The sequence below is a fragment of the Cibotium barometz genome, chromosome 18 (assembly GCF_041138505.1).
Source record: "Cibotium barometz isolate CiBa-2024 chromosome 18, ASM4113850v1, whole genome shotgun sequence".
NCBI lineage: Eukaryota > Viridiplantae > Streptophyta > Polypodiopsida > Cyatheales > Cibotiaceae > Cibotium > Cibotium barometz.
In genome coordinates, this window is record NC_141063.1 from 28,782,206 (window position 1) to 28,926,384 (window position 144,179).

The following is a 144,179-nucleotide window of genomic DNA, read 5'->3' on the forward strand; positions in this document are numbered from 1 at the left end:
TGGTGATCGCGCTGAAGTGGCTCCTGTGAGGAGAGGTTGCAGAGAAGTGGCCACCTGCGAAGCTGGTGGACAAGCTGGGCTGTAAGACGCAATAGCGAAGGTCGCCGCCTGGTTGTGGAAGACCACTTGGGTGGTCCGAGCAGCAGCAAACGGTGTGGAGAGCCAATGCCTAGAGGGGTTACGCTTGGCGGGAATGGTCGCAAGGTTGCAGTGGGTGGTCGCCTCGTACAGTAGACACTGGTTGGCACAGCTGCAGAGGTGTGGAAACGTAGGTAGCCGCCTTGTGAGAGGAAGGAAGTTGCAGGCGACTAGAGAGTGGCTGGGAAGCAACCGCTTGATGTGAAGGGAGCACGATATAGAGGTTGGCGAAAGAGAGTGAAGCCCCGGGTTCTGCAGACTGGCGCAAGGAGAGGCTCTGAGGAGAGAAAGCCAAAGTGGAGTGGCTGCCTTGTGGTCGCCTGGACAGTGGGAAAAAGACGGGCTGGTGGTGCAGATGAGATTGGCAGCTGTAGAGAAGCTGGACGACACCGAGACTGGGAGCAGAGAAAGAGATGTGGTAGCTGCCTTGGTTCGAGGCCCCTAGTGTGAGACCAAGAGGAAGTTTTGGGCAGTGTGTGTGAGTTATTTGCTGTGAGTGTGTGATAAAGGAGAGTGCGAGGAAGAGTGGTTGAACCTTGTCAATTTTATAAAATTTATGTGTGACGGATGGCCCCTTGTAAATGGACAATAGGGTTTGTGTTGATGATATATGAGTGGCTTAGCCTTGCTGACAGATAAAAGGCTTTGATAATGAGATATGTGAGCTATTGAAACTGCCTTTTTTTGGGTATCTCTGTGTGGTATTTAGAGAAATTTCTGTTTCCAGCATTGTGCTGGTGGTGCCCCTTGTGTTGTTGTGTCTTCCAAGGCTGCTGTGGGTAGGTAGCTGTAGAGGCATTTCTTCTTTTCCCAGCCTCCCGACAGTTTTCTGGTGCCCCCACTGAGGATAGCTCTGCTTTTTTCTTCAGTTTACTAGGGTGTATGCCCTAGGAGTCCGAGGGTTTCAGGGAAGGTGTTTTTCTTGGGTTTCGAGGTGAAGTTTGGGGGTTAAAATGATGTCTTATCCAGAGTTTTATGGTAGCCCTAATGAGGATGTGGTAGATTTCTTGGAGGTTGCATGCATAAGCAACCACATCAATGAGTCGGTACAGGTGTTGTGGCTACTGAGCATTTGCTTGAAAGGGGATGCAAGGACCTGGTACAGAGCTTATGTGAGGAGTCATTGAGGGTTGCTGTTCCACGTATTGATATGACTGAGAATGGATTAAAGACAGCACTTAGCAACAAGTTCAAGAAGGTAGAAGACCCCGACAAGGTTTGGCATGAGGTGCAAGCTCTGACACAAGGTGAGTTTGAATCAATAGATGATTATATGAAGAAATTTTCTTTGCTATGGGAGACTCTATGCAGGGCTTTAGGGGGAGACCAGGTACCTCCTGATATGATGAAGAAAAACGAGTTTGTAGCCGGCTTAAGAGGAGTATTCGCTGGAAAGTGGAATTGAAGAAGCCTAGGTCTTATGAGGATGTGGTGGAAATTGCCAAATCAAAAGATTGGAAGTTGCAAACGGATGAATCAGCTGGGGATGATTCTGTAGCACAGCCGGAGATTCGTAGAGTGGAGGCTACACCCATGAATGCAGTGATTGAGAGGATGAAGCCCACTGAAGCCCAAGCTATACAAATGGTGCCACAAACTAGTCAAGGAGTACCTATGGCTCCTGCAGGTTCTGATGAGGGATTGCGACAGGATATGAAACAGATGGTTGATCTTATGAAGAATTTGAGCTTAAATTTAATGGGAGGTACAGGTGGTGGATGTGGTAGAGGCAGAGGCAATAATCATGAAGGGCGAGATGGACAAGCAGGGTATGGACGTGGTCGCGGTAGGGGCCGTCGTTTCATCCCTACATGCTGGAACTGTGGTGGTGAGCTTGGTCATCTGAGTACAGATTGTGATAAGCCTCAGCGAATGGGTGGTGATATGTACCCACTATCTTCACAGTTACCTGACAGGTCAAATGATTATGGTATTGATATCAAGGATCAAGCAGGCCCCAGTGGAATCACAGCTGAGGAGAAGGGGAAGGCAAAGGTCGTGAATGTTGTTACTCTGGAGAATGTTCAGGTGAGAGAAGAAGGGGATGTGATGCCCGTTGGCAAGCGCACAACGGATGAAAGAGAAGGAAAAGGGGTGGCTGGACCCAGCCGTAAGAAGGGGAAGCAGTAGGAAGAAGAAGATGTGAAAGCTAAAAGGAAACGGAAGCCTCGTAGAAGGTTCCAGGTGTCAAACTTCCCACTGGGGATGGGCAAACCAGCTATGACTTGAAATCTGATTTGGTGAACAGGAAGGCCAACATCACCTTTGGGCAGTTGGTGGAGATGGTGCCAAAATTGAGAAGGCAATGGAAAGGACTTGTGAATCCAATGGAAAAGGAGTCAGAGAAGAGGTCAGTCAAAGTATTATCTTTAGAAGAGCTTCCAGATATTTGCCCTATTGTGGAGGTGTGGAGTAAAGGTAGAAACCTGGGTCAGGCCTATATAGATGGAGGAGCTCAAATCTGTGTGATTACCCAATCATGTGTGGAGCAGTCAGGCTTGAGGGTGTCTGGGGTTTCTGGTTTTCGAATCAGGATGGCTAATCATCAAAAGGTAAAATGTCTTGGTATGGTAAAGGAGTTGGAAATTGAAGCTTTTAATGTCAAAGCTACTATAGATTTTCATGTGATGCCTGCGGGTCTTGGTGCTTTTCCAATTATTCTTGGACGACCCTGGTTGCGAGTGGTGGGTGCAGTACAAGACTGGAGGTATGGGACCATTTCTTTGCATAATAAGCAGGGCAATAAAACATCTTTTGAGATGCATAGTAGGAGATCTTTGAATGATGTGTGGGAGAGGCCACAGGATTCGAGTAAAGAGGAAACTACCACCAGTACTTCTGAATCAGAGATGGATTCATCGATCCCACTGCTTCTAGTGGAGAAGAGGCAGATGTGGCTTTCCTAATATCAGAGCACCAAGGTAATGAAGATAAAGAAGTGCATGAAGTGGGTACTGAGGGAGAAGACACTTTGGGGTCGTATGAAGTGATCGAGGAATTACTGCAGAGCAGCCAAAGATAGAAGTGAAGAAGAAGCAAGAGCTGATTGAAGGAATGCTGAGTCTGAATCTCTCGAGTGGAGAAAAGGTTAGATATGTTAATATGCTGTCTCATTTTCCAGAATTGTTAATCACCTCTTATAAGGAGATTCGAGGATTTAAAGGGCCGGATTTGAAGATTGAATTGAAAGAAGGTGTAAAAACAGTTAGGCAGAAGCTTCGCAAGATGGGACGAGAACAAATGTAGGCCCTGAGAGAGGAAGTTGATAAGCTGTTGAGTGCAGGTTTCATTACACAAGTGGACACAGCTCAGTGGGTAAGTCCTACGATGGTGAGTCCAAAGAAGGATGGCAGGTGGTGTATATGTGTGGATGTCAAGCCTTAGAATGCTGCTACAAAGAAGGATTCTTACCCCCTACCTTTTTTGGATGAGATCCTGGATACTGTAGCTGGATATGAAAGGTATAGTGTTTGTGATGGGTTTTCAGGTTATGTCGAGTTAAAGATTGCAGAAGAAGATCAGCGCAAGACGACTTTCATTACACCATGGGGGTGTTTCTGCTACAAAGTTCTTCCTTTTGGATTGATGAATGGACCAGCCTACTATCAGAAAAGGGCAAATTAGGTATTATCTCCTTTTTTGAACAAGTTTGTGAAGGATTTTATTGATGATTTTTGTATATACAGCTCCAGGCAAGAGCATTGTGATAGGCTGGCTACAGTTTTTCAGCGTTATGATGAGTGTGGTGGTCAATTAAATCCAAAAAAGTGTTTTTTGGCTCGACCGAGGGTGAAGCTCTTGGTCCATGTTGTTTCAGAGAATGGTATTGATCCAGATCCTGATAAAGTCAAGTCTCTTCTTCTTCTTCCTACACCAAAGAATACAAGGCAACTAGCTACTTTTGTGCAAAAGGTGAAGTATATGGCTCGATTCATTTCTCTATCTTCACAGTTGTTATATCCTTTGCAGCAAGCAGCAAAGCATGATCCTTTGCATTGGACGGAGGAGTGTGAGATAGTTTTCCAGAAAGTGAAAGAGGTGTTGGGTGCTATTCCTACAATGCAGGCGCCTAACTGGGAACATGTATTTTATGTCAACCCTTCAGTAGGTGAAGATGCAATTGGAGCTATGTTGTTACAGAAGGGGAAAGAATCACATTATATGCAACCAGTCTACTGTGCTAGCAGAGTAAAACTTGCTAGAGAAAGGTTGTTATCAGAAGTGGAACTTGTTATGGTTAGTGTGATGTATGCATGTAGGCGGTTCCGCCATTACTTGTTGCATCGCCCCTTTGTGTTTTTGACGAGCTACACTTTTTTGCCTCAGTTGATAAATGGCACAAATTTATCTAAGGCTATGATGAAGTGGGTGATTGAGTTGCAGGAGTTTACCTTCTCATTCTTGGTGGAAGAGAGTACCAGGGCTACCTTAGCTGATCTACTGACATATAAGGAGAGTCCTCTTCTTATAAAGGAGGAGACCATCAAGAAGCCAGTTGAGGATACAGCTGAGTTGGTGAATGCACACTTATTATATTTTGATGGTTCTTACAAGAAAAGCCATGATGCAGCCTCAGGAGGTTTGGTGCTTTATGATCCACAGGATTGCCTTGTTTTTAAAAAGGGTGTTAAGGTGGATGCACATAGCAACAATGAAGCAGAGTATCTGACTTTGGAAGTTGGATTGCAAATATGTTTGAAACATGGTGTACACAAGATTCGCATTCGAGGAGATGCATTGCTTGTGGTAAAATAGGTATTGGGAGTTTGGAAGTCAAAGAATATGTTACTCAAAGAAATGTGTTTCAAGATTAAAGGTTTGTTGAAGGAATTTGAAGCTTGGAGTCTTAAGCATGTGGATCGAGGCCATAATGAGGAGGCTCATGAAGCAGCCCAAGGAATGATTGGTGAAGTTTTTGTTCTTAAAGCTCATGCATCATTTTATTGTGGCCGGGAGAATTTACAGGATATTGAGGAGTTCTTGTTAACAGGGATGATTCCTAATGGTATTGAAAGATCAAAAAAATATGGTTTCATCAGGAAAGCTGCAAGGTATGTGATGGTTGGTGATGCTTTGTATTTGAAGGGAATTGACTTGATAATGCGACGGGTACCTTGGAAGGAAGAAATCTACAAAATTCTTAAGGAAAACCATGAAGGAGCACGCGGTGGACATTTTGCCTCAAAGATAACCTTGCATAAGGTATTGCAGGAAGGTTATGTATGGCCAAGTGTACATAAGGATGTTAATCATTGGTGCAGGTCATGCAAACAATGCCAAGCTCACAGTAGACGGATATTAAAGCCTGAGATGAGAAAGACAATTCTTGCTTATGATGTTTTTGAAAAATGGGGAATTGATACTGTGGGACCATTGCCTATTACCAGCCGAGAGAAGTGCTATATCTTGACTGCAGTTGATTACCTTTCTAGATGGGCGAAAGCAAAGGCAGTGAGACAAATTACTGCTAAAGAAGTGGCAAAGTTTGTATATCAGGATATTTGTTGTAAATTTGGTGTGCCATTGGAATTGCTTTCTGATCAGGGTCCAGGTTTCAGAGCAGAGCTTATGGACTATTTGTGTACAAAGATGAAGATCAATCGTCGCAGCTTTACCACACCTTACTATCCACAGTGTAATGGCCTGAATGAGCGTTTCAATGGTGAATTGATCAAGATTTTATCTAAGGTGACAGAGTGACAAGGCAAGAATTGGGATCTGGAGTTACCTGCTGCCTTGTGGGCATACAGGACAGCAATTAAGACTGGTACGGGTTTCACTCCATTTCATCTTGTTTATGGGAAGGAAGCCTTATTGCCTATTGAGGTGGAGATACCAGCTGTTAAAATGTTGAAAAAGCTTTTGGAAGAACCTAAAGATGCCCTTAAAGAGCGACTGTTATATTTACAAGAAGCACAGCTAAACAGGGATAATGCTTTGAAGCATTATGAAGATATGCAGGCAAGGACGTTGGAGAAGTTCAACAAGAAGATTAAAAGCAAAGGAATTGTAAAGGATGACTTGGTATTACGTTATAATAGCAGGCTGGATAATTCCTTTCATAAGAAGTTTCAAATTAAGTGGGAAGGACCTTTCTTGGTGATGCAAGGATTTGCCAATGGTACCTATCAATTGGCAGATTTAGATGGGACTTTACATGCTTCTAGGGTAAATGGATACAGGCTGAAGAAGTATTATGCACGTTTGATGGTGATTGTGCAGGATGCAGTGTCTGAAGATGTGATTTCAGATGAAGGGCAGTTTTTGGATATGGATTTAGGTCTTGAAATGCTTTTTACTGCTGATCATGAATGATTCAGCACGCTGGGGGTTCGGCAAAGTATGTCAGTCGTTTTTCTGTAAAGGTGTTTTAAGTCCGTGTACATATGGGATGCATGGTTTACGAATAAACTTTGCCCTGAATGCCCTAGCAATTGTACAGAGTGGGTGGTTTTATGGTTTTTTTACGAGCTGATGGTGATGCCTGCATGTGAAAGTGTGCCGGGAACTTCGAATGTGATGATGGTTGGTCAATCTGGGGTTGATTCTGGATGCAGAGATGGCACTCCATTTTTAGCATGAATGTGGAGATGGCCGGCAAAGCAGGGCACCGACTGGGAAGTGGTCTGGTTTGGTAAGTTGATACTGCTGATCACGAAGCTGTGGGCAGCTCTGGCACTGGTTTTGGAAAGTTGTGGGCATGGCGTGATGATCCGAAAGTGAAGGAAGGAGGGGCTCTTTAGCATTAGTGGGTGGCCATTATTGAGGCTTTGAAGCTTTAATAAATAAATAAATAATATAGGTTATGTGGCCACCCTATAAATGGCCGTGGAAGCTTGGTTGAACGCCAACACACCATCGAGAAGGTGGCGAAGGCGTGAAGGAAGGAGGAAGGACCGCCTAGCTGGGGAGCCGTGGGCAGAGGAAAAAAAAATCACCTTGCATAGACACTTGCTCTGCAGAGAGCCGGGGGCCCTGTGAAAAGAGATCGCTTGCTGCTGGGTGTGAGAGGCGAAGACAACACACGTGGTGAGTAGCCGCCTGGAGGGACGCTGCAGCAGACAGAGGCGTGAAGAAAGGAGCATAGCCGCCTTGTTCGAAAAAGAGAGCCGGACTGGTGATTCGAAGGACCGCCTTGTTGGGGAGCCGGGTCCAGAAGGAGTGCGAAGGCTTGCTGTGGCGCAGCCAAGAGAGAGGGAGTGGACGCCTGGAGTCAAGGTCTGGTGATCGCGCTGAAGTGGCTCCTGTGAGGAGAGGTTGCAGAGAAGTGGCCGCCTGCGAAGCTGGTGGACGAGCTGGGCTGTGAGACGCAATAGCGAAGGTCACCCCTGGTTGTGGAAGACCACTTGGGTGGTCGAGCAGTAGCAAACGGTGTGGAGAGCCAACGCCTAGAGGGGTTACGCTTGGCGGGAATGGTCGCAAGGTTGCAGTGGGTGGCCGCCTCGTACAGTAGACACTGGTTGGCACAGCTGCAGAGGTGTGGAAACGTAGGTAGCCGCCTTGTGAGAGGAAGGAAGTTGCATGCGACTAGAGAGTGGCTGGGAAGCAACCGCCTGATGTGAAGGGAGCACGATATAGAGGTTGGCGAAAGAGAGTGAAGCCCCGGGTTCTGCAGACTGGCGCAAGGAGAGGCTCTGAGGAGAGAAAGCCAAAGTGGAGTGGCTGCCTTGTGGTCGCCTGGACAATGGGAAAAAGACGGGCTGGTGGTGCAGATGAGATTGGCAGCTGTAGAGAAGCTGGACGACACCGAGACTGGGAGCAGAGAAAGAGATGTGGTAGCTGCCTTGGTTCGAGGCCCCTAGTGTGAGACCACCAAGAGGAAGTTTTGGGCAGTGTGTGTGAGTTGTTTGCTGTGAGTGTGTGATAAAGGAGAGTGCGAGGAAGAGTGGTTGAACCTTGTCAATTTTATAAAATTTATGTGTGATGGATGACCCCTTGTAAATGGACAATAGGGTTTGTATTGATGATATATGAGTGGCTTAGCCTTGCTGACAGATAAAAGGCTTTGATAATGAGATATGTGAGCTGTTGAAACTGCCTTTTTTTGGGTATCTCTGTGTGGTATTTAGAGAAATTTCTGTTTCCAGCATTGTGCTGGTGGTGCCCCTTGTGTTGTTGTGTCTTCCAAGGCTGCTGGGTAGCTGTAGAGGCATTTCTTCTTTTCCCAGCCTCCCGACACCAAGCCAATCCCAATTCATAGCAAGTGCCAAAGCTATGCATGTCATGTTCACATCCAATGCAACCGCAAAAGCGTTTGTCTTTAGAGCCAAATTTGCACCTCCATAGCAAATAGCAGCAAGGATTATGGTATTCTTCCCATAGCCATCACTAGAGTACGAAGCTATCAACATAGAGAAGGCCACATATCCTTGTATCCTCCAAAAGGTATTTCGCTAGAGAAATAGTAGGTAGCTTGTTGAGGCCATTGTTGCCCGGGCGTAGAGAGCAGTCGCAGTTCCCGCTCGCGGCCGACGGGCAAAGCTGGCCAGGTACATATGACCACTCTACGGCGGACATGCCCTCCTTGATGACATGACCGATGATCGTTCGTCACATGAACGGTGTCGGTACCCACCACTCTACGGCGGACATGTCCTCGTCGTGAGAGCTATGCATACGAGAGCGAGAGAGAGAGAGAGAGAGAGAGAGAGAGAGCCCTCGGTTGGTGATGATGAGGGATGTGACCATCATTATATTGATGCACACGAGGGACACGGGCATCTTTATCAGGACATGCTTCTAGGGTTGAGATGCATTTGGACCTATTTCGCCAGTGAAAAATGGTTCTTTGTGTTAGTAAAGCCACAAAACCAATGCAGCCATGATTGCCTTCTCAAAATTTTTTTGCATAAATCTCAATATCGTGCTCTTGTTGTTTTGCAGTTTAGAGTAGAGTGGCATAGCTTGGAGGTTGACCCCTTTCTTCTCATATGCAAGGCTTGTGAGCTCCTTCATCTTGATGGCCTTATGTATGGAAGAGAGAGAGAGAGAAATGTAAACGAATTTACATCTATATTTATTAAAGAAATATATTTTGTGCATATTGAAATTATAAGTATTAGAGAAATTCCAACAATGTTTTGATCAAGGTAATATTCAGATATGTTCTTTGATTTAATGAATTTCAGTGATTCAATGTGCATGATTTGGATAATGTCAAATAATGGTTTTATATACATGGTTCTCTCATAAGGGGAAAGAACTATGTTAGCATATTGAAATTATAAGTATTAGAGAAATTCCAACAATGTTTTGATCAAGGTAATAATTAGATATGTATCTTTGATTTAATTAATTTTAGTGATTCAATGTGCATGGATAATGACAAATAATGGGTTTATATACATGGTTTTCATAATTTATATGAAAAATATTGTTTTATGAAATTAGAAACTTATCTATGCCTTGACTTTGTTGCTCGGATTGCTCGTATGTTTTTAACCAAAAAATGCTCGTTCCCTTGTTGGGGTTTGGAATACCATGAACAACTTGAGTCGAAGCTCGTAATGCACAAGATTGGCTGCATACCCCAGCAATCCAGTTGGGCATGTGCCATTTCAGTTTAGGCTGCTTGCATTTGTAGAAGCTTTTGATTTCATGGTAGATTGTTGAACGGGGTTTTTGGGGTATGGTGTCAATCTTGCAGTGGGTTTGGGGTATGGTAAGCTGCAAGATTGACACCATACCCCAATAACCCCGTTTAACATCTGCCATGAAATCTGAAGCTTCTACAAATGGCACATATCGTAGCTACCCTCTTAAAACCACATCTCATTCATCACATATATAGGGATGACATTTCCAAAAGCATGCTATTGTACACTACCTCATACACGTCTCTGACATAGAATAAAGCTTCTTCCGAGAGTCCACAAGATCCATTTTGAACTTGATAGACCGGACTAGATGCAAGTACAACAACCCCTAGATTACTCTCTAGAAGGTGATATAGGCGGCTATCATTGGTCTCTTTGTAGAACAAACCCCTCTCACCCACGAATGAATTTGCACAGATCACATTACCCCACCCATACTTTGTGGATTTTTGACATGCTACTTTTCTTAAGTTTACCGCACATGTGAGACCCCTGCCCTCTGCGCATTGGAGTGCTAGTAGCAGCGGAAGTAGCAACCTCACGCGCAGAGTAGAGCTTCCCACTCAGGGCCTTGCCCATGAATGTCCGGACAAGAGATTAATCCGGGAACCCGGAAAAAAATTTCCTCGCCCAAAAAGCATAGGCGATTCCTCTAGGAAAATCTTCTAACGTAGTCAAGAGTCTTAACTATCCTTTGTATTCCAACCGAACCCGTGGGTCACATGGCCGGATCAAGGAGGAACTTGCACTTGGTTCATAGAGACCAACTCTTTTTTCCCCATCAAAAGAGGCACAGCCGTTGATTCTTTTCCATAGAACAAGAACAAGAATTATCTCCTGACTTACTTCAACTATCGTAACTTGAACAGAATTAAACTTTATTATAGGAATCCATCGATCGAGCCTAACCCCATCCAATCCCATGGGTTAGCCAACTGCCTGTTGAAATTAGGGTAATGTGATGAGCTATGGTGGATCAAACACTAGAATCAACATCATTAACAAAGTGATTAGTAAATAATTAAGACGTAATTAGTGATTAGTAAATAATTAAGACATAATTAGTGAGTAAAAAGTGATTAGTAAATAATTAAGATGTAATTAGTGATTAGTTAACAAATAGCTTAATGTAGGCATGGATAATCAAAAACCAATAAATTCTCATTAGGCCAATGCCTCAATTTATAGAGTTTACATCCAAGCATCAAATCCCACTGATTTCTCCTTGATTCACTCCATCTCTCCCAGAATATCTCCACCTCTTTTGCTTCATTCTCTCCACCTCTTCACTTTTCCCAGAATATCTCCACACTTCCTAAATCTTTTCATGCTATCCTTTATTCTCTCCCAGTAGATTCTTCTCACCTTTTCACAGGTTCTTTTACATTTACACATTCTCTTTTACAGCCTCTAACCAAAGGCTTGTTCCTGCACACACCCTATTCACTTGTATATTTCAACACCTCCCCTCAAGTGAATACTCCTAGTACACCTAGACCCTATACCAAGTTTTCCTCCTTACTTGATAGTCTGCGACCAGTGCCTCAAGTCCCTAAACTCATAGTGTCCCTATACCAAGTTTCCCTCCTTACTTGATATTCTGTGAGACCAATGACTAGTGTCTGGCACACCTCCCCTCAAGTTATCTTAGCACACCTGGACCCTATACCAAGTTTCTCTCTTACTTGATAGCCTGCGCGACCAGTGCTCAAGTCCCTAAACTCATAGTCCTTGACACTCTCTATCTCTATGTGTCCAAGGCTTACTATATTTGCCTGCAACCTTGACTAAAGTGCTCACACATACATCTATCTACCACGTGGCCTACATCATCGGTGGCTCAGAGGTGGTTTTACTTTGTTGGGGCAGGTTACATTGGGTTGTGGGGTCTCTCTCTCTCTCTCTCTCTCTCTCTCTCAGAAAAGATGATTCGACTCCACTTCCTTTGGAGCCTCCATGAAGTTTGCCGATGTCGTTCCTTCTCCACTGGGTTTGTTGTAGCTGTCTCTTGCCATGTGACCTGGCTTTCCACAGTTGTCCTTCCTCCTACTCTGCCTCTTCCTCGTCCTCGTCCCCTCGAGAGAATCCTCCTCGAGTGAAGAATGCTTTTTCTTCTCCTACTGTTGAGTCAAGCCATTTCTTCTCTTTGCCTCTGCTCTCTTGCTCTAGTAGAGCTGCTTCTATCTCGTGTAGCTTCAATTCAGGTACATTCTTTAGTGTTGCTACAATATTTTCATATTCACCTTTGTCCACACTCTTCAGAAGCGCACTGCTAGTGCCCATCATCTTCTACCTTTTTGCCAATAGCCAGTTGTTGCTTAATGCTTTTATATTTGTTCAAGTGTGTGATTAAAGATTCACTTTCCTTCATATCCAATTTGTAGAATTGCATTAACAGATTTATCTTTGAATTTTTAGCTTGTGTGCCAAATAATTTATTGAGTTCATCCCATGCATCTTTTGCCCATTGTATCCCTGTGATGTGATGAATGCTTTCATCATTTAAACTGAGTGCAATAAGTCCCAATGCTTTTTTCATTCCTTCTCTTCCACTCATTTTCCCCTCTCATCTCTGGGCATTCATCTCTTCCCTCAACTAACCCCCACAGATTTTTTCTCATGAGCAAATACATGGTTTTTGTCTGCCATGTGTAAAACTGCTCCCCATTAAATTTGGCTATTTCTTGTGCTGTACTCATGGTGATGTGAAGGGGGTCTTACCTCGATCCAATTTCAAGATTCAAGGGCAGTGTCTACCCTTTTACAACTCAATCTGGTGTTTAAGAGATGATTACAACAAATTTATCAGCATAAAATCACCAGAAATTACATTAAATCAAGGGTAACCAATTTGTACGGAATGGTTGGAATATCAAACCAACTCCGAATTGCAATGTGAAGTTATAGGGATCTGTATCAGATACCTAATGGTTAATTTGAATCCTCAATTGTACCAAAATACTGTGATTAGTACTGATTAGTAAATTAATCCTCTATTTTGTGTGCAAAAAACAGAGTATGAGGGGAGTCCAGATCTGGTGCCTTAGACTTCAAATGAGCTCAAATGCTTTCAAATCTATCAATAGTAATGAGTCTAGTAGAGGATTAAGCCAAGAAACACAAGATTTGACCAAATATTGAAAGCTTAATCTCTGTTTTACCAAAGTCACCTGTAGATTTGATGAAGAGCTTGGATCTCACTGTAGACTTGATGAAATTGAATTCTCACTTCACTAGCTTATAGAGCATGCTTGAAAACCCCTGGAGATATGAGGAATTAGACCAATTTGATTTGAAGCAGCTGGAATGTCAAATTTCCTTAGAAAAAAATGCGCCTACAAGTCGGGCTGCCCGCTGGCGTTCTGCACTGAATTGGCTCAAATGCTTTGAGGTGTGTCTAGCCCTATGAGTCTACTATGAGTACCTAAAAGGGCTTGGCCTAATGTTATGTGTGCAAGGAGCTAGAGCTCCTCCACCAGCTGGGGGTACAGAGGCTAGTTGAAAACTAACTAAAATTTTGATTATTTTCTAATTATCTACTAATCCTAATTAATTAGATAATGGGCTAATAAACCTGATGGATTCTAGGCATGGCTCTGATACCATGTTGAAATTAGGGTAATGTGATGAGCTATGGTGGACCAAACACTAGAATCAATATCATTAATAAAGTGATTAATAATTAGTGAGTAATTAACAAATAGCTTAATGTAGGCATGGATAATCAAAAACCAGCAAATTCTCATTAGGCCAATGCCTCAATTTATAGAGTTTACATCCAAGCATCAAATCCCACCGATTTCTCCTTGATTCACTCCACCTCTCCCAGAATATCTCTATCTCTTTTGCTTGATTCTCTCCACCTCTTCACTTTTCCCTAGAATATCTCCACACTTCTTAAATCTTCTCATGCTACCCTTTATTCTCTCCCAGTAGATTTTTCTCACCTTTTCACAGGTTCTTTCACATTTACACATTCTCTTTTACAGCCTCTAACCAAGGGCTTGTTTCCGCACACACCTTATTCACTTGTATATTTCAACACTACTGCCCAACCACTGTATTGATAGGATCCAGTATAAGAATTTGGTTATGTTTTGTCCTGGGTACCAGGGAAAAGAGTTCCTAGGTTCCCTAGCCAGCACTCATGCAAAAATTAAATAGACACAGCACTTACACACCCAATATGAAATTACCTTTTCTTAGATTTGACTATTTCCAAAACAAAATTGCAATAAAACCACAGTGTTTCTATCATAATCCTCAGTATTCCAGTTCCAGGGTCCAAATTCTAACTTTTTCACTTTCCAACCATAAATCCAAATTTCAATCATTCCTTCCTCGACATACCTATAGCATCATTGGCAACTAGAACGCTCACCACCTGGTCAGTCCCTCTAGGCTCACCTAGTACTTCACTCAGGGGCCTTTTTAATAGTCCCTAGCTCATAGTACCCAGGGGCCTTTTTAATAGTCCCTAGCTCATAGTACCCAGGATTATAATCAAGATTTTTTCATAAAATCCATATGGACTCTCCGTTGAAGATAAGTTAGATCAACCAACAAGATCCATTTACCAAAAGAGCCATAAACTCATCCGTTTTGAAGACCAACAAGGCCAATCAACCAGATCCATGCCCATGTTCAAAAAACAACTCCAACTCATTTTCTTCCTTGACGCACGCGTGGGTATCCTGGGTGACCCCCCAGAGCTCGAGCACTATATGGTCAACACCCTCTAGGCTCCTTCCCAGGTGACCTAGCGCTTCACTCATAGGCCGCTTCCTTGGCCCCTCATCCACCGTACCGAAAGCTCACCATTTTAACCGAACTGAGGCTGGTCAAGATCTCGACCGACCTTGCCACGTGAGGCGTCCTTCTTTGACTCTCCGTCAGCTGTTGCAACATTTTCTGCTTAGGTCCCTCCACGACCTCATTCCATATGATAGTCAAAATGCTTCCCCAACATTCTTGACGTAAAACAATCTTTAAAAAACAAGTTTCACATGCAAATAAGTCTCCAAGCAAAATCCCCACTTTCCATATCATTCCATCATTTCATATCATTCCTCTTCATTTCTCATTATTTCACATCACTCCTCAACATTTCTCATCATCCTTATCATTCGACATCATTTGACATCAATTCACATCCTCCAACATCATTCCACATTCATTCACATCATCCCATATCATTTCCACATTCATTCATATCATTTCACATTCATTCACATCATCCCACTTTATTTCCACATTTATTCACATCATCCCATATCATTTCACATTCATTCACATCATCCCACTTTATTTCCACATTCATTCACATCATCCCACTTTATTTTTCCATCTATTCACATCACTCCACATCAATCCATATCAATCCACACATCCCACACATCAATCCATATCATTCCACACATCACTCCAATTTCTACAAACAAGATGGTCTCTTTTTGCTTTGAGCGAATCAGGTTTGATTATCAACTTTCCTTGATCTGGTTTATCAAAATTTTTATTCCACAATCTTTTTATCTAAATGAATTATATTCATAATTCTTTCCATAATTCTCATAAGTTGAATGAATCTAGAAAAATTTGTGCATAACCTTCTTTATTTTTTTGGTAAATGAATAATGCTCAAAACTTCACTTTTAGCATAAAATTTATTATGCATAAATTCATTTTCTAATAATAAAAATTTGGCCATAGCTTCTCCATATTTTCTATGAAATGAGAATGCTCAAAAATCCACTTTTAGCATAAAATTTATTATGCATAAATTCATTCTCTAATGATATAAATTTTGCCATAGCTTCCCTACATTTTCTATGAAATGAGAATGCTTAAAATTCCACTTTTAATATAAAAATTAGTTTATGCATAAGCCTAAGCATAAACATAAACATTACTTCAGCATAAATCAAGAAAGGCATGGTTTTAAGAGAAAACCCATAAAATAAAATGCTTCCCAAGCATGAGGGAGGTTAGGAAGAAGATTAACATCAAAAAGACATAATAAACTTCATTGTTTAGGCTTATCCTTGGTTTTCTTGGTTCTGCAACTTGTAAGAATTTTGTAGCCCTCAAGGAAGAGGCTTGGCCACCAAGAAGCGAGGGTAATCTTCAAGAGAAGAAAAGGTTTAGTGAAGCCAAAGCTTCACAATGGAGGGCCAATGAAGAGGGAAGAAGAAAATACACTAAATTGAAAATTACACTAGCATGTAAATACACTAAGATGAAAATACAAAGGAATGGGGGTCTATTTATAGGTGAGGGAGGCCACCAACCAAGTCCAACTAAACTCTTTTTAAACTTCTGTTTCAAGGGATCACTTCCTATTGACTAGAGAAAAATACTTATCCAAAAATATTTCAAAACTATATTATCTCTCTCTAGAATATTTTCTCTCTCTAGACCAAAACAGGGTCAAACAAGATCTTTTTTCATTTCTGAAGGGGGGAATGATTACAAGAGACTGAAGGGGAGGTTCTTACATCTTTACATCATCAAAAGCTGGAGGAAGGAATCTTACAGCACAACATCGAAGTCCACCCCTCATCATTAGCCTCTTCTTCATTCACTGCAAAATTATCCTTGATGCATCACTAAGTGTGTCATGGTGTCCTTCGAATGCTAGATCTATGCACATATCATCATCATTACCATCAACATACGCCATGCATTACGATGGCAAAATAGTATTTCCATTGTATTTTCTATTTTTACACCTTCTCCTGTGTATTTTGCATACAAGTACTGCAATAATATGACAAACTTCTTACTCTAAGGTCTGTGTTTCCTCATAACCCACAGACACCATGCATAGCACATGTGTTGAAATATACAAGTGAATAGGGTGTGTGCGGGAACAAGCCCTTGGTTAGAGGCTGTAAAAGAGAATGTGTAAATGTGAGAGAACCTATGAAAAGGTGAGAAGAATCTACTGGGAGAGAATAAAGGGTAGAATGAGAAGATTTAGGAAGTGTGGAGATATTCTGGGAGATATTCTGGGAAAAGTGAAGAGGTGGAGAGAATCAAGCAAAAGAGGTGGAGTGAATCAAGGAGAAATCAGTGGGGGATTTGATGCTTGGATGTAAACTCTATAAATTGAGGCATTGGCCTAATGAGAATTTGCTGGTTTTTGATTATCCATGCCTACATTAAGCTATTTGTTAATTATTCACTAATCACATCTTAATGAGAATTTGCTGGTTTTTGATTATCCATGCCTACATTAAGCTATTTGTTAATTACTCACTAATCACATCTTAATTATCATCTTAATTATCATCTAATCACTTTGTTAATGATATTGATTCTAGCATTTGATCCACCATAGCTCATCACATTGCTGTAATTTCAACATGGTATCAGAGAGCCAAGCCTAGATCAAGTTTATGAGCCCATTATCTAGCTAATTAGAATTAGTAGCTAATTAAGATTAGTAGCTAATTAGGATTAGTAGCTAATTATAACTTTTTCCTCTTTTTTCAACTAGTCTCTGCACCCCCAGCCAGTGGAGGAGCTCCCTCTCTTTGCACACTCAAAATTAGCCCAAACCCTTCTAGCCATAGATAGCCAACCAGCTAGTCGAGTCAGAAGTGCAAACCGTCGTCGGATGCAGGAGAAATTGCGTTTTTTGTAGGCGCTTGTTTCTGGGAGAAAAACTCAGATCTCTACTTCATCCAATCAAATGGGTCTAATTCCTCAGCCCCAAGTGTTTTCAAGCATGCTCTACAAGCTAGTGAAGTCAGAATTCAATTTGATCAAGTCTACAGTGAGATCCAAGCTCTTCATCAAATCTGCAAGGTGACTTTGGTAAAACAGAGATTAAGCATTCAATGTTTGGTCAAATCTTGTGTTTCTTGGCTTAATCCTCTACTAGACTCATTGTTGCTATTGATGACCTTGAAAGGATTTGAGCTCATTTGAAGTCTAAGGTCCCAGATCTGGACTCCCTGCATACTCAGAGGATTAATTTGCTAATCAGTGCTAATCATTGTATTTTGGTGCAATTGAGGGTTCAAATTAACCATTAGGTATCTGATACAGATCCCTATAACTTCAGATTGCAATTCGGAGTTGGTTTGATACTCCAACCATTCCGTACAAATTGGTTACCCTTGATTTAATGTAATTTCTGGTAAAATTATGCTGATAAAATTATGGTAATCATCATTTTGCATTTAACCCTTGGTTAATGCCTGTAAATCTCACTCGAATTCAAGATTATTCACAGCCAGAGTTGCATTTGGGAATGTGCATAAGAATGAATGCTATACGCATTATGTAGTATTGGGCACATTGCATCAGTGTAAAAATGGGATCAGACACTGCCCTTGTCCAGAATAAGGTAAGAGGTAAGACCTCCCGCATAAATTTGGGTTTGCAATGCATAATGACACAAGATAAACATCAAAAGCCCAAAAGAACTGTCAACAAAACATTGAAACATGTTGCTCACATGGAGCAAGAAGACGTGACGAACAAGCTCATGGCCCCAACTATGAAAGAAGAAGAACATCTCTTTCCAAGAAGAAGATCCACACCGAGAAGAAGATCTAAAGGAAGCATTGAAGGAAGACATGGACATGAGAAGAGAAGCTGCCACGACAAGAAGACTGAAGACAAGAGAAGATGTGAGGCTCCAAAGAGTGAGGAGCCATGTGAAAATCTCAGAGAGAGAGAGAGAGAGAGAGAGAGAGAGAGAGAGAGAGAGAGATCCCACAACCCAATGTAACCTGCCCCAACACAGTAAAACCACCTCTGAGCCACCGATGATGTAGGCCACGTGGTAGATGTATGTGTGAGCACTTTAGTCAAGGTCGCGTGCACTTGTAGTAGCCTTGGACACATAGAGAGAGAGTGTGTCAAGGTCGCGGGCACTTGTAGTAGCCTTGGACACATAGAGAGAGAGTGTGTCAAGGACTATGAGTTTAGGGACTTGAGGCACTGGTCGCAGGCTATCAAGTAAGAGAGAAACTTGGTACAGGTTCCACGTGTGCTAAGTTAACTTGAGGGGAGGTATGCTAGGCACTGGGGCCATGAGCTTGTCTGTCAAGTAGGAGGGAAACTTGGTATAGGGTCCATGTGTGCTAGGAGTATTCACTTGAGGGGAGGTGTTGAAATATACAAGTGAATAGGGTGTGTGCGGGAACAAGCCCTTGGTTAGAGACTGTAAAAGAGAATGTGTAAATGTGAGAGAACCTGTGAAAAAGGTGAGAAGAATCTACTGGGAGAGAATAAAGGGTAGCATGAGAAGATTTAGGAAGTGTGGAGATATTCTGGGAAAAGTCAAGAGGGGGAGAGAATCAAGCAAAAGAGGTGGAGTGAATCAAGGAGAAATCACTGGGATTTGATGCTTGGATGTAAACTCTATAAATTGAGTCATTGGCCTAATGAGAATTTGTTGGTTTTTTATTATCCATGCCTACATTAAGCTATTTGTTAATTACTCACTAATCACATCTTAATTATCATCTAATCACTTTGTTAATGATGTTGATTCTAGCATTTGATCCACCATAGCTCATCACATTGCTGTAATTTCAACAACATGACCTTTCAATCTTCCTACTACAACCCCACACATATGTTATATCTACATCCCCTACCTTAATCTTCCAGAATAGTCTTTCAATGTTCCTTTTTTTCTTGTACTCGTAGCTAGTGTATGTACCATTTGTCAAGGAAAGGTCTTGGGTTCAAACCCTGCTTGGACACCTCGGCGGAACCTCTCATCCACGCTCTCCATAAGCTTCCCTTTCGGCGTCGATCGTGTTCTGGCCGCCTTTCCCAGGAGGACTCCAGTGTAGCCCCTCCGCTCTCTGTGGTCGAGTGTGCTCGTCGCCCTCTTCAGAGGGCCGCGTAGATGATCTTGTAGCTCACGACACCAGCGTGTCTGGGACGTTGAGCGAGTTGTAATGTTAACTATTAGTAGGATCTCTCTCCCGGGAAAAAAAAATTCATTCTTTGGGCACCACATTTACCAAGCATTTTGAATCATGATACATGGACCCCTCTAGTGTGGGACACAACAATACATGGACCTCTCTAGTGTGGGACACAACAATACATGTTCTGATAATGTAGTGACACTAATCTTTGTGCTTTGGCTAGCATAACAACCAAGGCTACCAACCTCTTTTTTGGACATGTTTGACAAGATCATTGTGACCCATGAATACGACGACGGATTTTGCATATCGTGTCTCATAAGAACATCATTTGAACATGTTAAAATGTATACCTGTCTTTGAGCTTTTGGATAAAAAATGGTTTCAATACGCTCAAAGGAGCGTTGTTGTATCTTTACATCTGGGTGCTCTAATTGAAACTTGAGGAAGAGCTTAGCCTGCATTTCGCAACATGTCTCGTGTGAGTAGTTCATTAAACATACATAGCAACCATCTCACATCTAGTTCAAAAGAATAGCTACTATAGCCTACTAGCTTTACTATTATCTACTACTTTTGAAAGATAGCTACTCTAGCCTTCTAGCTCTACTACTACTTTACCACTACTTTAATAGATAGTTCACAAATAGTTCAGTGGACTAGCTTCTACTTCATAGAGGTATTAGCTACTACTACTTTACCACTACTTTAATAGATAGTTCACAAATAGTTCAGTGGACTAGCTTCTACTTCATAGAGGTATTAGCTACTAGCTCACAACTATTATACAAGATACGTACTAGTTCATAACTAGTTCATTAACTAGCCAATATGAGGTACTAGCTCACAACTATTTCAGGAGATAGGTACTAGTTCATAGCTAGTTCCTAAGATAGCTACTATTAGGTATTGGCTCATAATGTTTTCGGGAGATATTTACTAGTTCACATCTAGTTCTTGAGATAGCTGCTATTAGGTACTAGCTCACAACTATTTTGGGAGATAGCTACTAGTTCATAGCTAATTCTTGAGATACCTATTATTAGGTACTAGCTCATAACTATTTTGGGAGATAGGTACTAGTTCTTGAGATAACTACTATTAGGTACAAGCTCACTACTTTGGAGGTAGGTACTAGTTCACAACTAGTTCATGAGATAGCTACTATAATGTCCTAGCTCACGACTACATTGGGAGATAGATACTAGTTCATAGCTAGTCCAAGAGATAGGTTCTTAAGATAGCTACTATTAGGTACAAGCTCACTACTTTGGAGATAGGTACTAGTTCACAACTAGTTCATGAGATAGCTACTATGAAGTACAAGCTCACAACTACTTTAGGAGATGGGTACTAGTCCATGAGATAGGTGCTATAAAGTACTAGCTCAGTTCATGAGGTAGCTACTATAAAGTACTAGCTCACACTATTTCAGGAGATAGGTACTAGTACACACCTCAATTGATGAGATATCTACTAAAGTACTAGCTCACACTATTTCAAGAAATCTATTCTAGTTTAAACATATAGATAGCTACTTCTACTAGTTCACAACTATTTCCACATATAGCTACTAGCTCGGAAACAACTGATATTCCCTGTTTTAACCTATTCCATTGGATAGCTACTATGTACTACTAGTTTACAACTGGTTTAAGCCATGAGCTGCTGGATAAAAAACTTTAGGGAGGATGGGTGTGAGGGAGGGTAGGTCATGAAGTGAAGAGGTTGTTAACCCATTCCTAGAGTTAACAAGAACTACTACTATTATCTTATATCAAGGAGTCAAGGGCAGATACACCAAAACATTATATATTCAATATATGAAGCAATGGTGTCCAAATCTACAACTTGGATGTACACTCATAATGGTGTGATGATGGAATACTTATGGCGATTCCTGCTTCAAGAGCGTGTGGTAGCCAGTTAGGATGAATTCCCAAGTAGTGTACTTCATGGATATATTATGAGAGTAGTCATTGTAATAGAATTAGGCATCTTATGAGCCTAAAGTGCCCGGTCAGCCACCACAGTTTAAGTGAGTGTGAACACTTATGGCCATGTATATAAGTGAATATCTCTCATAATACAACAGACTCTCCCATTGTGCCAATAGTCTTGCTCTTAATAATCTCTCTCTCTAATTCATGCTACTGAGTGTGTGTGAGTGATGTAAGGTGAGAGGAGGAATGAGTACACAGTGCAACGCGGCGGTGTGATGATGGAATACTTATGGCAATTCCTGCTTCAAGAGCGTGTGGTAGCCAGTTAGGACGAATTCTCAAGTAGTGTACTTCATGGATATATTATGAGACTGTCTAATACCATGTTCTCTCAAGAACCCATCAAATGCATGTGAGGTATACTCACCACCACCATCTGTTCTCAAACATTTGATCTAATGATCAAATTGCTTTGAACTCTCTTAACATGCCCAATGCTTTGCTCTTCTCTTTCAAGAAGTAAATCCATGTCATCCTGCTGAAATCATCTCAATAAATATAATGTAGTACCTGCTTCCATCTATTGATTGGGTTTGAGTGGGGAGACCCCAAATATCACTATGCACAACCTTAAGTGGTCTCCTACTCATTTGACTATCTCTGGGAAATGGCAACCTTGCTTGTTTCCCAAACTGACATGCATCACAAACATATGTGCTCCCATCATACTTGAATCTTGGTAGACCACCAACAATGCCCTTTGTTTGCATAGATTTCACAAGTCCAATCCTCTTGTGCTAAATATCAATATCTAGCACTATTCCATGACTATGAGAAAACATGGCTAATGTCAATTTTGGTATGCTTGCATCTAGCCTAAACAATCTCCCTTCTTTTTTACCTTTGGCAATTACTTTATAGCCATGCTTAAAGTCCTCAACAAAGCAATCATGGTCATTGAATCTCACCTATAATCCTTGTTCTACCTTTTTTTCAATAGATGCCAAAATCTTTGTAATAGATGACACATACAACACCTCATACATGGTTTTCACTCTTCTGTCATGCGCCCTCAATGGTACACTACTAACATGTGTAATAGGATGTTGCGTATCATCACCAGTAGCAACATATCCCTGATTTTGTTTAGAAATCATGTTATCGAACCACTCTCCATGACACGTCATGTGGTTTGATGCACCTAAATCCATATACCTTGTTTCATCACCATGAAGATCATTTTGCTTTTTGTAGCAATCTCTCTCCATATGTCCAAGTTTACCACAATAATAATGACACTCGATGCCATGCATATTCTGCTATTGTGGTTGCCAACAATCTCTACCACAAGATCCAGATCTCTCTCTAGCATGAGGGTAAAAACCTCTACCACCACGTACACACCACAAATGATGGCTGTGAATCTTGTTGTTGTGGTGGTGTCCTATCACGCCAACCACGTCCACCTATATGTCCTCTCAAACTAGATCTCCCCCTACTACCTCTAGCACCTCTCTAAGTGTAAAATAATTGGTCCCTTGCATGCCCACTAGTACGCTGATATTCCTAAACCAAGTTTTGTTTTCTCCACAATAAGCAAAGATACCAACTCATCAAAATCAAGGAGATCACCACCTCTAAACTTGATAGTGGTTTCAAATGCCTTATAGTCTTTACCCATACCATTCAATATAATGGCAACCAAATCATCATCTTTCGTAGGTATGGCAATAGATGCAAGTGCATCTTCACATCCTTTAATCTCCTACACATAGTCATTTATGTTCATATTGTTCTGTATCGCACTATCTTTTGTTTTAACTGCATCTTATTTGGTTGAGTAGTTGTGTCACATAGCTTCACCAATGTTTCTTATGCAACCTTAGGATTGTCTGTATCCTATTTATGGCATAACATTCCATCTGTCACACAAATTGAGAAGTAATGCAGCACTTTGAACGCTCTTTCCATGAAATTTGTATGTGTTATTAGTTGAGCTAGAGTTGTATTAACTACTGGAACACTTGGCTCCATCTCCTCGCCTATCACCAAATTCCAAATCCCTTTGCCTTTCAAGAAGTTTGTCATGTGATACTTCCAAATTCGAAAGTTGTTTCAATCAAGCTTTTTCCCAACAATCTTATATGGACCATCACTCATCTTGCTATACACAAAGTTCACTGAGTACACCAACCAATGAACTCAAACACTCATACATACATGTGCTTGTTTGATAACCAATGTTGTCCACACATTCCACAATTTATATGGCGACAAAATCTGAGACTCGAAACCACTATTTGGTCAAGCTGAAACAAACTTGGTGCCGTTCATAAATTTTGAAAAACACATCCAAAATAGTCCTCCGTTTTCCAAAACACTTCACAAATGCATACATACAACACTTGGATCAACCTGTAAGTCAAGGAACCTAGGAGCTTGTTTGCGGATAGATTCTGCTTTACACATCATTTGCAAGCATATTCAAAGTTTACTCTTGCTGTAGCAAATCCCAAATGCACCAATGCATTAAATACATCAACCACACCCTTCAATTTGTGAGATTTGACTCAAAATAGTGATTTAAGCTCACTATTTGCTCTCTAAGAGACACACCTAATCACATATTTCTCTCATTTCATCAACACACACCAAGTAGTAGAGAAGCTCCATAATCTTCCTTCATTGTCTTCCACAAAACACAACATATTTTCTTAATGATAAGTTCACACTAAAATAAACCTAATGCTAATGTCCACACACTTGGCCAGTTGGGAGAACGACCATTATTGTCCACACATACATTGCTAGTCTAGTGTCCACACACTAATGCTATCCACCAATTCGGGATGAGCTTACATTCTCAACAAATGTAAGCACCATATCCCTTGAAGTGAGCACCCACTTGGCATCTTTCCCACTTCTTCTAGGTCCCTATTTTTGGCCTCCACATGGGTTGGCCATCTTTTATCTTTGGGCTCCCTTTGACCCTTTAAACCATAGTCTATGATTTATGCAACTTATACAAATGTTTTAGGGTCACCCCCTTGCTCCTAACATTACTCAATATTGAACACAAAATACCTTGCATAATGAGACTTTTCTAGTCATCACCTGAGAATCTTTAGGAATTCTTAGGTAAACCCAAGTTCTTAGTCCCATGAAGGCATTCTTCAATAATCTCCCAAATTATAGTTCACATTAAATAAACTATCTGGCCTCATGCTAGCCTTGTTATGTCTAGAAACAATATATGACACTTTTGGCCTTGATTTTTACATATTGATATGTTTAGAAATGATCAAAGATGCCTCTTCTTGTGTTGGGTTGTCTAGAACAATGAAAAACTTTTCTACATATTTCACATTAGCCTTTTGAGTTCTTGCAAGCTACATTGCATTCCTTCCTCCCACCTCCCCTTTTTTTATGTTGATATCTCATCATTCCTTGGGAGAGGTTGTTTAGACTTTATTCTTATTTTCAATCAATTCCTTGAATTATTATTTTTTGTATTTGAAGTTACACCACTTGAACTTCCTCTATCTTTTCATATCTAGCACGTGCATCTACGAACTATATTGTACACATGAAGTAATGAACAAATGGGACTAGTAATGAAACAAACTAAGGATAGTTTGTTGCGGCACTCACTATTTTGAAGTAGTTTATTGTCCATAACTTTTTACTCAAGTTTTGAAACTTGAAGGTGATGAGATATGAGATCTTTAAAGTTAATGTTTCTCATATACTTCAAGTATATCAAGTGTGATTGTCCAACCAATCAATCAAGTTCTCCTCTATAGGAATTGATCAAGGACTTAACTAAAAACATGATTATTCTTTAAAAAAAGTGTCCTAATTCTCTTGAAATACATTTCAAAAAAATCATTTGAATAATTTATTTATACCATAATTCCACCCAAGAATGATAGACCAAATCATTTAACTATTTTTGCATACTTTTTTGGTTTGTACCCACATTTAAGCCGTAACTCTATGTTTTCAACTCTCAACCACTCAAAAGAAAAGTGTATAACTAAATATGTATGTTATTCAAAGAACCAGAACATGAAAGAACTTTTACAATGGGATAGATCGATTTTCCATGCTTTAATACCTCAAAGAAATCAATTTCTCTATTTTGTCTTATAATTTATAACCAATGTATTGACTACATAAGGCAAGTTTGTCCTAATGCTGATAATGGCCCGCCTCCAAAATCACCACTACACTAAAGCAAAAAAAATGCATGCAGCCTTCAGTCAGATAGTACAACATCTATTGCACTAAAGCAACAAAATGCATGCAACCTACAAACAATACACCTCGTTCGATAGGCAAGTGAGTGAAAACCACCCCTTATGCATCTTGCTACAACAATTATGGCACTATAAGGTAAACATATGCATGCATACATAAATACATACATACATACATATGCAAACACACATACATACATATAGACATACATATACACACACACATATATACATACACACACACACATACATACATAGATAAAATACACACACACACACACATGCACGGATGCACATGCATATGCATATGCACACATACACACATGCAAGCATGTACGTCCACACATACACACGCACATAGACACACGTGCACACACACACTATACATTCTATTTTATTTTGATTAAAAGAATGTGAAATAGTAAATCAAAATTTAAAAAAAACATCCATTGAAAACTAAAAAATTACCAAATATTATAATCTCTCTCTCTCTCTCTCTCTCTCTCTCTCTCTCTCTCTCTCTCTCGTTTTCTTTGTCTTCCTCCTCCTCCTCCTCCATAAGTATGAAGCCAAAAAAATAAGTATAGTTTTATATGATGAGAAATTAAAAATTAGAAGTGTAGTTTTATATGATGAGCATTAAAAAATTTTCAAGCCCAAGTAGTTTTGGCCTAGCTTATCAATGAGTAGGTACTAAGATTGATCCCTAGCAAGCTTTAGAAAAAGAGACGGATTTTTTGTTTTAAAAAATATTCTTTATTTCTTTCAAATCACACAAAAAGAGTTTATTTAACATGGCCACACACATACGAAGAATATTTTACATGCATGTAAATCATGAACAATCAGCTTTTCTTAATTCAAGTTATTCCTTCTTCTTTTTTTTAAAGTTAAGCTTATAAAAAACTAACAAGGCTTCTTTTATGGTTTCTTTGTAGTTTTGAAAATTGGGAATTTCTGGTCAATTGCATGAATTTTAGACAAAACTTCAACAGTGCATAGACATATAGTAATCACATACCATAGAGTAGTTTCACAATTTCTAGTTATGCAATAGTAGATATGCCCTAAACATGAACCCTAGGTCTTGAATCCTAAGTTCACCTAGTTGTTACCCAACAATAAAATTCTCATAACTCCATCAAATCTGGAGACTTTACATCATCAAATACTTGAAGCTCATCTATAAAAGATAAAAGTTTTCCCTATGTGGTTAGTATTAATAAAATGGTATGACTTGGAGCTAGTGAGTGTAGTAGGAAGAAGATTGTAGTCATCCAAAGAGAAGGGGTGATGGAATATGATGAATTCATTATAGCATTTTACAAGATGCATGGTCTAAAGTAGCAACTTGCCACTACTTACATACCATACTAAAATGATATCTTGGAGCGATTGAGTAGTATGCAAGATGGCCATGCAACACAATATGGGTTCAAGTGGTTTCTTTTTTTTGTGTGTCCCATAATTCTTTTTCAATTGATGCAATCAACATTACACTTCATATTTTTAATAAGAATATGAGTAAAGACATTGTTGTTGACTTTTAGTAGGGTATTTTCAATGTATGTGCAAATGATGTAGAGACTCGAGCCACATTTGTTCCTAAGAGACAAACATGCACCTTTTGAGATTCAACATGGATTTTATAATTAAGAGCATCAACAACCCTCAAGAAAGTAAATCATTATGAATAGTGAATGTTTTGTTTTAAATGGAAGTGTGCTAGCAAATATTCCATCCCTAATACCAACCAACAAGTATATTTTTACCTAAAGAAACCATACTAATACCACCAATTATTGTTTCAATGTTTGGTTCTCCATTCAATTTAGGGAAGAGACAACTTTGAGATTGTCACTAAGGAAGTGTAAATTTCAAGAAAACTTCCTCAACTAGTTTTTAAAAAAAGAATGTTCAATATTTAAAAATTGGTAGGATTGTGCTTGGGGAGGTTATCATTTTTCTACAAAATGGATTGAAAGCAGAACACTACCCCTTGTGATATAAAACCTCAACCAAATTTCATGACTCCATCTAAAACCACAATCCAAACGCCTTGACAATGGTTCTCCTGTCACAAGGTTGAACATGTATCTCCTCTTAAAAGCTTATAATTTCATATGAAGTTGACCAAACTACTTGAGATTTTGCCAAGATTTGATAATGGATATATAGGGAATCTTATCCATTATGAAAGGAAATTATACCCCTAGCACAACCATTTTTAACCACGCATCAAATACCTACTCTTTATACAGATCACATTGGAAGTTGTACATGTGTAACACATCCAAAAGTAGATTCGCATGTTGCTTGTGGGTTTGATATGAAATCTCAATTGACAAGCATCAGGAACATTTGTGTTAATTTATCAAGCTCCATGCATCATTGTTGAATCAAGCACATTGAAGTTATATCACTTTGTTGTAATGCAATATAATAATGTGCATTATCCAAAGAGCTGACGATGATTCCTTATGTGGATAAAATGGTTTATCCTTAAGCCCATGTCACCCTTGGTAATGATGAGAATTGCAAGATAAAAAAGAGTTACTTTTCTAATTGCAAAACTCATGTGGAAGATGGACAACACAAGGTGGTAGTTATGTATCGTTTGCAAGAGATAGATGTTTTTTTCTCTCTTTGTACAAAAATGTTCATGGATGTTCTTATTGTTGTGTTGGCTTATTAGTGCTCTAATCTCTATAACAAAATCTTCACCCAAGATTTTTTATCACTATGTTCTACTACTATTATGTTTATTGTGACTCATCATCCTTGCTCAAAAGAGCCATGGACTATTTTAGTAATGAATGTGTAGAAGGATAGAGGTGGGGATTAGTATGATCTTATAGACTCAATAACTCATGATGTCACGAATTTGAAGCAAGATAGTGGGGAAAGTGATTTTGGAAGTTGGTTGTGTGAACGTATGCAAAGAGAAAAAGTGGAAAAGAAGAATGTAAAGTGGCACAAGCATTAAAAAAGATGTGCATTCATGACATGCCAAGGCTTAGCTGGAGATGTGTACATTATTGTCAAATCCAACTCCCACTTTGTGCACATCAAGAATCTAAGCTTCATTTGTGCACAACTTTTGGTCCAAAGTCATAGTGGGTGTCTAATAGAAGCTTGGTGCATTCCAATATATGCATATAGTTTGTAAGATGGAGTGTCAATAAGGTGATGTGGTACATGCAACAGCTAAGAGGCCCATAATATATAATTCCCCCTGTTAAAAAGCAAGGGGGGTGGTCGTGTGTACACACAAGACTATAACATATTAAGGTGCCCATAATATTCCCCTGGGGCCTATCCACCCAGCCCGCATATCTATAGGATAGCTTCTAAGAGGCCTGCCCACAGTATGAAAACGCTTATATAAAGCCCACGAAGCTCACAAGAGGGAATCACCTCGCATTTCACAAGCCTGTGAACAAGCTAACAGACATGGCCGTTGCATGTTTTCTACTCTTGGCCTTCCTCCACACTGGTGAGAAAGCTCTGCTCTCTACACACAGTTGCTCACTTGTGCAGCTTTATTCTTGCAATGTTATGGACTTTCAACTTAATTCAAGTACCTTTACTCAACTCTAGCTATACTATGTTAGTGCAAAATCACTAGGTTGTGAGTGCTCTTTAGCCTTCCTTGCTTAACAATGCAACTAATTAGCTTAATGTCGAGTCAATTAGCTTACCTCTCTTGGTATCTTGGCATGCTTTAGTCAATAATCTACCTACTTTGTTGAGAGTGCAGCTTCATCTAATCATCTCAAGTTGATTAGTATTGGGATGGTAATTACCCCTTAAAATTGTGAATTACTTATCCTAAGCAAGGCTGATCTAATTGCTGGCTTGGAGTACAGCTTCATTGACTCGGTTGGACTTGAGATGCTAAAAAAGTTGGTTGAAAACTCTCTCTCTGGTATTGGGATGGTGATTACCCCTTAAAATTGTGAATTACTTATCCTAAGCAAGGCTGAAACTAATTGCTGGATTGGAGTAAAGCTTCATTGACTGGGTTGGACTTGAGATGCTAAAAAAGTTTGATGAAAACTCTCTCTCTCTCTCTCTCCCTCTCTCTCTTTCTCTCTCACACACACACACGCACACGCACACACACACGCACGCACACGCATGGGATGCTCTTTAATAAGATACAGTTTTAGGTTTACTTAATTGCTACTTGAGATGCTATATTTGGAACCATAATATGCAGATATTGCACAATGCAAGGCCTGATTTGCCCTAAGTAAGTCGATATGCTTAACTCCACGATTACAGAGGCCTCATTTGTGGGTGTGTGTTCTAAGCAGGGCTGCTGGTATCGGCCACAAATTTGCATGTAGTGAACAATGGCGGCTCCACAGTGTGTGCCAAATACTGGGTGCCTACCAACCAGGTGGGGGGAGGATGCAGGGAGCTGCGACCCGGACAGGCATGGGATGTGGCGACCTCGCCTGCATGGCAGGCAGGCACAATGTGGGCAATAGTGGGCAGCTGCGCAGGCCAGCCGTGCAACACCGGCCCACCGACCGGCGTCACGCAGTTCGAGTTCACGGTGGGTGGCTTCTCAAACACTGACTACTACGACGTCTCCATGAAAGCTGGCTTCAACCTTGGGGTCAGCGTGGGCCCAACCAACTCCGCGTGCTCTGGCCAACAATGCATGGCTCCCGACCGCTGCCAAGGCTTCATCCCAGGCGGCCCCGATCGTACCAAAGCCTGCCCCTACGGCACCACCGACTATGTCATCGTCTTTTACTAGCACCACCACCACCACCAGCTGTTTTTTCACCACAAAAGCATTGGTTTCATGGAACCTGATGTATGTTAAACAGCTAGGCTAGCCATGAATAGAAGCTGAAGCATCCAATGCAATGTGCTAGGTTGAGGTTATATCCCAATATCAGAGAGAGATTATCGCATGTATTACAGCTGGCTACATGGATGTTTTATGATCCCTGTGGATGATAGGAAATTCCAATGTCATTATGAGATTATTGCATATATAATAAAGCTGGATACTACATGATAAGAAAAGGTCAAATACTCCATACGGATGCTAGATTCTGGGGATTATTTACTTGGAACATGGATCTTTCAGAAATGTGGTATTGCTAAACCTTCTAGTACCCATTACTTAAGATTTAGTATAAAACTGTCTTATAGTAATTCAGTGAGGGTTACATCATATCATTAGAAAATACCCATTACTTAAGCTTTAGTAAAAAACTGTCTTCTATTAATTTTGAGAAAAGGAGAAATTGTACAAGTAAGAAATGATCTATTACCACTTTTCAACAAAAGACATCTTTCATCCAAAAGAAAATTGCTTACGATGCTGAAAGAGTTCGTTTTTTTTTTTAAAGAAAATCTTCCTATATACGAAAAAAAACAGCAAGCCAGAGAACCAGCATTTTTTTCTCCCAAAACAAAAAAAAAAAAAAAAACAATTTCACAAAACACCCAACAGAAATCTTACAAAACTGCATCCATAGGGAGAGAGACCATCCACAGCTCATGATTCATGAAGCCTCCATATAAACATTAGAGCTTTTAAAAAATCGTCATTACATTGACCCTGGCACTTTACTTGCCATTAACATCTTGTAGAAGTGAAGATAAACATCATGGAACATTTTACTTGCCATTAACATTATGAGGCCTCAATATAAACATTACAGCCTTCATTACATTGACTCTGGGATCGGACAGCCAGTAACATCTTGTAGAAGTAGCCCTCAATTTTGTGAATGTACTTGCCTGGCTTTCTTCACAGCTCCATAAGCCATTTCAGTGCACTTAAAAGCTGCCAACAAGACTTCAGGCAGACATGCCTTTTTCTTTTCTTCACAACAGTGAATCCACCATGGTCAGCACATGGTTGTAGTACTCCAGACCATCTGGTAACAAGCAGGAATTACAGCATAAAATAAAAGCTCACATGCCAAGAAGGTTTGCAGAGGACCATGTGAAAGTACTTACACATAAGGAGATGGTTTAAGAGATGGAAAAGTTGATAGATTTTATGACGATCTGGATAGCCAGGCGCCCTCGGTAGGATCTCATGGTAAGACTCATAGAAGGCATCCACTGCATAGTCATCATAACAGACATCAGTACATGCAGTCACATTTTTAAAATCCATTTTATCATTACAGAAAGGAGAACCGTGTGTGCATGTGCAGATGGGTGGGCGTGCGTGTGATGTTTTGTGATGGTGGTCATAGTGGTGGTGGTTGTGATGGGGTGACTTCAATAAAACCACTTACAGAAACCTGGGAAACCCGGGACCGGTGACCAGCCTTGAAATGCCAGGTCTAAACAAGGAAAAAAAAAGTTGGTCGTGTGGTTCAGGACATGATGACATGTAGTAAGACTAAGAAAGTAAGAACAATAAAAGAAGGATCAGTTGAGTACCAAACTCGGCATCCCCTAAAAAAGTTGCAGGATCAAACATGGCAACCTCTCCTGTTGCAAGTAGACCCGTGTTTCCCATCTGTGTAGTGGTCACCCAATCATAGAGAAGGCCATTGCTTAAAACACCAATAATAGTCAACTTAGAAGAATTGGCTACACTAGGAAGATAGAAGTAGAGCTAGGTACTTACCCATAGATCCCCATGCAGAATGCATGGCTTACAATTGTGGGAACCCAAAATGTCTGCCACTCTATTCAACAGCATGCCTTCCTTAGACCGCAGCTCCATAGCATTGTCTCCAAGAACTGCATAAACCCTCTAAATATGTGTGTCAACTTTGGCCTTTCTCCAAAAAAGAAAACAAAACCATCTGATCTGCTCATAAATGACAGTGTGACCCACCAGAACCCTCAGCTCAACATTCTAAAACAGGAAACCCGAAGAGACGTCCGGCTTTCTGGTTGCAATGCATGACCACTTGAATTGCAGGCCCATGATCAAGAGATCACGAATTAGGTTGCCTTGCGCTGCGTGAATAGCAAGGTCTAGCCTGGGACGCCCACCTTGTTTTCCTGAGTTGGGACAAGGGGATTCTTAAATTGGATTTCAACATTTCCTGAGTTGGAATGCGAGGATTTCCCATGTAGAAATAGCATACAAAGCTATGTGAGATGGGAGATTTTTATGAAAACAGTTGACGTGATTTGTGTTGTGTTGAGCATGTTGTCTCCAAGAGAACATGTGCACATGACCTGTTTTTGGACGTGGACGTTGCATCGATTCAATTGCCTGTGGATATCTGCAGGGTTTGTGGATGCATGAAAATCCCAAAGACGTGAGTTGCTAACTGGATTATGTATTCTATGCACTAATAATTGGCTTATGAGTTTTGCAGCAGGCAAAATATTAGCCTTCCCTATTTGTGGAGTTTCTTTTGGCTTTTCTCTGATTCTTTGGCTTCCTCTGCGGTACTAATTAACAAGGCATTCAAAACTGAGTACATGGATCCTTTCATTGAAGAAGGCCTTGTTAAACTTGCTCAATATAAGAAATCGCGAGTACAAATTCTACTCCTGCGCTTTAGAGTAAGAAGTTTAGTTAACAGGAGAGGTATCTGATCATGGAAGCCAATTGTTGGGGGTTTGGCTGCTCGCTGAATGGAGGAGATAAAATGATGTGAGAGTGGGAAAGTGTGGTGGCCTTTATTTAGCACCTTGCCTAGCCAACCAGCAAGTTGGCCTGGTCCCACACCCTACAAAGGGTGTGTCAAATCACACAGGTGGCCGACCTGCCCACATCCGAACTCGTGTTGTGCAGGTGCAGATTAACATATAACAAGATGATCGCCTTAGTATTCACATCTTCATAAGTAGATCATTGTTGTTCGGTTTCTACCACTTCATATATCTCTCATGCATAAAGTTTATAGCATGTCTTATACACAACAATCGATTCCCAACCATTTTCAGGCAAAACATTGTACCATGAGCCGGTCTTTTAGCCGTTTCTCACTAAAAAAGGTTGCCCAAGATGATGTCAATGTATTTTCCAAGGGCATAAGTCCAAGCCTGAAATGGGAACACAATCTCAACCACAATGGTTAGATTCATGAGTTTTGCCTTGAATGTCTATGAATGTTTAGATTCATGAGAGTTTTACACAAAGGTATTAAACAGTTGAACAAAATTAACAAACACAACCTTATTACCTAGTGCTCAAAGGGAAGCCAAACAGATCTCCAACCTCATACTGATGCAACGTGGCTAAGCTCTTTCCAAGAGCTTCTTGACTTTTTTTTTGCATCTGATCCATCCAACAACATTCACAGGACTGGAAGTAAGCATATGAAATACGAGCACATAGAATTGAAACAAACGCACCCACCCACACACAAGCTAACTACAGTTTAATGCACGCAAGTTCGCAACTTAACTTGTCCCCTTGAGAAAGCAAGACCACAGCTTGATGATTCAAATAATCACTTTGATCATGAATGATGATCTGGTTTGTGTGGATGTGAGTGTGAGGGCGCAAGGGCCAAACACTCATATTTGTCTAGAGTGCTCGGAAGCAAGACCACAGCTTGATGATTCAAATAATCACTTTGATCACGAATGATGATCTGATTTGTGTGGATGTGAGTGTGAAGGCGCAAGGGCAAAACACTCATATTTGTCTAGAGTGCTCGGCAATGCCAAGCTAAAGAGCTAGATAATGAGGAGGAGACATGTCACATGCACTCGACGCAGTGTGACACACGGGCTCATCATCAATGCTACACTTATACAGAAACTAGTACCTTTTTAGGAATATTTGTTGTATGTTGTGACCCCATTGTGAGCCCCAATCCGGAACATGTCACGCACGAGCTATGTATGTCAGTCTCCCAACCATAGGTGTCAAGGTCAATCCCTTGACCTACTTGGAGAACAAGCATTTAGGTCATCTAAGATTAGGGCATGAGAAGTTTGTGTGTTATGGATTCATCAAAATGTAATGCTACCTTGTGTTCACTCTCTATGCCGGTTGCAAGGGTACAAATACCTTGAGACTCAAGGTTGGCAGATGTGCTAGTGGATAGTGGTAGCACACATTGTTTTGTGAACCAAAAATCATTGAACAACCTCAAGTTGCATCCTATGGCCTTGTCTTCTTTGCATATGGTTCAAGTGGCAAATGGAGCAAAGAAGTGTTGTGCAATGGTTTGGATGTCATGTTCTCAAATGAACACACATTCAAAGTTGATCTACTAGTGTTGGACATAGGCCAATAGACATTGTGATGGGTTGCAATTGGTTGTCCACACTTGGCACTTTTAACATGAATTTGTAGCAAGGTTTCATGAGTTTTATATGCATGAAGAAGGGTCTGTCACACTAAGGGGATCTTGCTTATTCAAGTTGACATTGATCAATGGCAAAAAACTCAAGAAGGAGCTCATGAAAAGAGAGTGTGTTTATGCATTACAGCTTTGCAAAGATGAAGCTATTGATGGAGATGAGAAAATAATGCACGAAGGCATGGTTAAGCTTTTAAAAGAGTACAAAGAAGTGTTTCAAATGCCTAAAAACCTACCACCAAAGAGAGATGTTGATCATGGTATTGAGCTTGAACCAAATGCAAAGGCAGTCAACAAGTCTCCATATAGGCTCTCTAAGGTGGAAAAAGATCAAGTACACCACATTGGGACCTGAACCTGGGCCAACACCCCCCCCGCCCCTCAATACCAAGTATATTATTGGAGTATTTTATTTGTACAATGTTCCATAGGCTATGACAGCCAAATTTGCCTTAAGATAGAAATGAATAGAAATACAAAACAGAGTCGTTGGAGAAGAATTCGTCGATGAAGACTTTCAACAATTCCCTGTTGCTCACTGGAGAGATGCAAACGCATCACTGGTGTTCCGGGTCCACACACAACCCTGGTGTGCCCATACTAGCGCCTGGCTTTGCACTCTCACAACGCAGGAATGCTGAAAAAACCAGAGAACTAGAACCGGTGGGACACTCCCAAGCGCACGACTTCAAGCAATGGTCGGGTTGTTGATGACAATGGAGCACGACGGGAGCATTTAGCTAGTCACGGGCGCTGCCCACAAGCTCAAACAAGCGTATAGGCCACCTTGTCCATACACATTGTATGGCCTGCTGATGTGGTAGTCGTACAGCTGAACCTGCGCCGGGCTGATCTTCACGTACTGAATGTTAGAGCTGGTCACCCTCTGCCTACTAATCACCAATCTGTGCTCGGAATTGTGATCAGGTGTGTAGAACCTGTAGTGAGCAAAAACGATGAAGAGGAAAAGAGTAAAGAGAGATGGCGAGTTGATGTTTTCCATGCAGGGAGAGAAGATCACACGACCATGCATAAAGTAGGTGGCCAACTACTTGAGCCACCAGCATGTGGGGGTGTCCACCCACACTTCCAAGCAATCAGGGTGCCCAACGAGGTGCCCACTGGATTGGGCCCTGGGCACTTGGTAAAAATTGTCCACCCATCTTTAATAAATGTGAACCTACAAAAGCTATAAACATTACAAAGCATTTTGATAAACTAATACAAGAGTTTTTGAGTGCAATTATCACTTGTGCACAAGCCACAAAACACGTCAGAATACAGGGCAATCCCACGGTTCACACGTAGGTGTCCCAAGCCCGTGATCTAGACATTCATAGCAAGCAAACACATGAAAACAATTTCACACATGCAAACATGTGTGCATGTGCACTTTGTTATAGCAATCATTCCAATCCATCTCATCATTGGATCATAAGCGATTCAGCCCTCAGCCTTGGGAGCATCATCGCTTGAGCATACAAGCCTTCATCAGCATAAACGCATCATCTACAATCAGCCAAAGAGGAAAGCGCTTCAGTCCCTTACATTTTTCAGCCTATAGCACATTTCAGCATCATCCACCTCATCATTTACTCCAGCCATCAAGGTGAAGGTAAACGTAACATATTCATTCATTCATAGTGCATATTCACAGCCTAGAACAGTCCCAAAGCAGCCCATCTCTCAGCCACAGTTTGCAGCCTTCCTACATTCCCTTGGAAGAGTGCATTGGCATTGAGATTGGACATCATCGGTGCTTCTACAGCCGTGTTCAGTTCAGCCCGATTCTTGGTCTTTCAAAGGTCTTGTGTTTGGCTTATCTACAATTCCAAGTCAATCATACAATCATTTTCTTCAAAGTAATAAAAGCATATACTCCTAGCAATATGAGGGGGACCTTCAGTGGATAATTTGGGACCCAATAAGGTGTAAAGATCTATATCTCTCTCCCTCGTCTCTTAAATTGTGAAGTGATAAAGTGGATTGCTAAAGACTCGCGAAACTCAGGGTAAAGCAGGCGGTGTGAGACTTTGTGTGACAGGGTCCTTGATCTACACATAATTCCGCTTCATGTTACATTGGTATCAAATTCAGCTTGTCCACACACACTGCATCCTAGCATGAGAGCATCCTTGGATGGTCATACTTCGTTCCAACACGACCACTAACTTCGGTAACATGTCTACAGAGGAGAGCACACATCAACAGGAAGACGTCGCCCTCGAAGCGGACCATGCTCTTCCTCCAACAACAGACACCATAGCTCTACTCCGAGCACAGAACCAACTTCTCGTGGAGCATCTCCAACTCTTGGAGGCAACCACAGCAAAACCCACTCCACCAGCTACCCCTGACTTCATCTCCCTCTTCTTTTAGATGGAACAACAAAGACGAAAGGATGAGACCAGACGAAAGGGAAGAAAAAGCTGAAGCTGAAGCAAGAAAACAACAAGATAAAATAGACAAACAGGACTATGAGGATGTAGGAAATATGAAAGCAAGAGCAAACTGAAATGAAACAAGAACACAAATGAAAGACAAAGAGTTACCTTGAGATGAGTGTAGACAAGACACAAGATTGATACTTTCATTGATGTGACACCCACAATATATAGGTGAAAGTACAAGAGCTGAGCATGAGTGCATATGGGATAAGTCCCTGAGTGCCACGTGGCATACACTGAGATGACCAAGACTAAAAGTACTCCTAGTGAGCACTTATTTCCAACACCCTCCTTAAGTGGACACTAGAAGGAAGACAAAAAGACAAGACTATGACAAAAGATAAGACCAAGACAGAGAGACTAGACAAGGATTGAGAGACAAAAGATCCTGAGACACCCCTCCTCAAGTGATATCCTCATATGGGTCCACAAGGGTAGGGACAAGATGGATCTAAAACAAGACACAGTCAGATTGATAGACAGATAGACAGACAATAGATAGACAGACAGACAAGACTAGATAGACAGAAGACTGACTGTAGACAAACAGATGGACCTTGAAGACATCCCCTCCTCAAGGGCAATCTCTGCCTCTGGAGTAGGGACAAGAGAGAGGTCCTAAAGTAGAATGAGTAAGACATAGAACCCCTTGACCTACATCATCGGTGGTCAAAGTGGTAGACAAGAAAGATGAAGTAATCAGAAAGCCCACTCCTCATCATAGGAATGAACAGCAAGATCTGCTGATGTAGATGCTGCAGCAACATGGGCTGAGGTAGATGCAGGGGCTGATGTAGAGGTTTTAGAGTAGCAGTCCTTCTCCCGGTGATTATCACGGCCACAAATGGTGCATGGATGAGCCTTGAAGCAGTCCTTCTCCATATGATTAGTTTTTCCACAATGGGTGCAAGGCTTTCTTACCTTAGAACCTCCTTTCTTTGCTAAAAATGCAGTGTCAGTTACCTTTTGTTGTTTTGTTCTTTCCTCTTCTTGGAGAGCATTGATGATACCTTCAAGAGTAGGATTATTGTGATACTTGAAGGTAGTGACAAGAGTAGCATAGGTGTCAGGTAAGCTTTTGAGAAGCACAGCAATAGCAGTATCTTTGGAGATGGGGGACTTTACTGATGCAAGCTGAACCATAAGACTGCGAAAATAATTGACATGAGAGGCTATAGTAGCTCCCTCCTGCATATATAGATCAAAGAATGAGATCATAAGTGCAATCTTAGAGTTTTTAGAGCGGGGTCCAAAAAGGGTATCCAAAGTGATCCATGCTCGAGAAGCAGACTGTATGTCAGAGATGTGATGAATGTAATCATCTCCAAGACCGAGCAAGATGATAGCATAGGCTTTGTCATTCTTGGCAGTAGGAGCATAAGTGATAACTTGCTCAATGTCGGAATCTTCGGGAGCAGCATGGTGAACAACGTCCCAAAGACTTTCTTTCATAAGATGGCACTTGATTTTGATTTGCCAAGTATGAAAGTTGGACCCATTGAATTTGTCGATAGACATGAGAGAATGAGTAGAAGAGGCCATGTGGGAAGGTCTTACCTCTTGCTAAAATGCAAGGGCAGTGTCTATTCCCTTACAAGATTGCAGAAATGAATGAGAGAAGAGATCCAAACTGTTTTTAGAAGCCGGCTCTCTCACCACTTGTCAGGGCCATAGCATGTGACAGCCCATCGAAGCATGAGGAACTAGCAGTTTACAGATATGAGGATAAGAAAAGGATTGACCAGCGAACTGAAGGAGACAATGCACAGTACCTTGTAGACTCTTCAAGAGGAAGCGATGGCAGAACTGAATGCAGCAAATAGCTCGTTGGAGGAAAGTCGATCTGCAGCTTCTTCTAGATGATGCGCACCCTTGAGTCGATGAAGAAGGCAGCCAAAGGAGAACAGTACGGCGGGCTGTATGAGTCTGAACAGGGTGGACAGCAGGAAAGTGGGCGGACAGAAAAATTCAGGTCGGCAGGTTGCTTACTGATATGACGAGCTGCATGTGCAATACTAGAGGACAGAAGCTGAAGCGAACAACATGCAATACTAGAGGACAGAAGCTGAAGCGAACATATAGAAATGGTGAAATTAAAAAAAAAAGTGAGGCAGCTCCCAGCTAAGCGGCGGCCAACAGCAAAGGCGGCGGCCAACACTGAACCAAATGACTGCAGCAAGAAGAGGGGCAGTCGCTCATAGGAAACAAGGGCAAAGATGAGGGGAGCCAGGATAAACCTGCTCTGATACCATGTAGGAAATATGAAAGCAAGAGCAAACTGAAATGAAACAAGAACACAAATGAAAGACAAAGAGTTACCTTGAGATGAGTGTAGACAAGACACAAGATTGATACTTTCATTGATGTGACACCCACAATATATAGGTGAAAGTACAAGAGCTGAGCATGAGTGCATATGGGATAAGTCCCTGAGTGCCACGTGGCATACACTGAGATGACCAAGACTAAAAGTACTCCTAGATAGTGAGCACTTATTTCCAACAGAGGAAGCCCAACGCAAGCTTAAAGAAGACCCGCTTCAGACTGAAGTCGCATCTCGGGAGCACCAACGAGAGCTCAATCGAGAGCGAATGTTACTCGAACACCACTGGGAAAACGAGACCATGCATCTGAAATTTCAACACCTCTCTTCAGTTTCTCCACCCATAGGTGCCACCAGCCAAAATCCCGCGACATCAACGACCGTCATCCGAACTCAACCAAATTTCAGTAAGTGTGATCATTAGCTGTCAATCAATTTATTCAGTGATCATTAATTTGATGCATATTGTCCTTTGGCAAAGCTAACAGATCCTCAAGACAAAGTCCACATAGCGGCTCCCCACCTCACGGGTGAGGTAGTCACTTGGTGGCAGCATTGGTCTAGTGTACATACAGACCATATCACAGGTGTGGACTGTTCGCTGGGATACCTTTGTCCATGACCTAAAGACCAAATTTCTCCCTCCCCAGTATTTGACCAATCTGACAGATGAGTTCTATAAACTCAAACAGAATAGGTCACCCGTGCTTCAGTTTTCCGGTAAGGTTATCACTTTAGCACAACAGTTAGGGTTATCTGAGCATGCCAAGATGGATCAATTCATTCGTGGTCCGTGGATTAGATCCTAACATTCGGTTCACAGTTCGTAACTTTGAACCTAGCACATATGACCGGGCCTTTGACTTTTGCTCAAAATGAAGAAATGAAGTGAACGGAGACAAGCCTAAGAAACCGCAATCTAGTACCAAATCCTAGCAGCAGCAAACTGCTTCGCCGCCGGGGAAAGGTAATTCATCTTCTAAAGACGCCAAGAAGGACGGCAGTTCTAGCTCTAGTTCATGGGGTAAGAAGGATAACCAATCCAAACCTTTAAAAATCCCTGAGGAAAAGAATAAAGCAGACATCACTGGAGGCTATCTTTCTCCAAAGGAGCAAAGAAAGTACCAGTCAGAAAACATATGTTTTTTCTATCGTACCACTGGGCATGGTAAGAAGATTGTCAGAAATGGCAAACGGAGCAAGCCTCCAAGTCACCTTCTTTCACAATTGCCACAGCATCTTCTGCTCCTCCAGTCCCACCTACTACCACCAACACAGTTCAGCTTCTATCTTCTATGCATCCTATGCCATCCGTGGTATTTGATGCTAAGCAGGAGGATGAGAGTGATGTTGCACATAAAAGCCTCAATTGAGCTTATGGCTCTACCAAGGGCCGCCAGTTTGTAGTCCTATTTGACATGGGCAGTTTTGAGAACGTCGTCTCTCCCCAGTTGGCTACCAAAATGAGCTCTACATTAGTGCTCATTTGGATGTGGGCAATGTAACATGTAGCGAAATTATGCGTAGATGAAGGATCCTATCACACAAAGTCTCACACCACCTTTATCCTGAGTTTCGCGAGTCTTTAGCAATCCACGTTATCACTTCACAATTTAAGAGATGAGAGAGAGAGAGATCTACACCTTATTGGGTTCCAAATTACCCACTGAAGGGCTCCCTCCAATTGATAGGAGTATTTGCTTTTATAACTTTGAAGAGAATGATTGTATGATTGACTTGGGTCTGTAGATAAGCCAAACACAAGACCTTTGAAAGACCAAGAGTCGGGCTGAACTGTACACGGTTGTAGAAGCACCAATGATGTCCAATCTCAAGGCCAATGTCTTCCAAGGGAATGTCGGAAAGCTGCACACTGTGGCTGAGAGATGGGCTACTTTGGGATTGTTCTAGGCTGTGAATATGTACTATGAATGAATGAACAAGCTGCATTTACCTTCACCTTGATGGCTGAAGCAAACGATGAAGTGGATGAATGCTGAAATCTGTTGTAGGCTGAGAAACGCAAGGGACTGAAATGCTTTCCTCCTTGGCTGATTGTAGATGATGCGTTTTATGCTGATAAAGGCTTGTATGCTCAAGCAATGATGCTCCCAAGGCTAAGGGCTGAATCGCTTATGATTCAATGATGAGATGGAATGGAATGATTGCTAATGATGTTATTTATATGAGCTTGATGCTAGTCGGCTGGTTATAGAGCTGGCCAACTGCATCCCTAAAGCTACACGACTAGTTATCATGTGATAAATGCTGAATATAATGATAATGCTCATAAATATGGTTAAAATGTGGAATAATGCTGAATAATATTCTAAGGCTTCTACAATGGTGAATATGCATATGGGATGAATGCTATGCAAATACAGAATGCTTTCTAATGCAAACCCTAAGGTTTCTACTGACTCTACATGCATGAATGATTCTCTCCAAGCAGGTTAAGGAACTTGACTGACTGACTTACACTCTAAAGCTGAGAAATAACCTACGTAGCTCGTGCCTGACATATCCTGGACTAAGGATTACAATGGGGCCACAGCATACAACAATATCATATCCTTAAGGGTCCTACTGTTGTACAATGAAACACTGATGATGAGCCATCTTGTCACCATGCACTACAATGCATGTGACATTCCCTCTTGCTTAGCTTGGCGGTAGGTTCATGGCTTCCAAGTAGTCTGCCAATAACTGGGGGTACTCTTGAAAGAACTCCTCGTCTAGCCAAATGGCTTCGTGGGTACGTCGATCTTGAAACTCCAAGTAGAACTGACGAAGTCTTCGACCAGAACCATGCTTCCAACAATGAAGAAGGATTTGCACAAGCTCAATGACTTCTGCTTCATCAACCACGTCTGGCTGCTGTTCATCTGAAACATCAAACACTTCTGGTCCAATATACGATTTTAGCCAAGAAACATGGAAAACATCACGCATCGTCCAAGTGTTAGGCACCTTCAACTTCATGGAGACATCACTTAACTTTTTAACGATAGGAAAAGGTCCAAAATTATGAAAAGAAAGCTTGGGACAACATTTGCCCACTTGTTTCAATCTCTGTTTCATTATGGACAAATAGACCCAATCCCCTTCCTTGAAGTGGACATCTCGTCTAGACTTATTTGCCTGTCTGCTATAAGCTTCTTGGGCTTTGGTCAAGCGGTCTTTAACTGACTCAATGATTTCGGAGAATGCTTCCGTCATTTTGTTAGTCTCTACAGATGGAGACACCATTCTCGTCAAAAGAGAAGAGAAACAGAGACCAAAGGCTACCTCATACAAAGTACGTCCAACACTGGATAAATGAGTATCGTTTAAGATGGCTTGGACTAATGGAAGAAAATGTTCCCATTTGGACTATTGGTCATGACAGTATAACTTGAGAACATTAAAGGCTAATTGGTTATAGATTTCTGTCTAGCCGTTTGTCTGTGGATGGAATGCACTAGACAACTATAACTTGGTCCCAAAGTTCTTGAATATTGCCCTCCAAAAATGCGAGGTGAACTTGGAATCCTTGTCTGATGTAATGGTGCTAGGCCAACCACAAATGGGGTACCAATGCTTGAGAGGAAGGTGGGCTACGTTCTCAGCTGTGGCCGTATGCTTGCATGGGATAAGCATGCAGAACTTACTAAAGCGATCCATGATGATAAAACACTAAGAGTTACGAGATCCAATGGATGTTGGTAGAGGCCCTACAAAGTCCATAGAAATGTCGATGAAAGGTCCGTCGAGGATAGGCAAAGGTTGAAGTAACCCAACCTTTTTCGTATGCAGAATCTTAACTTTTTGACAAATCTTACAGGCTTGAACATGTGAATAAACATCACACCTCATTTTTGGCCAATAAAAGGACTGTTCCAATTTCTCGAGGGTACTATTGATACCTCTATGGCCTCCAACTAAGGAGCCATGGGCATCATGGAGAAGAGCTGCTCGCTTTTCCTGAATGACACAGAGACGGTTCTTGTAGAACAACCAACCGTTCTGCTCTGTATAATGGCCAAACTCAAAATTAAAGGCCAAAGTATACTGAGTACCAAACTTTGCGGAATCGACATATTGACCTTTCATGCTATCCAAGTCTTTTCCAATGATTTCGAGAATGGTAGACTCCTGCATGGTCTAGATGCTAGTCTTTCGACTAAGAGCATCTGCTACTGGGTTTTACTTACCGAGAATGTACTCGATCATTCCTCAAATTGTTGAAAGATCTAACTCCATCTGGCTTGCCGATCACTCCACTGGGCACTTGGCATGGTCTGAAGCCATTTAAGTGCTTGGTGGTCTGTTTTGACTGTGAAAACATGTCCATAAAGGAGAGGCTTTCAATGTTTGAGCACTATGCTCACACCCAAAAGCTCTCTGTCATAAACCGAATAATTCCTTTCGGCGACATCCAACTTTCCACCGTAGTAGGCCACGGGTCTATCCTGTTGAAGAACGGCACCTATGGCTACATTATTGGCATCGGTAATAACTTCGAAGGGTTCATCCCAAGATGCTAACTTCAAAATAGACGCTTCTGAGACTACTTTCTGAGTGCACGCAATGCATCAAACACCTTGCCTGTAATAACTGTGACTTTTTGTCTACAAGTTTTTACCCCCTTGAGCAAGTCAGTGAGAGGTGCTACAAGGTTGGAAAACTGGTGAACATGAGTGCTGTAGGCCTGACAAAGACCTACAAATGAACGGATCTCTTAGGCGGTCTTAGAAATGTCCCAATCCAAGATCTCTTGAACCTTTGAGGGGTCCAATCGAATCTCGGCGAAACCAATGATGTAGCCCAAGTATTGAACCTCTGTAACGCCGAAGATAGACTTTTGGGTGTTTATGTAGAGCCCATTATCTCGCAAAAGTTGCAAGACTTTCTCCACATCTTTCTCATGCTACTCCGCACTGGCTAAGAATATAAGTATGTCATCAAGAAATATGAAAACACACTTACCAATGAGGACTACGAAAATCCTAGACATCATTTTATTGAAGGTTGCGGGTGCATTGGTAAGCCCAAAGGGCATGACTACGAACTCATAGTGACCACGCTCTTATCTTAAAAGCTGTTTTTGGAATGTCAGCTTCAAAAATACGGACCTGATGGTACCACCCTGGAGATTAATCTTAGTGAAAAATTTTGCACCATCTAAACACTCCAAAATGTACTCAATCCTTGGCATAGGCCCTCTAACAACCAACCGCCATGTGGCTCACATGCCTGGCTGTGCCTGCCCTCAAGGTTGCCCATTGTATGCGCCCATCCATAGGGCTGCCCATTGGCTAATGGGCTGACCTAAACACTCTGAGGTGTGTCATATTCTCCCTCGCTTGCATCACAGCTGTCCTCAATTACATGGTGTCCTGATAAGCTCTCAACAATGGGTAAGACTCATTTGTGAACTGATCCTCATCAAACTAGACTACCTTGTGGATCATATAGTCCTTGAACTTGAGGAGATATTGTAGTTGCTTCCGACGAGAACCACACTTGTACTGGTGCAAAGCAACCCGATCCGGTACCAAGACCTCTTGTAATCCTCCATCATCCACCAACTTGGGTTCATCCTCATCCGGTGGAGCACTCAACTCTGGTCCATGATACTCCACAAGGTTGCTCAAATGGAACATTGGATGCATCTTCCAAGGGCTCAGTACTCTAGCTTATAGACTACACACGATGTGGGAAGCTCTGTAATGCAGCCGTGTGTAGGAGTGATGCAAGCTGGGTTGTAATGGTATCCATAGGTGCCAGGGGATCCATGAGTAGGAGCCCATCCTCTACTCTGCCAGTGTATATGTCTGCCTTGTCATGTGTGAAGTAGATGGTAGTGTGTGGCGTCGGTATGTGGGGGGCTGCTGATACTGGTGATCCGGCTAGTGAAAATGCCAAGAACGTATGATCTGCCCCAATAGGACGAGGTGGAATGGAGAATGAGGTGACAAGCTGTGATGCCTCCAAAGACCCCATAATGTAGTCTATCACCGTGCCTCCGGTCCGTGTATGACCCCCATGTGGGAAGCATGTCAGCCCTCCTGATCCCGGCCACTGTAGCATCCCGTTATAAATAACGAGACGATGCCTGGCTCCCAACTCTAGTAAGTGGTTCCCATAATGTCCTCTGTCTGGTCCAGTGTCCTCTGATGCCCGACTAGCCCCTATCTCCTCTGGATCCACAGGGTGGAGGATCTCCATGTCATCACAGTCATACACCTCACACTGTCTGCTCTGTGTGTGGGCATTGAAGTCGCCCATAAGAAATACTTCCCCTAGTGTAGAATAATGCATAATCTCCTCTGACAGACAAGTGTATGGCGAGGCTCCTGTCTCCTCCTCCTGTGACATGTCCTCTGTAATGACATAGGAGGATCCTGATGGAGGAAAGTAACATAGGGCTATGTATATAACCCTGTCCTGTGATGAGAACTGTAAGCTGATCCACATGTATCTGGCCTCTGGATCCTGTGCTACCACTCTCAGTCTCCCCTGTAGCTCCCGTCTGAATAGAACTGCTACTCCCCTCGACCCTCTCGAGGTACCCTGGCGTGTGGTCCTCCTGTATGCTGACTCCCACTGGTGGAATCCCTCTACTCGAGATAGCCCTCTCTCTGGGCTCTGATGTGTCTCTGTCAGAAGTATGATGTCTCTCCCCACCATGACATGCTCCAGTCGTCCAGGCTGCACCCATAGTGAACCATTACAGTTCCATACTGCCATGTGTATCTCTGTAAGTGGCCTGGTCTGTGTCCCATAGGCCCCAAACCGCTAATCCATGGGCCGGCCATCAATGATGACCCGACCATCTCGATAGAAGGCCTTCTTGCCTTCTCTCCTCGCGTGTAAGACTCGTGGCATGCAAGCTCTCCTATGCTCAAGCTGCATCCTCGTAAGATGATCATCCAAGAAAATAGGAGCTCCCTCTAAACCTCGTAGTATGACCCTCTTCCTCATGAAGGTGGCCCTCTCCGTCTCTCCTGCAAACTGTAGGATGAGGGCTCGCTTGCGTGTTGAGTCTTTCCCGGCTCTCCATGCTTTGGTCAAGGGGAGAGGGTCCTCTTCCCTGTAGCCGAGCTTCATGCATAGAAGCTGTCCATCTTTCTCGGGAGTGGAGTCGGGTGTCTCGACTATACCTGTGACTCGAATGTTGAGGCAACCGGCATGCCTCATCTTCTCTTCCTCAATGGTGGTGTGAATGATTTGGTGTTCTTCCCTTTGACTCTCCTCCCTCACTTCTTTACGGATGTTCTTCTTCACCACCTCAACCCATCCTGACTGCTTAGCTTCGAGTTTTCCCTCCATGTCCTTTGTGATCTCCTTGGAGATCTCTTCTTTGATGGCCATGAGAGTGTTGTCATTGATCTCCCCTTCTTCCTTCTCAGTATTCTTGATGGCTACCAGTTCCACTTTCAATGCACTCACCTCCTCCTTGAGTGCCGTGTTCTCTTGTTCAAGGTCCGTGACCCGTGCTTCGAGGGCCATGATGTGCCAGTGTAGTTTGTTCTCCACCTCATTGAGGTTGGAATCGGATGTCTTCTTGTTCTCCTTGATTAGTGCCTTCATTGCCGTCTCGAGGGCCTCGAGTTTCTCTTGGAGACTCGGGGCCATTCCTCCAGATTACTCAGCAGTCCTTCCCACAGGCAGGGAGGAGAGAGAGAGAGAGAGATAGTTATGTTGTTGCCTTGGGGGCCTGAGCAAGGGTGGGTGGGGAAAGGGGGGCACAGTGAGCCTAGCAGAGAGGGAGGCGGGGCAGCATAGTGAGGCGGCGGCGAACAGTGAAGCAAATCAGCGAGGCGGAATCACAGGGCCTACCGGAGAGGAAGGCGGGCCGGCATAGCGGGCGTCGGCAAACGAATCAGCGAGGCGGAAGGGCTAGTGGGCGGCAGGGAAGCGAATCGGCCAACAGTCAGCAGGGCAGCGCTAGTGGGCGGCAGCAAGGCGGAAGGTCTAGTGGGCGGCAGCGAAGCGAATCGGCGAACAGTCAGCAGGGCAGCGAGGCGGAAGGGCTAGTGGGTGACAGCGAAGCGAATCGGCGAACAGTGCGCAGGGCAGCGCTAGTGGGCGGCAGCGAAGCGAATCGGCGAAGAGAGAGACAAAGAGAGAAAGGGGGCGAAGAGATGCAGGCAGGGGGGCATAGTGAGCAAGGGTGGGTGGGGAAAGGGGGGCACAGTGAGCCTAGCAGAGAGGGAGGCGGGGCAGCATAGTGAGGCGGCGGCGAACAGTGAAGCGAATCAGCGAGGCGGAATCACAGGGCCTACCGGAGAGGAAGGCGGGCCAGCATAGCGGGCGTCGGCGAACGAATCAGCGAGGCGGAAGGGCTAGTGGGCGGCAGGGAAGCGAATCGGCGAACAATCAGCAGGGCAGCGCTAGTGGGCGGCAGCGAGGCGGAAGGTCTAGTGGGCGGCAGCGAAGCGAATCGGCGAACAGTCAGCAGGGCAGCGAGGCAGAAGGGCTAGTGGGCGACAGCGAAGCAAATCGGCGAACAGTGAGCAGGGCAGCGCTAGTGGGCGGCAGCAAAGCAAATCGGCGAAGAGAGAGACAGAGAGAGAAAGGGGGCGAAGAGATGTAGGCAGCGAATCGGCGAAGAGAGAGAGCGAAGCCGCTGGGCAGAGAGGCATGGTCATCGAGCACATGGACAGGCCAACTTCAGGAGAGGATTTACTACCTTGGATCACATACTGACACTTCGGGCACTTAGTGAAGAGGGCAAGGCACAGAAGAGAAGGATATACTGCTGCTTTGTGGACTTCCGCAAAGCCTTCGATACCGTACCACGTGCCAGGCTTATGCACAAATTGCATGACATTGAGGTACCTGAGGATATGCAGTGGGGGATATATGCTTTGTATGAGTCTGTGATGACAGGCAGAGTCCGAGCTCCAGGCGGACTATCCGATATGGTGACCAGTATGATAGGGGTGAAGTAGGGATGCCCGCAATCGCCCACCCTCTTTGGACTGTACATTGATGTGGTCTCCGATTATGTAGACAGATTGGGAGGCCCAGGGGCATGCCTGGCAGGGGTGTTGATACCCATCTTGTTATATGCTGATGATATTGTTCTAATCTCAGACTCTCCAGAGGGATTACAGAGACATCTGGATGCATTACAGGCATTCTGTGCGGATAGAGATCTGACAGTGAACCTTGGGAAAACCAAGGTTATGGTGTTTAACACCACACAGGCATGGGTGACGAGATCAGAGCCTCACTTCACTTTCCGAGGGGAGCCGGTTGAGTACATCAGGTCATATGTCTACTTGGGAGTTACTTTCACAGGACAGCATTTCTCCCTGAAGGAGGCAACAGCAGCTAGATTAGCTCGAGGGCATGAACCCTTGGGGCACTTGAGAGACAGTGTGCACACATACAGTTTCAGGAGCCGCGCACCAAATTGTGGCTATTTGATACACTTGTCACACCGACCCTCCTGTACGGAGCTCCCATTTGGGGCCCAGCATACATCACAGATCTTAGAGAGGGACGGATGAGGGATGGAGGCAAATGGAGAGACCACTGATTATGATGATTGCCCGCATGATTCGGAGCAAATCATCGGTACCACATGAGATTGTTCGAGCTAAGCTGGGTGCCACACTAGTAGTGACCGAGGCCCTATTCCAAGAAGTTACCTTTTTACAGCGGCTATGGGAGCTTCCTCAACATAGGTACTCCCGATTGGCATTGACCTCATCCATACAGTTGGCAGAGGATGGAGATACTCATTGCTGGTATGTTCATATGAGATCATGGTTTGACCTACATGGTTTGCGGATAGAGGCACTACCACCCTTTCAATACAGTCTGGATTGTCCATTTTTGGATCTCACCCGCTCAGAGCAAAACCGTGTGATCAGGATGGATATCATCAGAGTGGACACAGAGAGGACATGGACTAGTCCCCTTGAGCCCTTAGGCACGACAATGGCTCATTACAAGAGCCATTTTCTACACCTCTCACCAGATGATTTTATCACCCGCCCGGCGTACATGGATGTACACTTATCACATGGGATACGTTGTGCCATTGGACAGATCCGGACCTCATCACACCAACTGCGGATTGAGACAGGGTGATATGTGCATCAAATCTCGGATGACCGCATTTGTCAGCTATGCTACCACGAGGCAGAGACAGAGGAGCACTATATTTGCTGATGTACAATCTATTATGAGATCCGAGGGAGATATCCGAGAGGGTTTTGGGCCGTTACGCAAGGTCATGGAGTTTGAGGATCAGAGATGCCTAGGATTGTTCCTACTTGAGCTCAGGAGAGACAGAGAGACCCTCTTGGCAGACACGAGACCAAGCCATGATGTACCTACAGAGAGGATCCTGACAGATTTCTTCGGCACCAGCACCAGCAACCCAGCCCACACACCTCCTGATACCTCCTCCATTGGGCCATCAGGGCACTGGCCACACTCCAAGGGAGTCACCACTGATAGAGCAGTCATCTTATGTCGTGCTCGTCGGCCACGCCCACCAAGATCCCGACCACGGCATCTTCACCATCACCAGATCAAAGCCATTATTGCTCGGCATCGGAGGCGCCTACCTCGCTTCAACGACCTCTCCATTCTAGACAGCCCCATGGCGTAGATATTTGATATGAGGAGAGGTGATCCCGTCACTTTTGAAGAGCTCGTGGGTTTACTCTTGCAGGAAGAACAAACAAGAGCAAACTTATCGAGCAACCGTGGTGGAGAAAAGGCATTTACAGCCAAGGATAAGGGTAAAGCAAAGAGCTTTAGGCATGGGGGACAACAGTCTAGCAAGGCTGGTCATGGACAGCCCTCTTCTAGTGGTGAAAAGTCTGACAAAGGGGATGCAAACAAGCCCAAAAAGAAGGGCAAATGTCACTACTGCCATAAGCCTGGACACTACATCAGTGAATGTAGGAAGCGGATTGCAAAAGAGAAAAGGAAAGAGAAAAGGAAAGAAGCAGGCAATGCAGTAGCAGACTCTTCCGATGACAAAGCACAGCAATCAGCTAATGTAATCCAGGAAGAGTACACTTTTTTGGTCACATGCACTAGTGACACACCAAGTGCTTCAAACACTGATATGTCTTGCATTGCATCTGACAGACAGAATGCATCATGGTATTTTGATAGTGGTGCTTCGAGCCACATCACTTCATGCAAAGATGTATTTCAGCACTTGGTTTATGCTTCAAATGGCCGCACTGTATCATGTGCAGATCATACCACAAATCCAGTAAAGGGAATTGGTAATGTCATACTTATTGCAGCCAATGGTGCCAATATATGTATGAAAAATGTATTGTATGTTCCAGGAATAAAGAAAAATCTGCTCTGCGTCTCAGCCATAAACGACCAAGGTTTAAAGGTTGAATTTGAAGATGGGAAGTATTTGGTAAAAGACCCATCAAAGGGTTATGAAATAGTCACTTCTGGAACACAATACAAAGGCTTGTATAAGCTGGACAGCTATGACAAGCGCACTTATGATGCAAATACAGTGGCTGCCCACACTCCTGCTATGCATGATGCAGAGCTATGGCATGCTCGTTTTGGGCATGTAAATTTTCAGAGTTTGATGCTTTTGCAGAAGCATCATATGGTTGATAATATGCCGCCTCTTGAGTCTCCACCAAGACATGTATGTGGGGTGTATTTTGGGAAAGATGCAACGAAAACCATTCCCCAAAGATGGAGCTGTTAGAGCTGAAAGTAAATTACAGCTCATATATAGTGATGTATGTGGTCCGATGCGGACACCATCCCTAGGGGGGCATCTTTACTCACATTCATTGATGACTACTCCAGGTTTGCTTGGGCTTACCCTTTGAAAGCGAAAGCAGATGTGTTTACATGCTTTCGACACTTTGTAGCAATGGCTAAAAATATGTGTGGATGTAAAGTCCAAACACTCCGCTCGGATAGAGGTGGAGAATACATGTCAAATGCATTCAAGGATTATATGCTTCAAAAGAGCATCAAACACCAATGTATTGTGCCTTATACACCGCAGCAGAATGGTGTAGCTGAAAGGAAAAATAGATCTCTCATGGAGATAGCAAGATGCATGATGAAAGCACAAAAGTTGCCTCACAAATTTTGGATGGAAGCTATAATGTGTGCAACTCATGTGTTGAACAGGTGTCCAACAAAAGCTTTGAAAACCATAACACCATTTGAGGCTTGGTATAGCCGAAAGCCAACAGTGGATTATATGCGTACATTTGGGTGTTTGTCATATGCACATGTGCCAGAACAACTCCGAACAAAGCTAGATGACAAAGCAATTAAATGCATTTTTGTGGGCTATAGCAATGAGAGCAAAGGATACCGTCTTTATAATCCAACTACACGAAGGAGTTTTGTCAGTAGAGATGTGGTATTTGCTGAAAATTCAGAACAACCCATGTACAGCTTGTAAAAAAAAGCAATGATACAGGCTTACAGGACATGTTTGATGGACTTTTACCCATTGCAATTAGGGGGGATTCAGATCAGCCAGCCCCTACACAAGAAAATCCACATGTAGAACATGTGGAACAACCAGCCATTCAGCCCCCTTCTATGGAAGAAGTAGAAGATCTTGTCAGAGAAGAGGAAACAGCCATAGATACACCCAAGTCAATGCCAAGATGGTTGCAGAAAACTTTGCAAGAAAGCAAACTTGCAGCTCCACTCACAGGTAGATAAAGGGCTAGTTCTAGCCATGCTTTGAATGAATGTACATCGTGGGGAGTCTGCATTCGCAATGGGTGGTCTCTTTGATTCAGAAGAGCCTTCTTCTTATGAAGAAGCACATGAGAATGAGCATTGGTTGCAAGCTATGCAAGCTGAGATTTCTTCTATAATGAAGAACAATACATGGGATCTTGTGGAATTGCCTAAAGGCAAGCATGTAATTAGAACAAAGTGGGTGTACAAAGTCAAAAGAAAGTCTGATGGTACTATTGACAGGTACAAAGCAAGACTTGTGGCTAAAGGCTACTCCCAAAAAAAGGGAATAGATTATGAAGAGACTTTTGCTCCTACTTCGAGAATGACCACAATAAGATCAGTGATTGCATTGGCTGCCCATAAAGGATGGAAAGTGCATCAATTAGACATCAAAACTGCATTCTTAAATGGGGATTTACACGAGGAAGTATATGTAAATCAGCCCATTGGTTTTGTAGTTCCTGGTGAGGAACATAAAGTATGCAGGTTGCACAAAGCATTGTATGGGTTAAAGCAAGCTCCAAGAGCTTGGTATGATAAGATACATGCTCATCTAACCAGCCAAGGTTATGAGAATAGTCCAGCTGAAAGCACATTGTATGTGAAGAAAACCGATGCCGATATTCTCATAGTCATCTTGTATGTAGATGACATGCTCATTACAGGTACAAGCAAAGCACAAATTTCAGATTTCAAAGCTGATTTGAAAGCTGAATTTGATATGTCAGATTTGGGGCCTTTACACTACTATCTCGGCATACAGTTTATGCATACAGATGATGGCATTGTTATGCAGCAAACTAAGTACATAAAAAAGTTTGCTAAAAAGGTTTCACATGGATGAATGTAAGCCCATTTCTACTCCGGTAGAACCAGGTGTACGGCTTACTATCCATGATATTGGAGAGCCTTTTGAGGCCGGCATTTACAGCCAAGCAGTGGGATGCCTCATTTACTTGTGTAACACGAGGCCAGACATATCTTTTGGAGTGTCTTTGTTGAGCAAATTCATGCACAGCCCAGGCACAAAGCATTGGCAAGCAGTTAAACGCATTTTTCGCTATCTTAAGGGTACCCTGGATCTTGGTTTGTTCTATCCCCAGGGGGGCAGCTTGCAGCTTTATGCATACAGTGATTCAGATTGGGCTGGTGATTATGATACCAGGCAATCCACCAGTGGGAATTGTTTTTATCTTGGCAGTTTATGCATATCTTGGTTGAGTAAAAAGCAACCCACTGTTGCTACATGTCACCATTGAGCTATCTAATGGTCCTCTTATCTTCTTGTGTGAGCTTTGGGCTCTGGATGAGCATACTCCGTAGTGGTGCTCCATCGCTAGGACTGGCACGGCGTGATTCGTAGTGCCAGGGACGGGTGGATTGCACACGGTGTATGTTTCTGGATTACCACCGCTAGGACTGGCACGGCGTGATTCGTAGTGCCAGGGACAGGTGGATTGTACACTGTGTGTGTACCTGGAATTGACTTTCCGGTGGGCCTGTTTGTGCCCGGAAATGTCAAGTATTGTGCAAGTACATGAACGGAGATTATCCTGTAACAATGTTGCATTGTGCACTCATGTTTGCCTGCCTTTGAAATGTTTTCGCGTGAACTGGTTTCGTTTGCATGCTTGACATGTGTGTCTAGCTCAGGGGTCGGGGACGCCCTCCCGTGAGCCGTGGAATGCCTTGTCTTCTGACAGGTTTTGTGGCGTGTGAACAGGTGGGAAATCCTTATTTTAATAAGAGTTTTAAGTTATAAGTCTTATAACTTACAGGTTTCATACTTCATTAAAAGTAGGTGGACACTTTATAAGTGTGGGCACCTTCTTTTGGCCTGGGCACCCTTTTATAGCATGTGGGGTGGGGGTTGGCCACCTACCCCACCTACCACACCCAATTCTTTGCATGGGAGGAAGGCGCCTCACTTCCAGCCCTCTCCCTTGCATTTTGGAGGAAGAAAACACAACTGTTGGCTGGGATTTAGAGAAAACAGGCTGGAGCACATCATTATATGCTGATTCTGGTCGTACAGCAGGTACAGCAGGTACAGCAGCAGGTACAGCAGGTACAGTACCATCATTAGTTGCTGATTCTGGTCGTACAGCAGGTACAACAGGTACAGCAGCAGGTACAGTACCATCATTAGTCGCTGATTCTGGTCGTACAGCAGGTACAGCAGCAGGTACAGCAGGTACAGCAGGTCAAACCAGTGGGATTTAGGACATACGCATTTCCTACAAGTGGCCCAGGTTGTTTCACTCTTCCTACTGGCTGTACGGTGGCTCCAGAAGATTTTCATCGCGAAGAATGAGGAATTCTCTTGCTCTCCTATGTCTGGACTCCTCTTCCATTCACCGAGTCAACTCCGTGAGGGTGCCCCATCGTTAGGACTGGCACGGCGTGATCCGTAGTGCCAGGGACGGGTGGATTGCACGCGGAGTGTGACTCTGGAAGGTGCTATGGACGGGGCAGCCCTTGGTGACTGCTGACTCGGCATCAACAAACATATTTGGGTTTGATACTTTGTTTTTCATTGTGCATTGCTTATTGGAAATCTGGCCTTGGGCCCGTGTACTTGTAACAAATTCTCCCAAGTAATAATATCATTCCTTGGGGGGGGGCCGGCCGTTCCGGCCTCAGTGTGGTGTCATCTATCTATGCTCAGAGTTGTTAATTACTTTCTTTTGCTATTTTGTCTTGTGCTATTGTCTTTTAAGAGTGTATATTAAAGTGCTAATTGGAGAAGTGAGTCCAAGAAGGGGTGACCCCTGCTTGGGTCTCGTTTCAGTGGTATCAGAGCACGGATCTTCCTTTTTCTACATTGGGAGACGATCCAAAGGCTTCCTGACCACTCTCCATTAGTGACTTTACTCTTATTATGGCTAGCCAAGCAAGTAGCAAGGAAGTGCCAAATTCAAAGGGGCACTCCAGTGGAACACAAGCAAGTGGACGGATGCCTTATGCCTGTGATCATGTATGGTTGGGACAGCCGTCCCGTGGCAAGGAGAAAATGCAGGAGCAAGAGCAAGAGCCAAGTGCCATGAATGCTGAAATTCAGCGTATGCGAGAGCTTCTCCATGCCAGGGAGATGGAACTGGCCAGCCTACGTGAGGACCCACACATTCAACAAGTGCTAGATGCAAAGAAAAAGGAGGCAACCGTCTTTCAAGACTTTGAAGCTTTGGCTCGTGGATCAGGGCTGAAACCTCGTGAGCTAGCTCTTTCATTCTTAGTGGACAAGGGTGATGTATTGCAGGGCCAGGATGGGGAGCTTGTTATAAAGAGATCTCCATTGGTGGACATGCCTGGGATAGCCTCTCCAAAGCTGAAATCTGCTGTCCACAAAGAGGAGCCTTCCATTACATCCCGACGTGATTCTACCTTACATGGGAGGCATAGCCATGCCTATGAAGGTAACATTACTTCTAGAGATGATCGTTACAAGCCTCATTCTTCATCTTTGCAGGTTTCTCATGGGCTTAGAGCGCACCGACATCCCCGTACTACTACTTTACCTGCTGAACTCTCCCGTGAAGAGCCATTTCTTCATGCTCCCATCTCCACACCCTCTCCGGATCATGCTTATGCTGCAAGAGAAAGTGGTGGGGCTACACACATGCATACAGGTACAGCACATGGTTCACGTCCACGTATGCCACCTAAGTATGCAGGAGCATCTATGGATGTCAGGGCTGATCCACATGAACGTGGAATCAAGAGGACGCATGGGGATTATGAGCATCATGTTCATAAGCAAAAGGAATTCAAAGCCGGGGACAAATCCGTCAAGTTCGAGACATATCATGGTGAGTTTGATGCTTCCAAGGTTATGTCATTTGTTTCCCAATTTGACATTGCTTTTAGTGATGAGGATTTTTCAGAAAAGTCCAAGGTGAGGCATGCCAGCATGTTCTTGAAGGGCACGGCCGCTCATTGGTGGCTTGCCGAAAAGCTCTCAGGCACTCCCGTGGACACTTGGGCTGAATTCAAAACTAGATTCTATGTCCAATTCTTACCCCCTAATGCCAAGAAGAACATCCGCAAGAAGTGGGATTGGGTTAAGCAGAATGAAGGTGAGTCAGTTCATGCTTATGTATCCAAGTTTTGGAAAACACTCTTGGAAGTTTCCCCTATTATGCAGGTAAATGATGAGGAACGCAAGAGAAAGTTTGAATCGGGACTCCAACCGGTTTATCAATCGGGCTTGGAGTTGTACCCAAACCACACTCTACAACAGCTCATTTCAGCTGCTTTGGCCACCGAACAATTGGAGCAAAAGCTGAAGCAAAATTATAGAGATGGACATGCTCAAAAGGGGAAGGACAAGGCTGTCCCAAATCTGCATAAGGGTGGACAGCCACCTAAAAGGGACTCCAATGAAGTTAAGGGAGCTCCAAAAGCTGAAAGTACCTCAGAGAAGAAGCGTCCCAACAAAAGGCCTAACTATGGACTTACTCCGGAACAAAGGGTGCAATATATACGTGACGGTAAGTGCTTTTCTTGTGGTAGTAAAGATCACATGGTCCGGCAATGCCCAAAGAAAGCAGGCAAAGAGGATGCAAAAGAAACCAAGGTTAATGTGCATATGGTGCCCGATGTACAAGGGGGGACAGCCCATGATGCTTTGGATAGGATGGTATGCAAGGCATGGGGACAGCTCAAAGATCAACCCGCATTATTTATGTTTGATGATTGTGCCACGGACAACTTCATATCATTGGAAATGGCTACAGCATTGGGCATTAGTGTGGATGACATGGGACCGGAGATTGAGGCCGGAAGTGCATTTGTTGGCAAGAAAGTCAAGGTCACACCCCTTATTGGCAAGCTTCGCATGCATATTCAGGGATATTTGGACCATGAGAACTTCCTCATTGCACCATTAAATGGGTGTGATGTATTGCTTGGAAAGCCTTGGCACTCCCGTCTTGATCCTCGCAAGGCTTACAAGACCAACCGGATCACATTTATGCATAGGGGCAAAGAGCATGTTATTGATGCCGGTGTGGAAGGGAATTCTATCCCTATTGTATCCCACATTCAAATAAATAAAGCCATGAGAAAGGGTCTTTGCTCGTACATGATTTTTGTTCGTGATAGAGTAGACCATGTTGATCATTCTCTTGATTCTCTCACATGTGATAGGCTGGAATTTTTGAAACAATATGCAGATTGCTTTATAGATTCACTTCCAGGGGAGCTACCACCACCACGGCCGGAGGATCATCGTATAGACCTTGTGCCTGGCAGTTCTCCACCAAATAGGCCGGCATACCGTGTGAGTGCATCACAGCAGGAGGAGATCATGAAGCAAGTCAATGAGCTCATGCAAAAAGGTTTGATCCGCCCTAGCTCTTCACCGTATTGCTCTCCCGTACTTCTAGTGCAGAAGAAGGATCTCTCTTATCGTATGTGTGTGGATTATCGGGCTCTAAATAAACTAACCATCAAGAATAGGTTTCCTATTCCTCGTATTGATGATATTTTGGATAGATTGGATGGCTCGGCATATTTCAGCCGAATTGATTTGAAGAGTGGATATCATCAAGTACGGGTAGTACCAGAGGATGTGCATAAGACCGCTTTCAGGACAGCATTTGGTTTGTACGAGTATCTTGTTATGCCTTTCGGTCTTACAAATGCTCCTGCCACTTTTAACCGTATGATGGACAGGATTTTTAGAGATCATCGATCGTTCACTGGAGTTTTCTTCGATGACATCTTGGTTTATTCCAAGACTGAAGAAGAGCACAGAAAGCATTTGGCCATAGTCTTTGAAGAACTCCGAAAGCATAGACTTCACATCAATGCTAAGAAGAGTGAGTTCTTCCTCTCCGAAATTCATTATCTTGGGCATATTGTTTCTCAAGATGGCATACGAATGGATCCCGCCAAGATTGAGGCTATCAAGAATTGGCCTGAACTCAAGTCAGTGCATGAGGTTCGTAGTTTTCTTGGGTTATGCTCATACTATAGACGGTTCATATGGCATTTTGCTTTGATTGCTGCCCCTCTTCATCAGTTGACAAAGAAGAAAGTCCCCTTTCAGTGGACTTCATTGGAAAGCAAAGCTTTCTATTCACTAAAGGATGCAATCATATCTGGGCCCGTGTTGATCATTCCTGACTTGCACAAGCCATTCTTTGTGGAATGTGATGCATGTGGAGATTGTTTAGGTGCTGTCCTAAACCAGGAAGGACACCCCGTGGCATTTGAGAGCCGCCGTTTGCGTGATACGGAGCTTTCTTTGGGGATCTATGAGAAGGAGCTATTGGCAGTGATTCATGCATTGACCATTTGGAAGCACTATCTTCTGGGTGCAGAGTTTATGGTGAAGACCGACAACCAAAGCTTACGGTATTTTCTCACACAAACTAAGCTCTCAGAGAAGCATATGCGGATGGCAAATTTCCTCTCTATGTTTCATTTTCAGATTGTGCATACACCGGGAAAGAAGAATGTGGTGGCCGATGCATTGTCTCGAAGGCCGTATGTAGCTTCTATCTCAATTGCCTCTCATGGAGACTTGTCGTCTATGCAAAATAAGTACCATATAGATGCTGATTTTTCAGATTTATGGGCTGATTTGGTGGCTGGTCATACTCATGCATCATATGTGATCAAAGATGGGTATCTCCTTAAAGATAATTGCCTTTGTGTGCCCACAGATTTGAGGCAAAAAGTGTTGGAAGAATGCCATGCTCCACCGTATGCAGGACATAGAGGTATTCTACCTACTACTCATATGGTTGAACGCTACTTCTTTTGGCCAGGGATGAGGAAGGACATTGAGGCTTATGTACGTGCTTGCCTCACTTGCCAAAAGGTCAAGTTTGATCGTCAGAAGTCTCCTGGATTGCTTCTACCATTGCCTATTCCCTCGCAGCCATGGGAGAGTATAGCTATGGATTTCATCATGGATTTGCCTCGCACTCAGCAAGGTAATGATGCTATATGGACTATCGTTGACCGGTTTAGTAAGCAAGCTCATTTCTTGCCGGTCAAGAAGACGATCAAGGCAGATCATATGGCAAAAGTTTTCTTATCACAGGTATTCAAGCATCATGGCATGCCTAAATCTATTGTGGGTGACCGTGATCCTCGAACTACCAGTCTCTTCTGGAGAGCACTTTTTGACAATATGGGCACAAAGCTGAATTTTTCATCCGCTTTTCATCCTCAATCCGATGGTCAAAGTGAAGCAGCAAATTCAGCCGTATTGGACCTTCTCAAATGCTATGTGGCTGATCAAAAGACTTTGTGGGAAAAGTATTTGCCACTTGTGGAGTTTGCATACAATAACACGGTGCATGCTTCTACTAGGAAGGCTCCCTTTGAGATAGTTTATGGCAAAGTGGTATTGCCTCCCATCCTACGTACTAAGGATGAGATTTTTGCTGCTGATGACTTTGTCAGGGACTTGGATGTTGCCTTTGCACAGGTACGGACAGCCATAGCCCGTTCTCAAGAGAAGCATAAGAAGGCTGCAGACAAGCATAGAAAGCAATTGGATGTCAAGGTAAATGATTGGGTATTGCTGAAATTCGAAAAAGCTAGACTCCGTAAGAGATCTGGTAAGGAGGGGATGTTTCCCAAGCTCTCATCCAGGTATTATGGGCCTTTCAAGGTCATTGAGCAGATCAATGAAGTTGCTTTTCGTTTACCATTGCCATCCCATTGGAAGATACATAATGCTTTCCATGTTAGCCTCTTACGAAAGTATGTGGGTCCGGAACCAAGTCTTCCTATCATTGAGGATCCACCAGAAGTGGATGAGTTGGAAGAGATTTTGCAACCAGAGCAGATTGTGTTTCATAAAGAGCGTAAGCTATCTGCAGGCAAGCTTGTAAGACGCTATTTGGTGAAGTTCAAGAACTATCTCCCCATTGATGCTAAGTGGGTTGATGAGGACTACTTCAAAGATTATCCGCAGCTTCTCCATGACTATTTGGAAGCTTTTCAGTTGCGGACAACTGTTTAGAAGACGGGGAGATGTCACCATTAAGCTATCTAATGGTCCTCTTATCTTCTTGTGTGAGCTTTGGGCTCTGGATGAGCATACTCCGTAGTGGTGCTCCATCGCTAGGACTGGCACGGCGTGATTCGTAGTGCCAGGGACGGGTGGATTGCACACGGTGTATGTTTCTGGATTACCACCGCTAGGACTGGCACGGCGTGATTCGTAGTGCCAGGGACGGGTGGATTGTACACTGTGTGTGTACCTGGAATTGACTTTCCGGTGGGCCTGTTTGTGCCCGGAAATGTCAAGTATTGTGCAAGTACATGAACGGAGATTATCCTTTAACAATGTTGCATTGTGCACTCATGTTTGCCTGCCTTTGAAATGTTTTCGCGTGAACTGGTTTCGTTTGCATGCTTGACATGTGTGTCTAGCTCAGGGGTCGGGGACGCCCTCCCGTGAGCCGTGGAATGCCTTGTCTTCTGACAGGTTTTGTGGCGTGTGAACAGGTGGGAAATCCTTATTTTAATAAGAGTTTTAAGTTATAAGTCTTATAACTTACAGGTTTCATACTTCATTAAAAGTAGGTGGACACTTTATAAGTGTGGGCACCTTCTTTTGGCCTGGGCACCCTTTTATAGCATGTGGGGTGGGGGTTGGCCACCTACCCCACCTACCACACCCAATTCTTTGCATGGGAGGAAGGCGCCTCACTTCCAGCCCTCTCCCTTGCATTTTGGAGGAAGAAAACACAACTGTTGGCTGGGATTTAGAGAAAACAGGCTGGAGCACATCATTATTTGCTGATTCTGGTCGTACAGCAGGTACAGCAGGTACAACAGCAGGTACAGCAGGTACAGTACCATCATTAGTTGCTGATTCTGGTCGTACAGCAGGTACAGCGGGTACAGTAGGTACAGTACCATCATTAGTTGCTGATTCTGGTCGTACAACAGGTACAGCAGCAGGTACAGCAGGTACAGCAGGTCAAACCAGTGGGATTTAGGACATACGCATTTCCTACAAGTGGCCCAGGTTGTTTCACTCTTCCTACTGGCTGTACGGTGGCTCCAGAAGATTTTCATCGCGAAGAATGAGGAATTCTCTTGCTCTCCTATGTCTGGACTCCTCTTCCATTCACCGAGTCAACTCCGTGAGGGTGCCCCATCGCTAGGACTGGCACGGCGTGATCCGTAGTGCCAGGGACGGGTGGATTGCACGCGGAGTGTGACTCTGGAAGGTGCTATGGACGGGGCAGCCCTTGGTGACTGCTGACTCGGCATCAACAAACATATTTGGGTTTGATACTTTGTTTTTCATTGTGCATTGCTTATTGGAAATCTGGCCTTGGGCCCGTGTACTTGTAACAAATTCTCCCAAGTAATAATATCATTCCTTGGGGGGGGGCCGGCCGTTCCGGCCTCAGTGTGGTGTCATCTATCTATGCTCAGAGTTGTTAATTACTTTCTTTTGCTATTTTGTCTTGTGCTATTGTCTTTTAAGAGTGTATATTAAAGTGCTAATTGGAGAAGTGAGTCCAAGAAGGGGTGACCCCTGCTTGGGTCTCGTTTCAGTGGTATCAGAGCACGGATCTTCCTTTTTCTACATTGGGAGACGATCCAAAGGCTTCCTGACCACTCTCCATTAGTGACTTTACTCTTATTATGGCTAGCCAAGCAAGTAGCAAGGAAGTGCCAAATTCAAAGGGGCACTCCAGTGGAACACAAGCAAGTGGACGGATGCCTTATGCCCGTGATCATGTATGGTTGGGACAGCCGTCCCGTGGCAAGGAGAAAATGCAGGAGCAAGAGCAAGAGCCAAGTGCCATGAATGCTGAAATTCAGCGTATGCGAGAGCTTCTCCATGCCAGGGAGATGGAACTGGCCAGCCTACGTGAGGACCCACACATTCAACAAGTGCTAGATGCAAAGAAAAAGGAGGCAACCGTCTTTCAAGACTTTGAAGCTTTGGCTCGTGGATCAGGGCTGAAACCTCGTGAGCTAGCTCTTTCATTCTTAGTGGACAAGGGTGATGTATTGCAGGGCCAGGATGGGGAGCTTGTTATAAAGAGATCTCCATTGGTGGACATGCCTGGGATAGCCTCTCCAAAGCTGAAATCTGCTGTCCACAAAGAGGAGCCTTCCATTACATCCCGACGTGATTCTACCTTACATGGGAGGCATAGCCATGCCTATGAAGGTAACATTACTTCTAGAGATGATCGTTACAAGCCTCATTCTTCATCTTTGCAGGTTTCTCATGGGCTTAGAGCGCACCGACATCCCCGTACTACTACTTTACCTGCTGAACTCTCCCGTGAAGAGCCATTTCTTCATGCTCCCATCTCCACACCCTCTCCGGATCATGCTTATGCTGCAAGAGAAAGTGGTGGGGCTACACACATGCATACAGGTACAGCACATGGCTCACGTCCACGTATGCCACCTAAGTATGCAGGAGCATCTATGGATGTCAGGGCTGATCCACATGAACGTGGAATCAAGAGGACGCATGGGGATTATGAGCATCATGTTCATAAGCAAAAGGAATTCAAAGCCGGGGACAAATCCGTCAAGTTCGAGACATATCATGGTGAGTTTGATGCTTCCAAGGTTATGTCATTTGTTTCCCAATTTGACATTGCTTTTAGTGATGAGGATTTTTCAGAAAAGTCCAAGGTGAGGCATGCCAGCATGTTCTTGAAGGGCACGGCCGCTCATTGGTGGCTTGCCGAAAAGCTCTCAGGCACTCCCGTGGACACTTGGGCTGAATTCAAAACTAGATTCTATGTCCAATTCTTACCCCCTAATGCCAAGAAGAACATCCGCAAGAAGTGGGATTGGGTTAAGCAGAATGAAGGTGAGTCAGTTCATGCTTATGTATCCAAGTTTTGGAAAACACTCTTGGAAGTTTCCCCTATTATGCAGGTAAATGATGAGGAACGCAAGAGAAAGTTTGAATCGGGACTCCAACCGGTTTATCAATCGGGCTTGGAGTTGTACCCAAACCACACTCTACAACAGCTCATTTCAGCTGCTTTGGCCACCGAACAATTGGAGCAAAAGCTGAAGCAAAATTATAGAGATGGACATGCTCAAAAGGGGAAGGACAAGGCTGTCCCAAATCTGCATAAGGGTGGACAGCCACCTAAAAGGGACTCCAATGAAGTTAAGGGAGCTCCAAAAGCTGAAAGTACCTCAGAGAAGAAGCGTCCCAACAAAAGGCCTAACTATGGACTTACTCCGGAACAAAGGGTGCAATATATACGTGACGGTAAGTGCTTTTCTTGTGGTAGTAAAGATCACATGGTCCGGCAATGCCCAAAGAAAGCAGGCAAAGAGGATGCAAAAGAAACCAAGGTTAATGTGCATATGGTGCCCGATGTACAAGGGGGGACAGCCCATGATGCTTTGGATAGGATGGTATGCAAGGCATGGGGACAGCTCAAAGATCAACCCGCATTATTTATGTTTGATGATTGTGCCACGGACAACTTCATATCATTGGAAATGGCTACAGCATTGGGCATTAGTGTGGATGACATGGGACCGGAGATTGAGGCCGGAAGTGCATTTGTTGGCAAGAAAGTCAAGGTCACACCCCTTATTGGCAAGCTTCGCATGCATATTCAGGGATATTTGGACCATGAGAACTTCCTCATTGCACCATTAAATGGGTGTGATGTATTGCTTGGAAAGCCTTGGCACTCCCGTCTTGATCCTCGCAAGGCTTACAAGACCAACCGGATCACATTTATGCATAGGGGCAAAGAGCATGTTATTGATGCCGGTGTGGAAGGGAATTCTATCCCTATTGTATCCCACATTCAAATAAATAAAGCCATGAGAAAGGGTCTTTGCTCGTACATGATTTTTGTTCGTGATAGAGTAGACCATGTTGATCATTCTCTTGATTCTCTCACATGTGATAGGCTGGAATTTTTGAAACAATATGCAGATTGCTTTATAGATTCACTTCCAGGGGAGCTACCACCACCACGGCCGGAGGATCATCGTATAGACCTTGTGCCTGGCAGTTCTCCACCAAATAGGCCGGCATACCGTGTGAGTGCATCACAGCAGGAGGAGATCATGAAGCAAGTCAATGAGCTCATGCAAAAAGGTTTGATCCGCCCTAGCTCTTCACCGTATTGCTCTCCCGTACTTCTAGTGCAGAAGAAGGATCTCTCTTATCGTATGTGTGTGGATTATCGGGCTCTAAATAAACTAACCATCAAGAATAGGTTTCCTATTCCTCGTATTGATGATATTTTGGATAGATTGGATGGCTCGGCATATTTCAGCCGAATTGATTTGAAGAGTGGATATCATCAAGTACGGGTAGTACCAGAGGATGTGCATAAGACCGCTTTCAGGACAGCATTTGGTTTGTACGAGTATCTTGTTATGCCTTTCGGTCTTACAAATGCTCCTGCCACTTTTAACCGTATGATGGACAGGATTTTTAGAGATCATCGATCGTTCACTGGAGTTTTCTTCGATGACATCTTGGTTTATTCCAAGACTGAAGAAGAGCACAGAAAGCATTTGGCCATAGTCTTTGAAGAACTCCGAAAGCATAGACTTCACATCAATGCTAAGAAGAGTGAGTTCTTCCTCTCCGAAATTCATTATCTTGGGCATATTGTTTCTCAAGATGGCATACGAATGGATCCCGCCAAGATTGAGGCTATCAAGAATTGGCCTGAACTCAAGTCAGTGCATGAGGTTCGTAGTTTTCTTGGGTTATGCTCATACTATAGACGGTTCATATGGCATTTTGCTTTGATTGCTGCCCCTCTTCATCAGTTGACAAAGAAGAAAGTCCCCTTTCAGTGGACTTCATTGGAAAGCAAAGCTTTCTATTCACTAAAGGATGCAATCATATCTGGGCCCGTGTTGATCATTCCTGACTTGCACAAGCCATTCTTTGTGGAATGTGATGCATGTGGAGATTGTTTAGGTGCTGTCCTAAACCAGGAAGGACACCCCGTGGCATTTGAGAGCCGCCGTTTGCGTGATACGGAGCTTTCTTTGGGGATCTATGAGAAGGAGCTATTGGCAGTGATTCATGCATTGACCATTTGGAAGCACTATCTTCTGGGTGCAGAGTTTATGGTGAAGACCGACAACCAAAGCTTACGGTATTTTCTCACACAAACTAAGCTCTCAGAGAAGCATATGCGGATGGCAAATTTCCTCTCTATGTTTCATTTTCAGATTGTGCATACACCGGGAAAGAAGAATGTGGTGGCCGATGCATTGTCTCGAAGGCCGTATGTAGCTTCTATCTCAATTGCCTCTCATGGAGACTTGTCGTCTATGCAAAATAAGTACCATATAGATGCTGATTTTTCAGATTTATGGGCTGATTTGGTGGCTGGTCATACTCATGCATCATATGTGATCAAAGATGGGTATCTCCTTAAAGATAATTGCCTTTGTGTGCCCACAGATTTGAGGCAAAAAGTGTTGGAAGAATGCCATGCTCCACCGTATGCAGGACATAGAGGTATTCTACCTACTACTCATATGGTTGAACGCTACTTCTTTTGGCCAGGGATGAGGAAGGACATTGAGGCTTATGTACGTGCTTGCCTCACTTGCCAAAAGGTCAAGTTTGATCGTCAGAAGTCTCCTGGATTGCTTCTACCATTGCCTATTCCCTCGCAGCCATGGGAGAGTATAGCTATGGATTTCATCATGGATTTGCCTCGCACTCAGCAAGGTAATGATGCTATATGGACTATCGTTGACCGGTTTAGTAAGCAAGCTCATTTCTTGCCGGTCAAGAAGACGATCAAGGCAGATCATATGGCAAAAGTTTTCTTATCACAGGTATTCAAGCATCATGGCATGCCTAAATCTATTGTGGGTGACCGTGATCCTCGAACTACCAGTCTCTTCTGGAGAGCACTTTTTGACAATATGGGCACAAAGCTGAATTTTTCATCCGCTTTTCATCCTCAATCCGATGGTCAAAGTGAAGCAGCAAATTCAGCCGTATTGGACCTTCTCAAATGCTATGTGGCTGATCAAAAGACTTTGTGGGAAAAGTATTTGCCACTTGTGGAGTTTGCATACAATAACACGGTGCATGCTTCTACTAGGAAGGCTCCCTTTGAGATAGTTTATGGCAAAGTGGTATTGCCTCCCATCCTACGTACTAAGGATGAGATTTTTGCTGCTGATGACTTTGTCAGGGACTTGGATGTTGCCTTTGCACAGGTACGGACAGCCATAGCCCGTTCTCAAGAGAAGCATAAGAAGGCTGCAGACAAGCATAGAAAGCAATTGGATGTCAAGGTAAATGATTGGGTATTGCTGAAATTCGAAAAAGCTAGACTCCGTAAGAGATCTGGTAAGGAGGGGATGTTTCCCAAGCTCTCATCCAGGTATTATGGGCCTTTCAAGGTCATTGAGCAGATCAATGAAGTTGCTTTTCGTTTACCATTGCCATCCCATTGGAAGATACATAATGCTTTCCATGTTAGCCTCTTACGAAAGTATGTGGGTCCGGAACCAAGTCTTCCTATCATTGAGGATCCACCAGAAGTGGATGAGTTGGAAGAGATTTTGCAACCAGAGCAGATTGTGTTTCATAAAGAGCGTAAGCTATCTGCAGGCAAGCTTGTAAGACGCTATTTGGTGAAGTTCAAGAACTATCTCCCCATTGATGCTAAGTGGGTTGATGAGGACTACTTCAAAGATTATCCGCAGCTTCTCCATGACTATTTGGAAGCTTTTCAGTTGCGGACAACTGTTTAGAAGACGGGGAGATGTCACCATTGAGCTATCTAATGGTCCTCTTATCTTCTTGTGTGAGCTTTGGGCTCTGGATGAGCATACTCCGTAGTGGTGCTCCATCGCTAGGACTGGCACGGCGTGATTCGTAGTGCCAGGGACGGGTGGATTGCACACGGTGTATGTTTCTGGATTACCACCGCTAGGACTGGCACGGCGTGATTCGTAGTGCCAGGGACGGGTGGATTGTACACTGTGTGTGTACCTGGAATTGACTTTCCGGTGGGCCTGTTTGTGCCCGGAAATGTCAAGTATTGTGCAAGTACATGAACGGAGATTATCCTTTAACAATGTTGCATTGTGCACTCATGTTTGCCTGCCTTTGAAATGTTTTCGCGTGAACTGGTTTCGTTTGCATGCTTGACATGTGTGTCTAGCTCAGGGGTCGGGGACGCCCTCCCGTGAGCCGTGGAATGCCTTGTCTTCTGAAAGGTTTTGTGGCGTGTGAACAGGTGGGAAATCCTTATTTTAATAAGAGTTTTAAGTTATAAGTCTTATAACTTATAGGTTTCATACTTCATTAAAAGTAGGTGGACACTTTATAAGTGTGGGCACCTTCTTTTGGCCTGGGCACCCTTTTATAGCATGTGGGGTGGGGGTTGGCCACCTACCCCACCTACCACACCCAATTCTTTGCATGGGAGGAAGGCGCCTCACTTCCAGCCCTCTCCCTTGCATTTTGGAGGAAGAAAACACAACTGTTGGCTGGGATTTAGAGAAAACAGGCTGGAGCACATCATTATTTGCTGATTCTGGTCGTACAGCAGGTACAGCAGGTACAACAGCAGGTACAGCAGGTACAGCAGGTACACTACCATCATTAGTTGCTGATTCTGGTCGTACAGCAGGTACAGCAGGAACAGCAGCAGGTACAGCGGGTACAGTAGGTACAGTACCATCATTAGTTGCTGATTCTGGTCGTACAGCAGGTACAGCAGCAGGTACAGCAGGTACAGCAGGTCAAACCAGTGGGATTTAGGACAAACGCATTTCCTACAAGTGGCCCAGGTTGTTTCACTCTTCCTACTGGCTGTACGGTGGCTCCAGAAGATTTTCATCGCGAAGAATGAGGAATTCTCTTGCTCTCCTATGTCTGGACTCCTCTTCCATTCACCGAGTCAACTCCGTGAGGGTGCCCCATCGCTAGGACTGGCACGGCGTGATCCGTAGTGCCAGGGACGGGTGGATTGCACGCGGAGTGTGACTCTGGAAGGTGCTATGGACGGGGCAGCCCTTGGTGACTGCTGACTCGGCATCAACAAACATATTTGGGTTTGATACTTTGTTTTTCATTGTGCATTGCTTATTGGAAATCTGGCCTTGGGCCCGTGTACTTGTCATCTATCTATGCTCAGAGTTGTTAATTACTTTCTTTTGCTATTTTGTCTTGTGCTATTGTCTTTTAAGAGTGTATATTAAAGTGCTAATTGGAGAAGTGAGTCCAGGAAGGGGTGACCCCTGCTTGGGTCTCGTTTCACTACATCTACTTGTGAGGCTCAGTACAGGGCAGTCTTTACAGCTACAGTAGATTGTGTATGGTTGAGGAGACTATTGGCTGATCTTCATGAGTGTCAGTAGACACCCCCCACCATTCTCACTGATAGCCAGAGTGCTATGGCCGTGGCACGAAATCCAGTATTTCATGCACATACCAAGCACATAGAGATTCATTATCACTATGTCAGAGAGAGGCTACATGCAGGGGAGATCAGTTTATCTTATTGCCCTACGCAGGATAATGTTGCAGATCTATTCACAAAGGCTTTACCTCGAGAAAAGTTTGAAGCTTTCCGCAAAGCTTTGGGCTTACTCTCATACAGAGAGTGATCTGCTACCTTGTACAGGTTCACACTTCCACTACAGGGGGGATTTGTAGGCATATGCTCACTTATGGTAGTGCTATGTGTGAACAGGGCTTAACCAAGGGCACTTTTTCCCATGTGGTTTTTCCCCTTGGACATCAAGTGTGAAAGGACACTCTAACATATAATATTTTGTACTTCTAAATTATATGGATGTGGCACACATGCAAGAGTTGACTTGCATTTTGTGGATACTACACTTTTGGCTCTCTCTCTCTCTCTCTCTCTCTCTTTTCTGTGTGTGAGCTTCTCTACCTTGCACCTAACCCTAATGTGCAGGTTTGTGTGTGTGAGTGTGAGTCCAACACCCAACAATGACATCCTCATCAATTTGCACCTTGAGGGCAGCGAGTTGCTGAAGAACTGAGCCTAGATTGCTCAGGTGTTCTTGCAAAGTTTGAGCTTCTTTCATGTTCATATTTAAAAAAAATTGCTTGAGGAAAACATTGGATTTATAGATCTTGTTTCCGAACAAATTCTCAAGTTTTTCCCATACCTCTTTGGCCGGTTTGTCTAGGTCAAGATGATGTATGAGGTTGTCAACTAGTCCCAAGCTTGTCCTTTGTCTTGCCAAGCTCACACTACCACCAATCCCTCTTCTCCTTTGGGCTCTTCTTCAATGCCCTTGACCACATTCCATACTCCATCTCGCATGAGAAGAAATCAGATCTTTGTTTGCCATGTAGGAAAATTTGCCCCGAAGAAATTCTCAAAGGCAATAGCACTCTTGTTGAGATCCATGCAGGAGGCTGATTTTGCAGAAAGCCCCAAATTTTATGGAGTGCAGAAGCTTCAATTTGTCCAATTTTGCTTGGTTTCTTATTTTTGAGAAGTCCCTAAATCCTGAATGTTGACATCGAACTGCAGGTACAAAAGTTGTCAGGAGAGTTGCTGTTGCAAGTACTGGAGGAGGCAGCATAGGGCAGCAGTGATGAGCAGGGCGCAGCCAGCATCAGGTGAGGGAGCGGAGCCAAACTCACAGGGCACACAGGACGGCGCTGCCAGAGGGCAGAGCACGTAGTAAGGCGGGCATTGCACTGAACAGGGGAAGCGGCTGGTTGGTGGCGGCTGCAAGTACAACACAGGCAGAGGTGCCGTACAGGCAGTGGAGATAATGGCAACTCTGAGCAGCAGGTTGTCGGCATCAGCAGCAGGTGTGCTAGACAGACCAGTGACAGAGGTTGCTGCTGATTAACAAGGCTCTGATACCAAATGTTCGTTTAGGATTAGGGTTTGCACAGGCGTACCTAACTAAAGTGGATAGAAGATATCCATGGTGTGAGAAAGAAAGAGAGAGTTTTACAACTCAATGATGTATTCTATTGATGTGATAGATGTGTGTAATTTACTCACCAAGTACAATGTTTTGTAGGCTAGGGTGTAGCCTTATCTTTTGACACATAGCTGGACACACGTCACAGACTGGAGATACAAACACACACACTAATGACACATGGCACACTTATCCTATGACGCATAGGGAGTGTCCGCATGCTCATAACAAGTACACGCATATACAGGGTGTTTACACCTAAGACGACATTCCCACCTAATAGACTCCGAATATCCAACATGTTCCACAACCTAAAATATGCTGGCCGACTTGCCTTCCAGCTGGTCAACTACCGCCACATGGCACAGGCACCTGGCTGTGCCTGCCCATAGGGCTGCCCTAAACACTCTGAGGTGTGTCACAAAATACTTTCGTTACCAAATAGCACATGCATTGGTCTTCCCATAAGGAAACGTTTCATCATGTGAACCATAACAAAAACAAGCAATCCAAACCTATCATTAGAGTTCAATGCTCAACAGACATACCGAAACTGTGGCATGTGTTACGGTCACATTTGTACCTCCCTTCTTGAAAGGTTGTAGCATGGTGTGCAATCCTTTGCATTATAACTTGTGTAATTGCACTTAAAGCATAGGTTGTTAAGCCTTTTGCTTCTTAGGCAGTGATGCAGGTGGCGAAAGATTAGATGTAGATAACAAACGAGACTCTTATGCTTTCTGGATCCAACTAAGTTTTGCTTCAATCCTACCTCGGCTAGATAGACTACACGTGAACTCCTTAATTGTATACAAAGTTGCGACACAATGTGTGGATAATGAACTAGAAAAACAAGCAAATTTAGAGTATGCTTACCATGCCAAAAGGTCGAAACTGCAAGTGCTCGAGTATTATGTACGACCCACCATTAGGGAGATCCCCAAACCCTAAAGGATGAGGAACACGTATCGCTTGAGGTAGATTCAATTTTTGCAATCTGGAAGAAAATTGTGCTGCTCTGTTAGGATGATAATGTTAGAAACAAAGAACATATTGTGGGGTCATTGTTTTTCGATCAACATGGCTGTGTTCATTCTAGTTATCACATTTAAGCTAAAAATGTATGAAAATTGGCTATTACGAAACCTAAGGTAGTGAAATGAAATGATATATTAACGTCTCTAAGAGGCCATAATGGCCTATGATACCAAAAGTGAGAGTACATCTGAAGTTGGTGTCTCATCAAAGAGAACAACTAAATGAGACTAAAAAGTACAATAAACTGATTGTCCTACAGTTATAAGAACAGAATTGTAAGACTCCGAGATGATACTGAGTAGAAAATACTGAAAAATGTATATCAGGTACATCCATGTATGCTGATCAGTTGAAGTGTTGCCCTCTCCTTAGATCAAGTATCTCCGCCATGGGGCTGTCTAGAATGGAGAGGTCGTAGAAGCGAGGTAGGTGCCTCCGATGCCGAGCAATAATGGCTCTGATCTGGCAATGGTGAGGATGCCGTGGTCAGGATCCTGGTGGGCTTGGCCGACGAGCACGACATAAGATAACTGCTCTATCAGTGGTGACTCCCTGGGAGCGTGGTCGGTGCCCTGATGGCCCAATGGGAAGGTATCAAGAGGTGTGTGGGCTGTGTTGCTAGTGCTGGTGCTGGTGCTGGTGCCGAAGAACTCTGTCAGGGTCCTCTGTCTAGGTACATCATGGCTCAGCCTCCTGTCTGCCAAGAGGGTCTCTCTGTGTCTCCTGAGCTCAAGTAGAAACAATCCCAGCCATCTCTGATAATAGACTGTACATCGGCAAATATAGTGTTCCTCTGTCTCTACCTCCTCGTAGCATAGCTAACAAATGCGGTCATCCAAGATCTGATGCACATATCGCCCTGTCTCAATCCGCAGCTAGTGTGATGAGGTCCGGATCTGTCCAATGGCACAACGTATCCCATGTGATAGGTGTACATCCATGTACGTCGGGCGGGTGATAAAATCATCTAGTGAGAGGTGTAGAAAATGGCTCTTGTAATGAGCCATTTTCGTGTCTAAGGGCTCAACGGAGCTAGTCCATGTCCTCTCTGTGTCCACTTTGATGATATCCATCCTGATCACGCGGTTTTGCTCTGAGCGGGTGAGATCCAAAAATGGACAATCCAGACTGTACTGAAAGGGTGGTAGTGCCTCTATCCGCAAACCATGTAGGTCAAACCATGATCTCATCTGAGCGTACCAGCAATGAGTATCTCCATCCTCTGCCAACTGTATAGATGAGGTCAATGCCAATCGGGAGTACCTCTGCTGAGGGAGCTCCCATGGCCGCTGTAAAAAGGTAACTGCCTGGAATAGGGCCTCGGTTACTACTAGTGGGACACCCAGCTCAGCCCGAACAATCTCATGTGGTACTGATGATTTGCTCCGAATCATGCGCGCAATCATCATAATCAGTGGTCTCTCCATTTGCCTCCATCCCTCATCTGTCCCTCTCTGAGATCTGTGATGTATACGGGGCCCCCAAATTGGAGCTCCGGACAGGAGGGTCGGTGTGACAAGCGTATCAAATAGCCACAATTTGGTGCGTGGCTCCTGAAACTGTATGTGTGCACAATGCCTCTCAAGTGCCCCAAGGGTTCATGCCCTCGAGCTAATCTAGCTGCTGCTGCCTCCTTCAGGGAGAAACGCGGTCCTGTGAAAGTAACTCCCAAGTAGACATATGACCTGACGTACTCTACCGGCTCCCCTCAGAAAGTGAACTGAGGCTCTGATCTCGTCACCCATGCATGTGTGGTGTTAAACACCATAACCTTGGTTTTCCCAAGGTTCACTGTCAGATCTCTATCCGCACAGAAAGCCTGTAATGCATCCAGGTGTCTCTGTAATCCTTCCGGAGAGTCTGAGATTAGAACAATATCATCAGCATATAACAAGATGGGTATCAACACCCCTGCCAGGCATGCCCTTGGGCCTCCCAATCTGTCTACATAATCAGAGACTGCATCAATGTACAGTCCAAAGAGGGTGGGCGATAGCGGGCATCCCTGCTTCACCCCTATCGTGCTGGTCACCCTATCAGATAGTTCGCCTGGAGCTCGGACTCTGCCTGTCTCACAGACTCATACAAAGCATATATCCCCCATTGCATATCCTCGGGTACCTCAATGTCATGCAATCTGTGCATAAGCCTGGCACGTGGTACGGTATCGAAGGCTTTGCGGAAGTCCACAAAGCAGCAGTATATCCTTCTCTTCTGTGCCCTGCCCTCTTCAATAAGTGCCCGAAGTGTTAGTATGTGATCCAAGGTAGTACATCCTCTCCTGAAGCCAGCCTGTCCATGTGCTCGATGACCATACCTCTCTGCCCATTGGCTTAGCTCCGACTCTAATATAAAGCCATATAGTTTGGCCAAGTAATGACCAATCATGATCGTCCTTTAGTTGCCTGGTACCATGGGGTCCCCACTCTTAAAGAGTGGTACAATGATATGCTCTGTCCAGCTTGTCGGGAAACCCTCACAAATGGCACGATTAAACACATGTACGATGAGCGGAGCCAAAGTGTCTCGTGCATATGAGAAGTGCTCTCCAACTAGCCCATCATGATCTTGTGCCTTTCCATTCTGTAACCTGTCTATCGCATCTAGCACCATCCGCATTGTAAAAAAGGTGCTGCTAGCCAGTCTAGCTCCCAGTGGACGGGGGGGTGGGGGGCTGTCCTGGTGCATCATATAGCTCTCTAGCATAAGTATGCCATGCCTCAAGTGCAGTAATCGGAGTACCAGGCTGTCTCTTCTGAAACATCTTCCATGCCCTCTTGCTGTCCTTCCCCAAGAAGAGTTGGTAGATCTCCTCCTCTAGCTTAGATAGGCTTGTTTCTTCCTCCGCACAAGGTGCCAAAAGATCATCCTGGCCTGTCTATGCATGTGAGACCCAATGGCAATCTCACGCTGTAGTTGTGCTCGTGTCTCACGACACTCATCAGAATCTCCTTCATTGATACCTAATGTGCAGGGTTTCATTATTTCCAGTAGGCCCATTGGCATAGCAGCTGATCATGCATACCTAAGTTTCACACTAGTAGGTAGATCCCCGAGAGATGGGCCAGCCACTCATCTACCTAGGTACCCGAGATATCAGTTTACATGTGAGACAGTTGGGGTTTACTGAGATACAATATCTGATGGCTTGTTCGCTTTAGACCCACATAGCCCTCTGGACGAGATCACGAGAGGATTGGCAGGTGTACTACATGCATCCGCCTCATATGCATTTCCCTGCACTATGATCCCTTCCACCCACACCCCGTAGCACTGCCCCACAGAACAGTTGGTATGACATCAAGTAGTCCACTGTGCTCGCTCCCCCTTTAGAGTTTCAGTGTGAGAGAGTATCTGATCCTTGCCATCTCGATAAGCCATTGTATATGACCAACCCATGTGCACTCCCGAGTGTGAGAAAATGCCTGCCACCATAAGCTGTAATGTCCCCCTCATCCTGTGCTGATCTCTGCAACCCTACATCCTCTGCCGTGATCTCCCGGTACATAGCCTCTTGAGTATCATACAGCTCTGTTTGCTCTGTGCCTTACGTGCATTAAAGTCTCCCAATAGTAATATGTCTCCCATGCTGGAAAACCTCATGATATCATCATATAGTGGTATATAGGGCGACTCTGCTGATGGTGCAAACCTGGAGTGGGCTGGGGGAAAGTAGCATACCGCCACATATAGCTCGCGGAGCCCCTCTCTGCATATTCTGACCCACATGTACCTCGCATCTGCATCTCTATGTACCACATGTATTTTGTCATGAAGCTCCTCTCTGTAAAGTATTGCCAGTCCTCCATATCCTCTGGTACCTCCCACTGTGCATGGCTGAGGGCGGAAAACTAATTCCCATCTATAACCCCGTACGTCAGGAAGCCTCTTGTTTGTGCACTGATGGGTCTCAATATCACTGTGTCTGAAAGTATCCTCAAAGTATCCTGCATCTGTTCTAAGGGCTCCGTTGCAATTCCACACCGTGAATCGCAAGGTCTCATAGGCCGCGCACCGTCAAGCAGGCCTCCTCTCCGTAATGATGACTCGGCCATCTCTGTATACCGCCCATTTCCCCTCTTTCCTTGCCTCAAGCACACGCGGCATGTGTTCCTTCCGGTGTGCTATCTGTGCTGGTGTAAGGTCCTCATCCAAATAAATCTTTTCCCCTTTAAGGGCCATGCTTTTGGAGAGGAAGGCCTTCTTCTTCTCCAAGTCACCAAACCTGATGATCAATATCTTCGCCCTGGTTTCATCTCTGCCTACTTGCCATGCTCCGGTAATGGGTACATCAGTGGCTCCAATTTTTGTTGCAAGAGCTTTTGCATCCTCTTGGGGATTTCCCTTATCTTCCCACCCAACTACACGTACACGTAAGGCACGCGCCCATCTCTTGGCTTCCTCTTCCAATGTAGCATTCATCACCTCTACTTTATTGATTGGTGTATCCTTCTGTTTTTTTACTACTTCAATCCATGGGTTGACTTCCTCAATTTGTTTCTTTGTAGCACTGGCAATTTCAGCCCATGAATGCATTTCCTTCTCACTTGCAGCCACTTTTGCCTTAACATGATTCCAAAGTGTTTTGCATTTCTGTGATGTCTTTTTCGCGGTCAGCCATACATGTCTTCAACGTGCCTTCGTACGATGCAACTGTTGTGCCAATCTCTCGGAGCATGTCATCCTTCCATTTCTGCATCTCTTTTTTCATTTCCGTGTGCATCAAGGCTTGGGCTAATTCCATCTCAACCTGTACTTGGGCTTGCATTTCTCCCTTCAATTGGACATATATCTCTTACTTCAGCGTTTCGTATATCACTTTCCTTTGGGCATGCATCTGCTCGGTCCATTCCTTTTCAAGCTCCTGTCACATGGTGTTCATCTCTGTCCTTATGTGAAGCTGTATCTCCTCATAAAGGGCCTCATCTCCTCGGGCCATCTTCGTAATCCTTCGTGAGCCAGGGGACATGATTCCTTCCCTCAGTCTTATGCGGTAGGCATTTGGTGCCTTCGTGGGGGTGTGAAAGGTTGTCTCACCATCCTGTTCCCCCTCCAGGGGTTGAGACATGTTTTCCCCTACTAGTTGCTGCCTTGGGGGCCTGAGCAAGGGTGGGTGGGAAAAGGGAGGGCGGGCGACCTGCGCACAAGGCAGCAAGGCAGCCTACAGAGGTGCACACGGAGGCGGGCAGAGGCGTGCAGGTGGGTGCGCATAGAGCAGAGGCGCACAGGTCATCTCAGCAGGCGCACAGGCGCATAGAGCAGAGGCGCACAGGTCTCAGCGGCGGGCAGAGCAGGGCAGCGAGGTGGCCTGCACACAGGGCAGAGAGAGAGAGAGAGAGAGAATTTTTTTCAACATACACCAAAACTTGCCAAGGTGATTTGAAATAGAAACTTCACCATGATAGGATAGATGCCCTGCCCCAAAGTTCAAACTCACTGAGCTATTGTTAGTAGACAGCTCATGTTGTGGTATATGCGTCCTCAAAAGCAGGAAATTGGACAATCCCCAAGAGCTCCCCATACTTCTATTGCACACATCTTCTCCCTGCTGCATTGGTAGAGGCTCCTTCCAAGTAGACTTTGATTCTCTGGAAGCCACTTCCTAGGCACTAGCCTGCACACCTCTTCTCCCTGCTGCGTTGGTAGAGGCTTCTTCCAAGTGGACCTTCCAAGTGGACTTTGATTCTTTGGAAGCCACTTCCCAGGCACTAGCCTGCAGCACTCTTCCCCTTGGTCAAAAGAAAATCTCCCTCCCCAAATATTGTATAGATTTGACCCAATGGCACAGGACCAGCAACTTACCTCCGTCTCACTCAGGTTTCCAGGACTCCCACAGGCCTTTTGCAAGTTGATGAGATCCATAGGTGCTACTTTTGGGTTCTGGAGGTCCATGCCCTCCCAGGACTACCTTCATCTGCCACAGCAACAGTCATTGTTAGCATTGACGGGGTGCCCAGAGTTAGTCCTTTTTTTTTTCTTTTTTCTTTTTCTTTGTCCCGGAAAGAGATCCTTCTATTAGTTACCAAGCAAAACAACCAAAATGGCTAAGTACAAACTCAGCTTCATAGAGGGGAGAGAGAGTCAAGAAAACTGAAAAGGGGGAAGGATGCTCTAGAAGGAGAAGGCGGGGGGAACAACCACACAGGTGGTCTATAGTGCCAAGTGGGCTCACGACCACTATCAGTGAGAGAGAGGGATTGTAACGCCAAATCCTCAGGAAGGCCTCGCAATGCTTCCACATACAGTCGGAGCCACCCTAGAGCTTCCCCCACTGCCCACGGAGGGTACGAATGACATCAAACCAGATTCTCCAGATGGACTCCGCTAGCGGGGTGAGGGTGCCCTTGATGGCCTTGCTACAACGAGCTCTCCAAATGTGCCACGCAGCAATACTGCAACAAATCCCCCATCTTTGGTTAAAACCAAGAGTCCAATGATCAATGGAGGGAGCTGGTACTGGTACTGTAGAAATACGGAGATGACAGACCTGCAAGGCAAGTCCCCCACCCTCCTCATATGCCATGGTGGTCCAAGCCTCAGTGGCCCAAGCAACTATGCGGGAGAGAGCCCGGTCAATAGTGAAAATGCGGAGAATCCGCTACTAAACCTGTTGAACCTTCAGACAATCCCAAGGCAATGACACTAGGGTCCACTGTATTCTCCTGGCCCTTGGACTGCCCTAGTTTCATGAAGATATGACTTGGAAGACGTTTTGCTGTCAACAACTGACTACTATTGTCCGATCTGATGTTTGATTGTTGATTGCCGACGGCTGACTCAACTCGAGCAGACACTCTCAACTCTGTCTAAGATCTCTAAACCCTCTAAAAACTCAAACCAAACCAAAATATGGCCCTCTGGACATCCAGCTGATCACTATCAAGTCACAGCTGCTTCGGAATGACCAGCTTGCCCACAAACCAATTTGACTTTTGTCAGACTTCAATCTGTGAGATTTGACTCGGAATACCTTCCCTTGTATACCAAATGATCAGAACTAACTTCTTACTTCATCAGTTGACTCCCTAGACATATAATTGCCTGTAGCTATCACCTTTCTGACCCTATTGTGACAGCATTCTCTCAACAGAAGATGACTTTTTCTTTTTAAGGACAGCTGAGACCCCTAGATTCACAGGCGCTCGACATCAACTAAAACAAACAGATCAACTCAAACTAACTCCAAAACACAAACACACATTGACCATGGCATAGATATAAGCTTCAAACTCACTGTTATGTCACAAAACAAAGAGAAACTGTCTCAACACCCCTGAGACAAAAGGTTCAAACTGCAACTATCCTAACTACAGTGAATACTATGACTCAAACTGCAAGCTTCTCCTAGACAAACTCGATTCAGCACACGATTGACCTACAACAGCAACAGTTGAGCATATATTGGACTAAACCACGTTTCCAACAGAGTCACCTTTCAGAGATAACCAGGGACACATCTCCTGTTCGATTCTCTGGACCAAGACACCTCCTGTGCTCTGATTTCCCCAAATCCTCCTCAATTGGATCACGCTTCAATCTTTGTGACCCTTGAGAACTGGAAGCCCTCCTGTCTGCAACAGTTTTCTTCACTGTAGATCCTTCTCCCTCTCCATACACCTTCTATTTTGGTTTTCCAGCACCTGTTCTTATCCTTCCCGTTGCCATGCTGCCCTTGCCACCTAAGATTCATTACACATAATCATTTGTTTATTATTTTTTTCCACACTCCACCTTTGTTTTGAGCCTTGGGCACCTGTTACAACGTGTGGGACTAGAGGAAAAGAAAATGCCATGGTCCCACTCCCGCATAAATTCAACGCACTTTGCCTACACAGAACGAGAGGACCCCTTAATACGAGCCCAAGTAGCCATGAGAGTATGGATGATATCACCCCATATAGTACTAATGCACTAAGATCCAGAAATGTGGACACCCTCAACAACGTCTATGCATCTACCACTCCAGATCTACCATGCTGTAATACTGGCAACAATCTCCCAACTGGTGTGAATCCTCTGTTTCGGGGGTGTATAATCAGAGTGAGAGACATCTTGCAATAAACCATGCTGGGCAATACCTCTACGAATGAAAAAAGCAGAGTTTGTACCACTGCCCTCATAGAAAAGCTGCAGACCAGACTGGGAAAGCCGAGCAACTACCCCCCAAGTCACATGCATGGTGCGGCCACTCAATTTACTCATAAGTTGGGCTATAGAACCCCAAATATGCTGTGCTTCCCATAAACAATGCTGTACAGTCTTAGAATCTGCCGCACATTTCGGGTAGGTAGGTGCTACACCAAAAACCGATCTCCATTGATTGGTGGGGAGACCACCATGTAAAAATAACCAAAATAAATGAGAGATCTGGCTCCTTTTGTATGAATGCCAAAGCCTATGCCAATATTTGCGTTGTAACACTGGAGAGATCATAACTCTCCCAATGAGGCGTGAGAGTAGGGATCCTATGCATCTGTCAAGTGAGGAGAAGGCTGGCATTCTGGACCGTGAAACCAAAAAAAGGGAAGGCTTTTCAATGGATCAAAGGCATCAATCCAGTCCCGCTCTCTTGGATCCCACTAAAGATATTTGATAGAACTGCCACCATATAGCCACAAACACCAAGAGCCATGAGTCACTATCTGAGGAGAAGGATCAATGAACCAATGCTTCCCCGAACGACCAACAATCCTCACTAGACTAAGCCTAGTATCACGGATGATTCCCTCCATGCTACATCTCCTCAATCTCCCTCCAGGAATGATATAATAAAGATGCAATCTATAGCCTCTTGGCCTGGGAGAGCAATGACCCGCAGAGGTATGCCTATCCTCGAAAAGACTCCCAACCAACTCCAATGATAGTCTCCATGAAAGGTCCCAGAGAGCCACTCATGCGGAATAATGGCATCAATCTGATCAATACGTATGTGAGAGCCCCTAAGATGCTGAATGGATGCAGCTCTCCGATCCACCGGAAGACTCTTAAAGGTCTTCCAAGCAAGAACTATGTATGTACATCTCCCCCATCTTGACCACTACATGTAACGAGATGCACCAAGTGACCGACTGGCCTCATCCGTGATGAACTCGTTCCACATAATAGGTTGTCGGTCAGCCTCATCCAAAGACCTGGGAAGCCTTTGTCGCAAAATGGGTCTCATGCTTCTCCATGCTTTGACAATTGCTACAATAAGAGGGGAAGATGGTGCCCTGATATTAGCCTCTATGAACCAAAACCGTGTGTTGGGTAGCCAATCTCTCCCAACATGAGCTGTACATCCAGAAATTTGAGACAAGAAAAAATTCTTCAAAGGCTCAGTGCCTAGTAGGAAATCTCTGACTACAAGTTTGTAGAGAAATGCCTTGCAGTGAACATCCGGATCAATAATATTCAGCCCCCCCTCTTGTCTGGGCTGAATAATTGTGAGCCAAGCTACCTTGGCACGAGTGTCTGTGGTGCCATCCAAACCCAACCAAAGAAAATTGCGGATCAATCTCCACAATTGACCAATGCTCGCACAAGAGAAGCACCAAGAAAAGGCTTTAAACCAAGCCGAGGCAAGCAATACCTGATTAGCCACCAAAGCTATGGAGGCTAAATCTAATCTCTTGGAGCTCCAATGAAGAAGCTTCTTCTGAATACTCGTAAGCACCAGAGCAAATTGCTGTGCAGGAGAAATATCAACCCCAACCTGGCATCCCAAATATCAAGCAGTGCATCCTCTACTGATTCAAGTAAACCCCAGCTCTACACCCCAAGCAACTCTTGGTGAGTCTCTAATCCAAAAACCAATAGATTTGTGCCAATTAATGAGTGCTCCTGCTCCCAAACAAAACTCTTCCAGTGCTACCCGGAAGGAACATAAGCATATGTGTGAGGCCTCCAAGAACATGGCTGTGTCATCAGCTAACTCAGAGTCAACCAGCTCCTCTTGACTACGAAGAGATAACCTCAATCCAGAAATACCAGCAGTGGAGCAGAGAAAGATGCTCATGGCCTCTGCAACTATGATATATAATAATGGGGCTAAAGGGCAACCTTGCCGTACTAAGCGAGAGATCTGAAACCGCTCTCCTCTATCACCGCAAGCGAGCACACTGTGGGCATCATCATGATACATGCATGAAACTCCCTTGATCCATCTCTAAGAGAAACCCTTATGGCTAAGAGTACCCTCAAGGAGGCCTTGTATATTGTAAGTAAAGCACCTGATTGGTATAGACATATTTACAATGCAAGTAATGTAGAGGCTACACCTCAACTTGCATGGCAACCTGACTGGTCAAGTCACCATGCAAAGAACGTTCCACAGTTTGAACATCAACCAAATTTTTGTGCATTGAATTTGCTGCATCATGTGTGAACAAAGAATCACCTTTGACTATGTCTGCCCACATCCTTCCTACTCCTGTATTATTGCCTAAAGTGTTAGGCATCGGGGTAGTCGAAGCAAATGTAGAAGCTCCCTTTGTCTAGTTACGAGAGACTAAAGGCCTCTGTCTAGGAGTTATTGTTTTTTGGGAGTCTGCCATGCATCAAAATCAGGCTAGTCTTTGTCTTTCACATTCATTGCATGAGAACCTGTGGAGGAAACCTTCGCTTTTCCTTTATCTAGACCTGCATGGTGTAAATGATTTATATTCTTTCCCTTTTGAGTTTGTACTGATGTAGCTGGAAGAGAAGGCATGGCTGCAACAGGTGGCCACAATAAAAGCGACCAACATTTTAATTGCATATGTCCAAACTTTTTGCAAGTAAAGCAAGAACCTGCAAAATTTTCCCATTTAAGCTTGAAGAAAATTTCATGTATCGGGATGCCTTGCATTTCAACATCCATTGCTACTGTGTCAGGGGTTTGTCTGCCTTACCCAACGATTCAACCAAAAAAGGCAATGTGCTTTCCTTTGTGATAATAACCTTGCTTCTGCAACCTAAAACTGAGACTAAAAGAACATATCTCTAAAGATAAAGCTTCTCCAAATCTCATACTATGGCTACTTTAAGAAGGATATTCATGCATGAGGCACATGTAACCATGGCCTCATTAGAGCCACATGCATTCATAGCCTTGTTAGATAAAGCCACGGCCACTGTACAACAGTCGGCTTCCTGAATACGACTTCATTAAATGCCAAAGATCTGTTGTCAACTGCTAACACCTCTATCAGCTGGTTGAAGAACCCCACGACTGGCATAAAAGCCAAGTCAGCTGCATGGATGCTTTGCCTAATGCTTGAATGTCATGCTTGGGAACATGCTGTAAATGCCTGGATAATGCTTTATGCTCATGAATGCTATCTGCTTAATGCTTATGGGTGCTAAGAATGCCATGTCACTTGTACACCAATAGGGTGTGCACGTGACAGGAGCCATGCCAAAGAGGCTCTTAGAGGGCTTGATTCACTTGATTCCCAAGGAGGGTGGTAATAGATTGGAGATCCGACAGTGGAGACCCATCACTCTTCTAGGGACCACCTATAAGATCTTGGCCAAGGCCATCAACAGGAGACTTCAGCCTTTTCTCCCAAACTTGATCCATGACACTCATACTGGCTTTGTTCAAGATCAAAGCATTCTGGACAACATCTTTACCTTCAGGGAGGCGACAGCTTTGGCCAGGATGCGGCAGCAGGACCTCATTGTGCTACTCCTAAATTTTGAGAAAGCCTATGATAGGGTGGATTAGAGCTTTCTGGAGGGAACGATGAGCCAGATGGGATTCCCCGTGGAGTGGATTTGTGGGGTTTCAGGACTTTACTCGGCCTCGCACAGCCAAGTCTTCATTCACAGAGCCCACGGCGACAGATTTCTCCTTTCCCGCTCAGTTCGGCAGGACTATCCTTTGGCGCCTTACCTCTTCCTATTCGTCACCGAGGCCAAAGCAATTTTCGCTCTGCCCAGGAGACCGGGCTCCAGGGATTGCATCTCCCCCTCCGCACACAGGAGGAGTTGCTTGATTCAGAGTTTGCAGATGACACAGGAGCCTTCCTTACAAGAGATGTGGAGAATCTCCAAAGATTCACGGAGGCAATCGAGGTTTTTCGCCGCGCATCAAGAGCACAGATCAACTGGCACAAGTCATGTGGTCTTTGGGTAGGCTCCAGACCCGCCCCGGCTTTGCACCTAGTTGAGGCTTTCCAATGGATCCCGTGGGGCACTCCAATTCGCTATCTCGGATGCCAGGTTGATCTCTCTCCGAAGCAACATCTCGCCCCTCTTCTTCTCAGTATTCGGAAGAAGCTTTTATACTGGAGTTCTGCGAGAGACTCCCTTGCAGGTAGAGTGGTGGTGGCGAATCAGGTTCTTCTTACCACCATATGTATATCACTTCGTGCTGGGCCTTCTCTCGAGTATGTATTGGTCAGATGCAGAGATTGATCAGGAAGTTCTTATGGGCCGACAGTGATGACGGGAGGCCTGCTAGGGCCAAGGTGGCATGGAGAGTGATTATTCAACCACGTCGTAGAGGGGGGCTAGGCCTCATTGACCCTGGTCGTGCCCTTTTGGGCAAACTGATCGTTAGAGGACTCCTACCTGGTAGTGAGCCTTGAAAGGACATCCTCTTGGCTCGGATTTCAGCCCGCACCCCGAGTCTAGGGGGCCCTTGGCCGCAGAGCCTCAGATGGATCTTCACAATGATGCGAGCCCACGGCTTTAGTCTAGCTTTTGAGGACAGATTTGCAGCCAACCTACTTCGAGCTTGGGATCATCACCTTAGGCCGGCTCTCAGGCAGATAGCTCCGACAACCTCAAAGGATCCGCTTCAGCAGCCATTGATCTGGGACCCCCTGATTCGTTTACCTAGTGGCCACATGTTGGGGGCCCGACCGCATGTTTCATGGGGTGCATTGAGCATAGGACCAGCCAGGCCCCTTGGAGATTGGATTGCACGCAGGCAATTACCCCCAGAGGTGCACGAGAGAGGCCTGACAGGAGTCTGGGGTAGAGACAGGCTCAATATCGACATCGACTCAACTATCCCTCAAGAATGGGTGACTCCTATCCCAAACCCGACTCCCCCAGTCTGGCTAGGTGTGTTTACCAGACATGATATTCTCGTGGATGTCCTCAATGCACATGAGGACAGTGGTCTACTCACCTTCTCTATTGGATCACGTGGCAGACTATAGCGATCCAGACTTCCCTTAGAGGATTTCAGTGGCTGCACCTTGCAGAGGATGAGGGTGATTGGTTTTCAAGCACAGGAGTGACACATACATCCATCACCGGCCAAGGTGGCCAAGGAGAGATTCTGGCCACTGTGGATATGGGAGTGCCGACGAGCGAGTGGACTTGGCATGACCCCGCTGATCGGGAGGAGTCTCTGGATGCCCCCTTCTTTGCATACACAGCGCGGCTACGCCGCAGGATTCAGGTGCCCGAGCTTGATGGCAGCCCGACAGCAACAATTCATTGGCATTCACAGGACCTCTCATAGCATTTCCTCTCAAATTTTTAGAAGAGGCTTTGAGACAGTTTTCGGCCTAGAAAGATCACCCTCTTTCTTTGGCTGATGGCACACAGGAGCTTGGCGGTCGGCACTTGGCTGGCAGTAGGAGGTCGGCCAGCAGCTTGCTCAAGGTGCGGTCACCCTCAGGAGTCTCAGTGACACTATCTTTGGGAATGCCCGAAGGTTCAGCAGATTTGGCAGCGGATTCTCTGCATCTTCACTATAAGCAAGGCCGCGACCCAGATCATTACATGGGGCACTGTCGCTTGGGCCATTGAGGCTAAGGTGGTCAGGGCTTATGAGGAGGATTGGGGAGGGTCAACCCTTCAGCTCTCTCACCACCGTATTGTGGCAATACCAATCACAACTCCGCCTACAGTCCCACTAGCGACCAGGCTCTTGCCAAAGGTGGGAGCTTTGCAGTAGCATAGCAGCCTGGCACATTTGGCGAGCTAGATGCATTAAGGCCATTGAGAGTACCCACACTCTGCCTGTTGAGTCCATCAAGAGCATTTGGCTTGACATCATTCATACCCTCTGCGGTCAGTGGGGGAAGTTACAGGGAGGTTCTGACCGCATGCGGAAGCAGCGGGACGCTTTCCTTAGACTCTGGAGGCCCGGCCCTTTTCTCATAGATCGAGGTGGAGACCCCACTTGGCATTAGAGACCACCTGTGTGTTGCACCCCACCCCCCCCCCCCCGCGCCGCCCCCCATGAGATAGCCTTCTCCTCATAGAGCGGCCAGCCGGAGGAGAAGTGTTTTCTTCCCCTTATGATCATTTGTTTCCCACCCTTACATGAGGAGAGTTTGTATCTAGCCCTACAGGGTTGTATCCAGCCCTTAATGGCTGTTTTTTCATTAACTAATAGAAGGATCTTTTCCTCGGGAAAAAAAAAATACAGGGCTCCTAGAAATGTGCCTGAAACATGCCCCCTCGCTAGTGGGTCAGTGGCAGATGTGGTCACTAGGACCCATAAGTGACGCTAGGGTATACGTACTGGGCCTCTCTGTATAAAGAAAGAAAGAAAGAAAGAAAGAAAGATATATTAACGTCTGCGAAAGGCCAAAGTGGCCTATGAGACCAAAACATAGTACACAACTAATGGTGTCTCATCAAAAGTAAGACAAAAAGGACTAAAAAAGTCATAAAAACAGTCCTAAACAGCTATGAAAGGAAAACACTTCTACTGAGGTACAACAAAAGTGTATAATATCTACAACTAGCATAAGATTTTGGTGTAATCTACTCATCTCAGTATCTCTCTCATGGGGTGTTGTAAGATAGAGAAACTAAAGTGGCGGGCAGTCGTCTGGCTCTAATCCACCAGTGATGAAGCGGCCATGGACGAGGTCCTGGTAAGCATGGGCATCTCAAAGCCTCGTATCTGCCAATCTCTACCCTCGTATCTGCCAGTCTCTACCCTCAGCTGATGTGATGAAGTCCAGATCTATCCAATGGCACTGCGAATGCCATGTGAGAGCTGGGTGTCCATGTATGTAGACCGTGTCACAAAGCCATCTGGGGAGAGATGTAGAAAATGGTCCTGATAGTGGGCCATCTTCGTGCCTAGTGGTTAGGGGGGGCTGGTCCGTGTCCTTTCTGCATCTAGCCTCACGATGTCCATCCTGATCACCCTATTCTGCTCAGAGCGACTAAGGTCCAAGAAGGGGCAGTCCAGGCTGTAATCAAATGGAGGGAGTGCATCAATCGCATGCCATGTAATCTCAACCAAGTACACATCTCGGCGTACCAACATCGTGTATCGCCATCTGCTGCTAACTACCTGGAAGAGATAATTGCTAGGTGTGGGTATCTCTGTCTGGGGAGCGCCCATATCCTCTGCAAAAATGTCACTGATTGGAACAGTGCTTCGGTAACCTGGTGCGGCTCCTATCTCTGCTCTGACAATCTCATGAGGTACTGATGGTTTGCTCCAAATCAAGGAGGCTGGGTCCCCATATGGGTGAGCCATATATGAGTGTAGGTGTGACCAATGTGTCAAACAACCAGAGTTTGGTGCGCGGCTCCTAAAACTGAACGTAGGCACATTGTCTCTCTAGTGGCCCAAGGGCTGCATATCCACGTGCCAATCTAGCCTCTGCTGCCTGCCTCATAGAGAACTGTGATCCGCTGAATGTGACTCCTAGGTACACATATGATCTGGTGTACTCCACTGATTAACCTCTAAAAGTGAACTGACGGTCAGATCTAGTCAGCCAGACCTGTATGGTACTGAAGGCCATAATCTTAATCTTCCCAAGGTTCACTGTGAGGTCCCTATCTGCACAAAACGACTGCAAAGCATCCAAATGCTGTTGCAAACCCTCAGGGGATTCTGCAATAAGTACAATGTCATCGGCATATAGCAGTATGGGTATCCAAATCCCTGCCAGACTGGCCCCCTCCCCCCCCATCCTGTCAATGTAGTCAGATATCTCATCAATGAGTGGTGCCAATACATCTCTGACATGTGAAAAATGTTATGCCACAAGACCATCCTGGTCTTGGGCTCTTCCATTACGTAGTCTGTCAATAGCATCCAAAACCATCCGAATGGTGACAAAAGTAATATGATCCGGGCGAGTCGCTGACGGATGAGGGATGGGGGGCTGCCCTGGTACTTCATATAAAGTTCTTGCATATTCATGCCATGCCTCACGTGCTATGATAGGTGTGGGTGGCTGTCGCTCATGGAACATCTTCCACGCCCTCTTGCTGTCCTGCCCCAAAAATAGTTGGTATATCTCCATCTCAGCTTGGCCAGGTAATCCCGCTTCTTCTTCCGCACAAGGCGTTTGAAGAGCGTTCTAGCATGTCTATGTGTGTGGATGCCAAGGGTGATCTCCCGTTGCAAGCGGTCACGAGTCTCGCGACATTCATCATCGTACCAACCATTCTGTGGGGCCGTATGTTGAGGAGGGGTAGAAAGAGGGGGGGTATACCGGAAAGCATATGCTGCTGAACCATGTAATACATCTGCCAACTCTTTCGTAAGCTCATCAAGTGGACTGCTCGGGTCAAGAGGTGACAGAATATGGGAGACACTTCCTAACAGAATATGGGAGACACTTCCTAGCTTTGGGGAGTGCACATGGGCTAGTTATCTTTAATGGCCTATCCCGTTGGCCAGGTTCAGATGCTCTCACATGCTGGAACAAAAAGGGAGGAGCTAGTACAGTGGATTACTTGATGGGCTCACCTACCTTGATACATGATATACAAGATCTCTCCATTTCGGGCAGACCCATTGGGATAGCAGCAGACCATGCATATTTGACATTTTCTGTGACTAGAGGCACACCACCCTCTAGTCATACCAGATACCCAAGATATCACTTTACTCAGGAGACTTCTAGGGTATATGGCAGTGCAGTATATGGTTTGTCCCGGGCAGATCTCTGCATCCGTATCTCATCCGCTGCTAGCTCGCCGTACATGGGCTCATCCGTAGCATAGAGAGCTGATTGTTCCCGGAATGTACGTGCATTAAAGTCCCCCATTAGTAGTACATCTCCCAAGCTCACAAATCTCATGATGTCCTCGTACAGCGGCATATATGGTGATTCTCCCGGCGTAGCATATCTGGAATGTGCCGGTGGGAAGTGGCATACTGCAATGTAAATGTTCCGAGGTCTATTTGTGCTCACTTTGATCCACATGTAGCGTGCGTCTGCACCTCTATGCATCACATGTACTGCCTCCCGTAAGTCCTCCCTTAACAGCACTGTTACCCCCCCACTTCCTCTAGTCCCCCCTGCTATGCGTGGTTGGGGTCGACACACTAATTCCCATCTATACCCAAGAACCTCTGGTAATTTACTCCCTGCACATTGGTGTGTCTCTGTATACATGGCAATATCCCGGCCTTTGAAAGTGTCCTCGAAGTACCCTTCATCTACCCATAGGGCTCCATTGCAGTTCCACACCGGTAACTTCAAGGTCCCATAGGCCGCGCCCCGTCAGGATGACCGGCGCTCCTGGATGAATACTTGCCCATCTCCATATACAGCTCACTTCCCCTCCTTACGTGCTTCGAACACTCAAGGCATGTTTTCCTTCCGGTGCGCTACCTGGGCCGGCGTAAGATCCTCATCTAGATAAATTCTCTCCCCCTTAAGCGCGGCCCTTTTGGCGAGAAAGGCCTTCTTCTTATCCATATCTGCATATTTCAATATCAATGCTCGTGCACTGGTGGCATCCTTTCCCACTCTCCAAGCCTCTGCTATGGGAATCTCTGTGGCTCCTATCTTTGTACTCAGTGTCTTAGCATCTTCTTGAGAGAGAGAGAGATGCTTGTGGAAGGCCAAATTGGCCTATGAGACTAAGATTGTACACTGTATACATTCTGTAATAGAAGATACCTAGAGCATTCCCTAGGAGGTATTGCAACTAAACAAAACTAGCAGTTGCTGCCAAGTCACTGCACTAGCTAGTGGGTTCTGGCATATGCTCCTTTGCCAAGGCTGCACTCTCAGTCTGTGTCATAGGAATTGGGTTACAAAGCCAACAAAGAATCTCATATCTAAAGAGTCATTGCTCCCAGCTGCTCGTGACCGTGGATAACCATAGAATCCCATCTCAATTTTCAGACAATGTGAGCGGAATTTAATCTGACCGTGGCAATCCTCATGGATTGTAACTTGTGCTCTGAAGATAACAGGCCTGTGGACGAACCCATCTGGAGAAAAAATGTTTGTAAAAGTCCATCTTCATGGGGATATGCAGGCTCAATCCATGTCCGATAGATATAGAGTTGTAATGAATCTATTCTAATAATCTGGTTAATCTCATGCTTATTTAGGCAGAGAGTGGGCGCATCCAAGCTGTACCAAAAGGATGGTAATCTGTCCATATGGATACCGAGATAGAGGAACCATCTGGTGACCCTGTAATACCATCCTCTCACAGAACTTGCGAGCTTCATAGAAGAAATCGGTGCTATCTAAGAGAAGCGATCAGTTCAAAAGACAACTATGAACCTCAAAGAAGGCACTTTGAACACTAAAATAGGCTCTCAAAACTGAAAGAGACTTCATAAGCACAGTACCCAAAAATCGATGAGTAATTCATCAAGCTTGGTTTTTCTTACACATCTTAAGCAAGGAGGAGTATCATATGAGTCTTGTCCTATCCAGTCACACTTACAAGAACGTCTTCTTTTGAGAGGCACCTCATCGGTTGTTTACTTTGTGCATCAAAGAAAGTGTCCAAAACTCCTCCTCAAATCTCTAAGTGGAGCTTCACAAGTGTAACGGTGTTCCAATGTGTTATTAAATAACCAAACGCAGCCAGTAAAAACTACAAGCGCTCCCCAATTTTTGAGAATTTCTGCATGTTTTTGGCCATTTTTCACAAACCTTAGGCCTTTGTAGCTGATTTGTCAAAGTATTGAAACAATCTTCAGAAGACAAATGTTCAAAAAATAAACCAAATAATGAAGGCCATATGCGTACGCTTCATATTCGCCTGCAAACATATCTTTTGCATCAAGCGACCTGATAAAAAGGCAAAAATAAAAAGAAGTTTGTCAACCAAAGCTTGTTTTTGAAAAAGAGAACATTTCAAAAACTCGAAAGCATTACTGTTACTGGTAAGCTTCTTGTAAAGGAGGGAGAGGGGAGAAGAGAAGCCTGCCGGCGGGGGGGGTTGGGGGAGGGGGAGGGGTGTTGGTGGGGGGGTGGAAGGAATGTATAAACATAACTCTTCCATGCACATGCAAACAAATCTATCATAAAACAGAAAACCTTCCTGAAGCATAGCCACTCTTCCAACAAGCTAGAGCTGTTGAAAAGTCACAAGCACAATTCACTTGCATGGTTGCCATGCTCCATTCGGCAGTACACATAGAACAAAGGCTTATTGCATAAATGCTAGGTAAGGGTTATGCATATTATTTGTAAATCAAGGGGCCCTACACTTCTCATGGAACATAGAGCAGCTACAATGGCCATAACTGCCAAGCTACATGCATACCTGTATGTCCCTAGGTGGCCACAGTTGGGTAGAGGCCAAACTGCAAATCTGCATGCATACATGTACATCCCCACCTATCCACAGTTGGGTAGAGGCCAAACCCATGGTTATGAAATAATAACCAGGGGTTTGGCTGTGGGCATGCTATTGCGATAGTAGCTAGATTTAATAGGAGACTACATAGCACTATAGTGTTGTCGATAGATGGCTTGCAACGTATAGCATGTTCTTAGGCAGCATAAGCATGCATAGGCATCAATACGAGGATCCATTAAAGTCATATCTCATCTGAAAATAAGAGTATTACCTATTGATTTTAACAAAGAATTTTCCACCCATGCAATCAAATGTGTAGGACTCATTGATGCACCCACGGAAATGTATGGCCTTTGGCTTGGAAATCAGATCTCCACATCCTAACTCTTTCAAGTGGGACAAAACTTTGGAGTCCCCTACGTTCACTTGATTCCTGCTCCCTTTAGACAGATCAGAATTAAATTCAAACCATCCCTGGCACCGAAAAGCAAGACTTCTACTCTTCCACTGGATTTCATGTGAACTCCTGCATTTATTGCCCAGATTTTGGTCAGTACAATTATTGTTCTTGGGCATCCACTCTCATATAACAGAGAACAGGCATCAAAACTTGCAAAAACTAGCTGTAAAAAATTTGAAGATTCAAAAAACACCTTTAGGGAATCAACATATGTCTACTTCTAGACTTATTGAAATAAATAGTAAAATTATCAAGGAAGCACATCGAGTTCCAAAATATCCTCATGAAGTCATGACACATGCATCTGAGAAATGATGACACCAACCTTCTTCAAGGCTAACACTCGTTGTTAATGCTATTTTTGCAAAGCTCTGTTTTGTGCACGATCTGTACAATTTTTAAAGATGCTCTTTTTGCAATATGGCTTAGAAAAACCATTGTGGTTTATAAAGTGTAATCATGTTATGTCTCTGCTTGACTTGGATTAAATAGGGCTAGACAGCCTTGATCCATTAGTTCACACCTGGTGGAATTCAATCTTAGAGGGTTGAGAAGCATTTGTAGCTGTTTAGCTACCATAGCCTTAAATAATTTTTCTTGGGATATGTATATAGGAGTGACACTTTAGACTTGATCTGTACCTGATTTAATGCTGTGAAGACCTAAATTGTAACGTGGATGGTGCCCTAAACTATGTCCGGGTGGAATAGCTGGTGAGAACAAGGGCTTCTGTGTTGCCCCTTTTAGTCCAAATAATCAAACGTTCCAATAGCATCCATGACCATCTCACTCTTCCATCTCACTCTTCACTGCTCATTAAGTGCATGAATTGACAAGCATTCACTTAAAGATTGTCTCACGCACATCATCCAAGAGTCCTCTAAAAGCATGTATTAACTAAGCATAGTAATCTTGGTCATAGGAGTACTAGACTCACATAGATTATTTGCAACCTCATGTATCATGAACTTTTGGACTCATGCTATGTCTGTCTTCATACACACCATAATCGTCAAATTAGCTATAACCCAACTCCATATGCTTGATCGCAATAGGCATTATAGCTAGTTGGCCCTGGTTCTCCTCATGATGGCATGGCTAGTTGAGACCTCTTACGCGGGCTGAAAGCGCTATATATACCCTCATAAGGCCAGATGAATTTGAACTTACAAATAATTTTAAAAGAAAGAAGAGAATCACCAAAAACAAACAAAATTTTAAAAAAAAGACTTAATAGAGACACCCGACAAAAAATAATAATAATAATAGTAATAATAACTTGCAAAAATAGACAAATACATTACTAAATCACACATGCCCACATACACACACACACACAAATTATTTATTGAACCACAACAAAAGAATTTCTAACAAACAAGCTAAACAAATTTTTAATGACTAATTAGCAAAACAAACTTTAAATGACTAATTCACTAAAACAAAACAAGTAAAGACAAGAATACAAAAAGTGTGAACTTTACCTCAAAGATTGTCCGATCATGAAGTATAAGATCATCAACTTCATCATGCATAGCATGGACTAGGTGCTACGACATCCCTACTCACATCATCAGCGCCCCAGAGTAGGTGACGGTTTACATATATATAAAATTTGTCCTAACCAAGAGGACACGATTTTTATACAAAGACCAATGAGCTGAGTTTCTATCACTTCTCCAGAGGTGAAGGACAGACTCAGCCACGATGAAGTCTAGCACTTACAACTAGACTAGCAAAAACAAATCACTTCTCTATAATGATTAAACAAGACTAGAAGCAATGATAAATAACAACTAAGAGCCAAAATGATCTAAACAGAAAATGGGCTTTTAAGCTCCCCATTTTTGTGAAACTTATTACTTATAATCTTAAACATTCCAAAAGCATAAATCTCACAGATAGATATATCTCCTTCAATTCACAAAGCAACGAACTTTCCTTAAAACCTTTTTAAAGCAATAATCCTTTTGCACAAGCAAATTGATGAGTTGGCAAACTTGAGAAATAAAAGCAAACTTGCTTGAACAAATACGAGAGAATCTAAATAACTGAGAAGAGACAACACCATATTTAGTTATTTTAGAAATGTTAAAAGTGAAGTGAGGCATTCTTATGATTTTTAAGTTGGAATACTTGGGTTGTAAACGTTTATCATATATATCTTTATCTAAACCAACACAAGATTGAGAAATCTTAAGGTCCAAAAAAGAACAATGGTCATTATTTGCAGTGCAGTTAAGTTCACAAAACTCTTTGGGAAACTAGGCGTTCCATAAATTCAAATTCATATGTAAAAAGATAAAAGTTGGCAAGAAAAATGGCACAGTTGTTAGTACCCATAAGAATACCAATGGTTTGTTTAAATAATAAATCACCTAAGGTTATATAGAGGTTATCTAGGAGAAAATCTAACCAAGACATAATATCATCTTGGTCTACAATCTTAGTGTATCTTTTTTAATCTTGGCTATGTCTTGGTTTTGGTTTTTCAACCAACAAAAATCAAAATGAAGAGCTGATTTTTCTATCAACAAAGCTGTGTATCTATTGTGCTCTAGTTTCTAATGAAAGACTTGACAAATCAGAGATTTAATTCTACTATGCAAGTCGTTTAAGTCCAATTTAGTATAAAGAGTAGTGAATCAAAAGTTTGAAGACACAAAGAAGAAGACTTCTCAATGAGACTACGAGAAGAGTTTAAGAATTTAACAACAGGAATCACTCCCACTGAATCTAGATCCAACTACGATCTATAGGTACATCCTTCTTTCTAAGCAAATTTCTCCAAAGCTCATGGACACTTGACAAAATGGCTTTAAAGAAATTACTCAACCATTTTGAGTCCGAAGTTAAAGAGGTATTACCAGAGACAGCTATAAATCTAGGCTTATTGGGATGTTTATGAAACTTCCAAATAACATAAAGAAAAGGTAACTTATTGCTCACCTTGAAACCAAAAGATTTCCAAAAATCTTGGTGTTTTGCAATAACCTCTTGGGACGAGAGAGCTACTTTCATACGTTTGAGTAGAAGAGTTAACTTCTTTCAAAAGACATTCTGAATAGAACTTTTTGCATGTAAACACAAAATTATTAGAACATTTGTCTACATAGGAAATTACGAAATCTCAATGAAACTTACAAAGAGAAATTAAGTCACTTGAAGATAAAGAGTTGCCATTAGAGAAAATAGTACTTGAATGGGATTCCATAAGTTTTGAAGAGGCCTTTTTTAGAACCGTAGCTTTCCAATAAGAAAGAATGCCTTGAACTCCAAGAGACTCTTCTAACTTTTTGACAAAATTAGAGATACCATTATCAGTAGCTTTCAAAAGACAAGAGTCGACCGAAGAGGAAACTCTAAATTTAGTGCCTTTCATAGACAGCTCTTTAAGCGACAAAAGGAAGAATAGAACAATCAGCCATAACTATATGCCCTAAAGACTCATCCACAAAAGACAAGAAAGCGGCCTTGTTACAACAACATTGACTATTAAGAATGGTTGATTCAGTAGGCTCCTTCAAGTTCCTGCCAATATCTGAATACTTAAAGGCTTTCTGTCCTAAGGTTGAAAGCGCTTCCCTTTTTGTCTGCTGTAAATTCCTCCAACCCAAGATACCTTCACCCTCCCACAGTACAAGCACTCTCACGTCTCTCCTCTCCAGCTTTTATAGACAGTCAACCGTCCTCACCCTTGTGATCCTGCATGACTCCTTTCCCTCTTTGCAAGAACCAGCACCTTCTGTCCAGCTTCGTATCTAAGGCCCCAAGTTTTCTCTCCAATATGAAACTCCCAGCCTCCTAGGATCAAAAGCCTCTCACCATCTCTCCTACACTCTTCTTTATGCAAGCAGCCCCAAGCATATCTTCTTTATGCAAGCAGCCCCAAGCCTATCTTCTTCCATGCAAGAAGACCACCCCCACGTTTCCTTTCTCCCTCATGCAAGGTCCATCACCCTCTCCATGCTTGGAAGACTCTCTTCTAAATGTCTACCAAACTCCCATGTTCCCATCTTACAGGGCCATCTGTAGGCCCAAAATCTCCCTCCTTATGGCAAAGCTCATGATTTCCTCATGCTGCTCTCCAAGCTCTCCCTTCATGCAACAAAGAGACCTTCATGAAAAAACAAACTCCTCATCCCATGCAAGAGTGCATATTCCCATCTACACTTTTCATTTGCTCCAAGAGCTTTTTCTCTCTCCATGCAAGAAAGGAGCTCCATTCAAAACGTGTGATGGTGAACCCCCCTCCAAACACATTTTCTAGCACAAGACTCCCATGAGCCTTGATATTTATTAAATTATTTTAAATGCCCTACATATAAGGGGTAGCTCCCATGCTAACTAAGTGTCTAGCAAGCATCCATCACACCGGAGCTTCGAATTGCAATGGGCTTTGAAGCAGTGAGATCTCCTCATCTGTTCATGCTCCTCCTGAAGCTCCCAAACCACCTCAAGCATCATATCCTGCATGCACCGCTCTTGCAAAACCCAACTCTAACAAAAAAAACACTAACAATTTTGGTCTGCAGGTTTTGGCCCCTTGGGAGGGCAGGGAGGAGAATGTATGGTCATTGCGGATGCATGGCAGCAGGCCATTGTGGATCGCGGGGTCATTGTGCCTGGTAGAGCGCAGTATGTTATTCTGAGGATGCACGATGAGCACATTGGTGTGCTCAATGTCTATGCGCCCAATCATGCTAGTGCCAGAGCAGAGTTGTGGACCCTTGTTACAGATGCACTGCCCGAGGCCGCACATTGGTGTGTTGGGGGAGACTTCAACATGCTTGAGGACCTGGCCGATAGGGTGGGAGGCAGTCATGTTACAGTGCACGGCACGGAGCTTGCAGCTTGGGAGCGATTCTGTATGACACTGCGGATCACTGATGCATGGCAGCATGAGGCTTTCTCCCATTCTTAGGACAGTTTTAGTTTTTCTCGGTCGGATCGCCGGCAGGGAGGGACTAATTTATCACGGATTGATCGCTTCTATGTGGGCGACAGGGTCGGGGAGCGTGGTGGCTCCGTTGGCATTCTCGCTGGCACCTCTTTCTCAGACCATGCGCCAGTTATTTTGACTCTTGAGGAGAGGACACGGGAGACCAGCTTGCAGTTGAGGATCCCAGAGAGGATACTTACAGACCCCAATCTTTTTGAGGACATTGAGAGGATATGGCAGGATAGCCAGAGCTCTGACCTGGATGCTGCAGGCCAGTGTGCCTAGGGGCTCATCGAGCTCAGCTCTTTTTTGCACGCTACAGCCTTGACACGGCTAGGAGAGACGCGAGAGCGGGAGCATCGCTTGAGACGTAGCCTTGCTTCGCTCCAGCGCCTTCAGGAGCAGCAGCCCACATGTGAGTGGGTGGCGTCTCTGAGCCAGGCACGTCAGGAGGTTCGAGAGGAAGAGGAGCAGAGACACGAGTTTCACTATCATCGCCAGGCCTCTTAGTGGACTCAGCTTGGTGATAAAGTGACTGGGGAGTTTTTTGAGATCACCGGACCCCGCCATGCTCGAGCAGGAGTACTCCAGCTTAGGAGGCAGGACGGATCGTTAGCCACTGAGCCCGAGGAGATTAGAGCTATTGCCACTGAGTTCTACAGAGACCTGCTTTCAACGGAGCCAGCCACGGAGGCACGTGATGCTTGCAGACAGACTGTGTGGACCCATGTGCAGAGGAGGGTCACAGATCGTATGCGCACAACTTTGGGTGCGCCCCTTTTCAGAGGATGAGCTTGTTGAGGCTTTGAGGGCCCTCCCGCGTCATAGTTGCCCTGGGGAGGACGGTTTGACGCCTGCCTTTTTTGGGACCTTTTGGGGCCTCCGCAGAGGTGTTTAGCATATTTTGGACACTGGGGTGATGCCACAGAGTTTTTCAGAGGGCTTGATCTTTCTTATCCCCAAGGGGGAGGGAGTGTTAGACGATATTCGACAGTGGAGGCCTATTACGATCCTCAATACTGTTTACAAGGTAGTTTGAGGATCCAGCCCTTCCTTGGGGATTTGATTCATGCTACCCAAACAGGCTTTGTCAAGGAGCGCAGTATCCTTGACAACATCTTCACCTTCTGGGAGGCGACGGCCTGAGCTAGGTTTCTCGGCGAGGAATTGGTCGTTATGCTTCTCGATTTTGAGAAGGCATACGATAGAGTCGATTGGGGTTTTCTAGAGGGCACTATGCTTCGCCTGGGTTTTGAGCCAGACTCGATTCGAGGAGTGGCAGCTCTATATTCCACAGCTCGTAGCCAGGTGTTGATGGCAGGAGGACGGGGGCCAAGTTTTGAGCTGACCAGATCAGTCCGTCTCACGGATGCCCTCTCGCTCCGTTCCTTTTTCTTTTCTTTGCAGAGGATATGAGCATGTATCTGACAGCAGAGGAGGTTGGCTTGAGAGGACTACAGCTTCCAGTCCGGGGTGAGGACTTGATGATTCTGAGTTTGCTGATGACACGGGATTGTTTTTGCATGGCAAGGAGGCCAATCTACAGAGGGCTACAGGTTTTTGGTGTGGCTTCGGGAGCATTGATCAATTGGCGCAAGACAGTGGCTTTTTGGATCAGTAGCGCTCCCGCTCCGGCATGGAGCCCAAACCCGGGTTTTAGATGGATTCCTCCTGGCACAGCAGTGCGTTATCTGGGATGCCAGATTGGACTTGATTTGTCACCTGAGCAGCAGATCGCCCCGCTTCTTCTGAGCATTCGGAAGAAGCTTCTATATTGGAGTACAGCTCGGCTTTCCTTGGGTGGGAGGGTGGTGGTGACAAATCAGGTGCTTTTAGCGACTATGTGGGATATCACGTCTTGCTGGATTTTCTCGAGCTGTTGCATCAGCCAGGTACAGAGGCTGATCAAGAACTTTCTTTGGTCAGGGCGGGATGGTCAGCCGGCCCGAGCAAAGGTTGCTTGGACAAGTACGAGTGGCATGACCCTTCTGCGTCCCCCGAGGCCACAGAGATCACCTTTTTCCAGTACACTGTTCGGTTGGGGAGGCATATTTTGACTACGAGGAGGATGTCTCTCCAGCTGCATCGGAGCATTGGCGGCTACAGGGACTCTCACAGGAGTTCCTGGAGGATTTTTGGACCAGGCTCTGGGCTAGCAAACAAGCACGCAGGATCTCGGCTTTCCAGTGGCTGGTTGCCCACAGGGGCTCTGCAGTTGTCTACAGTGGCCTTCCGCCGGCCTGCGTCGGATGCGGCCATCCATTGGAGACACAGCGACATTGCCTATGGGACTGTCCACAGGCGCAGCAGATTTGGCTGAGGATTCTGTGCATTTTGGCCCCCCTCTCTCCAGAGGGAATGTATACGTGGGGAGCCGCTACTTGGTCGACTTTGTCAGGGCTAGCTATGGGATACGAGACAGCTTCACACTGCTGCTGCAGATGTAAAGAAAGCCAGCCGCCTTGTGAAAGCTGGTGGGTATCGTTGCTGCAGGGAGGCAGTACAGGTGAGGAGCCGTGTGGGGAAGTGAAGGCTGGCGAGTGGTGACGTGGAGGCGTCCCCTTACTTTGGGTTTTGGATACAGAGAGCCGCTTGTGTATGAGTAGTCGCCTGAAGGGCGCTTGTGCAGACTGAAGCGAGGCGTGTAGATACAGAGACCGCTTGCAGAGGCTCTTGCTGAGGCACTAGCTGGAGGCGCCTGGATAGTGAGAGGCAGAAGTTGGTGCAGAGCAGCAGACGTTGGGCTGCTGGGGTGGCTTATGCTGGTTTGAAGGTGAGCTGGGGCGATCCGTGGTGGGAGTTACTGCTGGGAATCGTGAAGAGCCCGGGTGATCAGTGATCTGGAGTGCAGAGTGGACAGAGTGGCTGCAGAGAAGTGAGACAACGTGGGGACTTGCCGCCTGGAGAAAGACTGCAGGTACTATAGAGGGGAGCCAGAGAAGGGAGTTTTTGTAGGCAGTGACCGCCTTGGGTGTAGCTGCTGGGCTCTGAGAAGCAGCTATAGACAGAGAAGAAGCTGGTGTGGGCAGAGCAGGCTGGGGATTCGGCAGTCCACGCAAACGGTGAGAGGAGAACGTGAAGAGAGCAGAGGCTGGCGAGTTTGAGGCTGCTGGGGTGGCTGGGAGACACCAATTCTGCAAGTACACGGGCTGGTGATTGGAGCAACAAAGAGAAGGCTACAGGGCAAAGGTGATTACCGGGTATACATATATTTTTGCTGGAGTGCAGTTTTACCGTCATGTATCTAATCCTAGAATTAGGTCCAGATGTCGATGAGTTATATTTTGAGGATCCTACCCTCTTCGAAGTTGTGTTTTCCAATAGTTCTTCTGGTTATTGGTCTGTAGTAATTTATATAAACGAGGGGGAATGGGCAGATTGTGAATGGATTTTGGATGAGGACGGTTCTGAGGACATTTAGATGTCCAGCTATGTAAAGATGAAGATTTCTACTAAAATATAGGTTTTGGTTTGTGTTGTCTGTCTGGCGTGGGAGGGTGGTGAAGAGTGAGAGAGTGATTTCTGTTTCCAGCATCGTGCTGGTGGTGCCCCTTGTGCTTGTGAGTGTTCCGAAGGTGGTGAGTCGGCGAGCTATAGCGGCCTTCCTGTGTTCCTGAGCTGCCTCACATCTTTTTGGTGCCCCCACTGAGGATCTTTCTTCAGGTTCCTTCAGTTTACAGGTTGCCTAACATACTTTGCCAACCACCTTGCCTGCAGGACATTCATGTCCTAGCAGTTATTAGTATCCATGAACTGTCATCCTCCAGGGTCAAAAGGCCATTGTTGCATGTCTCTTCCCATTATACACGCCTGCCCATCTATTTCATCCAGGTGATATACCAATTGGGAGTCCCTTTCATTCAAAACTAATGGCATCTCACCATTCTGACTATCCTCTTCATGCACACTGTTAGCATCACCAAAAACTGGGTCTGCATAACCCTCATCCACATCTTTTCCTCCTTGGGTCAATCCCAAACATACTTGGGCCTCACTTGCCCACTTCATAGCCACAGTCAAAAGCATATGCATTAACATTTTGCAACCCAAATCCTTGGGCCTTTGATTACCTGGCTCATAAGCATTCACTGTTGTGGAAAAATTTTCGTCTTCTTCCAGCATAGCATTCCCAGACCTTATAACCCCAATTTCACCTGACTCTGGCTCCCACATGCCTGGTTGCTCAAGCATTAGTTCTTCTTCAACCGGTTCAATAAGAGAATTCCCAGATTCAACCTTTAAACCTTGGCCGTTTATGGCTGAGACGGAGAGCAGATTTTTCTTTATCCCTGGAACATACAATACATATTTCATACATATATTGGCACCATTGGCTGCAATAAGTATGACATTGCCAATTCCCTTTACTGGATATGTGGTATGATCTGCACATGATATAGTGCGGCCATTTGAAGCATAAACCAAGTGCTGAAATACATCTTTGCATGAAGTGATGTGGCTCGAAGCACCACTATCAAAATACCATGATGCAATGCAAGACATATCAGTGTCTGAAGCACTTGGTGTGCCACTAGTGCATGTGACCAAAAAAGTGTACTCTTCTTGGATTACATTAGCTGATTGCTGTGCTTTGTCATCAGAAGAGTCTACTACTGCATTGCCTGCTTCTTTCCTTTTCTCTTTTGCAATCCGCTTCCTACATTCACTGATGTAGTGTCCAAGCTTATGGCAGTAGTGACATTTGCCCTTCTTTTTGGGCTTGTTTGCATCGGAGTAGTTAGATCCATCCAGCTTGTCCTCCTGGGTGAGCACACCAAATACATCTGTAGCATTTTGTGCCATGTTAACAAAATATACCTGCAAGCAAACCAAGCACCAATGTGCACTGCCAGGCAACCAAATGTCCTGTGCAAATGTATACCTGCAAATCAAAGCAAGTGTAAACCTGCACCAAATTGTCCAATTACACACAATGTGTATACATACGCGACAAATCACAGCTGTAATGCCCAATTACATGCTCCAATCTGAAAATCCCCAATTTTTATGCACTCCAATCGCTTCAATGTGCATCTAATTGGCCAATTTTCACAAAAGCCCCAAATTTCTGCAACTGAAAGAGGTTCAATTTGCTGATTTTGACCTCAATTTTGAAAACCCCCAAATTGCAATTTTTCAATTTGGCCTCAAATTGAGAAATCCCCCAAATTGCACCTGCAACTTTCCTTTGAATCTAACCTGCACAAAAGTGTCTGCAAAATCTGCATATTTTCACCACATGCACTGCAGTGTCTGCAAAATTGTAGGTTACCTGCACTGAAATGGCTCCAAATTTTGTATTTGTGTTTGAACAAAAATGTATACAGTGAATACCTTTAGGCAAGGGCAGCACGTGTGAGGAAGCAGGTGCTAGGCGGGGAGCAAACAGTTGAGGAGCCTGCAGCCAGGCGTGCAGATGTTGTCGAGGAGGAGCACAGAGCACAGAGCAGGCGGAGGTGGTAGGCGCAGGGCGAGCAGACAGCCAGGCGGAGGTGTTGTAGCGCAGGGTCGACGAGAAGGTGGAGCTGGAGCGCACAGAGCTACATACCGGGACCAGGTACGAGGTAGAGCAGAGGCGGGCGCCGGGCAGGTGTCGGGCCAGTCAGAGGCGGGGCCAGGTGAAGACGGAGGCGACGGCTACTGTAACGAAGCAGCGAACGGTGTCGCGTCGATGGCAGCCAGTCAGCGTCACGTTCGGAGCTCGAAGCAGCGGACGGCGCGGCTGCTGCCGGCCAGAATGGAGCACCGACCGAAGGACGTCGGCTGGAACGACTACCAGCGGATGGAACGGACCAGAGGCAGCGGACGGCTGCAGCTGTGGGCGGTCGGGACGAAGCTGTGACGGCGCAGCTCTGGACGGCCGGAACGGAGCGCTGTCGGATTAACGGAGCGGGTGCATGCTGGGCGGCGGTGGGGCTATGGGCACTATCGCCGCCGGCTGGAAAGGGCGGTGCCGCCGGCTTCTGGTGGCCGGACGGTGGAGCACCGACGGACGGAAGCAGGCAGTCCGGCGACGGAAATCCACAGTCTATCGACGGAAATTCGCAGGCTGCTTCTCCACCGACAGAATTCCAGGGCCAGCTCCCAGCTCTGATACCAATTGTTGGGTGTTGGACTCACACACTCACACACACAAACCTGCACATTAGGGTTAGGTGCAGGATGGAGAAGCTCACACACAGAAATGAGAGAGAGAGAGAGAGAGAGAGAGCCAAAAGTGTGGTATCCACAAAATGCAAGTCAACCCTTGCATGTGTGCCACATCCATATAATATACACTTGATGTCCAAGGGGAAAAACCACATGGGAAAAAGTGCCCTTGGTTAAGCCCTGTTCACACATAGCACTACCATAAGTGAGCATATGCCTACACTACAGCTGGGGTCTGTGTGGGAGCTGGGCTCACTACGAAAGCCATGGAGGCTGGGGTGGTTGTCTATGGAGTGGTAGTATTCTTAGGGCACTCCCTAGACGTGTGTCCTTTTGTATGACAAAATAAGCACCTATTGTGTGAAAACAGTATTTTTCCCAACCCTAAAAAGCGGATTTTTCTGGGTATTTTATTTGCGGTTTTGTCTTGGCTGGCCGACCAGCACTCCCCCCTAGTATACATGGCCTTTCCTCATCATACATCGTTGATCATATCCGGTACCACACCATCTGATGCTGCTGCTGCCTCTGTCGGGCTCTACATCACATAGCTTCATCACCCTCGCCAGTCCGGAGAGCACATCAGCGTTTTCCCTTCTCGCCACATCACGGGACAGCAGCCCACTCTGTGCTACAGGCCACACAGTGGGACAGCAGCCCTCTCTGCTTACATATCAGCATTTTACATCGGCTTACATCAGCATACATCAGCGTTTTACTTCAGCATTCACCAGCTTACATCAGCGTTTTACTTCAGCATTCATCAGTGTTTTACATCAGCGCTTACATCAGCAATTCATCAGCGTTTTACATCAGCACATCATCAGCGTTTACATCAGCATATCAGTGTTTTATCACAGCTCATGGGACAGCAGCCCCCTTTGCTACACGTAGAGCACGTTTTTGCCCCAGCTCTCACCATCGGAACAGCAGCCCACTATCTGCTACATCACACCATCGGGACGGCAGCCCACTCTGCTTATCTTCACCATCGTCACCCCTTCAGGTACGCAGCACCCGTGTCACCAGAGCTTGCACCACTCGGGATGGCAGCCCTCTCTGCTCCTTACCATCTCAGGTACGCAGCACCCGTGTCACCAGAGCTTGCACCACTCGGGACGGTAGCCCTCTCTACTCCTTACCATCTCAGGTACGCAGCACCCGTGTCACCAAAGCTTGCACCACTCGGGACGGCAACCCTCTCTGCTCCTCACCACCCCTCAGGTACGCAGCACCCTTGTCACCAAAGCTTCAAATCTCCATTGCTCGCATCTACAACTTGAGCATCAAACTCGGCTATGATCGTAACCCTTCAAAAGGGTCATGTAGTAGAGGATCTGGAATCTACAAAACGGAAGGAGAGGGAAGAGGAGACGGAAAAAGAGAAGCTGGAGAACGGTTGCGCTCTTCTAGGGCCAAGATCTGCGCCTTCTGCTCTTCCAATTTGGTACCCTGTTCTGCAATTGCTCGCATCATCTATTGGAACATCTCCTGTACACTCGTGCATGCCGCCCTAGAAGGATTGCCTGATGCACTCTGTTCCAAAGTTTGTTGTTCTCTCTTCGTCGTAGCTCGCCATAGCAAGAAAATGCACTTCCTTTCCGGAGCACAATCTAACCATCCACTATGCGTGTGGGAGACTTCCGGAGGCTGAAAACCAACCGTCCTTCGAGGGACGGAAGTGGTGGTCCACCGGAATCTAGAAACCAACCACACAAGCGAGAAAAAAAAAATCTTTCTTTTTTTCTAGCTGAATCTTCACACTTGAAGAAGGCTCTGGTACCAACGTAACATGCCGAAGCTTCATGGTCGAATCAGTAACTTCAATGCTCAGAATTCATAATTCGGCTCACTATCCAGAGTCCGGCATCTGATCGCAGACCAGATACTCACATTACCTGACATCATTCCAGAGGGACAATCACAGTATAGATTGTAAGAATGGTCATACCCTATCACATGGGTTACCTATGAAGAGACATGTCTCATTCAAAAGACATAACTATTCATTCAAGATTCACAGCCTTTCGTCAGGGATGTGCCTCTTCATTTCTAATTTTTCACGCCCTATTTAAGAAGGCCTTGTGTCTCAATGCAGCATAACACGAATTTCCACTCTTTGCTTCATGTTTACTCGATTATTTAAGTATTATGATCTTTAATTATATTTAAGTATATTTAATTAAGCTAAAAGCTTAATACGAGGGGAGCAAATAGGGTAGTGTTTACAACGTTTACATATTTGGGCATATCCTGCTTCCCTCTCCAAGCCAAGCGTTTACACCCACCCTTGCTCCACCATGCAAGGATGAAACCTTTGTTGGAGGTGGCAATTCTCGTAGCTACTCTCGGGTTAACGCATGACTGGAAGTTGTGGTGGATTATCCCATATGCAAGAGCATGGGGAGTCAAAGAGCCATATATAGGGTGTGGTGGCACCTTGTCATAGATATCTCCTTCGGCCGGGTTTTTGGGGGCAGCAACAGTTGGGAGATGGAAGGCCAACCACCGACGTTGTGCTCAATGCCTTGTGCCCTGGGGTGGTGTGCATGCTGCTGTGGCGTGACTTTGACATGGTATCAGAGCTCGGTTGTGTGGTCCTGGGCGGTCCTAACCTCTATTTGATCGAGCTGTTCGAATTGAAGGAGGGTGTTGGAGGTGGCAATTCTCATAGCTACTATCGGGTTATCGCATGACTGGAAGTTGTGGTGGATTATCCCATATGCAAGAGGACGGAAAGTCAAAGAGCCATATATAGGGTGTGGTGGCACCTTGTCATAGATATCTCCTCCGACGACAGGGTTTTTGGCGGGAGCAACGGTTGGGAGATGGGAGCTCAGCCACCGACGTTGCTCAATGCCCTAGGGTGGTGTGTGTGCTGCTGAGAAGACCAATCTAAGATAGACAAGATGAGACGATCTCACCTGGGCTCCTCTATAGAGAGGACCAGTCAGCCCGCACTCAATAGGAAGTGTTAAAGATCGTGACTTGACCATGAGATCTGTCCCATCACAAAATCTCTATAGTGCATCAAGATGTCTCTATAACCCCTTTGCAAAATCGGAAATCAAGACTATGTTATCTACATCTAGCAAGATGGGCACCACTGTCTGAGCCAACCGTCCAAACTTGCACTATTTTCATAAATGTAAAGATACAATATTATATTATAAAGTTCGCACTAAAAGTAATAGATTTCTTACGAGAGAGAGGAGAGAAAACTCTACATACTCGCATTATCTTCATAATGAAAAGAGACAATGTCCTATCATGAAGATGAAACTCTAGACCCTTACTTTGGGTTCATAGGCTTCGCACTAAAATAATAAACTAAGCTAGTATAAAGTATAGATGAGCCCCATAACTGAGTTATACAACCAATGTGACCATATATAGGGAATATCCACCCCCCCTCCCCCTCCGGCTATTGGTCAGCCTGTAGGCTAGCATCTGAGGGCCCAATAAAGTAGAGAGAAACCCCTTTTTGCCCCTCTAGGGGGATTTTCGCATGGTCACACCCAAGATGCAAATTGTGGCTGCTTTCTAGCTGTCTACGGCTGCCCAAACACCTCCAAAATTGGCCCATTCTATTCCATTCTGATTTTATGCTGATTTTGCCACACCTGGATTGGCCCTGAGCACCTAGCTGGGCTGCTGTATGGCTATGTACAGTTTATGCTCATTTTTCCCCAACAGTAATGTCATATGTTGCTCTTTGTTCCTAGACTGCTCGTTCTCATAGGCCATTGCCACCCATCACAGGTGTCCATCCGACTCCACCCGTGTGAAAACTCTAACCTCAAAAACCTTGTCTCCTTATCAATTAGAGTTCAAAAATGGTCTCTCATCTAAACTTCCCTGAGCCATGCATATGAGGCCTGATTCATGGGATTCCACCCCCGTGGCCTTGTATTCTTGCTCACATGTGAAAGCAAGTCTATCTTGCACTCCTATGAAATGCAAGCTCGATAAGCAATCTATATAGCATATTGCTTCGGAGCATCCCTATGACCTCATGGCATTTCCTCTAGGATATGGATTGGCCTGAGGATGGCCTTCATGAAGGTTCAGGCCTTCTGTTTTCCACTCTATGTGTGCAGTATGCATGTAGATTGAGGGAACCCCTTATCTGTAGATAATGGGCGGCCAAGGTGTGTTATCTTGCGAGGCATTGTATATATGTGCAATCGCATGGATTTGGATGGGTGTATGTATTCATGCTGCATGCATTTTGCAAACAAGGTGTGCTCTACTGCATAGTGAGTGCAAGTGAAAAAAAGCGGAGAACATACTCTGATTGGCTGAAATTGTTGCTGGTGGGTAGAAGCGCACTGCTGAGCCGACGGTCCAGCGTGGACATGGATGCCAAACATGGCATATCCATCATCGCCAGAGAGGAAACTGTACCGAGTTGATAGACCAGTAGTTATATATGATGGGCGGCCTACCGGAGAGAGTGCAAACTTCCTAAGATTGGTCACACATCAAACCCCTCCATTAATTAATTAAAACCGTCACGGGCCCTAAATATGGCACCAAAATGTTTAATATGGCACCAAAATGTTTAAACCTTGGGTAGCTTTAGATGCTTGCAGGAAAGAAAGCATCGAGGACAGCCCACATGGCACGCTAAAAATTTAATTAGTGCTTACCATAATCACATTATCAATTAAACAAATTTAACTTGAAAAATACTCTAAACAAATACAGCAACCTGTGTTTTACCGATTTCTGACTGATTTTGCAGTTGAAGAGCATAAATCGGAGCTGTAATTTTTTGCTTTTGACCCCCCACCAAAAGCATGCACCCAGGCTGTTGCACGCACATCCTCACAAGAGAGAGAGACAACTGAGACATAGAAGATGGAAAGCTTTTTGCCATAACCAAGTTATCCTCGCAAAGAAAATCTCTTCCCTTCGCTGCTCGGACCTTGACACAGAAAGCCCTTAGAGGAAAAACAGTAGATGGCCAAATTCTGATGTGATGTTGCCATCAAAGCGGAAGTCAAAGACTGCACGAGATCAGAAGGCTTCGGCTCAACAGGTGGCCAGTGGTGGTACTGGTGCCAACGCTTATAATCCTCTCCATTAGACATTCCATACGCTAGAGTCTGTTTCTACAAATACCGGAGCAGGATATTTCAATGGAAGATTCAAATCCCTAAACATTGATGATAATGTGAGCTCAAATGGAGGCGATGCTGAGTTGGAGTGCATATCTAATAATGGTAGCTATTCGGGTGAATCTGAGGACCGGAATGGGAAGGAGAAACATGGACTTGGAAAAGCAGGGAGTCAATCTGGAGTCATTAGGTGGTGCTGATAAGCGCGACAAAGTTCAAGGAAAAAATGAACGCAAACACCAGAGACACAGGAAGTCCCAAGACGGGTCACACTTGTGCGCCTCCGATTGCTAAGGAGATTTTTGGGATTATCATCCTTTTTAGGAGGTTCATACGCCATTATGCTCACATGGCAGCCCCACTTACTAATAGGCTTAAGAAGGAAGCATTTTTTTGGGATGTCGTGGCCGATAAGAGCTTCCAAGAGCTCAAGCAAGCACTAATTTCATCTCTAATATTGTTTTGCCCTGATTTTTCTAAGCCTTTCACTATATGGGCTAATGCAAGTGGGAGAGAAATTGGTGCCGTGCTATATCAAGAGCATGGGGTGATTGCTTATGAGAGTAGAAAGCTCACCGAGAAGGAGAGGGAGCTTCATGTTTATGATCAAGAAATGTTGGCCATTTTGCATGCCATTAAAGAAGTGGCATTACTATTTATATGGTGGGCATTTCAAAGTAAGGACCGATCACCAAGTACTCCAATTTTTCCTCACCCAAAAAAAAACCTTTCTCTAAAGCAAAAGAGATGGCTTGCTACCTTGCAAAATTATGATTTCGAGACCTCTTACATAGCGGGAAAGAACAATGTTGTTTGGCGGATGTACTTTCTAGGATGTGGGCTTGCACTATACATGCTATTTCGGAGGTGCATTATGATTGGATTCATGAGATACAAGAGGAGTATTTGGTGGATGACATGGCTGGTCCAATATTTCAGAAATTGCAGCAAGGGTTATGTGATGAATATCCATATTTTGAGGTCTGCAAATGGGTTGCTTTGGTATAAGGGAAAGGTCTATTTGGTCCCTCACTCATCCTTCAAGCTGAAAATCCTACAAGAGATGCACTCTTCACCAATGGGCGGGTCATTTGGGAGTGTTCAAGACCTATTATAAGATACGGAAGAGTTTCTTTGGAAAGGACTTTGGAAGGATGTGCATGACTATGTGCAAAAGTGTTTGCCTTGCCAACAAAACAAGGATCCCAATCAATTGCCCTGAGGATTGTTGCAACCATTGCTGCTTATTCCGGAAGGAAAGTGGACACACATAGCCATGGATTTCATTACCGGGCTGCCCACTACTAAGCAAGGGTGGAATAACATCTATGTGTGGTAGTGGATAGATTAACAAAGGTGGCTCATTTCATACCCACAAAGGTGCAATATACAACTTCTATGGTGGCTTAACAATTTATGGAGCATGTGTTTAGGTTGCATGGAATGCCTAAGCAAGTGGTGAGTGATAGGGATGTCAAGTTCATGAGCCATTTTTGGAAGAGTATCTTTGATTCCATGGGGACTACACTCACTCCAAGTGCGGCCTATCATCCACAAATGGACAAGTGGCTTGAAATCTACTTGAGACACTATTGTTTATGACTCCCACGCTTCATGGGATAAATGGCTACACTTAGCTGAATTTTTCCATAACAACACCTATCACATGAGTATTGGTATGTCTCCATTTGAAGCCATGTATGGGTATAAGGTGCATGTACCTTCTATTACAATAAGGAAAAGGTGAATCCTCAAGCCAAAGAGGAGATTGAGAAGATGTGTGCAATATTGCAAAGGTGCAAGGATAACATGGGTGGCTAAGGCACAAAACCAAATGAAGAAATATGCCATGAGTCAAGGAAGCATGTGGAGTTCAAGGAAGGGGATTATGTATTCTTAAGAATCCCTAAGTCAAGGTATGCTTCATTGAAGGGAGACACCAATACAAAGCTTGCTTATTGCTTTTATGGACCTTACAAGGTGTTGAGAAGAATTGGTGAAGTTGCCTACCAATTGTTACTACCTTCTACCCACAAGGATCCACAATGTGTTTCATGTGTCACATTTGAAGAAGTATGTGGGACCTCAATTGGAAGTGATTGATGAGTTGCCTCCTATGGATGAAGAGGGAATGATTCAATATGTGGCAGAGAAGGTGATAGGAATGAGGGAAAGACACCTTCGTTTAATAGGTCTACTGTTGAGTACCTTTGTGAAGTGGAGAGGCTTGCCTAATGAAGAAGCTTCTTGGCAGTCCGAAGGCTTCAATGAAAGACCATCCGGAGCTTCTACAAGCAATGAATCATAATGGATAAAGTGATACAGCTGTATGGTGTCTTTGGACAACTATATGCATGGATTGGGATGATGATATGCAGGGTGTCATTGCTGTAAATTTACTGTATGGACAGCCATGGTCATTGGTGTACTTCACCACTCATCAATCAAAGCTCAACAAGACTCCGAGGGCTTATGGACATCATAGAGAGAAGTCCATATGTTTATCAAATAAGTGGACAAATCTATGTGGAGTTCTATTGTGTGAGACACTTTTGGAATTACAACAAATGTACTTCCACATTCATGAGGGAAGTTAAGAAGATTCCCAACAGCCCATACATTGCTCCATACATGGTTTCAAGAACGAAACCTTTGGGTGGGGATGGTTTATAATGAAGGGGGCTTGGTTTTGAACATAAGGGAAGCCCATGGGCATGAATATGGCCAGGCAAGTATGGGGGCCCAACATTAATAAGTGTGAAAAGGTCGATAAGTATATGAGTGAACAAATTGTAATTAGGGATATCTAATCATTTTGACTAATCAAATCATACTTCTTGGAGCTCCAAGCTTCCATAGCTATGGTGGTACTCCCTTGAGTGCATGTGGTACTCCATTATGAGTGCATGTGGTACTCCATTATGAGTGCATTCTCTTTCTCTTTCTTCCCATCATTACAGAGGTCAGAGAACATCAGTGGTAAGTGACGGTGAGGTTGGAGAGCTTGATGAGAACTAGCAATGGCAGTGGGGCTAGTGGGGTCATAGATCTAAGTGAGCACTATGATGATGGTGGCAAATGATCAGTGTAGCTGAAGAGATTGGAGAGCACAACAGTTACATCAATGAGGTTGGAGAGCACCGACGACCGTGGCAGCCAGTGAGGTTAAGAGCTCGAAGAAATGGCAGGATGATATATAAATCTATATATATATAACATCCTTGAGTTTTTTTTTGTGAGTATTTTTTTTTGTTTTGTTTTCCCTTTGTTTGGAACGAGAGAGAGAGAGAGAGAGAGAGAGAGAGAGAGAGAGAGAGAGAGAGAGAGAGAGAGAGAGAGAAGAGAGATTTTATTAACATCTTCCAAAAGATCGAACTCGGCCTATGAGACAAATTAGTGTACCTGTGGGGTATCCTTTGTCATCCCAACAAAATTAAAAAGTACTGAACTAAAAAGCTGAATCTGGGTGTGCAATAAGTACAATGAGTGGGGGAGGGGATGGAGCTCTACTACTAGGAGAATGCAAAGCTATATTCATGGAGTATACAATCATGATATGCAACCTAGCTAGCTCCATCCTGTACCATACTTGGGGTATAAAATGGTATACATCAATGAAGGGGGTGTCCACATCTCCCTGAAGAACATGCTTGGGTCTGCTCTGAAGCGAGCCAGTCGCTCCGCACCCTCTCTGCTGGTCTGAAACTGAGCTCTAATCTCTATCATCTCTCTCTGGTATAGGCGTGGTGTCCAAAAGCCAGGTGTCCTCTGTCTTTTGCGGGCTCTAAGTGTCTCTGCTCTCTAGAGAGTAATTCCCTGCTGTGTAGGGGCTGGGAGTGGGGTGTGGGAGTGGGAGTGGGGTGGATCTCTGAGAAAATGTAGTAATCTGTGTCTGTCGTCCCCCCTCTGGAGCTCTCTGAGCCTGTAATGATGTCTCTCTGTGTGACACTGTATGTCTAGAATGAATCTCCCCAGTATGCGCTGGTCTGCTACCTCAAAGATCTCGCGTAGGGAATGTGGCTCTCTGAATAAAATGGGATATCTCTCTCTGATGGCTATATATGCTCTGCATCTGCATACATAATGCTCCTCACTCTCCACCTCCTCTCTGCACAATCTGCATACCCTCTCCTCGGGGGATTCGTGCTGCTCTGCTGCCAGTCTCGATCCTCCAATCGATGTGATGAGACTCTAAGCTGACCAATAGCTACTCGGGAGCCGTGTGGTAAAAAGCCCTCCATGTATCTAGGCCTCTCTATAAATCCATCATCAGTGATACTCATGAAGTGATCTCTGTAGTATAGCATCTTCGGTGGAAGAAGCTGTGTAGGCGATATCCATGTCTCTCATGTGTGTAGAGCTGCCATAGGTCCTATCTCAATACTCTGTTCCTCTCACTATGAGAGAGACGGATATGTGGTGCATCCCTGTCATACTAGAATGGTGGTAGATGATCCATGTCTAGGCCACGCTGTGATCCTTGTCATACTGGAATGGTGGTAGATGATCCATGTCTAGGCCATGTTGTGAGAACCAATGTGTGACTTGTGCATACCATGATCTTCTGTCTCTTGCCTCAGCCAGCCGTCTAGATGCCTCAAAAGCTCTGTATGACAATCTGTCCTGTGGCATCTCTCTGAATCTGTCTAGCAAGCATATAGTTTGGAATATGGCCTCTACCATCATAGGAGGCGCAGCAAACTCTGCGCTCGGATAATGTCATGAGGTACTGACAGTTTGCTGTGTATCATGCGTGCCATCATGAGGACCTGTGGTCTCTCTATCTGTGTCCACCAATGGGTAGCAAGGCCTGGCGCCCATACCGCTGCACCATACATCAGTGCCGGTGTGACTAATGTGTCAAATAGCCACCCCTTTGTCCGGGGCTCCTAAAAATGCGCCTGGTGGCACTGTCTCTCTAGCATAGCCAATGCTCCATATCCCCGTGTCAATCTAGCTCTCGCTTGCTGAACCCATGGTGAAGCGCATGGCTGCTATACAGAGAGAAGGCAACCCCTAGGTACACGTATGATGTCACCACCTCCACCTGGCATCCTGCGAGAGTGAATGTCAACTGACTCTTGCCCTGTCTCGATGTATGAAAGACCATAACCTTGGTTTTCCCAAGGTTCACAGTAAGACCCCTCTGTGTGCAGAAATCATCGAGTGCATGTAGATGCTGTTGTAGACCTCCTAGAGACTCAAACACTAATACAATATCATCAGCATAAAGCATAATATGTACTGAGGGAAAGTGGGCATCCTTGCTTCACACCAATGGTGCTAGCAATAGTCTCGGACATACCTCCTGGGCATTTGACTTGCCCAAAAACCTGCTCATATAATGCATAGATGCCCCATGTCATATCTGCTGGTATGCTAAGAGACTGCAGGCGCTAAAAGAGCCTCTCTCGTGGTACTGTGTCAAATGCCTTGCGGAAATCCACAAAGCAGCAATAGAGCTTTCTCTTCCTCACTCTGGCCTGATCAATTATACATCTCAAAGTGAATACATGGTCAGTGGTAGAGAAAGCTCTCCTGAAGCCTGCTGCCCTGATGAGCATAAACTTGCTGGCTCAACAAGGTAGACTAGCTCATATGGATTGGTCAACTCTAGCTCACCTAAGCTGATTGTTTACATTGGCTTTGACTCTAGATCCACTGGAGTGGACTCTTTTAGAGTGGCACACCCAATGTAAGTAGAGACTCTAACCACTCCACTAGAAACACTAGTATGGCTCATCCAACACTTCCTCCTCTAACCCCTCTGATCCAAGGGAAAATTTACCTGAGTAGGATTCGGACTTAACTATTTCCACCATGTTACACTCAAAACCTTGATAGGACTCCACCTAGTTCCCTAGTGGTTCTGCACTTTCACCTTCTATTCTTAACAGATTATATTTCTCATCCAAGTGTAGCCCTTGCCACTCCTCTAATAGAGACTCATACCATGAGATGTTCAACTCTTCTGAAGAGAGATTCTCTCCTACTTTGCATCATCTGCCTTTACTATGGGGATGGTATCATGTAGGGTGGCTCCACGTGAGGCCTTAGTAATACCCTTCTCTAGAGATAAGGTCACTCTGCCTTTAGCTATGTGGGGACATGAAAGTTATCTAGAGATAAGGTCACTCTGCCTTTAGCTATGTGGGGACATGTAAGTTACCTTGACCTCAATTATGCATCCCTAGCTAGGAGCAAGTCTAGGAACACAAAATTCATATGGAGCATCAATCCTTCAGGGGAAACTAAGACTAGCCTTACCATTCCTAGAGGAATGACTTCTCTTTGGTTGGCCAATTTGATGTTAAAGGGGGCTGGGTCAGTGATGTGAAGCCCAACTGCTTTCCTAGTTTGGCATGATGTTGACTCTTGACCCACCATTTATGTTGACAACTCGAGAGACTTGGGTTTTACTAATGGAGGCTATCACCCTTGTGCGACTCTTTTCAATGTGAATCAAACTCTTGCTTATTCCTAACCCACCGCACCACTATTAGGAAAGCTTTTACTCTAGAGGCTTTTGGGACCAATCCACATTTGAGCCAAGCTCTGAGATGCTTGGTTGTTTTGGAGCTTAAACGACACAATTGAGTAAGTAGGATCTCCACCTTCACCCCTGACAATAATGCTTCCCACCCTGCCACATGGATGAGGAGGAAATTTTAGATGAAATGGTGCCTCCCATGAGCTAAAAGGTACATTGGGGGAGTGAAGGGGTAGGATGTGTATCAATTTTCATGGGGGGAGTTTTTCTCAACTCCACTGCTTCCTTAAAGGCTCGCTGTACCACACTTGAAACTAAAGTTGTTATCGGGGGAGGTGAACGGGCTCAAAGCTCCTTTGAGTGATTATCCTCACTATGGGAATCACTTGTGGACTTGTAGGTGTGATGACTACCTCAACTATGCTATCTCTATAGGGGTAGCAAGGATGGGTTTTCAAAAATCCCTGGGTGTAGTGATCTCTGCTCTCCAGACAACACACAGTGTATGCATGGTGGAGAGCCTTTTGATACTAAACATGGAGCTTGGTAATGTCCACTCCCACCACATCTTAAGAAAATGATAGGCCTAGTGGGCTTGGTTGGGGGATGTCAGTTTGTGGTGGTTCTCTGAGGTGGCCTAGCCCCATGGCATGGCCCCATATGTAGGATTACTAGGGGAGTAGCTACATACATCACTGGATTTGGTTGGTAAACTTGGGCCAGTTGATAAAATGGTGTGGCCAAAAGATAGGCTTGATAGGTGGGGACAGTACCAGCTTGGTATTGCACTTGCATTGGAGGGGGTGGTGCATATGTCACCTAAGGTTTAGAGCATGGGCATACTTTAGTGCCGCTTGAGATGCATGTTGACGGGGGCATGAGTGGCTGCACCTGAGGCCAAGTAATTGGTAGAGGTAGTAGCCAAAGAGTGGGGTGGTGAGCCAAGAAGAATATCGTCGAGTTTGCCACAAACATCGAGTAAGCGGTGGGGGCATGTGTGCCCCTAGTAGTCATACTAGGAGACCCCAATGGCATAGTGGTTGGAGCCACCATTTAGTCTTGTCTTCAAAGGTCTTGAAAGGGGTACCTTGGTGAAGTTTCTAGTGCATTAGCCACAACGATCCTTGATGTAATAGAATTCCTTATCTTCATGACCACCTTTTGTGTATAATGAGTAATACTTCTTAGGAGGACATTCATGCAAGAGATAGCCTTGAGAGTTGCATGCTGTGCACCAGGCTTTGGCTTTGGTATCTTTGGTTCAATATCCTTCCTAAGGACTTCCACCATGGCTACATTCTCTTGTTGAGACCTCTTATAATCTTCAATCTCCTTCTTGAGCTTAGCTAGCCCATCCATGGAGGCAGATGTAGAAGCTACTGTTGGAGCTAGCGGGACCATGGGTGGAGCTGAGGTTGAGGACAGACCAGGGATAATGGGAGGCTCTGAGGTATTGTACTTTGCTATGAGTCGAGCATTCTCTAGTTGAGTGGCACGACCTTGAAAGTCCTACAACGTGTCTTGTGGAGGGAAGGTCTCCCTCGACTTTTACTTTATCTATGTAGGGAGGGCTCTGAGAAACCATTTTTTTGAAGCATGTAGTTGCTAGGGTCTTGAGGTAGTTAAGCTACTAGAACCTTTGCCCGAGTGATGAGATGGGCCACTAACTCATCGGTCTTCATAGAAAGTTGATTGAGCTCTTGGGTGATAAGGTTATAGTAGTTCCTTGACCAGAAGGTAGCTAAGAACTAATGCCTTGTTGAGCCCATGGGAGTTGCACACTATAAGAAACCTCCTATGCATATGGTCTTCGCCATCTATTGTGACAACCCCTTTGAAAGGCAATAGCGTCACCTACACCTGGCGAGCATTATCTTGTTAGGGGCTCTAGACCTTGGGGAGTAGCCATAAGGCTGGAAGAGCGGGGCAAAACTCTATGATCAGTTTGGAGAGGAGATAATAGAGGTGAGGTACCACCAGAAGCTCTGGTTTTTGGGGGCATGCACTACCCTCACTCAACACAACACTTAGAAAAAATTAAAAAAAAAATGAAACTATCCTTGACCTCTACGAGAGTCCCACCATGATCACCAAATTTTTAGTTGTTAGATATAGATGACTCCATAGGTGTTGGATTACTCACATAGCTACCCACAGGAGGAAAAAAAGAAAATGAAGAGGGAGTAAGGATTCTCTCTGGGGAGTATACCCATCGTTAATGAGTCCGTTGGTTAAAATGGTTTCACTTGCTTGATCTATTGTAAGGCACTTTGCCATCTTACCCGCTCCTCAAACGGGCATTTATTTGGCACTCATTGAGACCATCCTGGGTAAATATCCATTTCAAGCTCTTATGATCTGTCATTAAGGTGAAACTCTGTCCTAAGAGATAATGTCTTCATAATTTCAAGGCATAGACTACAAGTAACTCCAAACATGGGTCATAGTTCCTCTCATGTGGTCTGAGATTTCTGGATTCATATGCTACGATCTATCCTTCTTGCATAAGAACTTCTTATGGAAAATACACTGGCATTGGTAAACCACTTCAAAAGGTTTACCAAAATTTGGTAGCTTAAAAATAGGGTTTGATAACCAAGGTAGTTTCTAATTTATCAAAGGCTTTTTGACACAAGGTCCATTGAAATGGGCTATTCTTCTTTAGCAAAGCCGTTAATGGAGAGGCTATCTTTGCATTCAAAGATATAAAAATTATGTACTATCCATTTAACCCTAAGAATCCTGTAAGATTTCTCCCCAGCCTCTCAAGATGTCCAGCATCTTCCCGTGTAATTAAATCCCTCTTCAGAAATATAAAAGATCTTGTTTCTAACTGCTTTAACTTAGAGAGAGAATATATTCTAGAGAGAGAATATTTAGATTTTTAATATTTTTGGATAGAAAAATATCTCATCTTATTAAAATAAGTTCCCCCGAAACAGAAATTCAAAAAGATTTTTAGAAGGTGCATTAGAAATTAAGTATAATCTGTTCAAGAGGCATTATCCTAAGGGTGAAGATTTTTTTAAAAATTTAAATTAAGGTTCCTATGGACCAAGATAAATGAAGAAATAAAAGAAAAATCCCCCAAAAATGAGTAAATACTCACATAAGATGAAGAGTTGACTAAGGACAAGGCTAATAGTTAAAAAGGGGAGATATTTAGAAGTAATGATGCATTTTTGACACCTCTGCATGGGGATTTCTCCCTCATGAATGAGGCGCCTACTTCACATGTGCAATTGACTTTTAAATCTTCAAAAATTGAGATATTTCATCTTTCCTCTCTCCTAATTCAAGTCTAGTTCCAAAAAGTTAGCTTAACTGACCTAAAAATGGTCAAAAAGTGACCAAACTTAGTTGGAAATTTCTAGAATCAGTTTGTTTGGTTAGGAGCTCAATTTTTCCTATAAATAGAAGCCCTTCCCTTTGTTGAAAACTCAATAGTGTTTATGCACTGTTACTCTACTCCTCCAAAGCCAAGAACTGTGAATTTATTAATAATTCACTAGTTTTTGACATTTCCCTCTTCCAAAGATTGGTGGACACTCTTGTTACAAACAAGAGTTGAACCCTCAAACCATCAAGCCAAAGGAGAGCTCCAAGAAATTATGTAAGTAGAGATTCTTGTATTTTTCTTATTGATTTTATATTTTTCTAATGTTTATGGGTTGTTTAAAGTGATAAATGGATGTTATGCCTTGATCGAAAGGCTTTTCCCCTCTCTCTTCTTAGAATCAACCCTTCTTTATCCTAGTTAAGTGAAAATTGTTGGAATTAAACTTTTTATAATGTTTTCTTTTTTTATAAGTGAATTTTGATTAGTATAGATTACTTTAAATCAATTAGAGTTAATTTTTAAGACAAAATTAAGAAGAAAAATTTTAAAAATGGTCAGCCATACAAAGAAGGTTATGGCGAAATTTTTGGAAATAAGGATTATCTTTTATTATGCTAAAAGAGTAATTCCTATCAATTCTATACTCTAAAAAGTGTCATTTTCATGCATAGAAGATGCATATTGATTATTATTATTCTTATGCATAAAGGAATAATTTTCTTTTATTATGAAAGTGTTACTTTCATTAAAATAGATTTTTATGCATAAAGGAATAATTTTCTTTTATTATGAAAGTGTTACTTTCATCAAAATAGATTTTTATGCATAAAGGAATAATTTTCCTTTATTATGAAAGTGTTACTTTCATCAAAATGGATTTTTAGGCATAAAAGATTATGTTTTTATTATAAAAGTGTTACTTTTATCATAATTGATTTTCATGCATAGAGGTATGCATAAAAGATTATTATTTTATTGTAAAAGTGTTACTTTTATCATATTTGATTTTCATACATAAAGGTATGCATAAAAGATTATTATTTTATTATAAAAGTGTTACTTTTATCATATTTGATTTTCATGCATAGAAGTATGCATAAAAGATTATTTTTTTATAAAAGTGTTACTTTCATCATAAATGATTTTATGCATAAATTAGATGCATAAAAGAAATTCTTTTATATAAAAAGAGTGATTTTCATCATAAATGATTTTATGCATAAATAGGATGCATAAGAAAAATTCTTTTATTCTAAAAGTGTAATTCCTACTAAATTGTATTTATGCATGGAAAGATGCATAAAGAAATCTATTTTTAGTTCAAAAGAGTTATTTTCGTCAATTTTGATTTTTTGCATAGGAAGATGCATAAAAGATTGATTTTTAATTCAAAAATGTCATTCTCATTTAAAATGAATTTATGCATAGGAAGATGCATAAAAGATTGATTTTTATTTCGAAAGTGTTAGTCTCCTTAAAATGGAATTTATGCATAAATAGATGCGTAAAGAAATCTTATATCAAAAATAAGAATTCTCTTGTATTCTATAAATAGATATGAGGATGTGAAACGAATCAAATAGATGAAAATGAACGAGGAATAGATGGAGATGTATGTATGTGAAAGAATGGATGTAGTTATATGTATGTGAAAGAAATGATGTAGATGTGGAATGAGGATAAGGATGAATGGATGTGAATGTGAATGTGGATATGGATGTATGGATGTGAATGTAAATGAGGATGTATGGATGTGAATGTGGATATGGATGTATGGATGTGAATGTAAATGAGGATGTATGAATTGGAATGTGGATGTATGAATGTGGAATGTGGATATGGATGTATGGATGTGAATGTGAATGAGGATGTATGAATTGGAATGTGGATGTATGAATGTGGAATATGGATATGGATGTATGGATGTGAATGTGAATGTGGATATGGATGTATGGATGTGAATGTGAATGTGGATGTATGAATTGGAATGTGGACATGGATGTATGAATGTGAGTAATATGGATTGATGTGGAACAATCTGGAAAGATGTGAGTTCATTATAGAAACTGTAATTGTGAACTGTTTGTAAATGACTGTTTTATGTCAAGAATGCTGGGGAAGCATTTTGACTATCTTGAGAGTGTGGTCGTGAAGACCTACCTGATAAAGTTGCAACTGCTGACGGCAGAGAGTCAATGGAGGACGTCTCGCGTAGCAAGGTCGGCCGAGGTCTTGACCAGCCTTGGTTCGATTTAAATGGTGAGCTTCCAGTACGGTGGATGAGAGACCAAGGAAGCGGCCTATGAGTGAAGCGCTAGGTGACCTGCGAAGGATCCTAGAGAGTGCTGACCATACGGTGCTCGGGCTCTGGGTCGCCGAAGATACCCACACGTGCGTCGTGGAAGATATTGGAATAAGGAGTAAGAGTTGTTTTCTGAAACCGTTTTCTGAAACCGGGCATGGATCTGGTTGATTGACCTTGCTGGTCCTCAACGGATGAGTCCATGGCTCTTTTATATGGATCTGTTGGTTGATCTTGCTGATCTTCCACAGAGATTCCATTCTGTTATGTGAATATATTACCGGTTACTATGAGCTAGGAACTATCAAAAAGACCCCTGAGTGAACAGGTGGTGAGCATTCTGGTTACCAATGATGCCATAAGTACACTGATGAATGAATGATTGAAAATATGAATTCAACCACAGATATTGAAGATAGTGATTAGTGACATAATGGTTTCATTAAAGGATTATTTTAAAGTTAGCTAATACTGAGAAAAAGGCAATTTCATATTGGGTGTGTAAGTGGTGTGACTAGTTTATGTTTGCATGAACTTCCGGCTAGGGGGCCTGGGAACTCTTTTCCCTGGCACCGGGGACAAAACCTAACCAAATTCCTAATTGGATCCCATCACTACACTGGTTGGGTGGTTGGCTAACCCATGGGACTAGATGAGGTTAGGCTGGACTGATGGATCCGTAAATTGAGACTCAATTTCTGTTTAGTTCGATAGATGAAGTAAATCCCGGATAGTAATTGTTCTATGGATAAAAAATCAACGGCTGTGCCTCTCAATGAGGAAAAAAGCGTTGGTCTCCATGATCCAAGTACAATCTGTCCCTTGATCTGACTATGAAACTTACGAGTTCGGTCAGATCGGTTCAGTTAAGTAAGGCTTTTTGACTACGTTAGGAAAAAGTTATCCTGGTGGAATCGCCCGTGCTTTTCGGGCAAGAGAAGTTTTTTTTTTGAGTTCGGTTTAGAAGAATCGAGGAATTAGTCACATGTCCGGATATCCGTAGGCAAGGCCTCGAGTATGGGACCCTCCCGCACGCAAGATGTGCTACTTCCGCTGCTAGCACCCCTGCGCGGTGGGGACAGGAATCTTACAGTTGGTATCAGAGCAAATTTGGTTAATAAAGATCAACTGAGAAGCCAAATATATCAAAATTTATCAAGAAGTACAAAAAGGTTGTAATTGTGTGATATAATTCATATAATTTGATATTCAAACTGAAAATTCATAAATTAGTAATTGGGTCTTCAGATGGAAGTACCGCAATTATATGGAACCCTGACTTGCTTGAGGCCTAGACATAATGGTATTATATAGTTCCAAGTATCATGACTACCCGTATATACCGAGGGTATAACTGCAGCTCTTTACCGTCTATACCGAGGGTATAACTGTAGTCATAAATTAGTAATTGGGTCTTCAGATGGAAGTACCGCAATTATATGGAACCCTGACTTGCTTGAGGCCTAGACATAATGGTATTATATAGTTCCAAGTATCATGACTACCCGTATATACCGAGGGTATAACTGCAGCTCTTTACCGGCAGTATATACGAGTAAATCTAAGACTTGAAATTATAAGCATTAATGCTATCCAATTGATGAATTCGAATGTGGTTGATATGATTTTTAATTCTGTTTGAGAACTGATGAATTGATTTGGATTCTGATTGAAAAATGATGATCCCTGAAAATTGGTTGAAATGTAATAAGCTGAGCGAAACCACAATGAGGATGAATGGGACGAGTCCCTGTGATGATATTCATAACTAGAATGATGATAATGATTTCAGCAAATCACTATGAGATTAGTGGATTGTGCTGTCAAATTGCTACTGTTAACACTTGACACGGTAGACCAAGTTAAGGGATGACAAATTGAGAACTTACTTGATTGAAATTTCCATGGCAAAAAGAAATTTTTTCGGTCTAATGGACCATTATCATGTTAAAGATATGAATGATATGATCTGAATGAATTGTTATTTAATGATGAGTTCTATATAAGGGATATTTATCCCAGTATTCTGTTGGGTTGACCAGAATATAAGGAACCCCAGAATAAATTGGGTCTTAAGAAAAAGAGTTGTCCTCTACTTTACGAGATGAGGACATCTCGCATTTTTTTTAAGTGGGGTAGAATGTAAGATTCCTCCCCCAGCCTTCGAGGTATACAGGAGTAAGAACCTGCCTTTCTGATCTTATAATTATTCCCTCTCTAAAATAAAAGAAAGATTCTGTTTTCTGTTTAAAAAGGAAGACCCTTTCCCCAGAATACTTTCTCAGGAGCCCCACCTGTTTTAAGGATTCAGAACGATGAGTTCAGAAGTGAGAACCGGTGTTTTTGGATGCCAAGGTTTTGGTCATCAGTTAAAAGACTGCCCGGACTCCTGCCATGTCAAGGGCACAAGGAAGTCAAGAACCCCAAATTCAGAGACCAATCCCTTCATACCAGTCTAATCAGGGTCCATCTCGCCCAAGCCAGGGTAACCCCAGAAGAACTCTAGCTCATCCATCTGCCTCTATCCAGAATAACCTCAGAACTCCTTTCCAGAACTGGGGCAACCAAAGAGAAAGAATTCTGCCTCAGACTGCAGAGCAGCCAGAACAGTCGTGCAATTTCAGATGTAGTAGAAGAGGAAAAAGGACAGATCTATGCTACAATTGAAAACCAAGGGCCTAACCGACAATTCTCAGTCATCCATACTCCAGCAGAGTATTAGGGTAAACCAAGTAATCGAAGATATACTTCGGTCATGCTGTGGTGGCAGGGAACCCAAGAAGTGGCTAAGCTATCTACACCTAGTCGAGTTTGCCTACAATGCTTCTTATTACAGAAGTATTGGGATGAGCCCTTTTAAAGCTCTGTATGGACAAGATTACTTAACTCCATTAACTAAGTCCAACCCATTGATTAGGGTCGAGATGTCCAGACGAGCAGCAGATGCAGACAATTCATAAAGATATAAAAGCTACCTAGGATCGACAGAAACAGTATGCAAATAAGAAGAGGACAGTCAGAGAATTCAAAGAAGCAGATATGGTCTTCATTCAAGTACGGCCCAAAAGAAGTTCTTTATCTCTTGGGAAGTATAAAAAGTTATCCTCCAGATATTGTGGGCTATATCTGATTTCAAAGAAAGTAGGTGACTAAGCCTACGAGCTTCTTCTACCTCCTCATCTCAAAGTTCATAATGTAATTCATATAAGCCTTCTAAAGAATTATGTGCCAAGCCCAAATCATGGAAAGATGGTAAAACTTCAGTGGTAAGATACACCATCGGCTTCTAGGTTACGCTAGTTCCTTCTTTTATATAAGTCGTAACTCTTACTTGTCGCTCGCAGTAATCTTACTTCCATCGATCTCCTTTCTTCTTAATCTCTTTTATGGCTTGGCAGCAGGACTTGGTTTTATCCATGATGATTTCTCACCTTCAAGACGCAAGCGAGTCTGTGAAGAAGGATTTTATAGAACTGTATGAGCGCTTACTTTTCCCTCACTTGGGAACTTCTGTAGCTCAGACCAAATGGTGGACCTATCGAGACATAACTAGGGTAACACCGTGGGGTCAGCATCACTTTCGTAACAATGTCCGCTTGGCTATGGTTATTGAAGCTTTGGGTTTGGGTCCCCGATACTATTGCGTGATGACATCAAGGCATGGTGGGTTTTCTGAGCGGGTCTTCTTACTTGCGTGTTTTCTTCCTCACCAGAAGATATGCCTTTATCCCATTTTTGGCTTGCCTCTTAGAGGTCCTTTTATTAGGTCACCTCATACCAATGAGGTAGGTGCTGCAATAACCAACCGAATTATTCCCATAGATGAGTTACCTTATACGTGTGCTGCTTGTGAGTGCTGCTTTTGTGACCATATGATGGACGGGCTTATTGAATTGCAACTAGTTCTTCTATCCTTGCTGTATATGTTCCAAGAGTGTATAAAGTTGAAATCTTTATTCTTGTCTTGAGTCTTGCTTTCCTTGAGACTTTTCTTGGTGGTTACTCTTAATTAAATTTTCTCTTAATCTCATATTCTCGCATCTTGCGGGATTACTCCCAGTTTGCGAGATGAGGACATCTCGCGTTTTTCAAGTGGGAGAGAATGTAAGATTCCTCCCCAGCCTCTCAAGATGTCCAGCATCTTCCCGTGTAATTAAATCCCTCTTCAGAAATATAAAAGATCTTGTTTCTAATTGTTTTAACCTAGAGAGAGAAAATATTCTAGAGAGAGAAAATATTCTAATTGTTTTAATCTAGAGAGAGAAAATATTCTAGAGAGAGTATTTTTGGATAGAAAAATATCTCATCTTATTAAAATAAGTTCTTCTGAAACAGAAATTCAAAAAGATTTTTAGAAGGTGCATTAGAAATTAAGTATAATCTGTTCAAGAGGCATTATCCTAAGAGTGAAGATTTTTTTGAAAATTTAAATTAAGGTTCCTATGGACCAATAAGATTCATCCAAATGTAAGGAAGAGATAAATGAAGAAATAAAAGAAAAATCCCCCAAAAATGAGTAAATACTCACATAAGATGAAGAGTTGACTAAGGACAAACTAAGGACAAGGCTAATAGTTAAAAAGGGGAGATATTTAGAAGTAATGATGCATTTTTGACACCTCTGCATGGGGATTTCTCCCTCATGAATGAGGCGCCTACTTCACATGTGCAATTGACTTTTAAATCTTCAAAAATTGAGATATTTCATCTCTCCTCTCTCCTAATAAGTGACCAAACTGAGTTGGAAAATTCTAGAATCAGTTTGTTTGGTTAGGAGCTCAATTTTTTCTATAAATAGAAGCCCTTCTCTTTGTTGAAAACTCAATAGTGTTTATGCACTGTTACTCTACTCCTCCCAAGCCAAGAACTGTGAATTTATTAATAATTCACCAGTTTTTGACATTTTCCTCTTCCAAAGATTGGTGGACACTCTTGTTACAAACAAGAGTTGAACCCTCAAACCATCAAGCCAAAGGAGAGCTCCAAGAAATTATGTAAGTAGAGATTCTTGTATTTTTCTTATTGATTTTATGTTTTTCTAATGTTTATGGGTTGTTTAAAGTGATAAATGGATGTTATGCCTTGATCGAAAGGCTTTTCCCCTCTCTCTTCTTAGAATCAACCCTTCTTTATCCTAGTTAAGTGAAAATTGTTGGAATTAAACTTTTTATAATGTTTTTTTTTATAAGTGTATAGATTACTTTAAATCAATTAGAGTTAATTTTTAAGACAAAATTAAGAAGGAAAATTTAAAAAATGGTCAGCCATACAAAGAAGGTTATGGCGAAATTTTTGGAAATAAGGATTATCTTTTATTATGCTAAAAGAGTAATTCCTATCAATTCTATACTCTAAAAAGTGTCATTTTCATGCATAGAAGATGCATATTGATTATTATTATTCTTATGCATAAAGGAATAATTTTCTTTTATTATGAAAGTGTTACTTTTATTAAAATAGATTTTTATACATAAAGGAATAATTTTCTTTTATTATGAAAGTGTTACTTTCATCAAAATAGATTTTTATGCATAAAGGAATAATTTTCCTTTATTATGAAAGTGTTACTTTCATCAAAATGGATTTTTAGGCATAAAAGATTATGTTTTTATTATAAAAGTGTTACTTTTATCATAATTGATTTTCATGCATAGAGGTATGCATAAAAGATTATTATTTTATTGTAAAAGTGTTACTTTTATCATATTTGATTTTCATGCATAAAGGTATGCATAAAAGATTATTATTTTATTATAAAAGTGTTACTTTTATCATATTTGATTTTCATGCATAGAAGTATGCATAAAAGATTATTTTTTTATAAAAGTGTTACTTTCATCATAAATGATTTTATGCATAAATTAGATGCATAAAAGAAATTCTTTTATATAAAAAGAGTGATTTTCATCATAAATGATTTTATGCATAAATAGGATGCATAAGAAAAATTCATTTATTCTAAAAGTGTAATTCCTACTAAATTGGATTTATGCATGGAAAGATGCATAAAGAAATCTATTTTTAGTTCGAAAGAGTTATTTTCGTCAATTTTGACTTTATGCATAGGAAGATGCATAAAAGATTAATTTTTAATTCAAAAATGTCATTCTCATTTAAAATGAATTTATGCATAGGAAGATGCATAAAAGATTGATTTTTATTGCGAAAGTGTTAGTCTCCTTAAAATGGAATTTATGCATAAATAGATGCGTAAAGAAATCTTATATAAAAAATAAGAATTCTCTTGTATTCTATAAATAGATATGAGGATGTGAAACAAATCAAATAGATGAAAATGAACGAGGAATAGATGGAGATGTATGTATGTGAAAGAATGGATGTAGTTATATGTATGTGAAAGAAATGATGTAGATGTGGAATGAGGATAAGGATGAATGGATGTGAATGTGAATGTGGATATGGATGTATGGATGTATGGATGTGAAATGAATGGATGTGAATGTGAATGTGGATATGGATGTATGGATGTGAATGTGAATGAGGATGTATGAATTGGAATGTGGATGTATGAATGTGGAATGTGGATATGGATGTATGGATGTGAATGTGAATGTGGATATGGATGTATGGATGTGAATGTGAATGTGGATGTATGAATTGGAATGTGGATATGGATGTATGGATGTGGAATGTGGATATGGATGTATGGATGTGAATGTGAATGTGGATGTATGAATTGGAATGTGGATATGGATGTATGAATGTGGAATGTGGATATGGATATGGATGTATGGATGTGAATGTGAATGTGGATGTATGAATTAGAATGTGGATATGGATGTATGAATGTGGAATGTGGATATGGATGTGAATGTGAATGTGGATGTATGAATTGGAATGTGGATATGGATGTATGAATGTGGAATGTGGATATGGATGTATGGATGTGAATGTGAATGTGAATGTATGAATGTGGATGTGGATGTGAATGTGAATGTATTGATGTATGGATGTGAATGTGAATGTGGATATGGATGTATGAATGTATGAATGTATGGATGTGAATGTGAATGTGGATGTATGAATTGGAATGTGGATATGGATGTATGAATGTGGAATGTGGATATGGATGTATGGATGTGAATGTGAATGTGGATGTATGAATTGGAATGTGGATATGGATGTATGAATGTGGAATGTGGATATGGATGTATGGATGTAAATGTGAATGTGGATATGGATGTATGGATGTGAATGTGAATGTGGATGTATGAATTGGAATGTGGATATGGATGTATGAATGTGGAATGTGGATATGGATGTATGGATGTGAATGTGAATGTGGATGTATGAATTGGAATGTGGATATGGATGTATGAATGTGGAATGTGGATATGGATGTATGGATGTGAATTTATGAATGTGGATGTGGATGTATGAATGTGGATGTGAATGTGGATGTACGAATGTGGATGTGTGTGTGGAATAAGGAATGCAAATATGAATGTGAATGGATATGAAGTCGATATGAGCGAATGGAATAAGGAATGCAAATATGAATGTGAATGGATATGAAGTCGATATGAGCGAATGGATGAGATGAGATGTCATGTAAATTAAGAAAGACAGGAATGGATGTTATGTGAAGTGAATGAATCTGATGTGATGGGATGAAAAATGATGTATCTAGTCAAGAATGGATACACATAGGATTTTTGAATTGGATTAAGTAATATGGATTGATGTAGAACAATCTGGAAAGATGTGAGTTCATTATAGAAACTGTAATTGTGAACTGTTTGTAAATGACTGTTTTATGTCAAGAATGCTAGGGAAGCATTTTGACTATCTTGAGAATGTGGTCGTGAAGACCTACTTGATAAAGTTGCTACTGCTGTGACGGCGGAGAGTCAATGGAGGATGTCTCGCGTAGCAAGGTTGGCCGAGGTCTTGACCAGCCTCGATTCGATTTAAATGGTGAGCTTCCGGTACGGTGGATGAGGGACCAAGGAAGGGGCCTATGAGTGAAGCGCTAGGTGACCTGCGAAGGATCCTAGAGGGTGCTGACCATACGGTGCTCGGGCTCTGGGTCGCCGAAGATACCCACACATGCGTCGTGGAAGATATTGGAATAAGGAGTAAGAGTTGTTTTCTGAAACCGGACATGGATCTGGTTGATTGACCTTGCTGGTCCTTAACGGATGAGTCCATGGCTCTTTTATATGGATCTGTTGGTTGATCTTGCTAATCTTCCACAGAGATTCCATTCTGTTATGTGAATATATTGCCGGATACTATGAGCTAGGAACTATCGAAAAGACCCCTGAGTGAACAGGTGTGAGCGTTCTGGTTACCAATGATGCCATAAGTACACCGATGAATGAATGATTGAAAATATGAATTCAACCACAGATATTGAGGATAGTGATTAGTGACATAATGGTTTCATTAAAGGATTGTTTTAAAGTTAGCTGATGCTGAGAAAAAGGTAATTTCATATTGGGTGTGTAAATGGTGTGACTAGTTTATGTTTGCATGAACTTCCAGCTAGGGGGCCTGGGAACTCTTTTCCCTAGCACCCGGGACAAAACCTAACCAAATTCCTAATTGGATCCCATCACTACAGTGGTTGGCTAACACATGGGACTGGATGGGGTTAGGCTGGACTGATGGATCCGTAAATTGAGACTCAATTTCTGTTTAGTTCGATAGATGAAGTAAATCCCGGATAGTAATTGTTCTATGGATAAAGAATCAACGGCTGTGCCTCTCAATGAGGAAAAAAGCGTTGGTCTCCATGATCCAAGTGCAATCTGTCCCTTGATCTAACTATGGAACTTACGAGTTCGGTCAGATCGGTTTAGTTAAGTAAGGCTTTTGACTACGTTAGGAAAAAGTTATCCTGGTGGAATCGCCCGTGCTTTCCGGGCAAGAGAAGTTTTTTTTTTGAGTTCGGTTTAGAAGAATTGAGGAATTAGTCACCTATCCGGACATCCGTGGGCGAGGCCCCGAGTGTGGGACCCTGCCCCACGCAAGATGTGCTACTTTTGCTGCTAGCACCCTGAATCCGTTGTGCGGTGGGGACAGGGATCTTACAAATCCTCTCACTTCTCTCATTGTCTTAGGTTTTGGCCTATCACTGCTTGAACCTTAATAGGATCTATAGATATTCCATCTTTGGATACAACGAATCCAAAGTACTTAACATAGTTTATGGAGAAGGTACACTTACTCTTTTTAACAAAGAGCTTATGCTTCCTTAAAATCTGATACATGCATGTCACGATCAAGAAAATTCTTAGAATACACCAAAATGTCATCAAAGAAGACAAGAACAAATTCATCCAAGTGTTCTCTGAAAATCTCTTGCATGAGGGGGTTGAATGTGGCAAGAGCTTTTGTTAACCTGAATTTTTAAAACATCCTACTCCTTGATTTTGATCTAGTAGTATTTTAGCTTTAGATCAATTTTTGTAAAGACCTGGGCAGCACCATGCAATCTATCCAAGAGCTCATCAATTCTAAGGATAGGGTAGTTGTTCTTGATAGTTAATTCTAAGGATAGAGTAGTTGTTCTTGTTGATATTCAATTGATTCAGTCCTCTGTAGTTAATGCATAGACTAAGTGTTCCATCTTTCTTTCTATGGAAGAGTGTATGTGCACCCCCAAGGGGATACACCATGCCATATGAACCCTTGTTCCAAAAGTTACCTTAATTTCTCCTTAAGTTCAATGGCTTCTAGAATGGCCATTTTGTGGCTCCCCTAGAGGCTAGGAGCTCTAGGAATCAATTATATTTCATGGTTCATTTCACGACGAGAAGGTGGCATTTTTCCAGTGCCTTTAGAAATACATCAGCATATTTGCTTGATCACTTTGGTTCCCCATAATTTCTAGAGGAGCTGGCATGTATGTCACCTCCTCTAGAAATACATTAGCATAATCACTTGATCACTTTGGTTCTTTCATTCCCAAGAATCTATCGCTTGACCACTCTGGCTCCCCAAAATCTATTTCCTTGTTTATTGCATTTAGTTTGATGACATAGATTGCATGTTTCTTCATGAGCCCCTTTAATAGCCTAGATGCTTTTACCATTTGCAATTATGGAGACTTTGAGGTTCCAAACCCTTGAACCTTATTTCCTTGAAGGTCAAGAAAGAGCTGGTTCCCTTATGACAATGGATGATAACTTGATTTTTAGTGAGCCAATCCATTCCCTTGAAGGTCAAGAAAGAGATGGCTCCCTTGTGACAATGGATGTCAACTTGATTTTTAGTGAGCCAATCCATTCCAAGTATACCATCATAGATTCCTAAGGATAAAAAGATCTTGAATTTACATTTAGTGGAATTTCCATCTAGGAAAAATGTAATAGGGCCAATCTCATGGCAGATGAAAAGAACCTTCCCCCCTTGATCTCAACTCCATACACTGCACTGCAAGTAAGATCCTAAACTTATGGAGCTTCTATGTGCCCAATGCTTTCATAGATATCAGTTGCCTGATCCTCTGTGCTGACATATACCAAATCTACATTACCTATACTAGAACCTTCTCCCTCACAAAGTGATAGTGTACTTCTATGTGCTACTCATGTTGCCACGATAAATGACAACTGCTCTATTCACAGGCTCACCCATATCACCAAGTAGCTTTTGAAACCAAGCTACCTCACAAGCTACCATAGCAACACCCCTGTACTCGACAAGGCAAGTGTTGATTGCTTCTTATTTCTCCAACTCAGAATAGTACTCCCAAATGAAAACATAAAACCACTAGTAGATCTCTTGTCTGCAACACTACCAACCCAATCAGCATCTGTGTACCCATGTAGCTAGATCTTTGTACTAGCCTCATAGAAAAGTCCATAATCAATTGTGGACTTTATGTACCTAAGAATCCATCTAGTCGCATCCAAGTGTGGCTTCCTCGGGACCTGCATAAACTGACTCACAAGTCTAATAGCATAGCTCAAGTCTGCTGGCCTAGTAATGGTCATGTAGATCAAGCTATTATGCACCTGTATGTAGTGGGGTCCTCCAAAATCTCACCTGTATCTACGGAAAGCTTTGTGTTATGCTCTAATGGTACTGAAATAGGCTTACAACCTATCATACCACACTTGGACAATATATCGAATCCATATTTCCTCTACAATAAAAACTTTCCATGAGGTGAACTCACCATCTCTATGCCCAAGAAATACCGCTTCTCACCCAAATCCTTCATCTCAAACTTCTGCTTCAAAAGCCTCTTGATATCATATATGTTAGCATCACTATCACCAGTGATAATCAAGTCATCCACATAGATGACTAATAGCATGATCCCTCTATCTGTCTGACATAAAGTGAAAAACCTACATTGGATATCTGAAATCCAATGGTAAAAAGATACTCCTCGATCTTGTTTGACCATGCTCTGGGTGTTTGCTTCACACCATACAAGGCTTTGCATAACCTATATACAAAATCTGGGTGTGCATCACTCTCATAACCTAGTGGCTGCATCATGTATACTTCTTCTTGCAAATCACCATGCAAGAAAGCATTCTTTACATCCATCTAATGTAAAGACCAACCCTTTGCTCAGTCATAGAAATGATAGCTCTCACAGTTACCATTCTTACAATAGGGCTGAATGTCTCCTCATAGTTAATGCCATAAGTTTACTCATAGCCCTTGGCAACCAATCTTGCCTTATGCCTACTCACTAAACCATAAGCGTTATGCTTGACTTTATACACCTTCTTATATCCCATTGCCTTCTTTTCCTTAGGAAAAGGCACTAACTCCCATGTTGTATTTGCATCCAATGCTGCCATCTCCTCATTCATGGCATCCTCCCATTTCGTATTTCCAAGTTCTCAAAACAAGTGGGCTCCAAGTTCTGTATTGATTTAACCATGTAAGCATAATGATGGTTTGTATATCCATCATATCTCAACCTATCAGCAGGGTACCTAACCCTTGTAGACCTGTGTACACCTGGATCATTGCCAGGTGTCCTCAAAACAACTCTGGTTCTCCTTACACCAAGAGTAATCATAGATAGAATGCCAAGCTCCTCATCAAGGCTCTGCTCAGAGCCACTAGAATCACCATCCACATATGAGTGACCTACTGACATATCAGGTACAAAAGATTAATCTACCTTTTCCTTCCCTTTGTGTGATACATGTGTATTTACATCTGTCCTCAACCTGCCTGACCATGGACTAACATTGGATCCACTGTTAGAGGACTCTCCAAGTCCACTAAAAGCACCTGTGATTTCTGCTGTACTACATGCGGTGCAGCATCAACACTTCTTACATCTCTATCTTCTATTGCCTTCACTACTAGTGCATACCAGCTACTCATCTCGTCAAAGAAAATATCTCTGCTTACTGCTCTATGTGGTTGAGGTCCTCTAGGTAGAAATATCATACTCAATAGGAAGCATCCCCTCAATACCATAAAGTAGCCTAAAAGGAGTAAAATTAGTAGAAGAGCTCGGAGTACATCTATAAGGCCACAATGCAACACAAACCTTCTTATCCCATGAGATTTTATCTTCCAAGACCTCAACCTCCTTAGAAATCATTCTACATAAAGTGTGATTAGTCTTCTTGACCAATCCATTCCATTTGTGCTAGGCTAATAAGATGTGGTGACATGATGCTTAACAGAAAACCTATATGTTAAAGCTGCCACTACATCACCAAGAAAGTTCTTACCCTGATCAAACACTATTATCTACTTTGGGCATCTAAAGCAAGTCATGATCCTTTCTTACATGAAGCTTGAAATCTCCTCCCATATTACATTCTTGATAGGTCTTGCCTCAGTTTATTTGGAAAGATACTCAATGGCTACCACAATAAATTGATTCCTCCTTAGTGTTACAAAGAGTGCCCCAATAATGTCTATCCACCATGTTTCAAAAGGACTAAGAGGAGAGATAGGATGAAGTGGTCCCCGTGTAGTTAACCTATTTGTAAAGTTTTAAACAAATATCACAAGTACGATATAAGTCCAAAGCATCCTCATTTAGACCTTTTCAAGGAAGGCTCTCCAACCACTTATTGAAGTAGCTAGCTTATTATGCAACTTCCACTATGTCACCCACGGTGTTTGTTATAGCTTTTTAAAGATAAACCCCTCACAACAAGAATATATGGTGGTACAAGATAATAACCTACAAGCTCTCACACTCGCTCTCACCACACACATACTCATGAGATAAGTTAGAGTAGCTCTTAATCTCATACAAGGGAAGTGTCTATTCTCAACTATTATACCCATAGAGAACCTTGTCAACCAAAACTAGTGAGAATACTTACTAGTAGTTTGTCATGGGAATGAGAGTGTATTGATCCTTCTATGTAGAAAAGAGCCCTTATGGGTAAGTTGATCATCATAGGCCTCCTCCCAAGTGAAGGGAAGTGTCTATTCTCAACTATTATACCCATAGAGAACCTTGTCAACCAAAACTAGTGAGAATACTTACTAGTAGTTGGTCATGGGAATGAGAGTGTATTGATCCTTCTATGTAGAAAAGAGCCCTTATGGGTAAGTTGATCATCATAGGCCTCCTCCCAAGTGATGAGCCCTAGAAGGAATTTCTCATGGCCCATATCTTTGACTGTACTCTAGCTCTTGTTGGTGGTCCCTTGGCCCTTGAGCCCAAGAGCCCAAGATGGATCTTAACTAAGATGAGGACCAGTGGCCTCAACCCAACCTTTGAGGACCACCTTGACGAGATAATGACCTCCACATAATCCTTCACGACACTCCTCAAGAAGATTTTTCCCATCCATAGGAGAAACCACCTTACAGAAAATCCCATCACCACCTTGAAAATACATATTATTTCTAATTACTATATAAGTGCATCTTCTATGTGCAATGCTTTGCTTCTTCTTCTTCTTATTTGCTTTCTAAGGTAATCCCAATTTTTTTGAAAATCCTCGAGAACAGCATCTATAGCCATAAGATTAGTGTTAGGAAAATCATCATCCCTACGATTTATCCCCTACATCATCATAGGCTCGATATGCTTAGAACCTAGCCTATCCAAAACCTCAAACTCATATTCTTACAAAAGAATAATCCACATTGCAATGAGATCATAAAAATAAATCTTAAAGCTATATGATTAGTGATACAATAATGAACTTCTTCATAAGAAAAGATAATAGCAAGAGCTTATCTTTTAGTGGACAAAGTAGTTTCTTTCTATTGGTATGAGCTATTGACTTGCAAAGCCGACTTGAAAAATGAATAAGATGGTAATTCCCTTGTTCATCGTTTTGTCCCAAAGTACTCCCAACAACAACTTCTTATAAAGAAGCATCTGTGTACATCAAAAACTCTCAAGTGCAGTAGGTGAGTGCTAACTTTAGGACTAAAAGGTGAATCCTTCTTCAAGAACTTACTCAAGTGCTAAGAAATTTGAGCAAACCTTGAATAAACCTTCTATAATACTCCACATGCCCTAGAAAAGACCTTAACTTTATCTTTGTAGTAGGAAAAAGCAAGTCCAAGATCTTGGTAAGTTTATCTAGATCCATACCAACCCCTTCATTTGAGACAATATCACCATGTTCTATGTCTGGCATAGCAACATCATCCAAGGAAGACGTAGTGACTAAGGCACAATCATCATGAGCCCAATTAGTCTCTTCCGCTGCTCAGATGAACCAACACCAAAATTGACAATTTTGTATCTGTATCAAAGTACCAATCAGCATCCGACAGTGACAAACAAGAACCAAGCAAATCACTACATGTCAAGGCAAAGCCATCATGTGCGAAATTTGCTTCCTCAACATTGTCAGTGGTAGTTACAGCAAGACCTTGTTGCTTCTTCTTTTTTTCATTCTATGTCCGCTTCCGGAATTCCTCAACTACATGACCAAGTTTTTTATAAATAGTTGCATCTCTTTTTCTTCTTAGTTTTCTCCCCTTGGTACTTAGGAGGATCCACTGGAAGTAGCCCCAAATTTTCCTTTGCCATAGTGGGAGGTAGCAAAAGCTCGATCGAAAGTAATCATATTGTTCTGATTGGAACGAGATTGCTCTTCGAGCTACCAAATCATCAAATGTATATACATCTGTATTCTACTTCGTCAGAAGGCGAAGAGTGGTAAAAAATCCTTAATAGGATTCAATTAAGCCATTGAGAACTATAGAGACAAGAAAACTATCAGGTATCACCTCATCAATATCAATTAAGTGCTCTCCCATATCCTTGATATGGGTCAGAAATCCATCCATAGAATTGCCCTCAATCATATGCTCTAAGTCAAGCTTTTTCCATAGATAAGCTACACGAGCTTCATTGCAGATTTGATATAGAGAGGAAAGTATATCCCATGCACTTTTAGAAGAGGTACATGAACGGATATGAGGTATGAATTACCGTTTACACGAGAGAGCAATCAAGGCATGCACATCTTTAGCATCCCAGTAGAGTTGTTCTTGTGTAGAAGGAACAGTGCAAGCGATGCAATTCCACTAGAACTAGGGTCATTTGTTCCAACAATGGATCTGCCTGATGTGCTAGCTGTAGATGCTAAACCAGCAAGCCTTGAGTCAACAACATTAGAACCAGTAGGCCTTAAGTCAGCAATAGATTCATACACCCACTAGTACATGCTTCATCATATATGCCCACATGGGATAGTTGGTTCCATCCAACTTGTCATCAATGGACAAGATGCTAAACAAGTCATTAGTGTTTCCTGACATTTTACATAGCAATTAATGCACAAACTGAAGTATATATGACAAGGGCAGTAGCTACACATGACTTAGAGTACCTCAAATTTCTACTCAATGCATGTGCAAATTCACAAAACCAACAATCTATAGGTGGAATCAGTGGACGTAGAATCTGTAGGTTAGAATTTGCTGACATGACATCAATAGGTTAGAAATCAGTACCAGAAGCTGACGTGACATCAACAAGTTAGAAGCTAACGTGGAAGTGGAATCAGTAAGTTGGAACCTGCTGACATCTGCTAACGTGAAATCAGTAGGCTAGAAGCTAACATGACATCAACAGGTCAGAAGCTGACGTGACATCAATAGGCCAAATGCTAACCTGGAATCAGTAAGTTGGAAGCTGACATGGCATCAGCAAGTCCAAAGCTGATGTGGAATCAGCAGGTCAAAAGCTAACATGGAATGGGTTGAGGTGGATTCTGTAGATCACATTCTGTAGGCGAAAGCAGCTGATGTTGAATCTACAACCCAAATGCCAAATGCTAAAGGCCATAAGCAAAATGTCAAAGTAGTAAACCTGGCCAAGAAAGGAAACCCGGCCGACGAACACTAAAAGCTGACTATTGAATGCGGAAAGCTAAAGACTCAAAGCCAACTGCTGAATGCAAAGAGCTGAAAACCAAAAGCCGAAAGCTGAAAGCCGACTGCTCAATGCAAAAAACTGAATGTTGAAAGCGAAAAGCCAAGCGTTGAATGCTGAAAGCTAAATGCAAAAAGCCAAGCGTGCTAAAAGTTAACTCTGTTAAAAACAAAAAGCCAAGCACTGAAAGGCTGGTCGAGTAAAACTAACAAATGTAGTTGAATGGCCGATCAAGAAAAACTAAAGCTGAATGGTGAATATGTGAATGCTAAAGCCGAATGTTGAACTATTGCTGACCAAGCAAAGCTGACAAGACGTAGCTGAATGGCACAAAATTGACAGACGCAAAAGTCCAATGCCGAAAGGAATGCTAAATGGATGACTGGGAAAAGTTGATAGATGTAGAAGTCTAATGGCAAAAGTTGAAAGTGCATCTCATTTTGCTGATACCACCCTTATTGCTTTTGCATTAAATGAGGAGCCACTTTCTCCTTTTGATGCATTGGAGGATGATAATTGGGTTGATTTGCTCGTGACTAGCCTTGATGAGGGGCAAATTTCAGCTTTCATTACTTACTTACAGCATGCATTTGATGTTTCAGACATGGGGCTTTTGCATTCTTATTTGGGTATCTAGTTTATACCAGTTAAGGGGGGCATCATGCTCACTCAGAGAAGATACATTGAGGACTCTCCCGAGCCTTTTGATGTTGCCACTTATGTGAGTGGATGCCTTATATATCTATGCATTACATGTCTTGATATTTAGTATACAGTGTCACAGTTGAGCAAATTCATGCATTTCCTTGACACTTGGCAATGGCAAGCAGTGAAGTGTGCCTTTCATTACCTTCCAGGAACTCTAGACTTTTCATTGTTTTACAGCAATGCGAATTCTTTATTTTTGTTTGCCTACACTAAGAGTGATTGGGCAGGATGTTATTACACTAGGGTGTCAACCACCCAGTGCTAATTTTTTCCTTCTTGACAGTTCATGTATTTCATGGCTCAGCAAGAAGTAGCTGCCAGTGGCCACTTCAAGTTGTGAAGCTAAGTATTGGATAGCATTCACAACTACTGTGGAGTGTGTATGGCTCCGTCGTTTATTGGCAGATCTTGGTGTTAGACAGCCATCTTCTACTACCATTTCAGTCTTGCAAAATCTAGTATTTCATGCGCAGACAACGCACATTGAGGTGCATTATCCTTATGTCAGGGAAAGGCTCCATGTAGGAGATATTGCCTTGATTTATGTGCCTATAACGGGCCAATGTGGCACATCAGTTTACCAACTCCCTTTCTAGGGAAAAGTTCGAGGCTTTCCGTAAGGCTTTGAACTTATTATCTCTACCAGGGTAGTTTGCTACACCCTATACATGTTCACACCATTCACTTCAGGGGGGTTTCTTAGCCTTGGAAGTCCTAGTGTGAACAACCCTACACACACGGGCACTTTTTACCATGTGCTGGTAGGGGTTTTTTCCCCGTGTGAACACACTATAGTGTGTTAGCCACATTAGCCCTAGGGCTAGGGCTACTAGTACATTGTACTCTCCACACACTCATTTTATCATTATCATCGAGCACTTTCACCTATTGCATCTCGTCTCTCTTGCTCTCTGAGCTCATGTGTGACTATGTGTACGCGTGTGTTTGTGTGTGTGTGCAGAGCATGTACTCCCTCATCCAACAGTCACTTGGTTGAGAAACTTGTACTCAATTACAAAAAGATGAACATAACAATGAAAAAGAGAGAGAAATTTTTCCCTTTCATGATCAATGATCGTGTCTCGTAGTAGCTGAATGGGTTGAAGTTGATCCCCTCAATCTTTGCATCAGATAAATACTGCCCCACCTTTGGAATCACCTCAAGTGCATGTAATTCCACTGCTATGTCTTTATCAATCTCTGTGTGTCCAAGTCACTTCGACTCATATAGTCTTGACAATATCCATACTCATCGTCTTCTCATGGACCCTTTTCAACCAAGGCCTTCCAAGAAGCATTGGATAATAAGTTTGAGTCCTCTTCATAATTTGGAAATCTAAACAAGGTAATACTCCCATGATGGAAACCACCCCATTAGTCACAACACCTTTAGGTTTCACACTTGCCTTTTTTGCCATTTCTAAGCTAACACTAGACTTGTGACTATTTTTAAGCCTCAATGTTTCCATTAAACCTTCAAAAATGACATTAACTATAGAACCACCATCAACAAGAACATTCTTGACATGCATACCATTATATTCCACATTAACCTCGGGAGAATAGGTGTCCACTTTTGCCTCTACCAATAACTGAGCTGACACATCCCTCTTTCTCCTTCTAGCATTGATGCCACTTCTCAACTCCCTCCTCAAAGAAGAAGCCAATTAAAGAAGTTGTGTATAAGTGATGTTTGATTTCTGTAATCCCATATCTTCCACAATGGAATAAGACCCTTGATCCTTGGAGAGGCCAAAGTCAGCAACTCCCAAGTGCCTTATTCTTCTTCTTTGAACTTTGCTTTGTTTTCACCCTTTTCCTTTATTCTTTGAACTTTGCTTTGTTTTCACTCTTTTCCTTTATTTTTTGCTTTTGAAGAGGATTTTCCTCTTCTACATACGTATCCTTCTTGGGTCTCTTCTCTTGAGCACACACATCAATAATACCTTTACCTTTACCTCAATAACACGTTCTTCTTTAGTGGCATCTATTAAATTTATAGGATTGGAGGAAGTTAAAGCTCTCCGAAGACAATCTCTTTGATAATGCCCTTTCTCTTGGCACCCATAGCATGTAATGTGTGAAGGATTGAGTCACAATTTCTTGCCATGTTTCCTAAATCTACTTGCCCTAGGGGAGGCCTTCTTTCACAAGCTTGTAGAAGTTCAAGCTTCAACATAATTGATCCATTCTTGCCATGAGTTGAGACACCATCACCTCATGAAGTTCATTGGAGGTAGCCATACTTTGTTGTTGCTCATTAAAGGTGACCGCTTTAGGAGGGTTAGAAGAAGATGTAACCATTGCTGTAGGAAAAATGGCAATATCGAAGGCTTTGGTTATCTGCATCTTCCTCCTCAAGACTTAACCATTTTCCATACCCTAGGCTTCAACCCAAAAATAAATTGCTGCAAGATTAACCCATCAATCCTGCCATGAGACTGATGAGGCTTCCTTGACCCCAGCTTTATGTAAATGACATTTGATGCGATCTCTCAACTTAGTGGTTTGTTTACATAATCATTAGATGTGAGATTCCAGTTTCATAATTCTCCTCGGGTAAGAATTTATCTAAGAAGGCTGCACTTAGCTTATCCTAGTCACTCAACATGTCTTCCTGTTGCTATTCTATCTAATTAAGATCCCTTTCCTCTAAAAATGAAGTTAATAATTCTACCCATTCTATAGACTTCATACCCATTCTATAGACTTCATAAAGATAAGCTTATGGATCCTCCCCATGCCTTCCATGAAGGATGGGTATTTATCCCATTATGACATGGATGCATGCTTTCTCTTGGTGTATTTAAATCATATTGCTTGAAATAACTTGTGGGGCTCAAAATAGTATCCATTTTTACAAATATGTCAACTTCTTAAAAAATAGCTTGCTTAACTGGACGTGCAAGCCAATCTATTTTAAAATAGGTATAAACCTTAAACCTTATAAATGTGTACATTAAATATGCAAAAGGGAGCTTTCACATATCCCAATAAATATCTATAAATCGACAATAAATATGGAAGCCGCTCAAAATTGAATAATGGCTCGCATTGTCACACAATCAAATAGTATTTCTTGACACCCAAAATCAAGTGTCTCAAAATTCCTGATCACCACCAACTTGCCTCCATTTTTCAATCGAAGGATCTGCACTTACGTCAACTATGCCAATCAATTAATAAATTTATTGATTAAAACATATATTAATAATCATGTGAAACTCCTACCCATACTCTCACTCATGTACAAAATCACCTATGTATGTATAAAGTAAGCTATCATTACCCGGATTTAGAAAGGTGTCCCAATCTAAACCTGTCTAGGAGAATTCATAAATAATGAGAAATGTGGAAATATAAAATTTCATAAATTAACTCCTCATAACATGTCTCGAGGGTGATAAGAAATTGACCTTAATTGTCAAAAAATCATAAATAATCATCATGGGCTAGTATAAACATAAGATGCAATCAAGGATGGATAGGTAGTGAGGGTATGGTTAGGTAGCCATTGAGATTCTTCGATGGGGTGGCCTTTATACTTGACTAAATATCTATGATAAATATAGCTTTTCTTGTGGTTGACAGAATTCCTATAAAAAAGGGTTAATATTACAATATTATATTCAAGAAAGGAATATCTATTTATTATGAATTAGTTCCATTCTGGAATGATATGTGAATAGAAAATTGGAGTAAAAGATTGTTATCTTCAATAGGTGGTTTATGTGCTATAAAAGGGTTAATATTACAATATTATATTCAAGAAAGGAATATCTATTTATTATGAATTAGTTCCATTGTGGAATGATATGTGAATAGAAAATTGGAGTAAAAGATTGTTATCTTCAATAGGTGGTTTATGTGCTACAAAATAAAATTGTTATTTTAAAAACATATGTATGTACTATGATAAATACATTTTCAGGGGATAAGTGAGATTGAAGGTAATGTAAAAAAGTAAGAAAGTGTTCATAGGTGACGATGGGATCATCTTGAATTTCGTGTTACTCCATGAGTTAACAAAACTGAATGTTAGAAGAAAAAATACAAGTGTTCCTAATAGGGTCATAACATAACATCCTTCATGATCATGCTTCCAGATCTTCGACCATTCATCTTCAAGTTTGTTATTGAAGGTTCGTAAAACAATTTCTTAAATAAGTATGAAATGTGTTTGGTTATAAAAGCGAGTCGGAGATATTTTATCCCATAAGTCGTAAAAGTTTGGACGGTTTGTTGAGGGTCATGTAGAGATATTTAAGTCATTGTAATGTGTACAAGATTTTCTAATATAACTTTCAAATGTGTTAGTTTTTAAAGATAAATAATAAATAATTTGCATGTTGGTGGTTCAATTGAAAATCAGCACACCTGAATCCATTGGTTTGATATAAAGAGGTTTGAAATGGTTTGGTTAAGTGGATGGAAACTTACCCAATTGCTTGCAAAAGCTCTATAAAAATTTAAAAATTTTAAGGAAATTTCTATAATTTTTTGATAATTTTTGGGCTTAAAATAGCAATTTTGGGTAAAAATGGGGATTTTGGAAACCCAAAACCACTATAAAAGTTCATGGAAATTTTTGGCGAGGGAGAAAATAATTTGCAACACCATGGTTGGATTGTGAGGCACGAATTTAAAAAAATTGAGGCCAAATAGCTTTTTAAAAGCCTTAAGAAAAACTTTTTAAAGCTTTAAGAAATTAAAGCTTGAAATTAAAGCTTATAAAATTGACGATCGCCTCCACATGGAGAAAACGGCAAAGCAATTTAGAAAGTAATAAGCACCATGTACCATTAAGAAGGGGAGAGATGAAATTGAGCTAAAACTCATGAGAAAGGTGGAATTGAAGCCTTCGAAGTATGAGAAAAATATTGTGGTGGAAGATCTAGAAGTGGGAAAGAAAATAGAAAAACCATTTTTGGGTCTAGTGGTTTTATACCCTTGGTTACCTTGTGGGTAAAAGATTTGTCGGAATTAATTGTCCAGATAATAATAGCAAGCTTTCTTTTGAACCTTTCAATTCCCTTGTAATTTATGAATGAAAAATTACCTTCTCTTGAATTCCAAAGCTTCTTTACCTTCTAGTTCTTCGCTGCCTTTAAACTTTGCAATCAATCTTGGGTCTGATACCACTATTGGAGGGTGAAAAGGACCCATTAAAATAATTGTAAAGTATTAATCACAAAGCATAGAATAGGAATTGCACATGACACAAGATTGGGTCCAATTTACCTCCAGACAAGAGTGAGCCCATGCTTCCTCTTTAGTGTACTTAAATCATATTACTTGAAATAACTTGTGGGGTTCAAAATAATGTCTACTTTTACAAATATGTCGACTTCTTCAAAAATAGCTTGCTTAATTAGACATTCAAGTCATAGATGTAAAACTTGAACCTTATAAATATGTACATCAAATATGGAAATAAGGGAGTGTCGTGCTCATTGTTGCAAAAAAAATGGAAAATATGGTAATATAAAATTTCATGAATTAAATCCTCACAAAAAGATCTCATAAGACACCTCTAGGTTGTCGACAATAATGTTGATGTTAAAAATGGCTATCTTGTCACTAAGTTCTTCACATAGTTGTTAGTATATTAGGGGTAGATAAGTCCTATTAAGCATGACTAGTAAGAAAACTTAATTAGATATTAACCTTTCTCCATATGAATACTTTTTAGAAGCATAGTTATAAATTTTGTTAAGTTACATGTTTGGTTACTAGTCATGGATATAGAAGTGGGTTAATTTACAATCCAAGGTTCTCGAATAACTTAGCGATTATATAAAAATGTTAATTTTAGTGGACTATTGAATAAATTGATAATTATATAAAAATGTTAGCTTAAGTGGAGATTATAATTAAGACATAAGTTTTTTTATGGGTCTTATAAGGTCTTGTCTATGTTGATGTTAGCTCCAATATGTGAAATGTCAATAGAGAAGACAAGTCTAATGTTACTTCTCATTGGTCTTATTATCTTAGGCTAATTCCAAGAATTCATTCATACGCTGCTCCTTAAGAAACCCTAGGGGACAAAGCCTTTGGTAGAGATACTACTTTATATCCCTCCATCTGTGTTGGTTTTCATCCAAGCCATTTCTCTCACTCTTCGATGGACCAAGGTTGCGATTCTAAGATTGCAAATGGGCACGACTCACGATTTTTTTTTGATTATCAATAGGAACAAATTATTATAACACTTCTTCTCTTATTTTTTGAATTATCAGTAGGAATAAATTATCATAACACTTCTCTCATTTTAGATAAATAATTGATGAAAGACAAGGAAAATATTTTATTAATCCCTAAAAATTACTACATAAATCAAAGTTTTACTCTTGAGAACTAAAAAATATGAAGCAACGATGAGGATTTTGATATACAAATTTCACACTGGTAAACTGAGACGATTAAGCCTAGAAAGATATTAACTAGGGTATAACATTGTTGCCCATAGATTCAATACTCTAGATTAAGTTTACCTCAAAGTACGGTTGGTGGCATAGTGCGATTTGATAACCCATATCAATCTCTAAGTTAAATTAGGTTGGTGTGTACACTTAACCACGTTTCTTAATCATCCTTGACCGAGTTCATAACATAATTAGGTTGGTGTGTACACTTAGCCATGTTTCTTAATCATCCTTGACCGAGTTCATAACATAGTCAACATCATGATTATGTATTACATATCATCAATGAAATGCTTGTAATGTTCTCATCTTATGTGTGGGTACACTTAACCAAGTTTCTTAATAATCCTTTATGGAGTTCATAACATAGTTGACATCATGATGACTATGTATTACAGATCATCAAAGGTCAACTTAGATTTTTCTTAGCCATGCTTATAATGTTCTCATCTTATGTGTGGGTACACTTAACCAAGTTTCTTAATCATCCTTCAGATTTCATAACATAGTTAACATCATGATTATATATTACAATATCATCGATGAAATATAAAGGTCAACTCTTAAGAACAATCCTTAGTTATTGATTAAGCTAAGCTTTATTTTTAGGTTATTAAATTATATTTACATTCATCAATGTGAGGAATCCTTTTTCTTCACCTAGCAATATCATGTGGAAGACTTTTAAATTGTAGATAATCATCAATAATGGAATATCTAAACATCAACATAGTATTTAAATAACAAATAAAACATCTAAGCATGAATTAGAATGTCTAAAGAATCAAATGGGATTATCTAACAATAAATGTTTCATCAAGTTAATCTAAACCATGCACTTTTGAAACAAGTCAAGCTTATGGGAGAGAGTATTCATACACTTGAACTAAGCCAAGCTAATGGGAGAGTGTCTTCATACACTTGAATAATAGACTATCA

General features: G+C 43.0%; 2 protein-coding genes across 3 annotated transcripts; one reads left to right on the forward strand and one right to left on the reverse strand.

Annotated features, from left to right (window-relative positions):
* Window positions 1-29,177: 29,177 nt before the first annotated feature.
* On the forward strand, window positions 29,178-30,879 carry LOC147629163 (pathogenesis-related protein 1A/1B-like). The gene is made up of 2 exons (XM_086812413.1): window positions 29,178-29,328; window positions 30,152-30,879. The coding sequence occupies exons 1-2, from the start codon at window positions 29,286-29,288 to the stop codon at window positions 30,601-30,603; spliced, it is 495 nt and encodes a 164-aa protein (XP_086668539.1). The 5' UTR covers window positions 29,178-29,285; the 3' UTR covers window positions 30,604-30,879.
* A 484-nt stretch (window positions 30,880-31,363) lies between these two features.
* On the reverse strand, window positions 31,364-107,038 carry LOC147629164 (uncharacterized). 2 transcript variants are annotated; one of them, XM_086812414.1, is made up of 11 exons: window positions 106,827-107,034; window positions 91,254-91,508; window positions 90,427-90,468; window positions 71,357-71,477; window positions 33,968-34,062; window positions 33,743-33,827; window positions 32,449-32,577; window positions 32,259-32,337; window positions 32,111-32,158; window positions 31,824-31,931; window positions 31,364-31,741 (listed from the first exon to the last, which is right to left on the reverse strand). In XM_086812414.1, the coding sequence occupies exons 1-11, from the start codon at window positions 106,919-106,921 to the stop codon at window positions 31,689-31,691; spliced, it is 1,110 nt and encodes a 369-aa protein (XP_086668540.1). In that variant the 5' UTR covers window positions 106,922-107,034; the 3' UTR covers window positions 31,364-31,688. The 2 variants fall into 2 exon arrangements, with proteins under 2 accessions (XP_086668540.1, XP_086668541.1); XM_086812415.1 differs by lacking the exon at window positions 32,111-32,158 and having other exon boundaries at window positions 106,827-107,038.
* Between the last annotated feature and the right edge of the window lie 37,141 nt (window positions 107,039-144,179).

Excerpts from the sequence above, each read along its gene's own strand:
- LOC147629163 (XM_086812413.1), top strand. The coding sequence starts at position 29,286 with ATGGCCGTTGCATGTTTTCTACTCTTGGCCTTCCTCCACACTG. Across the intron at positions 29,329-30,151 it reads CTTGGCCTTCCTCCACACTG|GGCTGCTGGTATCGGCCACA; the intron begins GTGAGAAAGCTC and ends TGTTCTAAGCAG.
- LOC147629164 (XM_086812414.1), bottom strand. The coding sequence starts at position 106,921 with ATGATGGATATGCCATGTTTGGCATCCATGTCCACGCTGGACCGTCGG. Across the intron at positions 33,828-33,967 it reads GGCTTCCCTTTGAGCACTAG|GCTTGGACTTATGCCCTTGG; the intron begins GTAATAAGGTTG and ends TTCCCATTTCAG. Across the intron at positions 32,159-32,258 it reads TTTAGGGGATGCCGAGTTTG|ACCTGGCATTTCAAGGCTGG; the intron begins GTACTCAACTGA and ends TTCCTTGTTTAG.